This window comes from Ammospiza caudacuta, chromosome 4, assembly GCF_027887145.1.
Source record: "Ammospiza caudacuta isolate bAmmCau1 chromosome 4, bAmmCau1.pri, whole genome shotgun sequence".
NCBI lineage: Eukaryota > Metazoa > Chordata > Aves > Passeriformes > Passerellidae > Ammospiza > Ammospiza caudacuta.
In genome coordinates, this window is record NC_080596.1 from 71133009 (window position 1) to 71272291 (window position 139283).

The following is a 139283-nucleotide window of genomic DNA, read 5'->3' on the forward strand; positions in this document are numbered from 1 at the left end:
ACATCCACATGGCTTTTAAATCCCTCCAGGGATGGGGTTTCCACCACTGCAGCTGTGCCAGGGCTGGACATCCCTTCCTGTGAATGAATTTTCCCCAACATCCAATACGAACCTCCCCTGTCACAACCAGAGGCCATATCCTCAGAGATTTCTTCATGGAAAGAGGCAGAATGGCCATTGGCAGGGGCTGCCCAGGGAGGTTTGGAGACCCCATCCCCTGAGATGTCCAAGGAAAGTCTGGACGTGGCACAGAGCTCTGGGCTGGGGACAAGGTGGGGATCAAGCACAGCTTGGACTCAAGTGACCTTGGAGGGATTTTCCAGCCTCAGTGATCCTGGGATTCCTCTGCTCCTGTCCCTGTTCCTTGGAGCAGAGCCCGACCCCCCCGGCTGTGCCCTCCTGGCAGGAGCTGTGCAGAGCCACAAGGGCCCCTGAGCCTCCTTTGCTCCAGGCTGAGCCCCTGCCCAGCTCCCTCAGGGATTCTCCAGCCCCTTCCCAGCTCTGTTCCCTTCCCTGGCCATGCTGCTCAGACTGGCAGAGCAGGACCTGCAGAAAAGGCTTGGTATCATCCACCTGCAGACACAAATTCTTGTTCTCCAGGAGCCTGAGCACCCCATACTCACCAGGCATGGCTGCTCTTCCTGAAAATGTAGTTTCCGGCCCCGAGACAGTAACTCCCTCCATCTGCTTTGATATGGGGTCATCAATCAATTGAAAAAAAGAACTTTCATATATATTTTGTCCAAAATAGTTTATTAAGGATAAAAACCTCAAACTCTTTTGAGAGAGATGAAAATATATTTGGTTTGATTTTTTGGTGTGGGTTGTTAGTTGTTTTTTTTGTTGGTTTTTTTTTTTGTGTCTGTGTTTTAATTTTTTTTTGGTACTAATTTCAATTGAAAATTTAGGTGAGTACTTGGAAATTTTTCCTTTTTTTTTGTTTTTTACACTCATTCCATCTCTTTTTAAAATTAACTTGATTTTTATCAAGAGACAAAGCAAATAAATAAGTGACACATATTAAGGCAAAAAAAAAAAAAGGTATTTCTATAAATAACAATGTAAGAGTAAAGTGATATACAGTGTTCTAGGTCAGAAAGAGACAGAATAAATTATCCTGAGCTGATGGGCCGTGGTCACTGCCATAGGAAGGCAAGGTGACAGCCTGAGTCCTTAGTCGTGGCCCCCCAAAGCCCTCCCTACCCCCAAAAATCCAGCTGTTAACCCCATCAGGCTGCTCCAGATGTGCTCAGAGAGCTCCAGGTGCTGTGTCCCAGGGCACCTGCAGGGATAATGAGGAGAGAACAGAGCAGCTGCCTGTGTCTGGGCCACAGTGGCACATCTGGATGTGGGGCAGGGGGTGTCTGGTGCAGCTGCTGAGTGTTGGGGCTGGATTTTACTGCAGCCTCCAGCCCTGCACCTCGGCTAGCCCTGGGGCCAGCAACACACACACACACACACACACACACACACACGCACGCACCCTGGGCAAGGACAGCAGGGCCAGGGGACACACACTGCTGGGGCTGCATCCATGGAAAAGGCACAGGTACAGTAAGGCACTGACAGAGGAGGCACTTCTGTTCCAGGGCAGGGGCAGACCCTGCTCCTTGCAGCCAGGAGTCTGAGCCTGGCAGCAAAGGGCATCCCTGTTTGGGGTATTGTGGTTGTGAGTGATCTGAACATCAAACATGGGAGTCAAGCTGAGAGAAGGAAGTGATCAGGGAGATTCTCCTTCTTCCTCCTTGGAGCACACAGCCACACAGGACATGAGTGTCCCTGGTTTGAAATGCCCTTGTGCTCAGGGGCATCAGAGACAGCATCCCAATTGCCTGCCCAGCATCACAGACTTTGATTGTCACCCTGACATCAAAGTCACCCTCTGATTGTCACCCCAGCACCAGAGACACCCTGATTGTCACCCCAACATCAGAATCACCCTCTGATTGTCACCCCAGCACCAGAAACACCCTGATTGTCACCCCAGGCTCTCTGCTGGAAACTGTGTCTCCTGGTGCTCCATGAGCTAACAGGAGGTCACCTGCCATCGAGTGATGACGAAGCCCCAGGAATTACAGCACCTGGCTACTGAACAGCAGCCAAAGAAATTCGGGGGGTTCCTTCCAGCCAGCTGCAGTTTAGTCCTGTGGCTCCAGCTCTCAGATCAGCCTCACTTGGACCAAAGCAGCCCAGACATGTCCCCAGGCACCAAAAAGCAGCCCAGTCTCGTGGGCTGTTCAAAGCTCCACGTCCACGGGGTCCTCCTCGTGCTCCTTGCCGTCAGTGGAGTCGGCGCTCGCAGGCTGGATCACCCCAAACTGAGACAGCTTTGCTGCCTTCTGCTCCATGCTCTGCTTCCTCCACTTGATCCTCCGGTTCTGGAACCACACTTTGACCTGGATGGGAATGGCACAGCAGCTTAACCCAAGGGCTCCAGGAACCCTTTTCCAATCCATGTGCTTCTGAGGTGGGTATCCCCAAAAAGTGGAGTTCCTTAAATGGGGACATTTATTCCCTCAGGAATTATTCCCTCAGGAAATGGTGAGTGAGAACAGGAGGAGGTGAAACTACAGAGGGCAGAGCAGTGATGGAAAAGGTTCAGGGGACTGCAGCTGCACTGAGAAGGCTCTGGCCAGGGAAGTGAAGGAGGCAGCTCCCTAAGGAGCCCCTGAACCCATCCCCAGGACTGCAGCTGCCATGATGAGACCCCCAATAATTATCCATTGTCCCCCCAGAACTGGCCTTGTTTGGCTCTCCCTTCTCCCCAGCTGAATTTAGAGCCCACTGTGGAAGATCACCCGGCTCCTTCTTTCCACACTAAACAAGCAGCTTACTGTGGGAGGAGCAGGAACTCACAGGGCAGAGCAGGGAAATAATTATATCCAGTGTCATACAAGGACACTTGAAACAGTCTCCAGAGGATCATGACAATGCAGACACAGCAACCAACCCAGCTTAAACTCTAAAGCACAGCAAGGTTGAGCTCCTGAATACTTTTTGTTCCACTTCATGGATTCAGAAATCTTATCCAGGAACCATCCAAACTCCAGGCACATCTCTCCAATGTCACCTGGCAGCAGGGTGTCCCACAGGTCACTTTGCACCAGGTCCTCCTCCCAGCACACTTCCCAGTGGGAAGATCAGCACAGAGTAGTGGGACCATCAGCACAGAGCACCCCAGGATCAGTCCCAGAGCTCAGCTCCCCCGTCCCTTACCTGGGTCTCTGTGAGATGCAGAGTTGCAGCCAGGTCCACCCTCTCCGTGCCCACCATGTACTGCTGCTTGAGGAACTCCTGCTCCAGCCGCTCCAGCTGCTCTGGTTTGAACACCGTGCGCACTCTCTTCATCTTGCAGGGCCCCCCTGACCTCCAAGGCCCAGCAGGACCCAGCGGGGTGGTCCCCACACAGTGAGACAATTCCAGACCTGCAAGAAAGCAGCAAAAATTTAAGGGGTCTGCACTAAAGAAGCTGGGAGAAAGTAGCACTGAACCCAGCAGGGACGTCCCCGCCCTGTCCCTACCCAGATAATCTCATCCAGGCTCCTTTTCCCACGAAAAGCTGGAGTAGAAGAACTTTTGAGGGCCTGTTCTGTGGTTTTACCCTCAGGGTACACCAAGGAGAGTCCTGGACATGCAGCCAGACCCGGAGAAATCAACACTCAGTGAGGTGGGCAGGACTTGACCTTTGCCTGCACAGCACCTTTGTAACAGGACAATAAATTGCATACAGAGCTGCAGAACACAAAAATCCCATCTCTGTCTCAAAAACCCCCAAAACACAAATGTTCAAAGTTTGGGGGAGTTGACCCCAGACTGGCCCCTGATTTTCCCCTTCCTGTAGCACACGGGCTCAGTGTCCAGGATCCAGCTTTCATGCAGGACCACATCCTGCACCTCTGCTCCCCACAAAGTTCCCAGGGGTGCTGATGATTCAGCAGGACTAACAAGTGTATCTGACCTGTCTGGTCTCCAGCTGTGGCCTGAGGATAGCCGTAATTAGCATAAATTAACACACAATCCAACACCAGCACTGCCACTGGCACCTGACTGAGAGCAGGTCTCGCCTTCCCCAGCCCCTCATTCTCCCTGCTCCAGCTGATGTCTCTGCTCACTGCAGGGCAGGTCCTTGAAAATCCCTTCCCAGCCCAGCCACCGTGACTCCAGGCCCAGGTGATTGCACTGCAGAGCTCCCTGCACAGCCTGGAGGGTTTAGGAGCCATAGGAGCCACGAAAAGCCAGCACTGATGGCACCACGGCTTCTCCAGCACCAGATTCACTTTAACACAACCCATGAATTACAGCCAGTAGGATTTTCCCTGTGGAAAGCACCGAACAGCACTGGCAGGATCAGACTAATAAAGGTCCCCATCTCTGCTGTTCCTAAATATTGTGGCAAGCCAGGTTTCTCTAGGTTTTATGGAAATACTGCACATAATGATCCCCATTCACACCTGCTACTTATCTCTCCTTTAATGACTGATCTTGTCACGTTCTCCAGGCACAAATCTGCACCTTGACCTACTTATTTTCATTAATTGGGTGCAAGTTCTGCGTGTGTTTAAGGATTTGTGGGACGGACACCTGACAGCTTAACAGCCGTAATTGCACTTTAAACTATTTTCATCATTAAAATCTTTTTACCCATCACTTTTTGTTTCTATTTTAACACTGGAATAATGGCAAGTGTAATTTCCAACATGGAACGCTGAGTGGAAATCTCTCTGCAAATTGTTTAACTGTGTTTTCATACCTGGAAGATTGATATAATGCAAAGATTAACACAATTCTGCAGATGCTGTCTCGTAAAATAAATAATATATTCAATAGTTGTGCAAAGTACTGAATAAAAGATCAGCAAATGCTTTTGGTGCCTAAATATTGTAGCATCAGGATCAAATCTGGATTTCTTTATATACAGGGAAACCTGGCTGCAGGTTTTGCCTGGACAACAGCAAGATCACTCTCTCACTGCTAAAAAGAAATACTTCAAGAAAAATACTCTGAATAGAGATACTTTGTTAAAATCACTTGGTCGTTGTCCTTATAAAGTTCCAGTGAAAATAGATCCTGACAGATCAGGCAGTATCATCCATCACCACGGTGCAAATTTTACCCACAGATCAACAAAAAACATTTTCCTTAGATAATTCTGCGCTAAAAACATGCAGTTTTGAGGGCCAAGTGCTGCAAAACACTTGGCAGTTTCACTTCCTGTGAGTGAAAAATCGCAGGGAAAGCAAAATTAGAGAGATGATGGCAAATTTGGGAGAAGAGGGACCCACACAGCAGCAGAAGTGAAGAAATTAATTTTTGGAGCGAGGCTTTGGGAAATTACAGCAGGTTTTTGATTAAAACTCTGGCAGTGAAGTGCCTTCCTGCTATATGAAAGGAGAAATAAGTGCCAGCGTGTGTAAAGTCACCCGTAAAATCTCATGGAATCACAGACTGCTTTGGGTTGGAAAGCTCCTTAAAGGTCATCCAGTTCCCCCTCCAACACCTTCCACTAGCCCAGGCACTGCAATCCTGGTTTTAGCTCTGCCCTTTACTATTAAACCTATTCCAAGTTTCTGGCTCCATCTCAAATGCAAACGGTGGGTTTGGATATTCTGCACCCGGTTCTGGACTGGGAACTGAATCAGGGATTAGTAAAATCCTGCAGCATCTTCAGGAATCAACCACAGGCTCTTTCTTTGCCAAACTGTTCAGAGACATCAGGTGTGTTAGAAACTGCCTCGCAAAATAAATAAACAAAAACCCTACATAAACCGGTAATTTTTGGTCTCGCTATATCGATCACCTACAGCGGGGAAAAAAGTCCAAGGAAAGTTTCCCCTCTGCCTCGTCCCTGTCCCGCAGCCGCAGCCCAGCGCTTCAGCTCGGGGCCGCTCCAGAGGCTGCAGGAATGAAACCACAGCGGCAGCGAGGATCGAAGTGCTTTGAGGTGACTCCGACCCCGTTATTTCCCCGCTCGGGTGCCGGCCCAGCGCCCGGCATTCCTATCCCTCATCCCGTCCCTATGAACGGCATCCCCGTCCGGCATTCCTATCTCTCATCCCCTCCCTGTGAATGGCATCCCCGCCCGGCGTTCCTATCCCTCATCCCGTCCCTGTGAACGGCATCCCCGCCCGGCATTCCTATCCCTCATCCCGTCCCTGTGCACGGCATCCCCGCCCAGCATTCCTATCCCTCATCCCGTCCCTGTGCACGGCATCCCCGCTCCGCACCCCGGCCCCGCATCCCGTCCGGCTGCGCGGCATCCCTGCCCGGCGCTCCTGTCCCTCATCCCGTCCCGGTGTGCGGCATCCCCACCCGGCGCTCCTGTCCCGCATCCCGTCCCGGTGTGCGGCATCCCCGCCTGCTGCTCTGGTCCCGCATCCCGACCCTGTGCGCAGCATCCCCGCTCCGCGCCCCGGCCCCGCTCCGCGCCCCGGCCCCGCTCCCGCCCACGGACCCCACTCACCTGCACCGGGCCAGGGCCAGGGCCAGCCCCACGCTGCGGGCAGCGGTCCCAGCCCCGCTGCCGCCACCGGGCCCGGTCCGGCTGCGGGTCCCGCCGGGGGCCAGCGCGGGGCGGGCGGCGCGGGGCTCACGGGGGCGGCGGGGCCGCGGCGCGGCGGCTCCCGGGCCAGCAGCGCTTCGATGTGGAACGGAGTCTTGGAGGGCGGCGGCCCGGGCCGGGGGCACGCCGGGCTCTGCAGCATGGCCGGGACGGTGCGGCCGCCGCCGTCCCGGCCGCTTATATGGAGGGCGGGGGCCGGGGACGGCCGTGCTCCTATGCAAAGCGGCGGCGGGGGGGCGGCGGGGGCTGCACACACCCCGCTGGCCGCCAGCAACACCACTACCGACACCCTTGCTTCCCTACCAATATCCCACCGACACCCCTGCTTCCTTATCGACACCCCTACTTCCCACCGACACCCCACAGACACCCCTGCTTCTTTACTAACACCCCTGCTTCCCCACCGACACCCCTACCGACACCCCTGCTTCCCTCCCAATACCCCACTGACGCCCCAATACCCACACAGACACCTCTTCCTCCCCACCGACGCTCCCATGGAAACCCTCCTTACACTCAAGCTCCTTCATGGACACCCCTCTTTCCACACCAGCACCTCCATGGAGAACCCTGCTTCCATAGTGACAGCCCCACGGATCCTCTGTTCCCATGGACAGCCCCACAGTCACCCCACATTCCATGAGCACTCCCACAGACACTGCTCCTTTCGCCCTGGCACCCCATGGACACCCTTCTTTCTGAGCTGTCACCTGCCCTGCATTTTCCCCTACAGTGACCTGTGCTCTTTGCCCATGGATCACCACACTGGCAGTCCCTCCTTCCCCAAGGATGCCCTATGGATAATGGTTCCTTCCTCATGGACCTCAAACCAACACCTGTTCCTTCCTCAGACATCCAGAACAGCGCCTAAACCCCTTCCTGATGGACACCTCTCGCCAGCACCAATCCCTTCCCCACGGACACCCCCAGGGACACAAACAATCCTTCAGTCCTATTCCCAAACAATCCCTCAGTCCCATTCCCAAACTCCCCCCGAGATCCCCAGGCCTCACAGTAGCCTTCTCAGGGCACAGTCTATGGACCCCAGGCTGTGCCAGCACATCACATTGTGCCCCTGTGCCAAGAGAATGTGTCTGTACCTGCCCAGGTGTGCCACAGTGAGTGGGAATATCTGGGATACAGGACAAGCACCTCAGGAGCTCACACAGGATCTGAGGTGACCGTGCCCTGGGAATGGGACTGGTGCCATCCCTATGTGACACCCTTGGAACTGGGCACAGCCACATGGCTGATGGGGAGCTGTGGATGGCACAGATACCTCTCCCAGGTGGGATTCCTGCTCAAATCCCACCAAATTCTCACTGGAAATTCACTCTGGTGTGTACAAACACAGAGGAATCCCGGAGTCTCCAGGTTAATAAACACAGAGCAAAAATCCCCTGTGGTTTAATAACCTGGCATTAGCCATCCCTGCATGCACAGGCTCACAGGCCATATCCAGTAAATCCTGCCTTAAACAGGCATTCATGCCATTTTAAGTTTCTTTTCCCTGCACAATGCATAGAAATAATTACAAACATCTCTGTATTTTTGAGCATTTCAAAGCAGATGGGAATACACAGGCAGGATTATCCTGCTCATGAGGAAGCACCCTGGTGATGGCTACAAGATCCTCAGGGAGGAGGATGCCCACAGGAGACAAAAGAGTCCCTGAAGTTTGCCTTTAAAACACGTTTTTTCTTTTCCCTGCCTTTTAGCATCCTGTCTTCCCCAGCAGCTTCCAAATAAGTGAATAAATACAGCTGCTGCTTTATTGCTCCTTATCCAAACAGGCAGCTCTGATCCTGCTGCCGTGGAGGAGCCACGGCCTTAATTGGAATCACACGTTCAAAGCTGGGTGAGTGCTGAAGCCTCTCCCAAAAAAAGTCACCTTGGGAAAATAAAACATCCTCAGAGATTCACAGCTCCTGGCTTTGCTGGCACAGAGGTTGTGTGGGACTGAACATGGGTGTCATTAGATGAGGTTTGGGGTTATTAAAAGGTTATTAAATCAGTTCATGATTTTTGCTCTTTTTAAGTCCTGACTGGTGCTGTGATTCTCAGGGAAAGCAATGTCAGAGCTGCTGCAGTTATCAAAGGATCTGCGTTGGAGCTGGGATGGGCGAGCTGCAGGCAGGGCAGGGACACTGATGGATCCCCTTGGCAGGATGGGAGGACAGATGGATGGACAGGGAGCTGCTGGGATGGACAGGGAGACTCTGGAAAGGACAGGGAGCTGCTGGGATGGACAGGGAACCACAGAGATGGACAGGGAGCCGCTGGGACGGACAGGGAGACTCTGGAATGGACAGGGAGCTGCTGGGATGGACGGGGAGACTCTGGAATGGACAGGGAGCTGCTGGGATGGACGGGGAGACTCTGGAATGGACAGGGAGCTGCTGGGATGGACGGGGAGCTGCAGGGATGGACAGGGAGCCACTGGGATCAACCGAGGGATGCCCCAGCAGCCAAAGCCCAGCTGACTTTTCCCTTCCCTCCTCGCGCTCACCCACAGCCGGTGCCTAATGACGTGTCCTGTTTCCCATTAGTGCTGTGTGCTCAGCTAATGCATTTTGGTGGGAAAGCTGGAAATTTTCACCCGCTGGTAATGACTTGGGAAATGTAGCACCCAGAAGCCAGGCAGGGCGGGGGGCTCTGGCCAGGACCCCCCACCTCCCCTGCCCACACCTGCTCCAAGCACCAGCCCCAGACCCTCCAGAGAGGGGACATGAAAGGGTGGGATCTGATCCTCTTTGGTTTTCTGGTGGTGGTTATTTTATTTATTTTTATTCTATTCACTTTATTCTATTCATTATATTTTATTCCTGTTTTGTTTTTCAAGAGTGTAGAAAATAAAAGGGGAAGGGGGGGGAATCTCTTAGGGGGAGTTTCTTAGAGAAGGGGTAAAAAAAATCCCAACAACAAAACAACAACCCAAAAAGCCCCCCAAAAAGCCCCCAGCCCTTTGTAAACATCCCCCCTGAGCAAAGGGAAGGAGGTGAAAAGCATTTCCTGATAACTCCATTAAAGAATGAGGCTGCATTAACATTCCAAGTCCCTCGACAAGAGATGAAAGTGGGGAACTCAGTTCAGCCTCTCCTGCTCCAGATGTTATTATGGGCTCCCTGAAAGGTTTTTTTATTTCTTTTTTTTGCAAAGAGACAAAGATGTTGCCTACTTCAAACGGGGCTAATTGATGCTAATGACTATCAGATAGAGGGGGGGCCCTTTTTCCCCCTGCCAAGGGGAAAGAGAGAGCGCATTTTACAATCCCCCCATAGAAAACGCCCCACTCTTCAATCCAGGTTGGTGCTTTAGGGATTTTTGTTCCTCCCAGGCTGCTGCTTTCTCTCCTCCTCCTCCTCATTCCCCCCCTCCCCGCTTCATCTTTTCTGTCTCCCTTCTTCTGGGCACCCCGCAGCTCTCACTTGTTTGCCCATGAGAAATTTCACACCTCGCCTCTCGGTGAGGAGAGCCCGGCTCCATTTCCATCCCTCTCCCAGCCCCAAACCCATCCCAGCGGGGCGAGAGGGGCGGCGGAAATTTCCCCAACCGCGCAGCAAGCACACGCGAAAACGTGACGGGGATTTGGTGCATCTGTAATCCCAGGCGTGAGTGCTCCTGAGTGCTCCTGCGTGCTCCTGCCAGCGGGACACAGCGCCGGGAGGGAGCGAGCCATCCATCGGAGCACCCCTGCGGGCAGGGGAGGATGGATCCCAGGCTCCCTGTGCTCCTGCACGGAGGGGAGGATGGATCCCAGTGCTCCTGCAATCAGGAAAGGATGGATCCCGGGTTCCCTGTGCTCCTGCACGCAGGGGAGGATGGATCCCAAGTTCCTGGTGCTCCTGGAGTCAGAGGAGGATGGATCCCAGTGCTCCTACAGTCAGGGAGAGAGGATGGATCCCAGGGTCTTGGTGGTCCTGCAGTCAGGGGAGGATGGATCCCATTTTCCTTGTGCTCCTGCAACCAGGGGAGGATGGATCCCAGGATCCCTGCAGTCAGGGGAAAGAGGATGGATCCCAGGATCCCTGCAATGAGGGAGAGGATGGATCCCATGTTCCTGGTGCCCCTGCAGTCAGGGAAAGATGGATTCCAGGTTCCCTGCAGTCAGAGGAGGATGGATCCCAGGCCCCCAGTGCTACTGCAATTAGGAGAGGATGGATCCCAGGATCCTGCAGTTGGGGAGGATGGATTCCAGGTTCCTGGTGTCCCTGTAATCAGGGGAGGAGGGATCCCAGCCCTCCTGCAATCAGGAGAGGATCAATCCCTTGTTCCTGGTGGCCCTGCAGTCAGGGGAGGATGGATCCCAGGCTCCCTGAAGTCAGGAGAGGATAGATGCCAGGATCCCAGTGCTCCTGCAGTCAGGGAGAGAGGATGGATCCCAGACTGCCCATGCTGCTGAGCCAGGAGGGTGCTCCTGCTCATTGGAATAAATGGCCCAGCACTGCCAACCTGATGAGGCTGAAATCCTGAGCTCGTGTCTTTTAATGAAAATTGCCTTAAAAATGGGATTCTGAGCACCTGGTTTTGCTCTTACATCAGATTTTTGCAAAGCTTTCTCCTGTGCTAATCCAAAGTGCCAGTAAATGATAATCCATGAACGAGCAATGGGAAATTAGGAATGTTCTCAGCCCCATGGCTCCTTGAGCTGGTGCTTTGCCCCTGTCCAAACCAGATCCCACTGAGTCCTCTAGGAGAGGGGAATGGGGATCCCTCTCTGCAGTGGGAAGAGGAGTATCAGTTCTCTTCGAGGAGGAGAATGGATGTGTTCCTATTCCTCCACCATAATGCCTAAAAAGAAAAATTCCTCTGGCTCACAGCAACAGCTGTGGGTGCTCTGTGCATTGGGAGCATCTGGAAGTGGGTGCCAAGGAGCCACCCTGCCCCAGCTCTGTCCCCCTGAAACCACCCTGCCCCAGCTCTGTCCCCCTCCTGTGACAGGGAGCCAAGGAGCCCCCCTGCCTCAGCTCTGTCACCCTCAGGCAGGCCCTGAGGAACTGCAGACCACAGTGCTGGGGCTGACTGCTCCTGGTGAATCCTGTCTCTCCCTTTGCAGGAGGATCCAAGTCTCCTTCTGGATCCTCAGCACCTCACAGGGTCCCACCAGCAGCCCCACACTGGGTGAGGACAGGAGCAAGGGGAGCCTGGGTTCCAGGTGACAAAGGGCAAGGTCACCCCTCAAAGACCCTGCCAGAGCCTGGTGTCAGTGGAGCATGGGATGGACAGGACAATTTGGGGACATGCCAGTGTCATAGGACAGTTTGGGGACATGCCAGTGCCATAGGTCATCCCAAACGCTGGCCTGGAGAGGAGTCCCTGCCAGTTCTCTCCATCCTTGTCACCTCATTTTGTCTTCTGCCTGTCAAACCCCCCCAAGCTGACCCAACATGTCCCAGGCCAGGCTGGATGGGGTTTGGGACAGCCTGGGACAGTGACACGTGTCCCTGCCATGGCAGGGGTGGATGGAGATGGTCCCCAAGGTCCCTCCAGCCCCAGCCATTTCGTGATTTCCATGCAATGGAAGATTCCCTGCAGTCCCCAGGGCCCTGGGTATGTGCTGGGGGAGGCAGAGGACAGCAGCCCCAGCCCAGACAGCCAATACACACCCGGGCCGCCCCTCAGACACCGCTGCCCGGCCTCATTGTCAGGTTAATTTGGGATAATGGCCTGCAAAGCACCTCAGCCCCATCCAGCCTCATTAGCACTTGATAATATCGAGCATCCTGAGGAATTAGGGCTTTTCCCCCTCCTCCTCCCCAGCCGGGGCTGATTCATCACCCAGGCACCCGGGCATGTCCAGGCAGCCCCCACAGCCAGGCGGGGCAGGATCGGATTCTGCCTTTCCTGGGGACAAACCCCCGATCCGGCGGGCTCCTCCCTGCGGGTCGCGCTCCTCCGTGCACATCTGGCCCCATAACTCAGCCAGATGTGCAGTGAGGGAGCGGGACGTGCTGCACCCCCGCCCTCTCCCGGCGGCTCCCCGGGGTCCCTCCCAGCACCGCGTGAGTTGTGCTTGGGCTGGATGAACTTTAAAAATCTTTTCCAAGGCTGGAATTCCGTGATTCCATAGGGTTCATCCAGCTGACAGCAAAGCCTGGGAGAACCCCCAAAAATCAATTCACACTCAAAACGCTCCGTGCTCCTCCCGTCACGCACAGCCCCGGAGCCCCTGCTCACAGGGGCTGCAATTCCAGGTGTCGAGAGCATCCCAAACCTGCGCATTTCAAATTAATTGGGAATTATCAACCAACTAAGCATTGAGGCAGCGCTGGGCCGGGCCTGAGTGCGCCATCAGCCCGCTGCTCCCTTCAATTATCTTTTTTTTCCCACATTGTTCTCCCCTAATGAGGAGACTAATGACCAAAGGATGGTTCATAAGTGGTTCCCAGACTCTCCTTGCCCAGGGCAAACACCGTCCACAATAGGATCACAAATTGTAGGGAGAAGCCCCGGCTGATCACATCAGAAACGGTGCAGGGATTTATCTCTCGGCCTTAACAATAACAGTATGTTCTTAATCGCCACTCCAAAGGGACAACTGGCGGGGGATCTGCCCGGCCTCATCATTAAAAGCTGGCAGCATCTTTGCTAGCGCTGCCCCTTTGTTCATCTTGCATTATTCCAATGCTCCGGCCCCGTTAATTCCTCTCCATCTTATTAAATCAATAGAGATGGGGCGCGGGGGGAGGACGGGGCCGATCCCGGCTCGGATCCGGCTCTGCTCCCCGCGGGGTGCGGGGTCACCCCCGGCCCGGCCCCGGGGCTCTGCTCACCCCGCTCCTGCCGCGGGGAAACTGAGGCACGGCGGCTGCACAGCCGAAACCAGCCCTAGGATGAGGCTTTAGCAGGGTTGGGAAGCTAAATCTGCCCTGCTAGTCCCCCACCTTCGTCAGGATCCCCGTGTTCATCCCGCAGCATCAGCGCTCGCTTATTTAACGATTTAATCCGTTTTTACAATAAAATCAAACAGATTTTATGCAAAGATGGTGCCAAGGTCACCCAAATTCATTCCACAGCAGCAGACATCACTTGATTGAACGATTTATTCAGTTTTTACAATAAAATCACACCGGCGGGGGGGGGTCTGGTGCCAGGTTCCCCCCAGGAAATCCTGGTTCATCCATGCTGGGATGGCAGGGCCACAGGGAAATGGATTTTGGTGGGTTTTTTTTTTTTTTGTTTTTGTTGTTGTTGTTGTTTTTTTTTTTTCTTTTTTTTTTTTTTTTTTTTTTGCGACAAACCGTTTGCAAAGAGGGAGATGATGAAATTTCCTTTTTAAAAATTTTTTTTAAAAATTCTTTTCTCTTTTTCATAACAGCTCATTTCACCAGCACTGATTTGAAGCCAGGATTTTTAAACTCGAAGGTTTTGGTCACTGCAATGCTCAGTCCATAAAGGAGAATGAATCCTCAGTTTACCAGTTCCCCTGCTGCATTTCCAGGCAGGTCACTCCAATTCATCCTTATTTTCATGTATCCAGGAATCCAGGAGAGTTTAATTTAAAATGTGATGCCTTTGCTCCCTGTGCAAGGCGGCTTGGGGTGAATTCATCCCAGACAGTCTGGAAAATAGAGGCTGCAGTGGGATTTCCTCCCATTGCTCATGATGTCTCTTTTACATTCCCACTGGAGCCGGGCAGAGCCGCCCCGCAGCCTCGGGAAACTCATTTGATGTTTCACTCGGGCATTAACGGGGAGGGAGAGGCAGGGGAAATGCTCCCTGACCATTTAACAAGATTACACGAGGGGATGGGGCCCGCAGCACGCACGGCCGCCCCCGGTCCCCCCCGGCACCCGGGCCCGGCTCGGGACGCGCTAATCCCATCGAGAGACCCCTCCAAAGGGGAACGGCGCTCCCAGCCCGGGCAAGGTGCCTGCAGAGCAGCCGGGGCACAGCACGGGGGTCCCGTCCTGCAAACACCGACCGTGCACAGGGGGAACCACCCCGGCAGGAACGGGGGCACCCCGAGAGCCTGAGGCTCGGCTCCGCCTGGTTATCCTCTCTGCGATCTCTCCAGCCCGGACCCATCCCGTTTAGCCAGGCCGTTTGCACCTCCTCAGCAGCGCCCTGCATTCATCCCAATCATCCTCCTGTCCATCTGTCCCACTGCTGTCCCTCGGGAAACCCTCGGGAAACGCCTCTCCCTGATCCATCACCCATCCCTGCCTGCCCCACTGCAATCCCTCGGGGAAAAACCTCTCCCTGATCCGTCACCCATCCCTGCCTGCCCCACTGTGCTCCCTCGGGAAACTCTTCTCCCTGGTCAGCCTCACTCACCCCTGTGACCGTGTTCACAGGGGTCTGAGGATGAGGGAAGAGATGAGGATCTGACTCCGTGTTTCAGAAGGCTGATTTATTGTTTTATCATATATATTATATTAAAACTATACTAAAAGAATAGAAGAAAAGGTTTCATCAGAAGGCTAGCTAAGAATAGAATGGGAAAGAATGATAACAAAGGTTTGCGGCTCGGCTCTCTGTCCGAGCCAGCTGGGCTGTGATTGACCATTAATTAGAAACAACCCCATGAGACCAATCACAGATGCACCTGTTGCATTCCACAGCAGCAGATAATCAATGTTTACATTTTGTTCCTGAGGCCTCCCAGCTTCTCAGGAGGAAAAATCCTAAGGAAAAATCCTAAGGAAAAATCCCACTGCAATCCCTCGGAAAACTCAACTCCTCCCAGATCTATCACCCATCCCTGCCTGCCCCACTGTGCTCCCGCTTATCACTGAGAGGAGATTTGCCGGGAAGGGCTCAGCGCTGCATCTTCGGCAGATAACCCTTATCCCCTTAATAAAGCTGCTTAATTCTCACTTCCTTTTAATTATCTGTCGCCGAAAGCCACCTCGGGTTTTGCAGACAGGTGAAAAAGCAGCGTCTTTCTGAAAGCCATGGATGGGGAAGGGGCTGGCAGGGTATTTGGGATTTGGGGGGATTTGGACACACAGCTCTTATTCTTTCTTTATTCTAACTCTTTTATACACGGATTTCTGGGGGATGAGAGGACCAAGGCTGTGCCCCAAGTGGATCGATGCAGCCCGAGACCTTCCCAAGCATCTCTCTCCCTTATTTTCCACAGTGCCAAATCAGTGCCCAGACTTGATCCCAATCCTGGTGCCCTGGTAGAGCTGCCAGGAGCTGGGCTGAGCTGCAGACAGCAGGATTGGAGAGGAAGGAAAGTGCATTCCTACCCCCTGCCCAGCCTGGCAGGGCTCAGCAGGACAGAAAATGGCCAGGATGAATCCAGCTTTTCTGTGGGCCTGTGAGAGTCTGTCCAAATATTCCCTCATCTGCCTCATGATCATCATTTGGGGACCACTGAAGAGAAGACCTTCCCCATTGAAAATCTGTTCCTGCCCCCTCACAATTTCCAATAGAGTTATCATAATAAAAACCTCTGAGTTAGATAGAGACTCGAGATCTCCCCAGTGTAACAGGCGGATCCTCAACTGGACTGGACCAAAGGACTTCGTCTCTACGTTTGGTAGCTATATCCCGCTCTTTCTCTCTCTCTTTTCTCTCTCTTTCTCTTTTTCTCTCCCTTAATCTCTATCACATTTTGCTGTGATCACTCAATAAAGGTGCATTTGTTTTATCACTGCAAACACCCCCGTGCCGTGTCGGTTGTTTTTGCACCCTGAGATCAATCCACGAACCATCACGAACCCCGTTCGTAAGGACGGATCGTGACAAGGCCATCAAATCCATCCCATAACGGGGGCAGACCTGGGGCCTGGCTCTCCTCGTCCCCTGCTTTGTCCCTCACGGTCCCTTCCCCACCCCAAGGAACCTGAGAACAGGACAGGTCACTCGCTGAAGAGGCAGACAAGGGACGGCATTCCCTGTGACTCAGCTGTCCCGAGGGAACAGAGCCCTCCCGAGCCCTCAGGGGTTATCACCCCCCATGACAAAACCCTCCCGCTCCACTCCCGAGGTGCCAGAGGAATGTGGTTTAATCCGTCTCATACACAAGTACATTTTAAGCACCCGACCAAGCCCAGCGGTTTTAATTAAATCACTCCCGGCTCGGGCATTCCCCGCAGCGGGGGCCGAGCCGGGCAGAGCCTGCGGGAGCATCCCCGGAGCGGGGTCGGGTTCCCCGCTGCTGCCGGGAGGAGCCGGGTCCGAGCCCCGCCAGCTCCCGGGGATTAACGGGGTCCCGAGAACAACGAGAGTGCCGCAATCGGCTCAGCCCCCGGCCGGGCGGGATTGAAGCGGCCCCGAGAGCCCTCTTGTCTCGGGCCGATTGTAATGAACCGCCGGCATGCCAGATTAGCGCCTTAAACCCGCGCCCAGCCCGCGCTCCCGGCACACATGGCAGGACATCAGCACAGTTTGGGCTCTTTGAGATGTGCCGGCTAATCCCTGCCAGGGCCGGGACAAAGGGCAGCTTCCGTCACTGCGTCCCCTCTCCTTGTGCTGTCCCTCTGTCCTTGCGCTGTTGCCTTTTTGCATTGTCCCCCTTTCCCTGTATCACCCCCCTTGCACTGCCCCTTCTTATATTGTCCCCTTCTCCTGCAGCATCTCCTTCTCCTGATATTGTCCTCAGCTCCCTGCACCATCCCCTTTTCTCCCCTCTCGGAACTCAGCACATCCCTCTGGGTGTCCAGAGTTGCCGGGACCCCTGCCAGGGGGCTCAGAGACCCTGGCACAGAGCCCAGAGCACCTGTGGGTTTGATTATGACACCTGGAGCAAATTGTCAGCTTTGTATGAAAATCTGAAAGCCACAGAAGTTTAGGTAAATAATAGTAAAATTATCACTAGGTGAAAAAGTAGATTTTGGGGTTTTTAGAATAGGGCTTTTGGGGACAAGATGGAGGGAGTTGGGCATGTCCAGCCTTTCTTCTTCTCTACCTCCATCTTCTGCTGTGATGTTGGCACTTTGGGTTTGGTTTAGAGTAGAAGCTCACTGTCTAACATAGCTGACAGGTATTGGAAAGTTATTGTAAACATGTTATATGTAGTTTGTAGTATAAAGAGATAACACCACCCCGAGGGCAGGCAGAGTGCCTGGAATTGTCCTGCTGGATGGACCTTGGCTGGACAGGAGAAAAATTCTTATAGATAAGATACAATAAACAACCTTGAGACTGAGAAATTAAGAGCTCTGACTCATTCTTGGAGTGTGCCTGCCGAAACAGAGACTGTTCATGTATCTTGGGGCTGCAATAAACTGCAACCTCCCGAGACTCCCCCACATCATCCCCTCTCCCCACATCCTCCCCCTTCTCCTTGCACAGATCCCTTCTCTCTGCACCATCCCCTGGACTGCCCCCCCTGTCCTTGCCCCACGTTTCACACCTGCTCAAACAAATCCTGCACCTGAGGCTCTTCCTCCCCAAGCTCCAAACCCAGACAGGGACAAAGCCCAGCTCCAGGACTGGCACTGCCATCTGAGCACCTCATGTCCCACTGCTGCTCTCCTCTGGGACGCCCCAGGTGCTCCCTTGCTTTGCACCCTTCAAGGAGCTGCCCAGCCTCCCGTGGATCCCACCTTGGGATCATCCCCTGCTCAGTGTGCACCCCAAAACTGCGGCATTTGAAACCTCCACCCTAATCCTTGCCCAGCTGAGATGTCACTCCTGGAGCCCAGGTCACAGAGCTCCCTCCAGCTCTGTCTCCAGGTGCATTTCCCTGCTGCCCTGGCTCTGAGTCCTGGAGAGGAAGGCAGCACTGTGGGCTGAGGGCAGAGCAGGGTGTTGTGGTGAACAGATCCTGTCCAGGATCCAGGGGCTCTGTGAAGCTCCTGAGCTGGGAGATTTCCAAGCTCCCAACACCTCTGGGATGAGCTGAGGCTGCAGTGGCTCCCTCCTGCAGGATGGAGGTTATTCCTGCAAAGATGAGCCCAAGAGTTGCATAAATAATTTATTTCACCCCCAAGCCCCAGGGGTGCCCCATATATCCTGTATATATGAGATATTTCCAGCTATGGTACATCTATAACACACACAAAGGATCTGTGGTGGCTCAGCAGCTCTTTGTCACAGTCTGTGCAGGGGCTGTCCCTGAGCCTGGGGACAAGGACGTGTCCTCCTGGCTGTCCCCTGGCTCTGCTGGGCAGTCCTTGTCCTCCTCGAGGTGGCTCTGTGGGTCTGGGCTCCTCTGTGGGGTGCCCAAACCCGTTTTGGCCACTTTGGCTTGTTGCTGTTCCAGGCTCTGTTTCCTCCGCTTGATCCTGTGGTTTTGGAACCAGACTTTCACCTGGGATCACAGAATCATGGAATTACTGAGTGTGGAAAAGTCACTGAGTCCAGCCATGAACCCAGCCCCACCACCTTCCCCCCTGACCCGTGTCCCCAGGTGCCACCCAAGTGTGTTTGAGCACTTCCAAGGATGGAGATTCCAGAATTCCCCCTTGGGAAAGGGCCGAGCTCGGCTCTCCAGCCTGGCTGCTCCATGGTCCCCTGGGCTCAGGCAGTGTCCAGTCTGTCCCCACCAAGATGGAAAACTGCTCCCTGCATCTCCCTGCATCCCAGGAGCTGCACCTGCCTGAGCTGGAGCCCAGCCTGAAGAGGGACACAAGTTCCTGGCTCTGGGACAGCCATGCAGTGCCTCAGTTTCCCCACCTGCCATCAACCAGCCTTTTAACTGGAACTGTGCAATCAGCACCCTGGGGCTCTGTGCCAGGCTGAGGGACACGTCCCAGCTCCCTGGGGACACGTCCCAGCTCCCTGAGGGACACATCCCAATGTCCCAGTTCCCCAAGGGACATGTTCCAGTGTCCCAGTTCCCCAAGGGACATGTCCCAGTGTCCCAGTTCCCCAAGGGACATGTCCCAGTGTCCCAGCTCCCTGGGGACACATCCCAGCTCCTTTAGGGACACACCCCAGCTCCCTGGGGACACGTCCCAGCTCCTTTAGGGACACACCCCAGTTCCCTGAGGGACACATCCCAGCTCTCTGAGGGACATATTCCAGCTCCTTTAGAGACATGTCCCAGCTCCTCAAGGGACACATCCCAGCCCCTTTAGGGACACATCCCAATGTCTCTGTTCCCCAAGGGACATGTCCCAGTGCCCCAGCTCCCTGGGGACACATCTCAGCTCCTCTAGGGACACATCCCAGCTCCCCGAGGGACAGGTCACACATCCCAGCTCCCTGAGGGACACATCCCAGCTCCTTGAGCGACACATCCCAATGTCCCAGCTCTGTGGGGACACATCCTGGAGCTGCTGGTGGCACAGGAGGGCAGGAGGCAGATCGAGGCAGGGGGCTCACCTGCTCCTGGCTGAACTGCAGGTTCCAGGCCAGCAGGCAGCGCTCCTGCCCCACCAGGTACTTCTGCCAGCTGAACTGCTGCTCCAGCTGTGCCAGCTGTGCCAGCTGCTCACTGCTGAAGGTGGTCCGGGCTCACTTGGCTTTGCCAGGCTTGGCTTTGGCTTTGAGCAGGGGGAAGCAGCACTCAGAGATCAGGAAGCCTGGAGTGACACAGAGTGGGTGGAGAGGAGCTCTTGGAGGGGTCCCCTCTGGAGTGTCCTGGGTCCTTCTTTCCTGCAGAGGCAGAAGGAATCTTCCCATTGGAGGTGTCCCCTTTAAAGAGATTTTTTCCAAGAGGGCCTCTGTAGCCATGATATTTTCTGAAAAATCCTTTCCTTAGGATTTTTCCTCCTGACAAGCTGAGAGGCCTCAGGAACAGAATGTAAACAATTATTATCTGCTGCTGTGGAATGCAACAGGTGCATCTGTGATTGGTCTCATGTGTTTTTTTCTGATTAATGGCCAATCACAGTCAGCTGGCTCAGACAGTCCGAGACACAAACCTTTGTTATCATTCTTCCTTTTTCTTAGCCAGCCTTCTGATGAAATCCTTTCTTCTTTTAGTATAGTTTTAATACAATATATATAATAAAATAATAAATCAGCCTTCTGAAACATGGAGTCAGATCCTCATCTCTTCCCTCATCCTCAGACCCCTGTGAACACCATCACAGGCCCCACATTTCCTGAGGATCTCCTGGGAGAGGTGGACACAGGTCCCTCATGGAGAAACATCCCTGTGAGGGAATTTCCCATGTGGAGATGGAAGGAGCTCCCCTATACTTGTCCCTTTTGGGGGTATCCCAGTAGAGATGGGAATGGGTTCTCCTGGAAGAGATCCCTCTCCTTGGAGAGGTGAAAGGGGATCCCCATTGCAGATGGCCCCACAGGAGAGGTGGGTTCAGGCCCCGTTTGGAGCCATTCCCTGGGAGAGGTGGGCAGGACCCTCCCTGGGAGAAGTCCCCTGAGAGGGGTCCCTGAGGGGCAGGCAAGGGATGGAAGGGGGTCCCCATTTGGGGGTATCCCTGCTGGAGAGAGGGCTGGGGATCCCTCTGGAAGAGATCCCCATGAATGATGGGATCCCCTGTTCAGAGAGGGGGCCAAACGTCCCCCGTTGGAGTGGAGGAAGGGGGTCTCCCTTTGGGGGTGTCCCTGAGGAGGAAGGTCCCCATCATAGGGTGTCCCCTGGGGAGGAAGATCCCCATTTGGGGGTGTCCCTGGGGAGGAAGGTCCCAGTTTGGGGGTGTCCCCTATGGAGGAAGGTCCCCATTTGGGGGTGCCCCTTGGGAGGAAGGTCTCCATTGTGGGTGGGGAGGAAGGTCCCCGTTTTGGGGGTGTCCCATGGGGAGGAAGGTCCCCGTTTGGGGGTGCCCCTGGGGAGGAAGATCAAAGGAGAGCAACGAGGCTGGTGAGGGGCTTGGAACACAAGCCATATGAAGAACGACTGAGGGAGCTGGGGTTGTTCAGCCTGGAGAAAAGGAGACTCAGGGGTGACCTTATCACTCTCTTCAACTTCCTGAAGGGTGCCTGTGGTGAGCTGGGGGTCGGTCTCTTTCTCCGGGCAACAACAGACAGAACAAGAGGACACAGTCTCAAGCTGCACCAAGGGAGATACAGGCTAGAATTAAGGAGGAAGTATTTTACAGAAAGAGTGGTCAAATACTGGAATCATCTACCCAGGGAGGTGGTAGAGTCACCATCCCTCAAAGAGTTTATAAAAAGACTGGATGTGGCACTTGGTGCCATGATCTAGTTCTAGTGTTAGAACATGGGTTGGACTCGATGATCTTAAAGGTCTCTTCCAACCTAGAATTTCTGTGATTCTGTGATTCTGTGAAGATCCCCATTGTGGGTGGGGAGGAAGGTCCCCGTTTGGGGGTGACATCTGGGGAGGAAGGTCCCCATTGAGAAGTGTCCCTGGAGAGGAAGGTCCCCGTTTGGGGGTGTCCCCTGGAGAGGAAGGTGTCTATTGTGGGGTGCTCCTGGGGAGGAAGGTCCCCATCATGGGGTGTCCCCTGGAGAGGAAGGTCCCCATTTGGGGGTGTCCCCTGGGGAGGAAGGTCCCTGTTTGGGGGTGTCCCCTGAGGAGGAAGGTCCCCATCATGGGGTGTCCCCTGGGGAGGAAGGTCCCCATCATGGGGTGTCCCTTGCAGAGGAGGATGCGGGTCCCCGTGGGGAGAGGGGGTGTCCCCTGTGGGGGCAGGGAGGTGTCCCCATGGAGGGGTATCCCCAGGAGAGGTGCTCCTTGTCCCTGTGCCCGCCCGGATGTCCCCTGCCCTGCCTGCTGCTCCCGCACGGTGTCCCCTCCAGCCCCCAGCCCTCAGCAGGGGTGTCCCACTGCAGCGTCCCCGATCTCCATGGCAATGTCACCCCGTGTCCCCCTGCCCTCGGATGGGTGTCCCCCCGTGTCACCTTACCCTCGATGGGAATTTACCCCGCCATGTCCCCTGTCCCCATTTGAGCTGCTGTCCCATGTCCCCCTACCCTTGACTGAGTGTCCCCCGTGTTCTCCTGTCCCCATTTGGATGTCCCCCCGTGTGCCCCGTCCCTGGGGCAGAGACCCCTCATGTCCTCCCACAGGGTGACACTGGCCCTGAATTACTCAGTGGGACCACACAGGAGCTCAGTGTCACCCCAAGGCCACCAAATTCCCGGGGCAGGCACTTGGGAACCCCCTTGGCTCCCTGAGCTCTGCACCCCCCTCCCCACAGGTGATTTTTGGGGGTCAGCACAGCCCGGGCCAGCGAGGGATGTGCCGGGGCTCTCCCTACAGCCCCAGCTCGGCTGATGGGATTCAGATGGTCATTAGGGGCTGAGATTCCTAAAAACCCCGCTGCTCGTCCTAATGAGCTGGGAAAAGTCACACCTGGGCCGGCCACAGCCTCCCCGGGGCCCGGGGCTTTGTTGGGGAGGAAACGGGGCAGGGGGAGCGGCCCGGGGCCACATCTGCACCGCAGCAGCCACTGCAGCCCCCAGGCCGGCCCTCCCCAGGGACAAATCCCGACTGATCTGGCCTGGGAACAGCCCTGAACTGGGAACAAACCCCGAAATGGGAACAAACCCCGAAATGGGAACAGCCCTGAACTGGGAACAAACCCCGAAATGGGAACAAACCCCGAAAAGGGAACAAACCCCGAAATGGGAACAGCCCTGAACTAGGAACAGCCCTGAACTGGGAACAGCCCTGAACTGGGAACAAACCCCGAAATGGGAACAGCCCTGAACTGGGAACAAACCCCAAACTGCTCCAGGCTGGGAACAAACCCCAAACTGGGAACAAACGCCGAACTGGGAACAAACCCCGAACTGCTCCAGGCTGGGAATGACCCCGAGCATCACTGGAAAAGTCATCAGGGGCTGTGCCCTGGCCAGGGCAGCCTCCGCTCTGCTCCCCCACACCCAAGGGACCCCCAGAGCTGCAGTGCTGGGGCACCCCCATGGAGGGCTGCAGGGGGAACCTCCCCAGGGGGGTCTGTACCCCAAAAAATTCCAAATTATCCCTAAAATCCTGCAGTGAGCATGGCATTCATTCCCTGGAGCAGCACAGGGACCTGTCCTACTGCTCCTGCCACTGCCCTGGGGCAGATAAAGGCCCTGGGAAGGGGGCAGAGAGAATGGGGGGCAGGTTTGGGGTTACTGGGGGCAGATGAAGGCCCTGGGGAAGGGGCACAGATGAAAGGGTGCAGGTTTGGTGTTGCTGAGCCTTAATGAGGGCCTTGGGAAGATAAAAAGGCAGGAGGCCCTTGGTGGGCCCGGCTGTGTTTGGATAGGAGGTGCTTTCCCTTTATTTATTCCCTTTTTCCTCTCCCCTGTTTGATGGAGCTCAGCAAACACCCCTGGAGCCCTCACAGAGCTGGGTGGTCCCTGGATGGGGGTGCTCAGGGTCCCTGAGCTGGGTGAGACACTGGTGGCACCTGTGGGATTGGGATCCAGGTGATTTGGGGCCAGAATGGGGACACTGGGGCCCAGTGGGGCTTTGGGGTCCCTGTGCTCTGGGGCTGAATGGGGGTTCTGCTGTCCCAAGCTGGTGTTTGGGATGGGGGGTCCCAGTGATGTTTGGGATCCAAGTGAAATGGAGACAGAGGAACCCAGCAGTTTTCTGGCTCAGCTGGAACTGGGGTCACTGCCCACAAACCCAGGGTCTCCTTGGGATCCAGGAGTGGGATGTGAACCAGGGATGGCTGTGCCTGATTTTGAGGATTAATTGCTGAAGCTCCTGAGCTAATTAGTGACAAAGGTGCTCATTAGCCCTAGGTGGGGTGTGCAGTGCAGGGGGATGGAGCTCCAGGGTCCCTGGATGGGCTCAGATGATCCCAGAGTCTCAGGACCCACCTGCAGCATCCCTCTGTCCTGCAGCATCCCTCTGTCCATCTGTCCATCTGTCCCTGTGTCCGTGTGTCCATCCCAGCTGCCAGCCCTGCACTGTGGGGCCAGGGACACCCCCAGTCTGGGGGAAAAGGGACATTTTCTACCAATTCAGCTGAAATTACTGGAAAAGAGGGAAGTGTTTGGATACCCACTGCCATCAAGTGGCTGAGGAGGGTCCAGAGCGGACCCCAGCCCTTTGTGGGATCATTTTATCAGAGTTCCCCAAGAAAATCCTCTCTCTTTTTTTCCAGTTATTAAAGGTCTCCCACCTGCATTTGGGATGCAGAGCAAAGCCCTCCTTAAGCATCCTAAGATATGCAGCTCCACTTCTCCTCTCCAAAGACCTGACCCAGCTCCAGGGAGGTTTTCCCAAGCAGGACTTGGACGTGCACAGGTCACCTCGGCTGTTTGAGGCTGGAAATGCAGGAAAAATGAAGGAAAAAAAAATATTTTTAAACCCTGGTAGATTTGCCTGACCTGAGAAACTCCTTGCACAGGAGATTGTAGAAGTTGGGAGCTCCAACAGAGGAATTTCTGCAAATAATGACATCCACAGCTGAATGATGTGGGGTTGAATGTGCCCAAAATCCCAAAGTGGGGGTCCTGCAGCAGGGCTGGGTGCTGGGAGGGGACCCTTGGGACTGGGGCAGGTCCCCCCCAGGCTGGGTTTGCTCACCTCAGGAATGGGATGGATCCTTCAGGAACTGAGGCAGCAGAACAGGGTATGTGATGTTCAATTTCAGGGTATGTTTCTTTCTTTCCCTGCACCTGAAGGAAAAAATTATGATTTGGTTTTTTCTCCACATCTTCCTCATTTTTATTCTGGGGCTTTTGGAACTGTGGGGGTTCCTGGGGTTCCTGCCCTTCCCTGCCCTTCCCACTCTGCTCTGGTCCTGCTCCCTACCCAAACTCCTTTATGCTGATGGTGCCATAGGAGCCACCTCCAGAAAAAAAAAAAAAAAAAAAAATCTCTTTTTGGGGCATCTGGGCTGGATTCCCAAAGGCTTCTGGAGTGCTGAGCATCTCTGATCCGCAGGGACCCCAGTGAGCAGGGATCCCAGTTAGTGACAATCCCAGTTAGTGACAATCCCAGTTAAGGACAATCCCAGTGAGCAGGGATCCCAGTTAGTGACAATCCCAGTTAGTGACAATCCCAGTTAGGGACAATCCCAGTGAGCAGGGATCCCAGTTAGGGACAATCTCAGTTAGTGACAATCCCAGTTAGTGACAATCCCAGTGAGCAGAGATCCCAGTTAGGGACAATCCCAGCTGGCAGAGCTGCAGTTAGCTGCCAGCTCCCATCACCAGGCACCCCAATTAACAGGCTGCTAATTACTGCGGATGCCGGTCAGGGCCGATCCCGGTGAGTGCATCCAGAGACCCCGGGTATCGTTACCGGGATCCCAGAGAATCCCGGGCGGGAGGGGCTGCAGGGCAGGGTCCCGGTGGGGTCCCGGTGGGGTCCCGGGAAGGTCCCCGTGAGGTCTCTCTGGAGCCGTTCCCTCCGTGACCGCCAGAGGGCGATCCCAGACCGCGCTGGGGCCCGGCAGGACCGGGAGGGGACGGCGGGATGGGGACAGTGACACGGGACAGTGACAGGGGACAGTGACACGGGACAGTGACATGGGACAATGGGATGGAGACAGTGACACGGGACAGTGACAGGGGACAGTGACATGGGACAGTGACACGGGACAGTGACACGGGACAGTGGGATGGGGACAGTGACAGGGGACAGTGACACGGGACAGTGACAGGGACAGCGGGATGGAGACAGTGACAGGGACAGTGACAGAGGGATGGGAACAGCGACACGGGACAGAGGGATGGTTACAGTGACAGGGACAGTGGGATGGGGACAGTGACATGGGACAGTGGGATAGAGACAGCAGGATGGGACAGCAGGATGGGGACACACCAGAATAAGGCACATCAGAGTGGGACACACCAGGATGGGACACACAGTGCCAGGATGTTTGTCACAGAGGTTTATCCCCATGGATAAAGGGGGGCTCTGAGCTGTCCCCTCTCTGTGCTTTGGGTGCCGCTGTCCCACACGGGCTATGGCTGAGCCTTTGGGTGCCGCTGTCCCACACGGGCTCTGGCTGAGCCTTTGGGTGCCACTGTCCCACACGGGCTATGGCTGAGCCTTTGGGTGCCGCTGTCCCACACGGGCTCTGGCTGAGCCTTTGGTGCCGATGTGGGACACGTTCCCCCCACCCCGGGGCACAGCAGCAATGGGGACATGGCAAGGGGGACGTTTGTCCTTCACGTGCCGATTTCGGGACAGCAGGACCAAACTGCTGTGACTTCCCCCGGGGGTTTGCAGCATCCCCAGGGCCAGCAGCCCCTCGGTGTGTCCCCCTTGTGTCACCATCTGCCCCCAGACGTGGGGGGGTCAGCGCCCGTCCATCTGCCAGCGGGAATGTCACCCGCGGTGTCATTGCCAAATCCAGAGGCGCCCGCGGAATTGATGGCGCCGGATTTCCAGCGCCGAGTGTCAACAAGGCTCCGTGGCCTCCCGGGACCCCCTTAATCCCGCACACAATTGCAGTTTGCTGTGCAAACAGCGCGGGGGGCTTTGCATGACAAGCGCGTCCTTCGGGGGTGCGGCGGGGCCGGGAGCGGATCCCGGCATCGCTCACGGGGATTGAGGCGCTCGGAGCGGCAACCCCGGCTCACCCCAGCCCCGCCGGGACCGGGGGAGGCTGTTATCCCTCCCTGCTATCCATTGATTGACTCCTGGGAAGGGTAATAACAGCCCGAAACTAATGCTCTGAATCCCGGCCGCAGATCAAATGGAGCAAATTTTCCATGTGGGATCCGCTGGATAAAGCCCAGAGCGTCGATTCTGCCCCCTGGAAGGGCGGGTGAAGGGGACAGGGGGGCAAGGAGGAGCCTGCAGCCCTCCCCGCTCCGCCAAACAATCAGAATAAAAGCAAATTATTTCTCCCATTTCCCTTCCCGAGATGAGCGATAAAGTGTCCATCCCCAAAAGCCCCCGATAACGCTTTAATTTCACTGCCAGCCCTAAAAATGCCATTTCTACGCAAAGCAGGGCCCGCTCTCCTCCCCGGCCGGCTCTTGATAAATGTTGGGTGATTTTTCCTCCCCTTTTTTTGCCCATTCCCGTGTTCTCGGCGTAGGGGAAATGCCCCCGGAGCTACGAGCGCCGCTCAATAAAGCAAAATCATATTTTAGTCAAAATAGGCAGACGGCGCTCGCAGCCAACTTTCAAATTAGCATTTTGAGGGCAAATATGCAGCAATTTGAGATAATGAGGCCTGATTATTCAATCCAATGAATGTTAAATAGGCAGCGAGGGCGCCCGCGCCTTATCTCCCCCGCTTTCCATTTATGTGACTTTAGTTTAGTTTTAATCGTTTCCCATTTGAACTCTTTATTTGTCTTGGCTCAGGCCCCTTCCCCCACAGCTCCCCTCCATTCCCGGGCATCCCTGCACTGCCAGCTGGGAATTCTGCACTGCCTGCCCCTTCCCAATGGGTTGGAATGAGTTTTGCTGCTTCTATTCCAAGGAATTGGGGCTGGGGGAGCTTTGGGTGTTGCTGTCGGTCCCGGTCTGTGTGTCTGGGTTTGGGGGTGTTTTGATGGTTTGGGAATATTTGCGGGGATGTGCTTCCTTGGGAAGAGATGCCATGGAACCATGGAGTGTTTTGAGTTGGAAGGAAACAAAAGCTCACCCAGTTCCATGGCAGGGACACTTTCTATGATCCCAGGTGGATCCAAGTGTCCAGCCTGGCCTTGGGCACTGCCAGGGATCCAGGGGCAGCCACAGCAAATCTGGGAATTCCATTCCAGCCAGGAATTCCTTGCCAAGATCCCAGCCCAATCTCCCCTTTCCCAGTGGGAGCCATTCCCTGGCTCCTGTCCCTCCATCCCTTGTCCCCAGTCCCTCTGCAGCTCTCCTGGAGCCCCTGCAGGCCCTGCCAGGGGCTCTGAGCTCTGCCTGGAGCCTTCCCTTCTCCAGGGGAACATTCCCAGCCCTGCCAGCCTGGCTCCAGAGCAGAGGGGCTCCAGCCCTGCAGCAGCTCCGGGGCCTCCTCTGGGCTCTCTGCAGCAGCTCCACGTCCTCCTGCTGTTGGCCCCAGGGCTGGGGCAGCTCTGCAGGTGGGCTCTCACCTGAGGGAGGGGCACAGGGACACAATTCCCACCTTGCCTTTGGCATCAGCCCAGGCATGGGGTTTTTGGGTCGTTTCCAGCCTCTCCCACCTTAGAGGTGCTGCATTCCCAGCCCTGGCTCTTCCTTCACCCCTTCCCTTCCCTGCAGGGCTGGTGCTGCTCTCACTCCCACCCTGGTGCTTGGCTCCACCACACAATGGATCCAAACAACCAACGAGCCCTGGGAATGGGATCTCAGCCTTGGAAATAGAATCCCAGGCATGGGAATGGGATCTGAACACTGGGAATGTGATCTGAGCCTTGGGAATGGGATCTCAGCACTGGGAATGGGATCCCAGCCTTGGGAATGGGATCTGAGCCCTGGGAATGGGATCTGAGCCCTGGGAATGAGATCTGAGCCCTGGGAATGAGATCCCAGCCTTGGGAATGGGATCTGAGCCCTGGGAATGGGATCTGAGCCCGGGGAATGGAATCCCAGCCATGGGAATGAGATCCGAACCTTGGGAATGGGATCTCAGCCTGGGGAATGGGATCCGAGCCTTCCCAAGCAAAGCCCGGCTTGGCATCCCCAGTCTCAATCCCAATCCCAATCCCAATCCCAATCCCAATCCCAATCCCAATCCCAATCCCAATCCCAATCCCCAATCCCCAATCCCAATCTCAATCCCATCATGCAGCTCCCTGTTCCTGCAGCACTTTCCTTGTCTCCCATGAAAATCCCATTTCTCTACAGCCCCAACCAGGAGCTTCTCCCATCCCCAGGGAGGGGCAGCTCCAGGCTGGGAAGCTCTTGGGGTGGGCTTGGGATGGAGATGTCCTTCTCCATTGGGATGGAGAGAGGGATTTTGGACCAAATATATGGGAAGAGAGAAAAAAGTCATTGCATTGGTGTTGTTTTCCAGCTTCTTCCCAGGATGGGAGCTGGGTTTGTTGGGAGTCCACACCCAGTGTTTCAGGGGAGCACCAGGGTGAGCTGGGGGAGGGAGATTCCATGGAGCAGGAGGAGGAAGAAAAAATTAAGTTAATCAAAAATTGAAGGAAAAGTTACAGTTGAGGGAGAAAGTAAAGGAAAAAAAAAAAAATTATTCAGAAATTGAAGGACTGGTTAAAGTTGAAGGAGAAATGAAAGGAAAAAAATAAGTTAAAATTGAGGGGGAAAATGAAATTACAGCAGGAATTAAAGGCAAATCAAAAAATTGATGTTAAAACAAAAATTAAATGTGAAGGAAAATTTAAAGCAAAAAAAATTAAAGTTGGAGCAAGAATTAAGGGAAAATTTCACTCAGCCCAGGCTCGCTGAGGATGCTGCAAAGGATTCCGGTGTTCCCTTTGATTCCAGAGTGGAATAAAAAATACAGAAATTGATTTAGGGGTAATTAAAAACCCTCCTTATGCAACAAATGCAAAGGTGAGCGTGAAATCAAAGAGATGAATAAATATGAGATAAATAAATTGGAGCAGGGCCGGGAAGGTGAAGGGAGATGGAAAAAAAATCCCAATTATGGGGGTAAAAGATGGGAAGTGGCGGAGAGGAGGAGATGTGCTGAGAGTAGAGATAATCAGAGCATAAAAAACTGGGCAAAAACAATCAAAAGAAGGGAAAATCAAAAGCAGATGCTGAGGAGGGATAAGGGGCAGCCGGGGGAGCGGGAGCAGGCCCTGGACTGGAGGGATAATTGGATTTGAGTTCATCTCGGGGTGATAAGCAGTTCCTGGGGAGGGTTTTATTCCCTATGAAGCAAATTTTAATGGGGGATTTGAATATGGCCGGGGCAGCACATCCCAACAGGAAAATGTGGGATTTTCTGCAGCTCTCGGGTTGGCCTGGGGGCTTTTTGGGGTGAAATGGGGCTCCTCCTGCCCTCCTCCTCCTGCCCTGGGCAGCTTCAGCCCTGCCTGCTGCGTTTGGGGTGAGTGGAGACCCCAAGAGAAGGGAAGGGACACGGGAGGGGACACAGGAATCACGGAATGATGGGGTTGGAAGGGACCTCAGAGCCTTCTCAGTGTCACTTCTCAGTTCCCCCAGTCTGTGTCCCCTCTCAGTGTCTCCTCTTGGTGTCCCTGCTCAGTGTCCCCTCTCGGTGTCCCCTCTTGGTGTCCCCACTCAGTGTCCCTGCTTGTGTCCCTGCTCCGTGTCCCCTGTGTGTCCCCTCTCGGTGTCCCCTCTTGGTGTCCCCACTCAGTGTCCCCCCTCCGTGTTGTCTCTCAGTGTCCCCACTCAGTGTCCCTGCTCATGTTCCTGCTCGGTGTCCCCTCTCAGTCTCCCTTCTCAATGTCCCTGCTCAGTGCCCCCTCTCGTGTCCCCTCTCAGTGTCCCCTCTTGGTGTCCTCCACCCCTCTCTGTGTCCCCCCCTCAGTGTCCCTGCTCAGGGACCCCCTCCCCTCCCGCTGTCCCCTCTCAGTGTCCCCCTCCCCCCTCGGCGTCCCCTCTCTGTGTCCCCTCTCGGTGTCCCGCTGGTGTCCCCGCGCTGGAGCGGAACGGGCTCGCCGGGAGGGTGGCAGCGGTGGCCGATGGCAGCGATAGGGCAGGGCTGGCACGGCCCCGCTGCCCCGGCCGCCCCTTATCGCGGCGGGATCGGCATCGGCATCGGGATCGCCGCCCCGCTGGCCTGACCTTGCCCCGGGCACGGAACGGCGGCGGGGCCGGGCTGGGGTTTAACGGGACATTAGGGACATTAGGGACACTGAGAGGGGACGTTGGGATTGGGGCCCCGGCCTGGGAAACGCTCACGGGTGGGAGGGGTGAGCGGTGTGCGTGGGGCTCGGGCCACCGGGGATCAGCTGTGGGGACACGGGGGAGCTGCAGTGGGGATATCGGGGGTCAGCCGTGGGGACACCGGGAATCAGCCATGGGGACACCGGGGATCAGCCGTGGGGACACCGGGGCCGGCTGTGGGGACATTAGGGATCAGCTGTGGGACACCGGCGAGCTGCTCCTGGTGTGCCTGGCCACAACAGAACGGCCCGGGGCGGGCTCCGGCAGCCGGGGGGGCACACACAGGTGTGGAGTGTGGGCACACCTGGGCATGGGCACAGCTGGGAATGGAGACATCTGGGTATGGACACATGTAGGAATTGGGCGCACCTGGACATGAGCACACCTGGATGTGGACACACCCGAACATGGGCACACCTGGGAATGGACACATGTGGGAATGGGCACACCTGGGAATGGACACACATCTGGGAATGGACACAGCTGGGAATGAGCATAGCTGGGAATGGACACACACGGGTATGGGCACGCCTGGACACGGACACACTTGGGCACGGACATACCTGTGTGCTTGTATGTACATGTCACACATGTGCAAGGACGCACCTGGGCAGGGACACACCTGGGCAGGGACACACGTGCACAGGGACACACCTGTGCTCTCATTCATGTGGGTCTGGGACACAGACAGGCAGAGCCGTGCTCGGGATGCGGTGCCAGGGGTGACCCGGGCCCTGGCGAGGTGTGTGTGCCCCGGGTGTGACAGTAGGGGTGTGGCCGCAGGGGTGTGGCCGCAGGGGACGTGGCCGCAGGCGTGCGACAGTAGGGGAGTGGCAGCCCCGGGTGTGACTGCAGGGCTGTGGCCGCAGGGGTGTGATCGCAGCAGGCTGGGCGTCACCCCGGCCCCGCCCTCGGCCCCGCCCCCTGCGCGCGCCCCGAGCCCCGCCCTCTCCAGCCGCCAGGCGGGGCGGGGCGGGACGAAGCGGTTGGGGGCGGAGTCAACGCGGGTGGGGCGGGGCAAGCGCCGCCGTGGGGCGTGGTTAAGAGTCAGGGGCGGGGCCAGCGCGCGGCGGGGCCGTTTGGGGCGGAGCTAAATTTGAGCGGGGCGGAGGCAGAGCGCGTTGTGGGCGTGGTCAGAGCGGCTGGGGGCGTGGCCTGCGCCGTTGAGGGCGGGGCCGGCCCGCCGGTGTCGCTCGCGCTGCGGCAGCGGCGGCTCCGGAGCGGGGCCCGGCCCGGCCCGGCCGCTTCTCCCGGCCCCGCCCCGCCCGGCCCGGCCCGGCCATGGCGCTGCTGCGGGCGGCCGCGCTGCCCGCCGAGGGCTGCCCGGCCTGGCTGCCCACGCACGTCCAGGTGACGGTGGTGCGGGCCCGCGGGCTGCGCTGCAAGGGCGGCGGCAAAGGCAAAGCGGGCGGCAGCGACGCGTACACCGTGATCCAGCTGGGCCGCGAGAAGTACAGCACCTCAGTGGCTGAGAAGAGCGGCGGCAGCCCCGAGTGGAGGGAGGAATGTGCCTTCGAGCTGCCCCCCGAGCCCGGGGCCTGCGCCGAGCTGGTGCTCACGGTGATGCACCGGGCGCTCGTGGGCATGGACCGGTTCCTGGGCCAGGCCCTGGTGCCCCTGGAGCCCGCCCGGCAGCGCGGCCGCGGGCCCGACGAGCGGTGAGTGCGGGGCGGCCGCGGGAGCGGGGCCGGGGCGGGAGCTGGGGCCGGGATTGCACTGAGTGGCCCCTGGGCACATGGACCCCCCCCAGTACCCTGCCATGGCTGTCACTGTGCCCCAAGGTGGGCACATGGACCCCCCGGGTGCCCGGGGACTGGTGTCCTGGGATCCTCATGTGTCCCACGGTGGTGTCACAGCGTGCCTGGGTATGCCTGGAGGGGGACACGGAATCCCCCAATGCCCTGGCACGGCTGTCACTGTGTCAGTGTGCCCCAGGGTGGGCACATGGACCCTCCCAGTGTCCTGCCATGGCTGTCACTGTGTCACTGTGTGCCCCGGAGTGGGCACACGGACCCCTCCAGTGCCTGGCATGGCTGTCACTGTGCCACTGTGTATTCCAGGGTGGGCACTTGGAATGCCCCAGTGCCATGGCATGGCTGTCACTGTGCCACTGTGTATTCCAGGGTGGGCACTTGGAATGCCCCAGTGCCATGGCATGGCTGTCACTGTGCCCCAGGGTGGGCAGCGCATGGTCCCTGGGTCCCCAGGACGGCTGCTGGAGGAGGAAGGGCATCACAGCTTCCATGGGCACCCTCGCGACGTGCCACGAGGGTTGGGGTGTGGCTCATCCGGGCGTGCCCGTCTGGGCTTTGTGGGGCTCCGGCTCCATCCATGGCTGTGCCCGCCGCAGGAGAGTGGCCCTGGGGAGGGGTTCCCAGGCCGGGCTGGCTTTGTCACCCCCCGGAAGGACTTGGGGCATGGCAAGGCCTGGGGATGCCCGGGAAGGACATGCGGGAGGGGTGGGACATCCCGGCTGTGCCAGGAAGGGGATGTGGGACGGTGGTCCCTGCATCCCCCTGGGAGGGAATCGTGCTGGACAGGGCACCAGAGCACCCATCCCCCGGGCAGGGCACCGGTGCATCCATTCCCCGGACAGGCACAGCATGGCCCGCCGTCCCTCTGCATCCCCAGGGCTCTGTCCCTCCTGCACCTCGTGGTTTGTCCCCTGGTGGTTTGTCCCACCAGGTGTCCCTGTTGGCTGCGGTGGCTTTGCAGCCCCCCCGTTGTCACCTGGTTTGTGATGAAGGGTCCCCAGTTTGGGGTGCAGACCCCAACCCCGTGCTGCACCCTGTGCGTGGAGGGAATTGCTCCTCCTCCTCCTCCCTGCCCAGAAGGGTTTACAACAACCAGACTGTTTTCCAGCACAGAGGGGCAGGAATGGGGCTGGGATTCCTGCAGGGAAGGAGTTTTGGGGGCGTTGTTGGGGCAGGGCTGGCAGTGCCCCCCTGGCCCCCCGAACCCGGCAGCTGTGCTGGATCGCTGCCCGGAGCTGCGGCCTCGCAGGGAGCCTCCTTCCCTCCCTCCTTCCCTCCCCTCACAGCCACAAAAATCAGCAGCAGAACGGGCTGGGGGAACTTTCCCTGTGGAGCAAACGCATTTCCCCAGCCCCGAGGCTCCTGGCGGGCCCAGAGGGGAGCGTGGGCCGGGAGAGGCGTGAGGAGCCCCGGGGACACGGCTGGCAGCTCCCCCGCGCTTATCCTGCTTTATTCTGCTTTTCTTAGCAAAACGCCGGAGCTGGGCGGGCTCAGAGGCTGGGCCGGCATTCCTGGGGCCTGCTGGAACCGGGGATGTGGGAAAACCCCCTGGTTGGGGACAGCCCTGCCCTGGGAGAGGTTTTTGTGGAGCCCCCCAGGGTCTGCTCCTGGCCAGGGCCTGCTCCTGGCTCCTGGAGTCCCAAAGGTCCCGTCAGGGGCTGTTAATCCCACGGGAGCAATGTCCAGCCTGCGTCACCCCGTGACACCAACCCTGCAGCCTGGAGAGACCCAGGGGCCTGGAGAAGGCTCCAGGGAGACCTTCCAGCACCTTCCAGGGCCTGGAGAGAATAAGGTCCCTCCCAGCCCAAACCATTCCAGGGTTCTGGAGCCCCCTCTGCTCTGGAGCCAGGCTGACAGAGCTGGGAATGTTCCCTGGAGAAGGGAAAAATCCAGGGAATCCTCAGAGTCCCTGAAAGGGCTCCAGGAGAGCTGCAGAGGGACTGGGGACAAGGGATGGAGGGACAGGAGCCAGGGAATGGCTCCCACTGGGAAAGGGGAGATTGGGCTGGGATCTTGCTAAGGAATTGCTGGCTGGAATGGAATTCCCAGATTTTCTGTGGCTGCCCCTGGATCCCTGGCAGTGCCCAAGGCCAGGCTGGGCATTGGGGCTTGGATCCACCTGGGACAGGGGAACGGATGGACTGGGATGAGCTTTGAGGTCCCTTGGAGCCCAACCCATTCCATGAGTCTCTCATTTGCTGTTTCCCTCCCTTCCTGTAGCTTTGCTTGCATAAGGAAAATTCACTTCCCCTTGAGGCATTCAGGATCGCAGGAGCTTTTAAAACTCTGTTTTCACCTGTGGCCCTGAGGATGGAAATGAGCACGGAAAACATGAGGGAAGCTCTTACCCTGTGCCCCTCTGCAGCCTGGAGGGGCCACACTGGGTTTTGGAGGAGAATCCCAGGGGCTGGAGCTTGCCCAGCTGGGTGGGAGAAGGATCATAGGGAGCTTAGGGGATTCTGACTCTTTGGGAGCTCCCAGCCAGCTCCAATGTCTGGAAATAACTTTGTTCAGGAGGAAACTTCGAGTCCCAGATTAGAAAGAGCAAAACAAACAGAGGCTCCCACCCTGGGGCTGGCCCTGCAGGGCCCAGGCAGGGCTGTGCTGAAGAGATAACAAGGTTGTGGGGCTGAGCCCTGCCCTCTGCTAGGGCAGGGGGAGCCTGATCCAGCAAAGCATCCCTTGTCAGCGTGCTGACCTTGCTCTCGTTTCCCTGCAGGTTTTTATTGCACAGGAACTCGAGCAGTGATAATTGTTATCCTTATTTTCGGCTGCTGGAAAATGTTCCGTCAAGCTTGGACTCTTCCCCGGGAAGGGGGGCCGGGGTGTTTACGAGCTGCTCAGCCTGGGCCATTTCAGTGCTTTGCCAGGGGAAAAGCAACTCCTGGAGTTGCACAAGAGCAGCCTCAGAGCTCTCATGGCCTTTTTGGGCGTCCCAGGGTTTGTCCCACGCTCAGGCAGCTCCGGGGATCGGGCTTGGCAGGCAAAGCAAGCTCTGAGCATCATTTCCCCCTTTGCATGGAGCCTTTGGGCATCCAGAGAGCCCTGGGAGGTTCTCCTGGTCCTCACCTCCCTCCCCTGAGCTGATCCTGCAGCTCCCTGTGCTGTGCAAAGCCAGGCTCCAGCCCAGGAAAAGAGGGATTTTTGGGAATTCACAAGGCAGGTGTTGCTTGTGCTTCCCAACATCCAGGAAATGCCCTTGGAGTCCCCCGTGGGGCTTATCCTGTGGTGTGGCAGTGAGCCAGGGACTGTCCCCTGCACACCCAGCCCATCAGCTGAGAACCCTGGAGTGCTTTGGGTTGGAAGGGGCTGTAAAAGTCACTCAGTGCCACCCCTGCCATGGCAGGGACACCTCCCACTGTCCCAGGCTGCTCCAGCCCCAGTGTCCAACCTGGCCTTGGGGAATGCCAGGGATCCAGGGGCAGCCACAACTGGGAATGCTCTGGGAATTCCAGCCCAGCCCCTGCTCACCCTGCCAGGGAACAATTCCCAATATCCCATCCAGCCCTGCCCTCTGGGATCCATCCCCTGTGCCCTATCCCTCCAGCCCTTGTCCCCAGTCCCTCTCCAGAGGGACCTTTCCCTTGGCACAAGGTGAGCAGCAGGGGAAGGGACACTGAGGGGACAGGAGGGAACACCTGCAGGGCTGGGCCCTGGATCTCCCTGCCTGGGAACCCAAAATTCCCTGATTTGCAGGGTGAGGCTGATGGCAGGAGGAAGGTCCAAGGTGTCCTGGGCTGGCTAAAGCCCTTAGTGGCCATTCCCTGGTTCCTCCCTCTCTGCAGAACCATTTCCATTTGTCCCTGTCCCAAAGATCTCCCATGGGCATGGGACAGGGTGAAGGTGCAGGCAGGGAGCCCCAGGGCTCAACCCCCAAGGTTTGGGGTCTGTGTGTGAGGGTGCAGCAGGAGTCAGGTTCCTGATCTGCTCTTCCTGCAGTGCCTTGCACTTGCTTCTGACAGGGAACTCGTCTGGGGGAGTTGTTCCCTGTGCAGAATTAGCTCAGCTCTGACTTCCCCAAAGCCCTTCCGTGCTGCACTTCCCTGTTCTGGTTCCCCTTCCTGCCCAGCTGTGGGGCAGCTGCTGCTGGGGGGGCTCTGGGGGGCTCTGGGGCTCCCCTCCCTCCCTCTCCCCCAGCACAGGGCCCTAACCCTCTCCTTTGGCTGCCAAACTTGGCCAGCTCAGCTCCCTGGGGCCACCAGGGCTTCTCTGCTCCATGTGGGGATGGAGGAGCTCCTCTGGGGAAGGAACAGGGAATTCCTGGGTTGGGGGAATGCCATGGAGACAGAGAGAGTGGAGAAGGAGCCCCAGCATGGGCAGGAGGCTGGGAGAAGGAGAGGGCTGACCCAGAGGGGCCCATCCTGCCCAGTGATGGGTGCTGCCCGTGTGCTCAGTGTGTTGCAGGGCTGAGAGGCTCCCGCAGAGCCAAGGATGGTCCCAAACCCCTGCCAGCAGCCCCACACCAGGCACTTGTCCCTTGCTGGCCTGGTGGGACCCATCCTGTCCCCTCCTTGCTTCCCTGGCACTGTCCTGGTGCTCCCCCTGGCATGGAGCCGCTCCCATCTCCTCCCCAGCCCCTCTGGAGCTGTGCCAGCCCACGCTCTGCCCGTGGGGTCTCCCTCCCTCCCTGGTTTAATGAAGATCAGGAGATCATTAGCAGTGGAATGGGGCTGTGGCAGCCTCGGGGCTGTGCCATCTTCCTGGGACCTGGTCCTGCTTTCCATTCCCAGCCTGGCCTTGGCTCCTGGTGCCAGGGGACACTGTCACACCCAGGCTTGAGCTCTGTCTGCTCCCCGGGGAGCTGAGCCCAGGCCAAATCCCTGCAGCTCTGTCCTTGGCACGCCTGTCCTTAGCCCGAGGAGAGAGAGAGACCTTGCACTGGGGTGGGGAGGAAACTGCTGCTCTGGGGTGGGTTTGGGGTGGCAGCTCTGCACCCAAGGGCAGGCAGAGTGCCCAGCAGGGCTGGTGAGGGTCTGTGGGGGGGCAGGAGAGCACCGGGGAGCTCCTGGTGTGCCCTGAGCTGGGATGGTTCAGGCTGAAAATGCAGCTCTGAGGCAGGAAACGCCCTGGAGTGTGGAAATGCTGCAGGGGAGGAGGGGCTGCTGCTGCCAAAAACTGGGGCAGGATGCTCTGCTGTGGGGGCAGGGGGACAGCCAGAGCTGGGGTGGCATCTGTGGTGATCAGGGTGGGGTGACACCCGTGGGGGCCAGGGTGGGATGGATCTGTGGTGATCAGGGTGGGGTGACACCAGTGGGGGCCAGGGTGGGATGGATCTGTGGTGATCAGGGTGGGATAACATCCGCGGAGACCAGAGCTGGGACAACACCCTTGGTGACCAGAACTAGGATAACACATTTGGTGACCAGCTGACCCCAGGCAAGTGTTTGCCCCAGCTGGGAGCCCAGGGCAGAGGCTCCAGGTGCCCCACAGGGTGTAATTTTGAGTGTAATTTTGGGTGTAATTTTGCTCCTACCTGCCCAGCTAACCCCATTTCCACCCAGCTGCCATTGCTGGTTTAAGGAGTTTTAGGCCCTTGCTCTGCTCTCCTGCAGGAAAATCTGCTTTTCTCATTTTTTTAGATGTTTGAGTGGTCTGCTCCCAGCTTAGCTAACCTGGCACATCGGTGTGTTGGTGGCTGTGAGCACTGGCCCATCACCCTCCATCATCTTCCAGCCCAAAAAGCTGCAGACTCAGGCTTCTCACTGTGTCACGTGGATTTTCCAGGGCCCTGAGTGCCTCCAGCTGCAGAAAAACCTGCAGCACAAACCTGGGCAAAGCCCTCAGTGCTGTTGGTGCAGAGCTGCAGGCCTGGGGCAGCTGGAGCTGCTGCCTGTGCTGAGCCCAGCTGTGCTCAGTCCCCGCTCCCTCCCATCCCTCCAGAGCCTGGTGCAGGGAGGGCTCTGCTCCCCTCCTCCTGGGGAATGCTCCTTGTGGCTCCCGGAGGAATCTGCTCAGTGCTGGAGGAGCCCAAGGGGAAGCTGGCATCATCTGCAGTGCCAGGTGGGCACTGAGCCCCTCTCTGTGCCTGGGGCCTGTCAGAGCCTGTGCCTGCCTGAGTTGTGCTCAGACCTGCCCTGGAATGCTCCTGCTTCACCAAGGCCTGCCCAGGACGTGGCCTTTGGGAATTCCATCCCTGGAGCAGCAGCCTGGGGCTCCTCCCCAGCTCTGCATTGCCAGGGGGCTCTTCCCTGACCAGCCCAGGCAGGATGAGGGAGTGGGGCTGCTGCTGGGCTCTGCATTCCTTCCTTCCCTTTTCCCTTTCCTCGTGTTTGACTCACTCCTGAGCAGGGGCTGGCGTGGTGGATGAGCCATCCCTGTGTGACCTGTTCCCAGAGGGGCTGCAGCTGCTTCTTTAGGCTGTGTGGAGCCATGGGGCTGGTGTCCCTATGCTGGCATTGGTGTCCCTTTGCTAGCATTGGTGTCACTTCTCCTGGTGTCACTGCCCTGGGGTTGGTGTCCCTACCCCAGGCTTGGTGTCCCTGCCCTGGGGTTGGTGTCCCTGTGCTGGTGTTGATGTCCCTGTGCTGGCATTGGTGACCTGTTCCCAGAGCAGCTGTAGCTGGTGCTTTAGGCTGTGTGGAGCCATGGGGCTGGTGTGCCTTCCCCTGTCATTGGTGTCCCTGCCCTGGCATTGGTGTCCCTTCCCTGTCATTGGTGTCCCTTCCCTGGCACTGGTGTCCCTGCCCTGGCATTGGTGTTCCTTCCCTGTCATTGGTATCCCTACCCTATCATTGGTGTCCCTGCCCTGGGGCTGGTGTCGCTTCCCTGTCATTGGTGTCCCTTCCCCAGTATTGGTGTCCCTTCCCCTGGGGTTGGTGTCCCTGCCTCGGGGTTGGTGTCCTTGCCCTGTCATTTGTGTCCCTGCCCCAGGATTGGTGTCCCTTCCTTGTCATTGATGTCCCTGCCCTGGTGTTGGTGTCCCTTCCCCTGGGGTTTGTGTCCCTGCCCTGGCATTGGTGTCCCTTTGGAGAACAGGCACTCCCAAGCCCCTGGGTGCTGTTTCTGTGTGTTCACCTGCCCTGGTGCCTCTCTCAGCCTGAAGTGGGAAGGATTCTCAGCAGAGGGTGTCTCTCCTGTGCCCCCCAGGATTCTCAGCAGAGGGTGTCTCTCCTGTGCCCCCAGGATCCACAGCAGAGGGTGTTTCTCCTGTGCCCCCCGTGCCCTGGAGGGGCTGCCAGGAGCAGCTGCCCCCATGGGACCTGTGCAGCAGCCCCTGGTGCTCTGCAGTCTCACAGAGTCAGCTCAGTTGGTTTCACTTTGGGCTCTCGTGGGTAGGGCAGGGATCAGCAGCACTGCCAGTGTCACCTTGTCCCCTGGGTTGTGTGTCAGGGCAGCTCAGGTCACTGGGTGCCCACTGGGTGCTTTATTGGGAGGCAGCTGGGGGACACAAACTGTGGATGCTGAGCAGATAAATCCAGCTGGGCTGGTCACATCCTGACTCCTGCTCTTGCTGTCCCAATCTGTTTTACAGCTCCTGAAATCTTCCCTCCTTCCCTCCTCCCACCTGTCCATCCTGTGCCAGAGAAAAGCCTCAGATCCCCAAAAAAAAATAGTTTGGGATGGAGCTGCTTCCTGTGCTCCCATGCCAGCCCTATCCTGGTGCCTCAGAGCTCTTTTCTATGCCATCCTCTGCTTGCCTGTGACTGTGCCAGGCCTTGTCCCATCCCTGGGCACAGCCAGCAGCTGGCACACCAGTAGGGCTGGCTTTTCCCTGCTTTTCAGGCTGTTTCTGCCACTGAGTCCCACTGGAGTTACACCACCTCTGTTGCTGGCCTGTCAGTGCTGGGATGAGCCCTTTGGCAAGTGCCAGTCCATGCTGGAATTTTCTCCCCTGGGTTCCTGGTGTTCCAGAGGAGCACCAGCACCATGCCCAGGGCTCCCTGCCCCTCCACACAGCTCCTGCTGTGCCTGTTGGAGGAGCAGGGCTGGGCTCTGGCTGTGTGAGCAGCTGGGGCTGGTTCCTTTCAGCCTTGTTTGTGAGCACTTCTGGGAAGAGCATTTGGAGAGATGAACTTCCCACCTCAGCTGCTCCATCCTCAGGGAATCAGCCTGTGTTTATTTTCCATCTGTGCTTTCAGCAGCTCGCAGGGATCACCTGCAGCATCAGCCATCCAAAACCAGCCCTGGCAGGGGAAGCTGGGGCAGGAACACAAACCAGACAGAAAAGCACAGAATTCCCCTGGGCTGCCTTGTTTTCCACCCTGTGCTTCCCCTCTGGGCTAGGGGAGCTTCCTCCTGCCCAGCTGCCTCTCTGCAGGGAGATGTGCCTGTGCTGGGCTCTCAGGGGGCTGTGCCAGCAGGGGCTGGGTTCTCTGTTTGCCCTGGGTTGGTTCTCCATGCCCTGCCCTGCTCTGGCTCTGTGGCAGCCCAGCTGAATCCTTGATTGAAGGCTGGGGGCTCTCCTGGCCAGGCAGGCTGACCTTGCCTTGCTGCAGGGATGAATCAGCAGGAAATGCCAGCCTGGAGCAGGCTGGGAAGAGCCTCTGGGATGTGCCTGTGCCTGGCTGCAGCTCTGAGCTGGGCAGGGCAGGAGGATTTCTGCTGCTTTAGGTGAGCCTGGCCTGCCCTGACAGTGCTCAGTGCTTTGGGGAGCCTTTGGGGGAGCACCTGAAGTGGGAGTGCCCCAGAAATGCTCCAGCTGTGCCTCCTCCTCTGGTGCATCCCTGAACCCCAGGAGTCACCAAGGGACTTCCTCAGGAAACTCCTCTGGACTCCCTGCTGGCAAAGCACTGGGACCAGTCTGAGAGGGGAACTGGAGCTCCTGGTGCCCAGGGTGTGCTGAGCAGGGCTGCTGGGGCACTGGAGGTACAGCTCAGCTGGAGCTTGGAGGAGAATCTTGGGGAGCCTAGCCAGAGCCATCAGTGGGCAAAGGTGGTCCTCCCTGGAATGACCCATGTCCTCCTGGAATGACCCATGTCCTCCCTGGGATAACCCCTGTCTTCCTTGGGAATAACCTTGTCCTCCTGGAATAACCCATGTGCTCCTTGGGATAACCCATGTTCTCTCTGGAATAACCCATATCCCCATGGGAATAACCCATGTTCTCCTGGAATAACCCATGTGCCCCTGGAATAACCCATGTCCTCCTTGGGAATAACCCATGTTCTCCTGGAATAATCCATGTTCTCCATGGGAATAACCCATGTTCTCCTGGAATAACCCATGTCCTCCTTGGGAATAACCCATGTTCTCCTGGAATAATCCATGTTCTCCATGGGAATAACCCATGTTCTCCTGGAATAATCCATGTTCTCCATGGGAATAACCCATGTTCTCCTGGAATAACCCATGTTCTCCTGGAATAACCCATATCCTCATGGGAATAACACATGTTCTCCTGGAATAACCCATGTCCTCCTGGAATAAACCATGTGCTCATGGAATAACCCATGTGCTCCTTGGGAATAACCCATGTTCTCCTGGAATAATCCATGTTCTCCATGGGAATAACCCATGTCCTCTCTGGAATAACCCATGTGCTCCTGGACTAACCCATGTGCCCCTGGAATAACCCATGTCCTCTCTGGAATAACCCATGTTCTCCTGGAATAACCCATGTGCTCCTTGGGATAACCCATGTGCTCCTGGAATAACCCATATCCTCATGGGAATAACCCATCTCCTTCTTGGGAATAGCTCATGTTCTCCTGGACTAACCCATGTCCTCTCTGGAATAACCCACGTTCTCCTGGAATAACCCATGTGCTCATGGAATAACCCATATCCTCCCTGGGAATAACCTGCTTATGCCATTGGTGCTGGCTGTGTCCTGCTCATGCCATCCCAGAGATCCTGGCTGTGTCCTGCTCATGCCATGTCCTGCTCATGGCCAGCCCAGAGATCCTGGCTGTGTCCTGCTCATGCCATGTCCTGCTCATGGCCAGCCCAGCACTCCCAAACCCTGAGAGGTTTCTCACTGGTGGGGAGAGAGCAGTGCCCAAGCATTCCCCTGTAGCTCCATGAATGTTTATGGGCCAGGGGTGTCCCCGTGCCCCCCTGGACTGTCCCCTGCTGCCCAGGGGAGGATGAAGCACAGATAAGAAGGGAAGGTGTTTTCCCTGAGCAAATCACCCCATCCTCATCCTCTCTGGGGTCTCTTTCCCCCATAACCACATTCCTGTGCTCCTGTTGCCCCTGGCTCGGGCAGGGATGCTGCAGGACAAGGGCAGCTGTGGGTTTGGGAGCTCTGTGTCTGCTCCTGGCAACAGCAGATGTAAAACCAGAGCTGGGTTTGTCTCCCCAGGCTGTCCCTGGCTCTGCTCCTCTCCTCACAGGGGGAGCAGGAGGAGCAGAGCCATTCAGGGCTGTCTGGCAGGGCTGGGCTGTGCCATTACCCACCCTGACCAAGGTGAGTGTGCACAGCCCCACCGTGGGGGCTGGGGAGCCTCTGCCACATGGGGCTGCTCCTGATCCAGGGACAGCCCAGGAATGGGGGCTCAGAGCCCCCCAACTCCCCAGAGCCTCCTCAGAGCCTCCCCAGGGGCTGCAGCAGCTTCCCCTTGCCAGGCTCTCCTGGCTGGGTTTGCTCTGCTTCCTCCCCCTCAGCCTCCCTGGGCTGCTCTCCAGGCCCTGCCCTCATGGAACACAGCTCTGGGGTCCCTCCCTCTGGGGATGCACCCCAGCAGTGCTGCCTCTGTGCAGGGTCACAGGGACAATGCACATTTGGCAGCAAAGAGAATGTCCCAGCTTGTGGCTTGTGCCTTCCAAATGGCTGCGGCTGCTCTGCCTGGGGGTGGCACCCTGCAGGTGTCCCATGGATGTGACACCCTGCAGGTGTCCCTGGGCTCTCCATGTGTCACCCTGGACGTGTCCCTGGGTGCTCCATGCCCTGGAGGTGTCACCCTGGAGGTGTCCCCACACCCTGGAGGTGTCCCTGCATGTGTCACCTTAGATGTGTCACCATGGAGGTGTCCCTGGGCTCTCCATTCCCTGGAGGTGTCCCTGGGTTCTCCATTCCCCAGAGATGTCCCATGGAGGTGTCACCCTGGAGGTGTCCCTGGGCCCTCCATGCCCTGGAGGTGTCGCCCTGGAGCTGTCCCCATTCCCTGCAGGTGTCCCATAGATGTGTCACCCTGGAGGAGTCTCTGAGCTCTCCATGTGTCACCCTGGACGTGTCCCTGGGTGCTCCATGCCCTGGAGGTGTCACCCTGGAGGTGTCCCCATTCCCTGGGGATGTCCCATGGATATGACACCCTGGAGGTGTCCCTGGGCTCTCCATTCCCTGGAGGTGTCACCCTGGAGGTGTCTCTGAGCTCTCCATTCCCTAGATGTGTCACCTTGGATGTGTCACCCTGGAGGTGTCCTCCCTGGGCTCTCCATGTGTCACCCTGGAGGTGTCTCTGAGCTCTCCATTCCCTGCAGGTGTCACCCTGCAGGTGTCACCCTGGAGATGTCCCATGGATGTGTCACCCTGGAGGTGTCCCCAGTGTCTCGGTGTGTCAGCAGGACATCCCCTGGCAGGGCAGGGGCCAGGAGCTGGGGGAAAAGGAGCAAAAGGAGCAGCTCCCCGTGGAGCAGCGGATGGTGATCAGGAGGTTCCCTCCTCTGGAAGCACATCCCAGCTGTGGGGAGCAGGGAAGCAGCACAGACTGGGACACATCTGGAAGCACATCCCAGCTGTGGGGAGCAGGGAAGGAGCACAGACTGGGACACATCTGGAAGCACATCCCAGCTGTGGGGAGCAGGGAAGCAGCACAGACTGGGACACATCTGGAAGCACATCCCAGCTGTGGGGAGCAGGGAAGCAGCACAGACTGGGACACATCTGGAAGCACATCCCAGCTGTGGGGAGCAGGGAAGCAGCACAGACTGGGACACATCTGGAAGCACATCCCAGCTTTGGGGAGCAGGGAAGCAGCACAGACTGGGACACATCTGGAAGCACATCCCAGCTTTGGGGAGCAGGGAAGCAGCACAGACCGGGACACATCCCACCTGCAGCAATGCTGCTCCTGCTCCCCACCAGCTCTGGCTCTGGACAGGGTTTCACTGCATTTTAACTGAAATTTTGTGACCTGCAAAGGCTCTGTGGGGCTGGGACCCCTCCAGACCTTGGGAGGGCCCCCCAGAGCAGGTGGCTGGGGGTGAGTGGCTTGTCCTGGGTGTGCTGTGCAGCGAGGGGCTGGTCCCAGCTGTGGCCTCCCAGCCCCCCAGGCAGCAGATCCTGGTGGATCCCTGGGGCTGGATGTGCTTGGCACAGCTCCCTCCCTCCCCTGCTCCAGAGCTGGCTGATGTAACCCAGTTCTGCTCCTTCAGACCTGGAAAAGGGAGCTCATGGTTGTTTCCCAGGTGTGTTGTGTTGCCTATTCCCATAAAAAAAACATCGTATTCCTGTCCAAGATGTGACCTTGGGTGGCCCCAGCCCAGAAACCCCTCCCAGCTTCCCCCCAGGGCAGCTCCTATAAGGAATTTGGGAAACCCGGGGCTGTGGGAGGGGGTTCCTGGTGGAAAGGTGCTGTGGGAGTTTGTGAGTTGCTGCCTGGGACTTGCTCCCTCCCTGATCCCACTGTCCTGCTGCTTCCCAGCAGTTTGCACCTCCTGTTTCCTCTGGGGCTGATTCACAAAAATCCCAAGCACTGGACATGGAGCAGCTGGATCCTCCCAAACCCTCATCCTGTGCCACAAACTGAGAGCTCAGCCTAAAAATAGCCCTGTGCCTGTTAGAGGTGTAGCCCCGACTGCTGATGAGGTCTTGGGAACCAGAAATAGCTCCAGAGTGCCAGCAGGAGCAGAGGATTTGCCTTGAACAGCTGCTTTTTGGAGCAGCTCAGGCTCAGCCCCCAAATCCCCTTGGATGCTCACGGGGCTGGGCGTGCTGGGGGCACATCCAGGCTGTTCCAGGGGAGCTCCTGCCTTTCCCTGTGTTAATCCCCTCAGGTCCTCCCTGTTTTTTTCCATGGGATGATGTAAGGCACACAAACTCCTTTCAGGAGCTCTTTGTCTTTCCTGAGCAGTGACTCAGCCCCCCAGGCTGTCCCTGCCCAGCTGCTGCAGCCCTTCCCTCCTGAGCTGCTTCCAGCTCTTCCTTTAAATGGAAAATGCACTGGGGATGTTCCAGGCAGCCTTTTCCCCTCCAATCCCTTGGGAAGTGTTCTCCTGATGCACCTGCTGCTGCTCCCATCCCATCCCATCCCATCCCATCATCCCATCCCATCCCATCCCATTATCCCATCCCATTATCCCAATCCCATCCCATTATCCTATCCCAGGGGCTCAGCCTCTTCTGGGCTGCCTTGCTCTAAGGGGTCAATGCTGCCTTTTTCCATGGATATATTTTTTTCTCCTGCCTGGCTGTTTTCAAGCTGGCAACCTGAGCACTGAAAGTTTTGCAGTGGATGGGGTGGGATAAGTCAATGGTGGGAATGGGAGTGGATTCACTGGGATTGAGTTCTGTGTCTGTACCCAGCAAAGTCCCAGGCTCTGTCCCTCCTGTCCTTGTGTGCTGAGGGACCTGGGTGCTGCCAGCTGTGCCCCTGGGATATTTACCAGGGAATGAGGGCATTTTGTGCCCCCTTCATGGCATCCCAGACTTGTTTGGGTTGGAAGGGACCTTAAAAAGCATCCTGTCCCATGGGCAGGGACACCTCCCCCTGTCCCAGTTCCTCCAAGCCCTGTCCAGCCTGGCCTGGAGCACTTCCAGGCTGAGCTGTGCCATTCCCAGGCTTCCCAGCTCCTCCCTTCATCCAGCCTGTGATAACTGCCCTGGCAGAAATTCAGCAACTCCTGGAGTTGTTTTTTCCTGAAAAAACAGCTCCAGTTTTTTCTTCACCCTGGTGATTCCAGCATGGTCACACCTGCCCCCATCCCATCCCATCCCATCCCATCCCATCCCATCCCATCCCATCCCATCCCATCCCATCCCATCCCATCCCATCCCATCCCATCCCATCCCATCCCATCCCATCCCATCCCATTTTCCTTCCCTATTTTTCTCCTTCTCAGTGACTTCACCCTCCAGGTGGATCCAAGACACCCTGGGATTTTTATTTTCTGGGAAATTGTTAATGCATGTCAGAAGTGTCTTCACCTGCCATTCTCCCAGAAGCACAACATTGGAGAAACAGGATCTGTCCTGAGCTGCAGCTTTCCTTGGGCCTTGTTAAGGGGAATTTTAATCAGAAATTCATTTAATACTTGGATCTGGGTGGGATCAGGGCTGTGGCTGTGCTGGGTTCCTGCTCATCCTGCTGCACCCCTGGGAGTGGTGCTGGACTGGCAGAGATGGGGCATCCCATGGGGATGAAGTGATGTTTGGGGAGGAACAGATTTTTGGGAAGGAACAGTTCCCTGGAGGCCTGTGTTTGGTGCTGCCCCATTGGAATGTGGGAGTGGAGAGCCAGGGGGTGGCTCTGGGTGTGTCTCTGCTTTGGTGTCCCCTGTCCCACCATTCCTCCCCTCTGGAAGGAGTCCACACCACTCTGCCATCCCATTCTAGGGCTGCTCCATGCCCTGCCAACTCCCAGCCATTCCTGAGGACCACCAGCACCTAAAGGGAGGCTGGGGGTGGTTTTGCCTTGTGCAGGGAATGGTTTGGAGCCTTTTCCAGTGTTCCCCATTTCCACAGGCAGCTTTAGAGCAAAGTCTGTGTCAGGGGTTTTGTGACGGTGTTCACAGGGTCTTAGGATGAGGGAAGAGATGAGGATCTGTCTCCATGTTTCAGAAGGCTTGATTTATTATTTTATGATATATATTACATTAAAACTATACTAAAAGAATAGAAGAAAAGATTTCATCAGAAGGCTGGCTAACAATAGAATAGGAAAGAATGATAACAAAGGTTTGTGATTGGCCATTAATTAGAAACAACCACGAGACCAATCACAGATGCACCTGTTGCATTCCACAGCAGCAGATAATCATTGTTTGATTATCTGATAAACATTTTGTTCTTGAGGCCTCTCAGCTTCTCGCGAGGCAAAATCTTAAGGAAAGAATTTTTCATAAAAGATGTCTGTGTCAGGGGTTTTGTGTGGGGTGGGACAGTGGGAAGCATTCCCAGGAATCCTCAGGAATCAGTGGGAGCTTTGTGCTGGGCATGGCCAATAGCTCCTTCTGGAGCCTGCTGTGGGAATGTGGGAATTGCCCCCAGATTAGCAGCCTGGGAAGGGTGGGCTTGTGTTGGGTGGGGCTGGAGCTGCTCAGCAGCTGCTGCTGCCCCAGAGAACTCCTGGGATGCATCACCCTTTAAAGCATTGATCCAAGGACACTTCCAGGCAGCTCTGAGCATCTTTGCTGCTGTGAGACACAGCAGGTCTGGCAGGAAGCTGATTTAATGGATGCTCTTGAGCTCCTTTGCCACTCTGGGTCAGTCTCTGCTGAGAGGATCCCTGAGTCACTGGCTCTGGGACATTCCAATCACGAGCACAAAACGCTGGTGGCTTTGTCTCCTTCCAAACACAGCTCCCAGCTTTGCCTGCAGAGTCACAGAGCTGCCTGGAGGGCTCAGTGAGCTGCTGGTTCCCAGGCTGTTCAGTGGAAGGGCAGGGTTTGGGGTGAGGGCAGGGATGGACATGGGGCTGCAGGTGCACCATGGAGGGCTCAGGTCCTGTGTGCCACCTCCCAAATGTACCAGGGAGGGCTCAGGTCCTGTGTGCCATGTGCCAGGTGCAGCAGGGAGGGCTCAGGTCATGTGTGCCACAACCCAGGTGCACCATGGAGGGCTCAGGTCCTGTGTGCCACCTCCCAGGTGCACCATGGAGGGCTCAGATCCCATTTGTCACCTCCCAGGTGCACCATGGAGGGGTCAGGTCATTTGTGCCACCTCCCAGGTGCACCAGGGAGGGCTCAGGTCCTGTGTGCCACCTCCCTAATGTACCAGGGAGGGGTCAGGTCCTGTGTGCCATGTGCCAGGTGCACCAGGGAAGGCTCAGGTCCTGTGTGCCATGTGCCAGGTGCACCATGGAGGGCTCAGGTCCCGTGTGCCACCTCCCAAATATACCAGGGAGGGCTCAGGTCCTGTGTGCCACCTCTGTGTGGGGTGTTTGTGTCTCTGACTGGGGTTTAGGTGCTATCTGGGACACTTGGGTTAGAATTCCAGCATCACTGAGGTTGGGAACGCCCTCCTGGGTCATTGAGTCCAATGCCCAAAGCGCTGAGTGCCACATCCAGGCATTCCTTGGACACCTCCAGGGATGGGGACTCCAAACCTCCTGCGTATTTCCAACGTTTTCCAAACTTTTCCCTGGAGAAACTCGTGCTGGATGTCCCTGGTGTGTGATGGTGTTTGCAGGGGTCTTAAGATGAGGGAAGAGATGAGAATGTTGACTCCATGTTTCAGAAGGCATGATTTATTATTTTATGATATATATTACATTAAAACTATACTAAAAGAATAGAAGAAAGGATTTCATCAGAAGGCTGGCTAAGAATAGAATGGGAAAGAATGATAACAAAGGTTTGTGGCTCGGACAGAGAGTCCAAGCCAGCTGGGCTGTGATTGGCCATTAATTAGAAACGGCCACGAGACCAATCAAAGATTTACCTGTTGCATTCCACAGCAGCAGATAACCATTGTTTACATTTTGTTCCTGAGGCCTCTCAGCTTCTCAGGAGAAAAAATCCTAAGGAAAGGATTTTTCAGAAAGTATCATGGCTACACTGGTGCTTTCTCTCCTCAAAGTTCTGCTGGCTTGTGGCTCTGAGAGGTGACAGAGGCCCTTCCCTTGTGTGTCCCTGTGGCTGCAGGTGGTACAAGCTGCACTCCAAGGCTGGGAAGAAGGAGAAGGAGCGTGGTGAGATCCTGGTGAGCCTGCAGTTCACCAGGCACAGCCTGACCGCCAGCATGTTCGATCTGTCCATGAAGGACAAGGCGCGCTCGCCCTTCGGCAAGCTCAAGGACAAGGTGACGGGCAAGAAGAAATACGACCTGGAGTCGGCCTCTGCCATCATCCCCAGCAGCATGGCAGCCCTGGACATGGAGGATGACCTGGAGCTGGGGGGCAAGAAGTCCAAGCTGAAGGGTTTCTTCCTGAAGAACAAGCTGCGGCGGTCGTCGCTGACGCAGTCCAGCACGTCCCTGGGCTCGGACAGCACCATCTCCTCTGCCAGCCTGAGCCTGGCAGCGCCCATGCCCGAGGTGCCCAGGTCCCCCAGCAGGCAGGGCAGCCTGTCCAGCGAGCGCTCTGGTAAGAGGATCAGGGATAATCCCCCCTGCTCCCCTTCCTTTCCCTGCAAGGGGCTGCTGAGAGTTCCTTGCAGCTCTGTTAACTGATTGCTGACCCAGCACAGAGCCAGGGAGTGGGGAATTGGTGATTCCAGTTCCAGGAATGTGGAATGTGGAACCAGCAATGTGGAATTGGTCAGGTTGGGAAAGCCCTCCAGGATCATGGAGTCCAACTGTTCTGTCAGCACTGCCAAGGCCACCACTCACTGTGTCCCCAAGTGCCACAGCCACAGGGCTGTGAAATCCCTGCAGGGATGGGGACTGCATCCCTGCCCTTACCATGAGGAATGTCCGCAATGCCTACCCTGAGGCTCCTCTGAGGCCGTTCCCTCTGCTCCTGTCCCTGTTCCCTGGAGCAGAGCCCGGCCCCCCGGCTGTGCCCTCCTGGCAGGAGCTGTGCAGAGCCACAAGGGCCCCCTGAGCCTCCTTTGCTCCAGGATGTCACTAAGAGGTGACAAACCCCCCAAGACCTGTGTGCTGGCGCTGAGGTGTTTGCCAGAATGGGAGGAACGTCCCAGATTTTGCTTTTCCATCCTGCACCACGAGCTCCCAGGATTTGGGGGTTCCTCAGGGCCGTTCCTTTCAGCCCCTCGGGGCAGTCCCTGCCAGGAAGGCCCGGCTGGGCTGGGCTGAACCTGGCTGGGCTGGGCCTGGCTGGGCTGGGCTGGGCTGGGCTGGGCTGGGCTGGGCTGGGCTGGGCTGGGCTGGGCTGGGCCTGGCTGCTGGCTCTGCCCTGGGTCGCTGCTCTCTCGCTCTCTAATGAGCCGCCTCTGCTCGCCGGCAAAGCCCAAGCAGGGCCGGCTCCGGTGATTAAAACAATCTGAGCTCTTGGCACTCCCAGGGCAGTCATTTACAAACAAAAAAGGCCGTTGTAGGGAATTAATTCTCCCTTGGAAACAAATACATCATTCAGTGGCTCAGTTGGCTGAGACAGCACATTGCCAGGTCGGGTGGGAGTCCCCGGGGAGGCCCTGTGGCTTCTGCTGGTGACATTCCTGTGCTGGTTCCATCCTCCTTGGGCTGAGCCTTCCAGCTACTGGGAGCTTCCCTTCCCATGGCAGGGACTGGAACTGGGTGGTCTTTAAGGTCACTTCCAGCCCAAACCATTCCACAATTCTGTGAAGGAAGCAGCATCTCCAGCTGGGAGGGGCAGGCAGCTGTCAGTTGTTTTCCTTGGGTTCTCCATGCAAAAATTGGCAGTAGCCATGAGATCATAGAATCACAGATTTGTTAAGGTTGGAAAAGATGTTTAAGATGATCAAGTCCAACCAAGGCAGTGGGAGGGAGAGGCAGGCACTGCACCCTCCTGGCTCATCACACCAAGCAGTGGCCTGGAGCCCATGGCCCCATCATCTCTTGTTCAGTACAAACTCATACATCAAATGGAAGCTTAAAAACCCTTTAAGGAGCTTCTGAGGAGTTCCTTGCATTTATTACCAAGCTCAGATCCTGTCAGACAATGGGTTTGTCATCTTGCAGAGACTCCTCTGGGGTCCTCCCTTGCAGTTTTGTGTCCCCAGTGCGGCCACACACCAGTGAAGTGTGTTTGCATTTCCAAGGGTTCAATCACAATCCCGTGGCAGGGAGAAGGTTGGGGTGGTTCCCAGCTCTCTTTGGCATGTCCAGGTAGAAGACAAGGATCATCTTGTTAAAAGTGCACATTATGTGGTTCTACACAGATATTTACAATATGTATTTTGATGTATTGATTAGTAGTGCTGTATTAACATTTTAATAATATAATAAATGTAGTCTTGTAATTTCAGGGTAACTTTTGTAGTTAAAATAAGAACTATGTCAGTGGGATTTTTTTAAGAAAGGAATGAGGCACTCACACCAGATAGCAGCCCCAGGACACCTGAATCTTTCAGAGAAAAAGAATTTATTGCCCCATTATCAGAAGAAACGAACTTCTTCTTGCCTTGAAGGCGCTGTTAGGATTAGAAGGAAGAAGTTGAGGATGACCAGACAGAATGCTGTGTTTGATTGGAATTTATGCATCATGTATGAAGTGTATGAGTATGCAACAGGCTGTTGTTTTTAAGGGTTAATCCTCTGTTAACGTGGGTCCTTTCTCGGGCTCCTGCTGCCCAGAAAAAGGTACCCAGACACCCATAACTCTTTGTCTTTATTGTCTCATATTGTCCTAATTCAATTTGTCCAAATTATTATTACTCTAATTGTAATAATATTACTATTATTATTACTATTTTATTGATATTTTTATTATTATTACTATTATTTGTATTACTATTTTAAATAATTTTATAATTATTTGTATATATCTATATATATTTATATATAATTATATCTATTATATAATTATATATATTGTACATACATAATATTTGTATATAATTATTTTAGTTTTATAATTATTTTTAATAATTATTTGTATCACTATTTTTAGTTTTTATAATTTTTAGTAAATTTTTTATTATATCAATATTTGTATTACTATTTTAAATAATTTTTAGAATTATTTGTATATAATTATTTCAGTTTTATAATTATTGTTTAAAAATTATTGGTATTACTATTTTATAATTTTTAGTAATTTTTAAAAATTATTATTACTATTTTAAATAATTTTATAATTTTCATATCATTAAATATAATATATAAGTATATATATTATATATACATAATTATTTTTATATAATTATTTTATTTTTAGAATTATTTTTATAATTCTTTGTATTACTATTTTAATTTTTAATATTTTAGTAAATTTTAAAATTATTGTTATTATTTGTATTACTATTTTTATAATTTTAATAATTATTTGTATATAATGATATATATTATATATAATTGTATCTATATAATTATTTGTAAATAATTATTTTAATTTTATAATTATTTTTAATAATTATTTGTATCTCTATTTTTAGTTTCTATAATTTTTAGTAATTTTTATTATAAATATTTGTACTACTATTTTTATAATTTTAATAATTATTTGTATATAATGATATAGAATATATATTATATATAATTCTATATATTATATATGATATATATAATATATATTATATATTATATATAGTTATTTGTATATAATTTTATTTTTATAATTATTTCTAATAATTATTGGTGTTGCTATTTTTATAGATTAAAGATTTTTTATAGATTAAATAATTTTAAAGATTATTTTTTAAATAATCTTTAGTAAATGTTATTATTATTATTATTATTAGTATTAGTATTAGTATTAGTATTACTATTTTTATAACCATTTTATTACTACTAAACTTTTAACATTTTAAAACCAAGCGATTGGCGTTTTTCACACTCCGTTGTGTTGTGTTGTGTTGTTTGCTCCCCGCAGTGAAGGAGCCGCCGGCCTCGCCCAAGCTGAGCCACAAGCGAGCGTTCAGCGATGATGTGTCCCAGTGCGGCCCCGCAGAGGTCCCGCAGAGCCCCCAGGCCCGGAGGGACCCCGGCTCCCGCTCGTCCCTCTGCATCAACGGCAGCCACGTGTACGGGGAGGAGGTGGCAGTGCCCAGGAACCCGCCCGCCTCCGCACCCCTGCCCGTGCCCCGCAGGCAGGACGAGCCCCTGGGCTTCACCCCCCTGCACGCCGAGCCCCACTGGGGGCTGGGCAGCCTGGAGAGGGCCCAGCAGAGGGACGAGCCCCGCTTCATCCCGTCCCCTCCCAGCCTGGCTCTGCAGGAAGAGCTCAAGGTGTCCACCAAGGCCGTGACCCTCAGCAACCACCTGGGCAGGGCCAGGATGGAGGAGAGCGCCCGCCTGGAGGGCAAACCCAGCCAGGGTGCGGCTGCTCCGGGCTTCCCCACCGAGCCAGCCAAGGACAGAGTGCCCGAGGACACCAGGAAGGAGGACAAGAAAGCCAAGGGAGGCTTCTTCCACCACGGGGGCAAAGGCCAGGGGGACAGAGGGACCCCCGTCCACACCTCGGCCGCGGGGGATGAGAGGAGTAAGAGCAGCGGCTGGTTTGGCTCCAAGGAGCCCAAAGAGTCCCCTCAGAAACCCAGGTCAGTGCCAGGGGGTGTGGAGGTCCAGGCTGGTGATTCCTGCCCCAAATTCCTGTCTCCAGCAGCTCCTGGGTGCTCCTGAGAGCGCTCAGGCAAGGGCAGAGCAGGGAAATGCTTCCTTGCTCTTAAATGTCTCAAAGGGAAGGGGATTTTCCTGGATCCTCTCCTGGTTTCTGCCAGAAACCACCTCTGCTGGATGTGGGATGTGTTTTACTCTCAAGGAAGGGGAGGGATCCCCTCCATGGAGAGGGGAGGCTCAGTGTGGTCACACCAAGTGGTTTTGTGGCCTCAAAATACAGATTGATTATCCTTTAATGAACTAAAAAAGCTTCCCTGGCAGTCAGGCTAGGATGTGGGGTAGTGGGATTTGTAATCACATTCCTGTTATGAACCCCACACCCCCTATAGGCTCTGGCCAGGGTGCAGCACTTTGGGTATATGAGATATCATTAATATTCCCAATGTAACTAGTCCCAACCCTGCTCCTTCTTCTTCCCATCCCACCCAGCCTTCCCTTCTCCCAGTTATGAATCTCTAACTGTTCTTGCTTTGTGTGGTGATTCATCCCTCCCAGTCCTCATGGTTTGTGGTGTTTGTGCTGTTCCTATGAGGAATTCATCACCCGTGTCCCCCCTGGAGCTGAGCTGGCAGTCCAGAGGTCGAGGGTGGTGTCAGTAAAGGGCAGGAAATGGGGTTAAAATCAGCCAGAGAAAAACAAGCAGCACTCAGAGCAGAGCTGCTTCAGTCTGCAGGCTTGTTTATTGGAGGGATTTTCTAATCTGGGCTGACTTTAACCTCATTTATTAAGCAGAAGGATTTTGGTTCAGTCTGAGCCTCATTTAATGAAGAGGGCACTCCTGGTTTATTCCACATAACCTGGCTCCCACAGGATTAAACTTGTGAGGGGATGAGCACATCCCTCAGCCTGGCTCCAGCCCCAAAATTCCTCCTTTCCCATGCTCGTGGTGGCCTTGAGGCTGCACAGGCAGAGATGGGACACTGGGACAGGCAGGAGCTGCTCCCTGAGGCAGGAATATCAGCAATATCCCATCCCACTGGAGCTCAGTCCCACAAAGTCCAGCAGTGGGAAGAATGTGAGACAGGTGTGAGGTCTGAGGGCTGCTGTGCTGCACCTCTGGATTCCCTGTGCCTGGCAGTGCCCAAGGATGGGGCTTGGAGCACCCTGGGCTGGTGGAAGGTCCCTGTCCATGGCAGGGCTGGAATGGGATGGGCTGTAAGGTCCCTTCCAACCCTCACCGGGCTGTGATTCTGGGATTTCCTGGAGACTCAAAGCCCTGGAGTGGTTTGGGGTCACATCCCAGGGCAGGGTTTGTGCATGAGCCTGAAGAACTCTGGTCTCTACACCCTGTCCTTGAGGAAGGACAGGGCATTCCCACTCAAGATTGTTCTTTTGATTTTTCTTTCTAATTTTGGGATAAGAAACCTGCTGGTTAAGGCCTAGAGTAAAAAATCAAGGTTTAAAAATCCTGCTGTATCCAGGCAGTGCCTCCACAAGTGCCTGAGGCAGCCAGGGAAGCATCAGTGGGATGGGATGGAATGGGATGGGATGGGATGGGATGGGATGGGACGGAGCTGCCCTCGGCATCTCTCTCTGGGGCCTTTTCCTTGGGAAATGGGTGAGAAACCAGCAGGTTTTCCCCTCTTGGCAGTCTGGGAAGGAGGCAGGCGGGGCCACGATGCTCTGATTTCAAGGCAGGGATGTCAGGTCCAGCTCCTTGTCCATCCAGCCTAGTGAATAATCACCAGGGGCGCCCCTAAACACTGCAGCTTCCTGACAGCTCCCTGCACTCATCCCCAGCTCTGCTCCTTTCCCAGAGAGTTCTACTCCATGGCTTTGTTTAAATCCCCTTCAGTGCTCACAGTTTAAGCTCAGGCTCAGCCAAAGCTGAGCTTTGCTCAGAGCTGCCTTGCCAAGGACTTTGTCCCTGAGGAGAGGCTTGGGTGAGCTGTGGCAGCAGCTTCTCTGGCTGGGTTTTCTCTCCCAAAACCAGGAATGGATCCCAAGCAGCACAAATGGCAGGGAAGGAATTCACATAACCCCTTTGGGGTGTTTAGGAACATCTGAGTGGGCTTTAGGTGCAGTTTGCAATTGAGAATGGGAAATAATGAGCTTGAACTGGAGCAGGGGGGATTGAGAGGAGGAGCTGGGAGGAATGGCTCCTGGAGGATGGGGAAATGCTGGGGATGCCTGGCTGGGAAGGGATTCTCCCTCCCAATGTCCAGGGATTGGGCTGAGCTGAGAACCAGGGATTGGGACAGCTGAGAACCTCTGGGGAGCATTGCAGGGATCATTTGGTGACTGAGGCTGATTTGCTGCAGAAGGGCCCTGTCCATCCTCACAGGGACAGGGTTGGTCTCTGCCCTGCTCTTCCCAGTGCTCCAGTTGTCCTGGCCATTCATTAGGACATCATTACTTGTTTTAATTACACACAGCTGACTTCTCTGATTTCATTTTGCTTCCTTACACTGAACGATCTCATGGCCCAGGCTGGTGGCTCAGGTCAAAGCTGTGGAAGAGCTTTTAGGTCTTGGTGGCTTCCAAGTGCCAGAGGGCATTTCAGATGGGACCTTGGCATGGAATTCCTGGCTGGGAGGGTGGGCAGGGGCTGGGCTGGAATTCCCAGATTTGCTGTGGCTGCCCCTGGATCCCTGGCAGTGTCCAAGGCCAGGCTGGACACTGGGGCTGGAGCAGCCTGGGACAGTGGGAGGTGTCCCTGCCATGGCAAGGGTGGGATGGGGTGGGATTTGAGGTCCCTTCCAGCCCAAACCATTCCAGATTCTGTGATCTCTGGAGTTCTCTGATGTCCATCTGTGGCTGTTCAGTAGCAGTGTCACTCCTAGAGCTGGACTAACCCTTGCTCTGGAGAGAAGCAGCCTCTGAACTGAGCAGTTTTAAGTCTTGACTTATTTGCAGAAAGGATTTTTCCCCTCCTTCTCTCCTGACTCTGGAAACTTCTGCCAGCAGCACCCTCTCACCTGTTTGGCCGCCTTGGATAGGCCAAGCGTAACCCAGGGCTGAAGGTGGTGAGAAAGCATCAAAATCAGTCATTTGCAAGCCCAGAAGCCTCAGCCTGTAATTAGTTAAAAGGTCTGTAGTTAGAGGGATGGTTTGAGATTGCCTGCAGCAAAGCCCAGCCTGGCACAGCTCATCTTTACCCACTTGCTCTGCCAAACACACCCTTCCCAAAATAAGGAGCTACTGCTTTGGGCTGGGTTTAACTGAAGCTTTATAAAGAGGGTTTTGTTGTGTGCTGGAGGGGGTTTGCTGAGCCCTCAGTGTGGGAGCTGGCTCTGCAAACCTGCCTGTGCTCTCCCTGGGGACAGAACTGGGCATTTCTGCCTTCAGCCCTTATTTACACCCTGTTTTCCCTGATCCTCCTCAGGGAAGCTCTGCTCATCATCCCTGGCTTTGCTAATCCCTGGAGCTCCAGGCTTTGATCCTGGAGGGGATGGAGCAGTAGGAAGATGCTGTTTGCTCTTTGGAGGCTGAATAAAAGCCTGGTTGGGGGTTGTTGCTTTGAATGTCAGTGGTTAAGGGCTGTGTGTAAGGAAGAAGCTCAGCAGGTTTATTTGAGGCAAAGCCTGGGGCTGAAACAATCCTTTACATGTTTCCAGGGTTTCCTCCAATGTTATCAGAGCTCTGCAGCTCCTGCTTCCTGTGGAGAATCCTGATGATAAAATGGGGCTGCATCTTAGGCCTGGCAGCAGGAGAAAGAGAAAATTGTGGCCTGTCCTATAAAAACAGGGGCATTTTCAGAATCAAGCCCCTTCCCAGAGCCCATACCCTTGGATCCAGCAGTGAGGCCAAACATTGACTCAGTTCCTCCCTGTTCCTCATGTCCTAAAAATTGCCTTTCCTAAGGGCTGGGAATGGGAGCAGGGCTTGGGGTGGCTGGAGCAGAGTCCTTGGCCAGGCTGGCAGTGCTGAGATGGAGCGTGGAGCCTGTGACAGCCCCTCCAAAGCCAGCAGCACCCCCAGAGCAGAGCCTGGGAGGCTGCAGAGGTTGAGGAAGAGGGAATGAAGGCCATGATGTGAAAGCAGAGTGTTGTGGCTAACAGGGATGAATCCATGGGAGCCATCAGGTCACAGCTGTGGCACAGGAATTGTGCAGCTCTGCCCCTGCCTTGGAGCAGCCCCAGGGATGGAGTGGGGTCAGTGTGAGGATGGAAAATGGCTCTTGGTGCTGCTGAGCCTGCCCTTCCCAGGGATAGACAGGAGGCAGGATGGGGAGCTGGACCCAGAGCTGGCACCAGCTCAGCCCTGATGTGCTTTGGAACCATCCAGGAAAAGCACAGCCCCACTCCCACTCCTAAAAGTGGGAATTGGGGGTTGATGTTGGCATCTCTCTGGGTTTCTACTGCCCAGATTTCTCCTGTTTTTTAAAATTCCTGTGGTTTTGAGGGCAAATGTCTGTAAAGGAAGATCTGTCCATTTGAATGGGGATGATGGACAGGTGAGGCCCAAGGGAAGAGCAAAGTGGTTATTGCACAGACAATTATTATAGATTATTTATGGATTATTATAGGTGATTTATTATAGAAAAACCAAATCCTTCCACCTCTGGATTTCCTATTTAAAACACATTCCCTGACTCCTTCCCTCTGGTGCTCCCGCCCTGTACAAAAATGTCCTGGGCTGTTGTTGCCATCTCTTCAGCACAATTCCTGCTCCTGCTGGTGGGAGGAGGATCCTGATCCCTGCCAGGTCTGGAGCTGCTGCAGGATGCTCCAGCCCCTCCATGCTGTGCTTTTCCACCCAGGGGAGCCCTGTCTGCGGAAAAATGGGGCCAAAAGCAGTTCAGGAGTGGCACCCGCGGGTCCAGCCCTCCTGGAGGGATTCCCTGGGGCTGCAGCACAGCTCTGCCCTCAGCACAGCAGGGCTGGGTCCCTCCCTGCCCTTCCCATGTGCTTCTTTCTGCTGCTGGTGCAGAGCCCTGCCCAGCCTGAGAGCAGCCTGGGATCCGGAGGGAGAAATTTCCCTGCACTGAACAAGCCGTTTCCAATAGACTTTTTCCATCAGGGGGTTGCTCAGCAATATTTTATTTCCCTTTTTTTTTTTTTTATTGCTGCGAGGCTCAAAGGCGTCTGTGAAGTGCTGCCAAACAAATAAATGAGAGCAGGGAGGTACCCGAGATTTATTTTGGCTGGCGGAGCCGTGTGCTGGGAATGGGAGGGGAAGGAGGAGCGGCGGGAGGAGGAGGAGGAGGAGGATGAGGAGGAGGGTGAGTCAGCGTTTCACAGAGCTGCTGCCATCAGACAAGTGTAGGTTTCCCTCTAGAGGAATCTGCCGTGCTCCACTCCAGCTCTCACCCAGCACTTCCAGCATCCTCCCTCAGGGGGGTGGGAAAAGGGGATTTTGGGCTTAGGGCAAGGAATGGGGGTGGACAGGGATGTCCATCCCAAGGAATGGGGTGGAACAGGGATGTCCATCCCAAGGAATAGGGTGGAACAGGGATGTCCATCCCAAGGAATGGGGAGGAACAGGGATGTCCATCCCAAGGAATGGAGGGTCAGGCAGGGATGTCCATCCCAAGGAATGGGGTTGAACGGTGATGCTGCAATTTGAAATCCCAGTGGAAAGTCACAGATTCTCAAACGGCCTCAGGCTGTGCCAGGGGAGGGTCAGGCTGGATATTGGGAAAATTTCTTCCTGTAAAGGTTTGTCCAGCCCTGGCACAGCTTCCCAAGGCAGGGGTGGAGTTCCCATCCCTGGAGGGCTTTAAAAGCCCTGTGGATGTGACATTTGGGGACAGGGGTCAGTGGTGGCCTTGGCAGTGCTGAGGATGCTTGGACTTGATGGTCTTAGAGGGCTTTTCCAACCTAAACATTCCATGATTCTTCTGCCTGGAACTCGCAGCGAAGAGCCCCTGAACAAACCCTAGTGGGTCTCAGCAGGAATGGGATTGAGGAGCAGAAAGGAAATTTCCACAGTGGAGCTGCAGGGGAAAATGAGAATCCAACAAATGGATTCAAGTTCTGTCTTTACAGATGTAGCCAATATCAGCAGGTCCAGCACCCCATGAGCCCCATCAGGACTTTACAAGGCTTGCAGGGACAGGAGCCAGGGAATGGCTCCCACTGGGAAAGGGGAGATGGGGCTGGGATCTTGGCAAGGAATTGCTGGCTGGGAGGGTGGGCAGGGGCTGGGCTGGAATTGCCAGATTTGCTGTGGCTGCCCCTGGATCCCTGGCAGTGCCCAAGACCAGGTTGGACATTGGGGCTTGGATCCACCTGGGACAGTGGGAGGTGTCCCTGCCATGGCAGGGTGGAATGGGATGATCCTTAAGGCCCATTCCAACCCAGACCATTCCATGGTGACCTGGGGAATAAAGACAGGATCATCTCAGGGGTTTGAGGAGGCCTTGAAGCTGTTCCTGCACCTGTGCAGGTGGGGATTGGTGCAGTCCAGGTGCCTGGAATTGCTGCTCTGGCATCAGCCCCCCCTGAGGAGGGAACTTCACCCACTCAGCTCCTGGCAGCTGGCATGGTCATTAGCAGCCAGTGCTCGTTAATCAATGCAGCTGATTAATGCTCTGCAGCCTTTTAGAGCTGGAGCCCAGCAGAGCTGGATCAGGCCCTGGCTGCTCTTACTCAGCACAAAGGATGGACCTCAGTCTGGAGCAAAACATGGAAGCAGTGCCAGCAGGACAGGCAGAGGTGGGGCAGGGCTGTGTGCCCCTTGCAGCCTCCCTGGCATCCTGGTGGTTGGACATTGTCACCTTCCCTTGTCACCTTCCCTTGTCACCTTCCCTTTCCAGCTGGGAAGGAAAATTTGCCCTGTTAAAATCTATTTGTGGATGTTGTGAACTCATCCAGCTGAGTGGTCAGGTGCTGAGCAGCTGCTCCCCTCTTCTGGGGAGCTCAGATTCGAGGGGGATTGGGGAAAAATGTCCAACCCTCTGCTGATCTCCAGGCTGGCAATGCTAGGAGAGGTTTCTCCCCATGCAGAGAGTGGCTGCCAGTCTGGGGTGCTCTGTGCCTCAGGGTCCATCAGCTTCTCCCAAAACTTCTGGAGGCTTTGTGTGCTCACCCAGAGCTCAAAACCTCTGGGAGGAACTGGGCTGCAGCTGTGGGGTTGTTCCTGGCTGCTCCTGCCTGGGCCAAGCAGAAGAGGACATGGAGAAGGGCAGGACTGCCTGGGGACCAGGCTGGGCACTGCCACCACGGCTGCTGTGTGGCAGCAGGAGAGGGCACCCACGAGCTGTCTGTGCCCCAGAGGAGCTGCAGATCTCAGTCAGGATGAAGGGCTCCAGGCTTTTCTTTGGCCTTGGCTTACCAGGTCCCTTCAGTGGAGTCCCATGTGTGCTGGAGCAGAGCCAGGAGTGTTCCTGCCCCCAGACTGGCACGGGGGACTTTGGTGGCATGGATGGCTTCAATGGGCACCTTTCCAAGGAGCTGCTGAGAGCAGGATGTGGGAAGGGGCTGTGCAGCTGTCAAGAGTGGGAGCAGGAGGTGCCCATGGTGGGGGCATCACTCCTGGGCCAGATGCTGCCAGCCCAATGCCCTCCCTGCTTTGGGACCGACCAGCTGCACATCACCAGCATCAGCTCTTGCCTCAAGGTGGCATTTTGTGCTTTAAAATGTGTCTGAGGAGTTTGGTGGATGCACAATAACATGGAAATAGTTGTCCAAGCAACTTTGTGATCCTGCAGTGCCACCTGCAATCCCTCCCAGCAGCGGGGCAGGGAGATCCCAGGGTGGAGCCCCAGGGATGGACATGCCCTGGGGCACCTTGGCAAATTAATTCAGTTATTCCTTTCTCTTAAACCTTGGTGTGCCCAGAGCTGGCTGATCCACACCCATATCTCTCCCCAGCCAAGAGGGGACCTCTCTGGAGCTCTCTGGTGCAGGAGGCATCAATCCCATGGGATCTGTTATGGAGCAGGGCCAGGTGCCCTGTCCTGGGGATGGGATTGCTCCTCCCAAGGGTGAGGCAAGGGGATGGGCCCAGAGGAGGGAGTGTGGCAGTCAGAGCACCAGATGGATGTGGGGTGTCCACGCCACACCCTGCTTTGTGATGTGAAAACCTCTGAGCCTGCTGAGCCTCCCTGGTGGTGACTCCTCATTGCTGCAGTTGTGGTGACTCCACATTGCTGCAGTTGTTCCCAAAGGAAGATCAATGAAATCCCACAGAAAGGTCCCTCAGTCCTGCTTGAGCAGGCAGCAGGGCGCTGTCAGCCTCACTTGGGGTGAGACTCTGAATTCCAGGTGTGCTGAACCCCTTCCACCTTGGGATCCCCCTGGGGTTTCAGGCATCTCGGGATCTCGGGCAAAGGGATGTGACAAGGGGCATATGGGAGGTGGGACAGTGTCCAAGTGGGGACAGGGCCCTGTCCTGGCCAGGTGCTCCTTCCTGCTGGGCTCTGGACCCTCTGCCCTGTCCCTCCCTCCCACGCAGGCGTGAGCTCCGTGTGTGCTCCCATGCTGGTCATGTTGGCAAACCAGTGAGGAGGCACTGGGGTGAACTGGGAAAGGCTCCTCTGTGTGCCTGCACTGGTTCAGGTAACCCTGATCCAAGAGCCCGGGCTTCTCCTGGTGCTGCACCTGCCCCGGGTGCCACCAGCACCAGGACAAACTCACCTTGGGCTGCAGGAGAAAGTGGGGAACCCTCTCTGGCTCCTGGGCAGAAGGGGAATGTGGAGGAGTGTCCTGGGAGCAGGGCTGCCCCTCGCTGGGTGTCGTGCATGCCCCTTCCACGCCGTGACTCCATAATCATTGCTGTGCCTAACAAGAGCCAGGCATGGATCGGTCATTGCGCTGCTTGGAGCGTCTGTGGTGTGTGTGGTGTGTGCTTCCAGCCCTGTCACAGCATTAACCAGGAGGACTGTTCTGTCTTCCCTCCACAGCCTGGAAGTGTCTCCTCAGGTAGAAACCAGCTCAGATGCTCCTTCTCATTGTGCTCCCTGCTCCCCTGCCCTGTGCCCCGCTGCCCTTGCTGCTAGCATGCCGAGCTCTAACCTCCCTCCTGCTCCTGGAGACAGACAGGCCGGATGCTTGGCCCCCACCAACCCATTCCTCAACTCCCTGCAGAGCAATCCCTTCTTTGAGGAGCTCCTCGCTGACCAGGTACTAAATTCTCCTTCACCTACTCACTTTCTCTCTAGTTTCCCGCCTGGGCCGCGTGCTGCACCCGAGGTCGCTGGGAGCTTTTATTCCTCTGAGGATTGCAGTCCCTCTGGCTCCCCAAGGCGCACAGAGCCCCAGAGGGAGTCTCCAGCCCAGAGCGTTGGTGTCCCCGTGCCTGAAACCAGTCCCCCAGCACCGGGAGAGCTCCCTCCTGCCGACACCGACACCGAGCCCGCCGTCCCCTCGGAGTGGGACGATACCTTCGATGCCTTTGCCACCAGCAGGCTCAAACCAGAGCGGAACAAGGAGAACTTTTTTGCCTCGGTGTCAGCAGAGGGCATGGCTTTCATCGATGACCCCAGAGCCAGCCCGACGGAGAGCTCAGCGGGGCCGCCCTGCCAGAAGGGCTCCCAAGTGTTCGAAAAGGCGGCTGAAATCCCTGCGGCTCTCCGCTCCTGGACAAATTTCTCCGCCTTAGACGTGGGGGCCAATCTGGTGAGCACCACCCAGGAGGCCACGGTGATCGAGGACGTGCTGAGCCCCGTGTCCGCGGGCTCCATGGCCAGGAGGAGGAAAAGCAGCACGCCCATGGTCTGGACAGCCGCCTTTGCCTCGGGCAACCCCGGGGACAAAGAGGCGTCAGCAGCACTGAGCACTGAAAATAGCGCTAGGGAGGAGGGGGACAGCGGTGAGGAGGAGTCCTGCAGCACGGGGACGAACGGCTGGATGACCATAGCCACGGAGAGCGCCGCCGAGCCCTCAGAGAGCGCCGGGGAGCACCCGGCTCCTCAGGGCCCCTTCGGCCCGCGCCCGCCCTTCCTGGGCGAGGGCACCTTTGAGGCCCAGACCTCGTCCCGTGCCACCACCGCCACCTGTGTGCTACCCATGAGCTCCTTACCCCCCGAGCCGGTCCCCGAGGCCCCACCGGGCAGCACCGTGGTGGCGGCCGTGCCCCCGCGGGTGCCGGGGGACGCGGCGGGGCGGAGGTTCCCCGAGGCGGGCGCGGAGCCCGGGGAGGGCGCCTTGGACATCCGCAGGTCGGTGTTCCGGCTACAGGCCAGCATGCGGCTGGAGGCCAGCGAGGGCCTGCTGCACTTCAGCTCCGACATCCGCGAGAGGCGCGTGGTGCTGGCGCCGTGGGCAGGGCCCCAGGGCTGCCCGGAGCTGCCGCCCGGGCCGCCCCCCAAACCACCCCGGCGGTTCGCGGCCGCGGGCCCCGTGGGGGACGGCGAGGACGAGGAGCCTGGTGGCACCCAGCGAGGCAAGCAGGAGCCGTGGGAAGAGTCAAAGGGCCCAGGAGCAGAGATGGGATTGCCGAGGAGCCGTGCGAGCAGCGAGCCCTCCGTGCCGGCGCCTCCCAGCCTGCCCGCACCCGGAGCGGCCGCCGCTGAAGCCGGGAGAGAGTTCGCAGCGTCTGAGGGTGCCAGAGCTGCTGCTATGGACCCAGCAGCTGGCTTGGGGACAGGAGCCGACACCTCTGTGGGCGATCACCCATCAGAGATGAACGAGACAGATGTGGCCGAACAGTTTGAGACTTGCATGTCCAACTTCTCCGTGGATGGACTGGACCGGTCGGGTGCTGAGGAGAGCTGGAGCCAGCCCCGTTTATCCCCTCAGGGGGCCACAGTCAGTGCCAAGTGGGAAATGGCCTCCAAGCAGGAGCTGTTCCCTGAGGAGCTCAGTATTTCAGGACTAAACCCACCTTCCAAGCTAGACCTGGGCCAGCCCACCAGCTGGACAGCTCTGGGAGAGCAGGAGGCAGCCGGGCATCCACACCCGCCGCCCCAAAGGTTAGAACACAGGCAGAGGCCACGCCAGCTGGAGCTGGCGTGCCAGGATGGCGAGGGGCGAGCAGGAGAGCAGCCCAGGCCCCGTGCCCCTCCCCGGGAGGCAGAGCAGGGCAGGACCCCCGCCAGCGAGGAGCCCCAGGGGCGCTGGGCAGAGAGCAGGATAGACTTCAAGAAAGCCGATTTCTGGAAGCCAGATAAGATAGAGAGGCACACACAGGGAGCTTCAGCCCCGAGAAACCCCTTCACCCTGGCGCTGAGCCCCAATTCCCCGAGCAACCCCTTCGTGGAGAGGCCCCCAGCCCCTGTCCCTGTCCAGGCTGTGCTGCCCGAAAAGCTTGAGCAGGGCGACTTCAGCTTCCGCAGCCCGCAGGAGGAGCCCCCCGGGCACGGCTTGCAGCCCACTAACGCTACCCCCCTGCATGTCAGCCCGCCCCTGGCCTTCTCCACCCCTTTCCCCGCGGCTGCCACTAACCCCGAGCCGTGTGGCCGCCCCCGGGCCCCCGCGGGGGTCCCCGCCCGCCGCGCCGCCGCCCGGCCCTGCCCGTGCCCGCAGCCCGGGGAAGCTTCGGCGCTCCTGGTTCTGCCCAGGGAGACACGGCCGGCTGAGAAGCCCCTTGGCCAGCAGACGACCAGGTGAGCACTGCGGGGAAGGCGAAGGGCGTGTGTCTGTATGGGAGAGGTGAGCCCTTGGCCCCTCCTGCTGCTGGCCCCCTCTGCTGCTGGCAGGGCTGGCTCCGAGGAGGCTGCTCCACGTCTGCTGCAGCTCCTGTTCCCTCACCTTCCCCTGGTCCCAGAGAGCCCAGCCCAAGCTGCTGGGAGCCTTGGCTCTCTGGGATGCTGAGGGAAGTGGCCACTGGTGTCTGGTGTGGCCGGGGCAAAGGGTTCCATGCAACCCAGCTGGAAATCCAGAGCTGCACCCACATTGCACCCAGTGCTGATTTTGGTTCCATCATCCCCCACCCCGTGCTTGCAGAAGAAATGCCTTTCCCGTGCCTGCCAGGAGAGCTTGTGGCTGTTTGTGCTCTCCTGAGCTCCCTCATGGCATGTGCACAGCTGCTGCCCCTGCCCTTGCCATCCATCCAGCTTTGGCTGCTTTCCTCTCCAGTACCCATTGGGTACTGAAAACCTTCTGTACATAGCCAAAAAAAGAGTTTTTTCACCAGGGCGAAATGCCCCTCTGCCCTCCCTCCTGCAGAGATGCCCATTGGTGATGAAGGACCTGGGATTTAGCCTTGAGGCTGATGGGAATGGGAAGGGTGGAAAGAAGGGGCTGTTCCTCCTCCCAGGTCAATCCTGGATCTGTACAAATGCCACAAAGCAAAGCTGGTGAGTTCAGGGCATGGAGTCTTGCTCTGTGTCCTTCAGTTCATCTCAATTTCCTGGTTCTCCTTCCCCTGGTCTGCCTGGGCTCTGCCTGCCCAGGGGATTTACTGAGCTCCAGTAGGGGTTTATTGGTCAGCCTCACTGATCGTGAGGCAAATGGAGCTTCCCGGGGGCACCAAAATGGTAAAATCCCACCTGAACAAGACTGATTGTGGCCCTGGGGAGAGGAAGAGGGGGAGGATGGGGCCAGCAGAACTCACTGAGCTCCAGTCCTTCCACCAGGGTTGAGCATGAGGTGCAAAGTGATATCGGGAGCCAAGACAGCATCTGGCTGGGTCTGTCAGATGATATTTTTTCTTCTTATTTAAGCCAGACCCTCCAATCATTTTTAATTGGATTATTCATCCACCAGCAGATAGCCTTCTTCAAAATTTGCAGGGCTGCTGCCCAGAAACTTGGATTTTGTTATGTTTCATGGAAAGAGAAGTGTCCTGTGGTCCCAAAGGGATCACTGAGGCAGTGAGGGAAGCACAGGGGTCTCTGTGTTGGTGGTACCTGCTTCTGGCCATCCCTGTGCATCCATCCAGGCCTGGCTGGCTCCTGGGATGGAATGGGCTGGGATCCAAGAGCTGCATATCCTGGATATCAGGGCTGGCTTCTGTCGTGACACGTGGCCAGGAGCTCCTGAACGTCCCTGCTTGGGTTCCTCCAGCACAGTTTGGGTCCTTGCTGTGACTGAGGAAGCTCTGAAGAGCTCCCGAGGCCTCTGGGAAGGCTCTGAGGCTCTGAACTGCTTTAATGCACTGGGGAGATGTGAGAACTGAGCCAGGGGAGGGAGGAAGGCTGGAAGGGATCTTTTCCCAATCTCCATGGCCATGCTTCCCTTCCCAGGATCATTTCCTGTTGGAATCACCAAAGGCACATAGATGAGGAAAAGATGGTAGAAAAAAAAGTGGAAGGGAAAAGGAAATACTTCAGATTTGGAATGGGCAGTAAGCCCTGGCTGGAACTAAAGGGTGAAGGGGAGAGGGTACCTGGTGTGGGATGGTGAGAGTTTGGGGTGAGGGGCTTCAGTGCCTCCTCAAGAGAGCTGGAAATGGGCAGTGGGGTCCCATGGCCCTTCCTCTTTGGTCATCTTGGGTGGCTGCTGGGGCAGGGCAGCATCAGCTGCAGCTCCCAGGTGTGTGGAGGCTTTGCTGCCCCTGGGGACAGGGCAGGATGGTGCCTGCACTGCTGGGGACATGTCACATCCTGGGGACAGGAGGGACCCCAAGGACAGCCGGGGAGCCCCACTGCCTGGAGGAGCCTGGCAGCTGTGCAGCTCCTGCCTTTCCTTGGGATTCAGCAGCTGTGCAGCTCCTGCTCCTCCATTGGAATCCAGCAGTTGTGCAGCTCCTGCTCCCTTTGATATGGGGCTGGCCCAGCATCCTGTGGCCCATGCAGGTGACAGGACTGGGGGTGTCACAGGTACCAAGGTGGTGGCACAGGCTGTCCCTCCCTCGTGTCGAGAGTGCCGAGGATGCTGTGTTCTGAAAATGAGGTGTCAGGTTAGGTCACTCCATCTTGGTGATCCTCGTGGAGCCCCTGGAGGTGGGAATGTGGCTTGGCCCACCCAGGGCAGACCTGGAGAGCTGATCCCAAGCCCAGCCATTCCCCCTCCTCCTCTGGACCCTTGCTCCATGGAGAGCTGGCCCTTGGGTGCTGAGTAGTACTCCAGGCACACAGCTGGGAGAGGGATTCTCCTCCATGGGAGAGGGATTCCCTTGGATTCCCTCTCTGTGAGTGAGGAGCATTTTGATGAGCATTTAAAGGCTCCCTTTGGGAGCTGCTGAGGGAAATGCACCCAGTTTTTCCCTGTGCTCTGCAGTGACCTTGGGAGCACCAGTGAAAGCTGGGACAGGGCAAGGCTGGCTCAGAGAGGGGGACAGGGCTGGGCCAGTGTCACCCTGAGATGTTCCACCTTGGCCTTAAGCTCCATCATAACTCAGATCCACTTGGGATGCAGTTCTGGATTAGGAGCTGGTGAGCAGCTGATTCCACGTTCCAGTTGATGTTCATGGACCAGAAGAGGAAACTGGTCTCCAGCTTCTTGGCAGGTCCACCAGACCTTCAGATCTGATGTGAGGTGTGAAGCTCCCCTGGAGGACCTGGTGCCACCATCCCAGGACAAACCCAGCTCAAGGAATGTCTCCAGCTCTTGGGTCCTCCCAGAGACACATGAAGCAGGCAGAGCTCTGCACGCACCACCCTCAGTGGGGAGCAACAGGATAAAGAATTCTTTTCAAAAGCCCCTTTTCCAGCCCTGCAGCAGTGGCTGTTCCCACTGGCCATGGGGCTGGCAGCTGCCTGTCACCACGCTGGGTGGGAATATCTCCCTGTTCCAAACACATCCAAGCATCCCCACTGGCTTCCCAGGGCAGCTCGGTCCCAGGGAGGTTCCCAGCCACACTGTGGTTGTAGCCTCTGTGCTGGCTGTGGGGATGCACAAGGTGACAGTGACATTTGGGGCTCAGGCCTGGCTGGATGAGCAGCCCTGGTGGCTCCCCCAGTCCTCTCCTCACCCCTGTCCTGCAGTGTCCTGGTGGTTGTAGCTCCTGGTCAGGGTTTAGTGCCAGTGGGCAGTGCTGAGCCTCGTGTGCAGAACAGCAGCTCCTGCAGCCTCTGGCACTGTCAGTGGCTCCCCCTTAGGGATGTGGGATCCCTCTCCATCCTTTCCAGCTGCCCAGGAGTGCTGGGCTCTGTCCTTGTGCCTGGACAGCTCTGCCAGGGGATCAGAGACTTACAGAGTGTGCTGAGCTGGGAGAGACCCACCAGAGTCATCCATCCACCCCTGGCCCTTCTCACACACCCCAAAATCCCACCTGGGCATCCCTGGAGTGCTGTCCCAACGTTCCTGGAGCTCTGGCTGCCTTGGGGCTGTGCCCATTCCCTGGGGAGCCTGGGCAGTGTCAGCACCCTCTGGGGAAGAACCTTTCCTGAGCTCCAGCCTGACCTGCCCCGGCCCAGCTCCAGCATTCCCTGGTGCTGTCCCTGGTCACCAGAGGGAAGAGATCAGAGCTGCCCTGTGCTGTCCCTTGGGAGGAGCTGGTCCTTTGGCTTATTGGAGCAGGTTGGTGGCTGCAGTGCTGTCCTCTCCCAGCACAGGGACAGCAGGAGGCATCGTGGTGGTTGAAGAGGATTTCCACATCCTTGGTATGTCCTGATCCCATCACCGTGGCTGAGGCACCGCTGGGACACACAGCTGGTGGGGCTGTCACCTGTGAGAGGCTTTGCAGAGCTCCAGGTGGAGGTTTCATCTTTCCATCCCAGTGGATGGATGTTTGGGTGTTTCCATACTCAGTGGATGAATGTTTGGATCTTTCCATCCCACAGATGGACGTTTGGATATTTCCCTCCCAGTGGATGGATATTTGGATGTTTCCATCCCGAGGATTGATATTTGGATCTTTCCATCCCAATGGATGGAGGTTTGGATGTTTCCATCCCAACGGATGGATGTTTGGATGTTTCCATCCCAATGGATGGATGTTTGGATGTTTCCATCCTGACGGACAGATATTTGGATGTTTCTGTCCCAATGGATGGATATCTGGATGTTGCCATCCCCATGGATGAATATTTAGATGTTTCCATCCCCATGGATAGATTTTTGGATGTTTCCATCCCAGTGGATGGATGTTTGGATGTTTCCATCCTGATGGACAGATATTTGGATGTTTCCATCCCAAGGATGGTGCACAGCTGTGCCTGCTCCTTGCAGGGAGGGAGCATCAGGTCACTTCTCTTTCCATCACACTGAGAAGAAACTGGGCTTTGTTCAAGCCCAGAAAGAACCTTTTGGGTGAAAAGTGGGGCAAAAATAAATGAAAATCGACTTCCCCCATAACTGGCTCCTCACCCTCCCTTTGGCCTTGTGGAGGGGGACAAATTCTGTGGTGGCTTTCAGGCAGGTGACATTCAACTCTTGGGCTGGAGCATCAGTGGTGACCCCAGAGTAGTCTAGGGGTCCCTGGGCAGCAAAAAGCTGCTCTGGGCAGTGGGTGCAGCAGGCTCTGATCACACTGGAGCTGCGTTTGAGCCCCTGGCAGCTGGGAGTTGTGACCCACAGCATTCCCAGTGAGGATGTGCAGTGTAGGTGTGGGCTCCAGGATCTCAGCCTAACACGTGTGCTGGGGCTCCTTGTCTCCTGTGTGGGTGGGAGCAGCTCGAGGGGCTCTGCCCTGCCCTGCTGAGAGGGCAGGAGAGGGCCCTCCTCAGAGCAGGAGAGCTCTGGGTGGCACAGACACCAGAGTTCAGCAGTTCCTCAGTCTCCTGGGTGGTGCCATCCCTGTACAGTCCCAGGGACAGGAACCCTGGGGGTGCTGACTGTCCCACCCTTGTTGCCCACAGCCCCCACCCCGTGAAGCCCCTGAGTGCAGTGCAGGAGGGCTCCAGCGAGAGGAAGCAGCAGCACAGGGCCAGCCTGGGCTCAGCACTGAGCAATGGCCTGGAGAGGCTGAAGACAGTGACCACGAGCAGCATCCAGCCCCTGGCCCCGGCCTCCCAGCAGGACAAAACTGACCCCAAGGTAAAGGTAGGAGGCTGTGCCACCCCTGCTCCAGGTGTGCTGCTCCAGGGCCTGCCATGAGGGGGTTGAGGGTCCAGCCCCTTGGGCTGCTTTGCCTCCCTTCTCCCCTGGGCTCTGCACCTCCTCGCCTCCTTGTTCTCCCATCACCTGCTTTGCTTTGGGGGTGGTGTTGTGCAGTGTGTGAGTGAATCCCTGCTTGTAGAAACATGGAATGGGTTGGGAGGGACCTTAAATCCCATCCAGTGCCACCCTTGCCATGGGCAGAGACATGTTCCACTGTCCCAGGCTGCTTCAAGCCTTAATGTCCAACCTGGTCTCCACAAGGCATAGAAGGTGGAAGGTCCTTCCTGGAGCTTTGCTGACCTGGATATACTCCAAACACTGCTGTGCTGGGGCCAGCAAAGCACCTGTGGCACCTCTGAGGACACAGAGGGTGTTGTGAGGGTGACCCTTCCATCCCTTTGTCCACTCCCACTCCATTTGCCTCCCCAGTGTCACATGGAAAATGCTGCTGGGTTCACCTGATTGAGGGTCTCAGAAGCCCTGTGGGTGCTGCAGGGTGTTCAGCTGGTGCTTTATGAGCAGCACACGAGGTCTCTGTGGGTCCCCTGTGCTGCTCCTGCCTCTCCACTTTGGAAAGACAGACGTGGAAAGTAGGAGTGCTGTGGCTGTCTCTGCATCCTGCAAACATTACCAGGAGCAGAGATTTTAATGCCAGTCCCTGAATGTCCCTCTTGCTTCCCAGCAGGACCCTGGCCAGCTGGACCAGTCAGCCAAGTATTACCACCTGACCCACGACGAGCTGATCCAGCTGCTGCTGCAGAAGGAGGGTGAGCTGAGCAAGAAGGAGGAGCACATCCAGGAGCTGGAGAACTACATTGACCAGCTGCTGGTGCGCATCATGGAGCAGTCCCCCACGCTGCTGCAGATTCCTCTGGGGGGAGGCCAGGCCCCCTGAGCCTGCCCAGGGCAGCAGCACCCAGCAGAGCTGTGCCCCCTGAGCCTGCCCAGGGCACCCAGCAGAGCTGTGCCCCCTGAGCCTGCCCAGGGCACCCAGCAGAGCTGTGCCCCAGTAACCACCACGCTGCCAACACCCCTGCACCCCCTCTTCTCGCCCGAGGCCTGCAGTGGCTTCTGTTGCCAGAGTTAGCAGGAAGGGTTATCTGCTCCCTCCCAGCCCAAGCTTAGCCCAGCTCAGCTCCAGGGAGCTGTAGGGTGGTGGGCTGCCAGCACCCTATGGGGAGGAGCAGAGCCCTCCCCACCAGGCAGGTGCCTCTGCAGGTTCCTGTTGCTGTGACCGAGTGCCACCTCCCAGGCACTCCTCCTGCCAGAGCTTTAAGTGACCCCTGGACATCTGAGAGCTGGAAACCATCTCCTCGTGACTTCACCCTGCTGCTGCTCCTCTGCCCACACTCCTCCTCCTCCTCCTCTCTCCCTTGAGGGTGGTTTCCCCTGGCTGGTGTTGAGCTGCTGGGTGACACTGGGGACACTGAGACCCAGTGAGACTCCCCCAGCACATTCCTGAGCAGAGCCTGTGGGACACCCCTTCCCTTCCTCCCCCAGTTACCCCCAGTGAAGGATGAAGAGCCAACTCCAGTTTGTGCCACTCTCTCACCACACTTGTGGGAGATGCTCCACAAAGGGAGAGTGCCAGGCCTGGGTGGTATCACTGGTGGCTCTGTCACAGCACCAGTGACAATGCCTGGGTCCCTCATGGCTGGACTGGGAATATGGCAAAGGCGCCCCAGGAGTGCTGCAGGAGATCCTCTGCATGCCCTCACCCAGCAGGGGCTGCTGTGCCCTGGAGGGACCAAGGAGTGCAGAATCCACATTGAATTTCCACTCGGTATTCCCAGGAATGGCTGCTCACAGCTGCCCTGCCCTGCCCTGCCTCATCTGTCCAGCACAGCCAGAAAACACCCCCAGAGCAAGGCCTGGGGGGTCTGACCCCTCTGCAGGGCCCCAAACCCTCTTGGCACAGCCCAGAATTCCCAAATCCTGGCAGGGCGGTGCCAAGCCTGCTCTGCTGATCACATTCACAGGCTGGGACAGGCTCTCCAGGGCAGTGCCCAGCCTGCTGCCCTGATCATATCCACACACTGGGATGGGCTCTCCAGGGCAGTGCCCAGCCTGCTCCCTGATCACATCCACACACTGGGATGGGCTCTCCAGGGCAGTGCCCAGCCTGCTCCCTGATCACATCCACAGGCTGGGATCAGCTCTGCAGGGCAGTGCCCAGCCTGCTGCCCTGATCACATCTATGGGCTGGCATCAGCTCTCAGGGCAGTGCCCAGCCTGCTCCCCGATCACATCCACAGGCTGGGATTGGCTCCCTAGGGCAGTGCCCAGCCTGCTCTGCTGATCACATCCAGAGGCTGGGATCAGCTCTCCAGGGCAGTGCCAAGCCTCAGGGCAGCTCTGTCCCCAGCTGAAAACCCCCTGAGTGACCACCCAAAGCTGAAGCAGCATGAGACCACGACTGTGTTCTTTGTTCCAGTTGTAAACTTGTCTGTTGCAATTTTCATCAAATTCAGTATATCATCTCTTTTGGCGTGCCAATTCACCTTTTTGTTTCCAGTTTTGAAGTAAAGTTATGTTTGAAGTAAAGTTATGTAAAGTAAGCTGGCTAAGGCTGCAGGGACCCCCTTGAAGGCCTGAGGGGATCCTGGCCCATACTCAATCTCCACAGATTAGGAACACTCCCCAGGGCAGCACTTTGGGATGGAGTGAGGATGAAGGAGCTGTAGGACTGGTGTAATTGCACCAATTTGGAGGGGTGTAATTTTTGTTAAATGGGGTTACACCTTTCCTGTGGGTAGACTTAACAAGCTCAAGGTGGGTCAAGTGTTGGTTGGGAGGTTGATATTGAAGTTGGATGCAGTAATGAGCTTTGGAGGACCCCAAGAGCTCCAATTCCTGGGGTTCCTCTAGTGCTCGAGGCAGGGTCTTTGTCCATCTGTCCCAAGCATCTACCAGACTGGGTTTCTTATCTGTGTGTGGGTATTCATTTGCTGCTAAGGAACCCTACCGGGCACATTGACAGAGGGTTGTCCACAGTTGTCACTGCCCATGGAAAGGCAGAGATTGTCCTGCTGTAAAGTCTTGGCCAGTGTGACCCAGATGTTCTGGCTGGGCTGAGGGACAATCCATGCACCAGCTGATGGAAAGGTGAGGAGAATCCAAAATCCTGTCTGGAGCATTTGGGGATTCCCTGCCACTGGAGACATGGCAGGATACTTGGGGGTGATGAGTTGATCTGTGAGTTTGAAAAAATGGGTTTTTAGACCTATATAGCTTTACCAGCCCCTCATATCTTCCCATCTGATCCCCTCAGTTTTTACTGAGTAGAAAACGGGAGGGAAAACAAGAAGGGGTAACAATGCAACAAACTAAAGAGGGGTAGCAGTAAAACCAACCAAAGAGGGGTAACAGTGCAAAACAATGAGCAAATGAAACTCAACACAAAGTCTTATGATCTTCTGGAGCAGTGCAGAGTCATCTTCTGTGACAAACATCTGTGTTTACACTCTTTTTTTTCTCTCCTCCACACCATCCAAGCTTGATCTCTTTGCTGTCTCTGAGGTTCAGGGGGAGTGTCTCTGGGTGCTGCATTTGGCAGTTTGATGTACGGCTTGACATTCCTGCCTGGAATCCACCTCAGGCCAGATCCTGTAGATACACAAGCATAACCTCTGCCCTAAGTAATTCATGGAAATGGGCCCAATATTTGTTTGAATTTGGGGTCTTTGATCAGCACAGGGGGTTTCTCTGTGAGCTGAGCTCTGCTAGTGTTGGAGAAGTGCCTGACAGTGGGGGGTTTGGCTCCATGAATGAATTATTAAGAAAACTGATGACATAAAGAGCCTTACATAATCTTTGTACATTCAGCAGTGTTTCAACTCCCCCGTGCTGCTGATCAAGGACTCTCTTGAGTGTACAGTGAGCCCTCTCTACAACAGATTGCCCTGTTGGTGAGTGGGGAATGCCATTGGTGCATTTCACTCCCCATTGATCTGGGAGCTGTTTGAAATTTTTGGAGGTGTAAGCAGGACCATTATCTGTTTGGAGAATGCCTAGGGTGGAGAATGCTAGGAGAAAATGTTGGATGACATCTCTTGTGTTTTCTCCTGCATGGGCTGATGCAAATACTGCCCCAGAGAATGTATCTATGGAATGAAGGCATTAAGGGCCAAAAGCAGCTCAGAGTTCTTGTTATGCCATTTTCCTCTAGCCCCCATGGAGAAGCCTACATATTCAATATTTACCACATTAGTCAGGTGTTGTATTTGTGAATGAATTTATTTTTGTCTCCCAAAAGGTGCATAATGTGTGACATCTATTTGCCAAAGCTGTAAACTTTCAAGGCCTCAGGGGTTAACCCTGGCCCTCAGAGAGGGCAAAGCAAACTCCTGGCAATTGGGGCAGGAGCCCACAATTGCTCTTGCCTGTTCCCTTGTGATTTTAAACATTCTGACAAGGGCTGGCACATTTTGATGAAAAAGCTGATGGCTCAATTTAGCCCGATTGAAAATGTCTGCACTGCCATGGCTAAATATCTGCCCTCCAGTTGCCTTCTGTGACTGGTCCTGAGAGGTCAGTGTGTGACCTCACGTGCATAATGTGATATGGTTGCTCTCAGTGGGAGAGGAGGTACATTAAATTTGAGAGCAAGCCTTACAAATCTGGATTTGGCACTTCCTTTAGCAAGGAATGTTCTGCTCTCTCAGCTATTCCAGCAACATAGGCCGAGTCAGTAACTAAATTTAAGGATTGTTTGAATTTCTCAAAGGCTCTGACAACGGCTGCTAATTCTGCAGTTTGTGGGGATCCTCGAACAATCTGAACATCAGACTCCCACTCTTAAGTGTCAGGATTCTTCCACGTCATAACTGACTTGTGGGATCCCCCTGAACCATCAGTAAAAACAGTCTATGCCTTTAGAGGAGTTCTACTTTTTAATGAATTTGGGACCAAATTAAAGCAAACATTAAACAGTTTATGTTTTGGTAGGTGGATGGAGATTTGGACTGGGTAGCTGTCCAGAGTGAACTGGAGGTGCTCACTGGTTTGGAACAAAGGTTCTAGACTGTTTAATGCCTGTGAATTCACACCCCACTAGGGTCCTGAGGTGAGCTCTGGCCTTTCTGATAAGCTGGGCCCTAAGCTCCTGAGGTGTTGTGATGTCTTATTTGGTTTGTGTGATTGAAACACCCACTCTGTGATTAGGAGCTGATCTCCCTGAGTGGGGTCCCACTGGAAAATGAGTCCATGGAACTTGGGTGACTTACCCAGGATGACAAATTGGAAAGGCAGGGTAGGATCAGCATGGTGGGCTTGTCTCATGGACAATGCTTCTGATACCTTCTGGATCACTTCATGGGCCTCTAGTGTGATGGTTCCTGGGGAGCTGAGGTCATCAGGGCCCCTCAGGAGGTTCAAAAGGGGTGCAAGGTCCTCAGTCATGATCCCTAGCAGTGAACAAACCCAGTTTATGCTCCCACATAGCTGATGAAGGTCCCTCAGGGTTCTTGGGTTGTCTTGATGGTGAGCTGTTGTGGCATGATAGTCTGCTCACCGATCCAGAGCCCAAGGTAGGTCCATGGGCAGATGCACTGAATCTTCTCAGTAGCAATTTCAAATCCTTCAATGGCTTGGTTAGTCTGTTTGAGAACAGTCTCCAAATAATAGTCAAATCTCTGTGCATATGAAAATATCATCCATAAAGTGATGAATTACGGCATCAGGGAATTTTTCCCAAATGGACGTGAGAATGTGGGCAACAAACATTTGGCAGATGACTCATGAGTTTTTCATCCCTTTAGAAAGAATTTCCCCTTGATGCCTTTTTAGAGGGCTTGTCTATTAATTGATGAAAATGCAAATCTTGGGGCATCTTTAGGATGGAGTGGAATATTAAAAAAAACAATCCTTAATATCGATGACTGCCAGTTTCCAATCTCAGGAGCATTGAAGGTGAGGGCAAGCCCGGCTGTAACAATGACGTCATTCACCTTCCTGTGGTCTTGTAGGAGCCTCCACTTGTCTTTGCCTGTTTATGAATGACAAAGACAGGGATGTTCCAAGGGCTAGTGGGTGGTACTGTGTGGCCCTTAGGTAGCTGCTCCTGCACTACGGATTTGAGTGCCTTTCGTTTGACTTCTACCAGGGGCTACTGTTCCACCCAGATGGGACCATCTGATTTCCACATGTGTGGTGAGGTGGGGTGCTCTGCAGTGGCCCAGCTGGAAATCCTTTGGGTGTGAAGGGATTTCTGGTCTGAATCTCCATTGTCTCTGCCCCACAGAATGACAGGTGCCTTTACCACAAAAGGTCTTCCTGTGGCATTGTGACCCTCAGGACCTTCAGTAAGGATTGACCTTTTACTCCACATAGAGGTGGCAGCTGCTCCAATCCCAGAGATGATCCATAGGCTGGCACCAGTTCCCAGCCCTGTGGCCACCTGGAGTGAGCAATGATGGTGACATCTGACCCGGTGTCAGTCACACCTGGAAGAGAAACTTTGGTACCTTTGTTAGACAAGCCACACTCTATAAGAGGTCTGTCTTGGCCTAGCATCTCTGCCCAAAAAAACATAGGATTTTCTGGCAAAATATCAGCCCAGGTGGGTACAAGAAAAGCTTGGGTATACGTGTGCCCTTAGGCAAACCCCAGGGTGGGTCTGTACATATTACAGTGATCTCATGCATTGGCCCCACAGTCTGCGCTTCTGGAAGCACATGTAACTCATTAACAGTGTCTCCTATGATTAAAACATCCCCTGGCCCATCAGGAGGTCCAGGTTTACCAGCTGGATTCAGCAAATCACTTCATCCTCAAATTCAACAGAAAGGGCCCTCACCAGCACTCTCTGTGTCCCTGCCTGGACATGTTAGTAGTCTTGGGAGAGTCAGCCCCTTCCTCATAGTGAGTGTCATCATAGATGGTTTCTCTGTGCCTGGATGCTCTGAGATTGTGGGAAAAGAGGGATGAAACTGCTCAAAAGAAAGATCTCGCAGGAGTTTTGCTGAGGTGACCAGCCCTTGAGGTCTTGAGGGCTGTCAGTTGACCCCTGAGAAATTCCTTAGAAAATTGGGTGTTTTCCCTTGGGGAACTGGAGCACTTGGCTGCAACTCAAAATCCAGTGGCTGGCCAGTGGAGAGGCTTTCAATGGGCTAATGAGAAGCCCCACAGTCAGGGCACCAATTTGTAGCAGCGTGGGGTTTAGAGGCTGCAAGCTGCAAGCTCCTACCTGATTCCCAAGAAGCATCTCCTGTGGAAAAGCTGCTTGGGTAGGAATTCAAGCAGGGCAGTAAAGTCCTTTTTTTTGTTTCATTTTTTTGTTTGGTTGGTTTTTTTTGGTGGCTTTTTTGTTTTTGTTTTTGTTTGGTTTTTGGGGGTTTTTTGGGTTTTTTTTGGTTTTTTGTTTGTTTTTTTTTTTTTTTTTTTTTGCCAGATCCCATTTTTCCTAGTGTTGTGGCTGCTGAAGTCCAGCAAGCACGGAACAGCAGGGAGGGGTTTGTCCCTGAGCTCCTGGGGACATCTAGGGGGCTGGTGATGGCAGGACAGCCCTGTCCCTGCAGTGAGGGACTGGAGGAGCTCCCAGTCTGTGCAAAGGTGGGATCTGCTCCGTGTGGGGTTCCAGGAGCAGCAGGGAGCGGGGATAGCCCTGTCCCTTCTCTGTCCCCACTCTGCTGGCCCTTCAGTCGCTGTCCTTGCTGTCCCAGTAGGCTCCCAGCAAACCCAGGGAGGACGTGGCTGCTGCTGCTGCTGGAAGTGAGCTGGTGGTGGCCGTGGTGCCTCGGGTTTCCATCCCCTTATCCAGGGCAGGATGTGGCTTCTCCTTCCTGCGGGCCACCAGCCCGGCCAGCTGGGCCCTGGTGCTGAGCTTGCCCAAGCTGCACTCCCAGCTCTCCATCGTCAGCCTCTTGCTCTGGGTGTCCTCCTGCAGGATGTCCCTGGGTTTTGTTTGGGCTGTGGGATTTGGACAGTGTTTTGTTGGTTTGTCATCAGAGTCAGAATCCACCAGGAGCCGGCGGTTCTGGGCCTGTTCCAACATGGCCTTCATCTCCTGCTCATCCTCCTCCTGCTCCTTGCACTTCTGCGTCTCCTCCACCTCCTTGTGCTGCTTCAGCATGGCTTCAAAATCCACGTTGGCCTGGCGCTGGTTGAGCTCCTTCAGCTCCTGCAGGTTCTCCAGGACCTCCATCTCCAGCTTGGAGTCCTTGCTTCGGTTCTCGAGGACCTTCATGGAATTGTTGAGCTCCTCCGCTTCCCTCTCCTTCTGCATCCTCTTCTCCTCCTTCTCCAGGAGCTTCTGTGCCTGGAAGTTCCTGGTGGCGCCGTGCTCCATGGCGTAATCCGTGTTCTGGGGGTCTGTCTTGAAGGTGATCTCAGCCAGGCAGCGCGGGCACTTGATGTAGAAGCGGAAGATGGGCAGCCCCAGGTAGGACTCGTTCTGCACCGTCTCCTTGCGGGCGTTGAACTTCTTGCCCTTGTAGATGTACTCCCCACACGTCCTGCATCTCATGTTGAAGGGGGCCATGAGCCTCACCACGTACTGCCGGTCCTTTGGGAGCCTCAGCTTGGGGATCTTGGCAGGATCGAAGTCTGGGGGGTAATATTTGTTCAGCACTTTCCGTTCCGACATGGCCGCGGCTTCTCCCGGTCCCCAGAGCTGCTCCTGCACTGCTCACCCCACGCTGGGCACCACTCTGGAGCAGAGTGGGGTTCAGATGGTGGAAACTGCTGCCTGGTTCCCAAGAAGGGTCTTGCCTTGGTTTGAAAAGCCAGGTGTCTGGTAAGGAAGGCAGGATCCTCCTCTGAAATGGAAAATGTGAACAGGGGTGGTTCTGCTGGAGCAGGGATCCTGCACAAGGGGGGAGTTTTCCTCTGCAGCTCTAGGGATGCTGGAGATGGGACTGGGCTCCCTCTGGCAATGCAGGGCATAAGAAAGTTGCTCCTCTGGGAATGCAGTGGGCAAAGGCTGCTGGGGTGTTCCAATCCTCAGATTATATCCAGGTAGGAATGCTTGGCTCCTCCCCATCTCCCAATGGGATGATGGAATTTTATCAGTGTGACTTAATGGCCCATTGGCAGAAGATAATGAATAATTGATGGACCATTAGCAGAGGATATTTCCCAGAGGGAGGATTGGTTGTGGAAGAGAAACTGCTCAATTAACAGAAGATAACTGCCCCACCTCTGACAGATGGGAACAGAACACACAACTAAATCTTTCAACCTAAGGAACATCTCCTCTGGAAAAGCTGCCTGGGTAGGAATTCAGGCAAAGCAGTCAAGTCCACACACCTCACTCACCATGGCTAGCTCAGCTCACTGAGGCAAGAAGGGCCTTTTGTAGGATAAATTCCAGTGAGGTTTGTCCCAGCAGGCTGAAGGGAAATCAGGGACAAAAGAGGAGACCATGTGCTCTGCATAATCATGTATGGGTCAGCAGGCAGTGCTGAGGGCACAGGGGTGGCACTGTGCCCTTTGTCCTGCCCTGCAGGGAAAACATGGCAGGCACCAGGGGTACCACAGCCAGTGAGGAAACAGGGAAAGGAGAAACCCTGAGAATTCGAGACAAATGGGGAAAGCAGGCTGGGAGGATCAGTGTTGTGAGGCTCCATGGGGAAGTCTTCTCTTTCTGCCTAGCAGGGGAAATCTCTGTGGTAGATCTTGCCAGGGTGAAGCCTGGAGTTTTCAAAGAGTTCCACACCTGATTTACCTGTCTGAACTGGAGCTACTGAGGAAGGGGATAGGAAGGATGTTGTTCCCTCCCTCATCCTGCCAGGATTTTGGCTGTAGAAGGTGCCCATGCAGGCAGAGGGGCAGTCAGAGTGGGATTTCAACATGAAAGGCATCTTCTCCCTCTTCTCTACCTCCCAAAGTCACTGTGTTCTTTTAAAACCTCCCCGCTCTTCTCTTCACTTGCTTCAGTGTAGACCATGCCTTTGAAGAATGGTGCCTTTTGCCATAGTAGCAGTTTCCTACCCCAAAAAGACTCTGCAACCTAATTCTCCATCCCACACAACCTGCCTGGGGCTGGTTCCTCCTCTGTTTTCCTTCTCACCCAAGCAAAGGGAGTTAATTGTCACCCAGGGACAGCAGAGCCTCCCCACCCCCTGCGCAGCTGCCCTGGCTCCTCCAGGAGTTCTGCACAGCAGCTCAGGAGAGCTGGGGCAGAGGTCAGCAGCTGACACAGCAGGCAAGGGCAGGCTGAGTGTTCCAAGTTGGAGACAGGCAGAACTGCGTCAAGAGGAAAGGAGCTCTGCCCTGTCCAAGCCTTGGACCCCTGCACGAGGAGGAGGAAGAGGAGGATGTTTTCCCTGGGAGAACAGCAGCCATGAACCTCCCACTCCTTCCTGCCTCTCCCCTCCTGGGAATACCTGAGGTTTGCACTGCTCCAGCTGCTCCTGCTGTGTTCCTGCTCCTCCTCCCTCTGTGTGTGTGGGCTGGGGTGGGGGTGTCCAAGGGAAGTGTTTCTCATGTTTCAGAAGGTGCCAGGAACCTCTGTGCCTGTTGGATCAGATCTGTGTCCTGGCAGCCTGAGCCCTCTGTGGGTGCCCAGCTGTGCCCGTGTGAGCAGTCAGGGAGGAGCTGTGAGCACTGGGGGTGCAGCCCTGGGAATGCAGCAGTGCTGGGGAGAGGGAGGGGAATTCCTCAGCGGGCATTCACGGGGGAGCTGCAGGACCAACATCTCCCGTGGGAGCCAGAGCTCCTCTCTGCTCCCAGCCTCACAAACACCCTGCTCTTGGCCCTGTGCCCCTGCAGGGACGGCTCCTGGTGCTCCCCACACAAGTGCCAATGTTTATGTGGATCCCACGGCCCTCCCTCCCTCCCTCCCACCTCTCCCTCCCTCCCTCCCACCTCTCCCTCCCTCCCTCCCACCTCTCCCTCCCTCCCTCCCACCTCTCCCTCCCTCCCTCCCACCTCTCCCTCCCTCCCTCCCTCCCACCTCTCCCTCCCTCCCTCCCACCTCTCCCTCCCTCCCTCCCTCCCACCTCTCCCTCCCTCCCTCCCACCTCTCCCTCCCTCCCTCCCACCTCTCCCTCCCCTCAGTCGTGTCTCACCGCCTCCCTCAGCCCCCTCTGCCTTAGTCAGCTCTGCCTTGTTTTGCTCCAAAAGCCTGAACGTTTTGCACTTGAATATAAAAAGTGACTCTCAGAGCTCAGCAGGCTGTACCAGGTGAGCAGCCCTGCCAGCAATAGGTGCTTCCACATCTCCTGTTTTCAGCAATACCTGTTCTGTTCCCAGCAATACCTGCTCTATTCCCCCATCTCCTGTTTGCAGCAATACCTCTTCTGTTCCCAGCAATACCTGCTCTGTTCCTAGCAATACCTGTTCTGTTCCTCCATCTCCTGTTCCCAGCAATACCTGTTTCCTCCTTTCTTGCCTTTCCAGCAGCATGTGCTTTGCCATCTCCTGCCTTTCCAGCAATACCTGTTCCCTCCTCTCCTGCCTTTCCAGCAATAGGTGCTTCCACACCTCTTGCCTTTCTAGCAATACCTGTTATGTTACCTCATCTCCTTCCCTTGCAGCAATGGGTGTTCCCATATCTCCTGCCCTTGCAGCAATACCTGTTCTGTTCCCTCACCTCCTGTTTCCAGCAATGGGTGTTCCCTCATCCCCTGCCTTTCCAGCAATAGGTGCTTCCACACTTCCTTTCTAGCAATATCTGTTCTGTTCCCTCATCTCCTTTTTCCAGCAATACCTGTTCCCTCACCTCCTGCCTTTCCATCAATGGGTGCTTCCACAGCTCTTGCCTTTCTAGCAATACCTGTTCTGTTCCCTCACCTCCTGCCCTTCCAGCAATGGGTGCTCCCATATCTCCTGCCTTTCCAGCAATACCTGCTCCTTCCATCCCTTGCCTTTCCAAGAACATGTGTTCCATATCTCCAGCCTTTCCAGCAAAGGGTGCTTCCATAGCTCCAATTTCCAAGCCTTTCCTTCCATCTCCTGCCTTTCCAGCAATACCTGTTCCCTCCTCTCCTGCCTTTCCAGGAATACTTATTCCTCCTCCCCTGCCTTTCCAGCAATGGGTGCTTCCACACCTCTTGCCTTTCTAGGAATACCTGTTATGTTTCCTCATCTCCTTCTCTTGCAGCCCTAGATGTTTCCATATCTCCTGCCCTTGCAGCAATACCTGTTCTATTCCCTCATCTCCAGCCTTTCCAGCAATACCTGTTTCCTCATCTCCTGCCTTTCCAGCAATAGGTGCTTCCATAGCTCCCATTTCCAAGCAATATGTGCTCTTTCTATCTCCTGCCTTTTCAAGAATACCTGTTTCCTCATCTCCTGCCTTTCCAGCAATAGGTGCTTCCACATTTCTTGCCTTTCTAGCAATACCTGTTCTGTTCCCTCATCTCCTTCCCTTGCAGCAATGGGTGTTCCCATATCTCCTGCCCTTGCAGCAATTCCTGTTCTGTTCCCTCACCTGCTGCCTTTCCAGCAATACCTGTTCCCTCACCTCATGCCTTTCCAGCAATAGGTGCTTCCACACTTCCTGCCTTTCAAGCAATAGCTGTTCTGTTCCCCCATCTCCAGCCTTTCCAGCAGTCCCTGCTCCCCCACGTCCCATTTGCAGCAATCCCTGCTCCCCATGTCCCATTTGCAGCAATCCCTGCTCCCCATGTCCTGTTTGCAGCAATCCCTGCTCCCCCATGTCCCGTTTGCAGCATTCCCTGCCCCTCCCAGGTGTGCAGGGCTCCCTGGGTGCTGCAGGAGCGTGGAGCAGTGATGGATGTTCTGTGTCTGTCCCCCAGTGTTCAGCAGGTCCCTCCCTGTGCTTGGGAAAGCTCCTACAGATGCTCCTGTCTCTGTTCTGTGTTTCCCCACCCTCTGGGTGAAGATTTGGGGTTCTCCCCTCAGCACGCAGGTTTTGCTTTGTGCACAAGAGCAGCACAGCAGCCCTGCAGTGGGGTCTGGTGCTGGTGTTAAACCTCCACCTTCCCAAGGGAATGGTTCTGAGGGCATAAATACTTCCCCAGAGAGGGAGGGGATGAGGAAGAGACCTGGGGAAATGTTCTCAAGTTGCCCATCTGGGATTTATCTCTGTGTTCAGTGACTGAATTTCCTATTTAGTGATTTATTTGGGGTCCCAGGGGCAGGAGCAGCATTCCTGCTCTGTGTCCCTGAGCTTTGTCCCTCTGTGCTGAGCCCAGCACACCCCTAGGGCCAGCAGCAGCCTCTCCCTGTTCTGTTTCAAACCCAGCCATGACACCCCCTGTGGTTTTGCCTTTCTCCTAGAGTTTGTTTTTCCACATTTGAGCTGTTCCATGAGGCTGCAGCAGGGTGCTGTGCTCTGCCTTGCTGCCAGCCCTCAGCTGGGGTTTGCTTCTCCAGAGCTTTGGCCAATTTCCTTTCCCATTGCCTGGTCCTCCTGGCCACGTGTGGGCCAGGAGAGCCACCAAGACTTGTCCTCAAACTGGAACAGACCTGAGGGATGTGGATTCTCCAGTGTGATGTAGACTCAGCCTTTTCTTGGAGGGAGCCCCAGTGTGGGGTAAAAAACCTGGAAAAGCATCCCCAGGTGGGAGAAGTGTTGGGTTTGGAGTTGTTGGTTTCCCTCTCTTCACGTCTGCAGGAAGTGGGTTCTGTGTGTCTCATGTTTTAAGAGTTGCAACTAATGTTTATAAAGAGCTTGTTATTTACGTTTTAAGCACTTTAAAAAAAAATAAAAGTTGTTCAAGCTGTTCCTAGACACTTCTGATTCATTGACAACAGCGTCTGTGCTGACGGCGCCTGGACACCGAGTGACATTTCTGTTTGTCTGCTGCACGAGGAGAGGAGGAGGAGGAGGAGGAGGGTGTCCAACTCCTCCAGCAGCTTTTCCACCTGTCCTGACAGTCCCTGAGTGCTGTGCAGTGGGAATGCTGCAGGAACCTGGAGTTCTGCCCCAAATCCTGCTCCTGGCCCAGGTGTGGGGCATGTGAGGGGTTTGGGATCCTTTGGGGTTGTTGTGGATGTGCCCTGAGCACCCAGGGAGTGAGGCTGGGGTTGGATGGGGGGTTTGGGATTCTTTTGGGTTTTTTGTGTTGTGCCCTGAGCACCCAGGGAAAGGAAATTTCAAGGAAATTTCAAAGAAAGGAAATTTCATGGAAATTTCATGGGAAGGGAAAAGGGAAAAGGGAAAAGGGAAGGAAAGGAAAGGAAAGGAAAGGAAAGGAAAGGAAAGGAAAGGAAAGGAAAGGAAAGGAAAGGAAAGGAAAGGAAAGGAAAGGAAAGGAAAGGAAAGGGAAGGGAAAAGGGAAGAAAGGGAAGGGATCTGGTTCCATTGGTGCTCCTGGGAGCTCTGATGTCCCAGACTCCTCCCCAGCTCTGTTCCCCCACCTTTCCCCACTGAGCCCTTTTCCTTCCCAGCTCCTTCTTTCCATCCAAGCCTTTCCCCTGAAGAACATGAGCTGCCCTCAGCCCCCAGCAATGACCCTGCTGCTCCCCCAGAGGAGCTCCCCCAGCTCCAACCTGGTTCATTTTCCCTGCAGCTGCAGGGATGGAGCCCCTGGGGAGCTGGGCATGCCTGGGGGGTCCCTGGGGGGCTCACCAGGGAAATGTTGGGGCTGAGCTGCGACCCTGTGAAAGTCCTGGGGGAGCTGGGCTCTGGAGTTGGGCAAACCAAGGATTTAAACCCAAATTCCCGCTGTGCCCTGCCTGGAGCACAGAGCACCCCCAGCCCTGCAGGAGGAAGGAGCCTGGCTGCTGCTCCAGGCTCCAGCTCTGCTGCCCAAAGCTTTCTCCAGATCTGCCTTTCCAAGGAATCTTCCTGTGCCCTTGTCCCAGTGTCCCCCCAGGGACACTGGGACAATCCAAAACCCCCTCGTGGTGTGGGGGGACCCTGGATGGGCACCAGGTGCCCCCAAAGCTGCTCTCACTCCCCTCTCAGCTGGGCAGGGAGAGAAAACACAACAAAAATCCCATCTGGGGATGAGGGCAGGGAGAGATCCCTCAGAACCCACTGGAACGGGCACAAGAGATGGAGGAAATCAGTTTAATTTATTAATTTCATTTATTGCAAATCCAACCAGAGCAGTGCAAAGAGAAATAGATCAGTTTAATTTACTAATTTCATTTATTGCAAATCCAACCAGAGCAGGGCAACAAGAAATAACCCCAAATTTTAAATCCCTTTTCCCCACCCCTCCTTCCTTCCCAGGCTCTCCTCCTGCTTCTCTCCCTCCTCCTTCCCAGTGCTGCAGGGGGACAGGGAATGGGGCTGTGCTTAATCCCTCACACATGGTCACTGTGCTCCTTCCTCCTCCTCCTTCTCCTCCTCCTCCTCCTTCTTCTTCTGACACCCTGCCCCTGCTCCAATGTGGGCTTCCCTTGGAGTTACAGCTCTTTCAGGGCTCCTTCAGGGGTCACAGCTCCTTCAGGGACTTCTCATGGGGCCAAATCTCCTTCAAGGGCTTCCCTTGGGGTCACAGCTCCTTCTTGGGCTTCTTTTGGGGTCACAGCTCCTTCAGAGATTCCTTATGGGGCCAAACCTCCTTCTGGAGCTTCTCTTGGGGTTCAGTCTCCTTCAGGGGCTTCCCATAGGGTCACAGCTCCTTCAGGAATTTCCTATGGGGTTCAGTCCCCTTCAAGAGCTTCCCATGGCGTCACAGCTCCTTCAGGGGCTTCCCTTGGGGTCACAGCTCCAGATCTCCTCACAGGAGCCCCCCCTGGAGCCCCTCTACCCCAAACGCCATTTCTGAGTGAGCTCACCCCATGGCTGGGGGTCATTCCCCATTTCTGGATGAGCTCACCCCATGGTTTGGGGTTATTCCCCATTTCTGGATGAACTCACCCCAATCCTGGGGGTTATTCCCCATTTCTGAATGAGCTCACCCCAATCCTGGGGGTCATTCCCCATTTCTGGATGAGCTCACCCCAATCCTGGGGGTCATTCCCCATTTCTGGATGAGCTCACCTCATGGATTTGGGGTCATTCCCCATTTCTGGATGAGCTCACCCCAATCCTTGGGGTTATTCCCATTTCTAGATGAGCTCACACCAAGGCTGTGGGGATATTTACCCCCCACAAAAAAAACCCAAAATTGGATCAAACCGTTGTTTTTGGTGGGGGATCTCCCCCTCCTCCCAGGCAGGGAAGCACAAGTTGCCAGCCTGGATGGATCTGGTGGATTGAATCAGCCAAGGAATTGATATTCTGCTGGGATGGCACCAAAATGTGATAGTCTTCTGTCACTCCACATGGGCTGGGGATAAACAGATTCTCTCCCCTCTGCTGTCAGCAAACACGGCTGTGGCAGCAGCAGCTCCCAGAGAGGGGAAAGGGGGAAAGGGGGGGAAAAGGGGTTTTGGGCAGCCTCCCTCCCCACATGAATCTGGGATTTGGGGCAGCCTGATCCTCACACAGATCTGGGATGGGTTTGGGGCAGCTCCATCCCCACACAGAGCCTTGGGGACAGGTTTGGGGCAGCCTTCATCCTGGGATGGGCCTTGAGGACGGGTTTGGGGATGTGTTTGGGGCAGCCTCCATCCCACACAGATCTGGGATGGGTTTGGGGCAGCTCCATCCTGGGATGAGTTTTGTGGATGGATTTGGGGCAGCTCCATCCTCACACAGATCTGGGATTTGGGGCAGCCTCCATCCTGGGATGGGCCTTTGGGGACAGGTTTGGGGCAGCCTGATCCTCACACAGATCTGGGATGGATTTGGGGCAGCTCCATCCTCACACAGAGCCCTGGAGACAGGTTTGGGGCAGCTCCCATCCCAGGATGAGCCCTTTAGGATGGATTTGGGGCAGCCTGATCTTCTCACAGATCTGAGATGGATTTGGGGCAGCTCCATCCTGGGATGAGCCTTGGGGACAGATTTGGGGCAGCCTGATCCTCTCACAAATCTGGGATTTGGGGCAGCCTCCATCCTGGGATGAGTCTTGGGGAGGATTTTAGGCAGCCTCCATCCCCACATAGAGCCTGGATGGGCCTTGAGGATGGGTTTGGGGATGGATTTGGGGCAGCCTCCATCCCCACACAGATTTGGGATAAGTCCTTGGGGCATGGGGAGCCCTCCCAGCTTTGGCAGGGCTGGGTTGGATCCATAGCTTTGGTTTCCTTTGGAGAGGAGCTGGAGAGAGAGGGAGCCTGGGGGCTGGGTTTGGGGTCAGGGCTGAGTTTGGGGCCAGGGCTGGGTTTGGGTTCAGGGCTGGGGCTGGGGCCAGGACTGACCCCATAGCTCCCGGGCTGTCCCTGCAGGGCTCTGGGGGCAGCTCAGAGCCTCCAGCAGCGACCCCAAATCTCAGGGATTGGCAGGGCCAGATGGGAGCAGGGTCCTGCTCCTCATCCCCTGTCCCTGTCCCCATCCCCATCCCCATCCCCATCCCCGTCCCTGCCCCTGTCCCCAGGGACACGTAGCTGTCACCTCGGGCAGCCAAAGTTCTGCTTCAGCAACAGCTCCAAGGAAAAGCAAACAAATGACAAAAGAAATGACAAAACACAATTTTCCTGCTCTTTCCTATTCCCCTTTTCACTCCTCAGAGCCCCTTTTCCATCCCTTCCTCCCAAAGATTTGGGGTTCACTAAAAGCGATCAGTGCTGAGTTACCCAAAATCAGAAACTGCTTCGGCAGGAGGGAAGGAAAGAGGAAAACGGGCAATGATGGCTCTGCAGCCACGGGGCACAGCAGCAGAAATACCACAGTGAAACGGGGCAATCATTTTTCCCTGGGCGGCAAAACTCGGGATTTTTTGTTTCAGGGCATTCATACTTTTCCCTGGGTGGCAGAAATACAGGATTTTTTGGTTTCAGGTGTATTTTTGAATTCCTCCTTCACTGGAAGTGCTGGTCCTGGATTTCCAGCCCTGCCCTGCCTCCCTCTCCAGCGCATTCCCTCTGTTTGCTGTCCCCTGTGCTTTCCTGGGGATTGATCCTAATCCTCCGAACAATTTCCCGGGGTGTGAAGGTGCAGACATTTCTTATCCCACTAATCTGGGCCAGACAATTCCGCGAACGGCTCCGGGTGCCCCCGACCTTGGCGTTATCAGCCCGGATCGTTATCAGTTTAGATCGTTATCACTCAGATCTTTATCAGCTCAGATCATTATCAATTCAGATCGTTATCAACTCCCCAAAGGGCGCTGCTGGCCTTGGTCAGAGCGGGAGCTGCAATTCCACTGGGAATTGCTCCTGGAATTGGGAAAAACTCCAAGAGCATCGAGTCCAATCATGCCCAGCACAGCCAGGGCCACCACTGTCCCATGTCCCCAAGTGCCACATCCACAAGGCTGGAAATCCCTCAGGGATGGGCACTCCAAACCCCCCTGGGCACTTCCAGTGCCTGACCCCCTTTTCCATGGGGAAATTCCTGCCGATGTCCACCCAGACCCTCCCCTGAGGCCGTTCCCTCTGCTCCTGTCCCTGTTCCCTGGAGCAGAGCCCGACCCCCCCGGCTGTGCCCTCCTGGCAGGAGCTGTGCAGAGCCACAAGGGCCCCTGAGCCTCCTTTGCTCCAGGCTGAGCCCCTTCCCAGCTCCCTCAGGGATTCTGCAGCCCCTGCCCAGCTCCCTCAGGGATTCTCCAGCCCTTCCCAGCTCTCTCAGGAACTCTCCAGGCCCTGCCCTGGCCATGCTTCCAGACCTTCCCTGTCCTTTTTCTCACAGATGTCATTCAGTAACATTTGGGGTGGTTTTTCAGGCGTTTTTGGGCTTTCACCTGTCAGTGTTTCATTATTAGCCCAGTCTAGTGCACAATTAAGGTGAACCTCTCTTGTGCCGTTCACCAGCCCATCCCTCACTCTGGAGTCCCCCTTTCCCCGCCGGACTACATTTCCCATGGTGCCCCGCGCCAAGCGCATTCCCCATTGGCTACCGAAGGGGGCGCGGCCCCGCCCCTGTGTGGCCGGCGGACTCCATGTCCCGGCGTGCCCCGCGGCAGCTGCGGTTGGCCGCAGCCAATCAGCGCGGGGCCGGCGGGGGGCGTGGCCGGGCGGCGGGGGAGGCTGTTTAAAGTGGCGCTTGCGGGATGGCGGAGCCGGCGGACTATCCCCCGTTCCAGCTGGGGAAGCCCCGCTTCGAGCAGGTACTGCCGGCGGCGGGAGGCGGCGGGGGGGGACACCGGGAGCGGTGGCGGGAGCCGCCCCTGCCCTGCGCACGGCATCGCCCCCCCCATCCGCGAACGGAGCCCCTGCTCCCCGCTCCGCTCCGCCCCGCCCCTCCCGCGGTACCGCGCGCCCATTGGCCCGCAGCTCCCGCGCCATTGGCCGGCCGAGCTGTCAGTCAGAGCCGCCGCCCCCTGCCCGCGGCGGGCGCTGCGCGGCCCCGCGGCCCCTGTGGCGCGGCGCGCAGCGCGGCGGGCGCGGGGCTCGGGGGTCGTCGGTTCGAGCCCCGCGGGGGCGGGCAGAGGCCCGGTGCGGCATCGCGCGGGCTCGTCCTTGCCCCGAGGGGCTCGTCCTTGTCCCGGGGGTCCCCTGCCAGGCTGGCTGGGAGGGGAGGAGCAGCTCTGGGATGGGGCGGGGCTCCCAGAACCAGGGGCGCTCCAGGTGGGCGCTTTGCCAGCCCCACCAGGCAATGCCCAGCTCTGGTGCCAAGGGATGGAGGGGGGGTGTGACCCCCAGGATGGTGTCAGGTTAACAGAATGTGACCGATAGAACAGCTGGCACCTCCACAGCTGCCAGCTGAGATGGGCAGAGCAGCTGTGGTCAGTCACACACCTGTGCCCAGGTGAGCAGGGCAGGGGCAGGTGGGATATGTTGCCACCCACTGTGGATGACCAGAGAGGACTAGTTGTGCTGGTGGAACTATTGAGGCTGATAAAAAGGCTGATAAACCTCTGTCAGTCCCTCCTGAGCTGGGCAAGACTCCCTGGAGAAGCTGCTCATTACCTTGTGTGTGTGTGTCCCACCATGGGGACAGCCCCTATAGTGGCACATTCCCCCCATCCACAACAATCCAGAACCCCTGTTCAACCCCTGTTTCACCCCTGTTTTACCCCCATGTAACCCCAGTCTGACTCCACACCTGTGCTTGGCGTGACTCAGCCGCCTTTGGGCTGAACTGTGGATTTCCCAGGGGGCCATTGCATGGTGGGACAATTCCATTCCATGGTGGATCCACTCCATGGTGGGGCCGTTCCAGGGTGGCTCTCCTGCCTCTCCCATACCCCACATCCTTCTGGGGCTTGCAGCAACCTGGGACAGTGCAGAGGTCAAGGGAATGGGAATGGGAAGATGAAGGGGAATGGGAATGAGAATGGGAATGGGGAGGGGTTTGGGGTCACAGAGCACATCTCAGAGGCCCAGGGAGGGCTGACTCCCCTGGGAACAGGCAGGACGCTCCAGCTGGGCCTTTTTCAATCAGGGGGAGGAGGAGAAGACGCTCCCTGCCCTTCCTGCCCAGCACAGCCCTGGCAGAGTTCCTGTGTTCTGCTCATTCAGGAGCTGCTGGCACTGGGGGCAGCCCTGGGGAACCTGCCAGGGCTGGGGCAGGCAGTGAGGGTCCCCCTGTGCTGGGAGAGCCCTTGGGAGGGGATTCCTAGGGAATGCTTTGCCAGGGGGGCACTCTGAGCATGGCAAACCCCCCTTTCTGTGCCCTGGGGCTTCATCCCTGCCCTGGGCGTTGCCAGGAGCTGTGGCAGGGCTGAGGTGCTGCTGTGCTGCTGGCTCCAACCCACGTTCCTGCCTGCCCAAGGCTGGGATCCAGCTGCACTGTGGGGTCACACAGGGAGGAGGGGTTGGGATATTCCCAGGGTTTGTGGATCCTGGCTGGCTCTGCCCTGTTTGGGATGCAGCACCACTCACATCCCTGCTCCCAGCACGGCCTGGGAGAGCCCAGCCTCTAAATCCCTGGTTCAAAATCTTCCATGAGAGCCCAGCGTCTCCATCCCTGTCTGGGACCCCTCCATCCCTGCTCCCAGCCCCTCCATCCCTGTCCCAGCCCCTCCAGTCCTTTATTTCCCCCATCCTGCCTGTGGTGTTTCCCCCAGATTTTATTCTGGAGGAGCCCCAGCTCATTCCCAGGGGATCAGGGACCCTCAAAGCTTCCCTGCCAGGAGTTCTGGGCTTTCCCAGCCCTCCCTGCACTGCCCAGCTTTGGTTCAGTGTCTGAGATCTCAGCTGGAGCTGCCAGAGCCTGCTCCTTGTTCAGGGCAGGGTGCTGAAATCCCAAATTCCAGCCTGCTCCTTGTGTAGGGCAGGATGCTGAAATCCCAAATTCCAGCCTGCTCCTTGTGTAGGGCAGGATGCTGAGCTGAAATCCCAAATTCCAGCCTTGTTTAGGTCAGGGTGCTGAAATCCCAAATTCCAGCCTGCTCCTTGTTTAGGACAGAATGCTGAAATCCCAAATTCCAGCCTGCTCCTTGTTCAAGATGCTGAAATCCCAAATTCCAGCCTGCTCCTTGTTTAGAATGCTGAGCTGGAATCCCAAATTCCAAATTTTCCCTTCTCCAGGGAACATCGCCAGCTCTCCCAGCCTGGCTCCAGCCCTGGGGTCTCCTCTGGATATATTCCAGCAGCTCCACATCCCCCTGCTGTTGCTCTTTTTTCCACCTCCATCACCCAGGACTGGGTTTAAAGGGGAATTTGTTGGTTTCTGTCCCATGTTCTGGGTTTTAACGCCCAGCTCCTGCTCCTGCCAGGTTCCTGTGCCCTGCCCCTGGTGCAGGAGCTTCTCCCATTGGAATCCTGGCTCCTCAACTTTGGAAAACCAAATTAAAGCCATCAAAGGGTTCCAGTTTTAGCCTAAACTTGCTGTGGGATGTCACAACCCTGGCTGTGCTTTGTCACAGTCCCATTGCTCAATGGTTTGCCTTAATTTTGTTTGCTTTAGCTTAAATCTCTCTTAATTAATTAAAAGCTGACCTGAGCCTGGTTTTGAGCTCAGCCCCATCCCAAGCCTGCATGTTTTTTGCTCTGGTTTAATTAAACCCTGTTTAAAAGCAGGCTGTAATTAAAGTGGTGAGGCTGTCCATGCCTGCCCAGCACGGGCTCCTCGGGATTCCTCCTGAAGGTGATTAACAGCTCCCTAATGGCCTCTCACCTTCTCCCAGATCCTGCAGCTGTTCCCTTTGGTCTGGGCAGGGTGCTGAGCTGAAATCCCAAATTCCAGCCTGCTCCTTGTTTAGGGCAGGATCAGGGAGCTGAAATCCCAAATTCCAGCCTGCTCCTTGTTTAGGGCAGGATGCTGAGCTGAAATCCCAAATTCCAGCCTGCCCCCAAACCCATGGCTTTTGGGACCAGCTGCACCTCCAGGGCCCAGCTCCAGGATGTTCCCTGTGAGGGAATTGACATTCCCAGGCACCTCCTGGTGCTGCAGCCTGCTGGGAAGTGCTCCCAAAATAGCCCAAATTCATCAGGAAATGGGTGATTTGCACTGTGCTCCAGCTCCCTGCACCAGCTGCTCCAGGAGCCAGGGATGGGTATGGGGAGAGCCTGGCACAGGGCTGGGATGAGCCTGGCACATGGAACCATCCCCAGCTCTCAGGGAAACTGAGGCAGGGCTGGCAGGGAGGGCTCAGAGCTGCTCCTGAGCCCAGGGCTGCTCCTCTCATCCCATTCCCATCTCCTGCCAGCTCTGGGTTTGCTGCACCACTGGGGAGTTTGTGAGGTCCCCAGGATGAGGTGAGAGATGAGGAGTCTGACTCCATGCTCTCAAAAATTATATTATATTATATTATATTATATTATATTATATTATATTATATTATATTATATTATATTATATTATATTATATTATATTATATTATATTATATTATATTATATTATATTATATTATATTATATTATATTTTTATTATGCTATACTAAAGAAAGGATTCAGACAGAAGGTTTAACAAGAATGATAATGAAAAACTCCTGACTGACTCCTCAGAGTCTGACACAACTGATGGTGATTGGTTATTAATTAAAACAATTCACCTGGAACCAATCAAACACTCACCTGTTGGTAAATGATCTCCAGGCCACATCCCAAAGCAGCAAGCACAGGAGCAGCAATCAGATAATTATTGTTTGCATTCCTCTCTGAGGCTTCTCAGCTTCCCAGGAGCAAAATCCTGGGCAAAGAGGAGTTTTCAGAAAATGTGACAGTGACAGATCAGGGAATCCCAGAGTGGTTTGGGATGGGAGGGACCCCAAATCCCAGCCAGTGCCACCCATCCATGGCAGGGACACCTCCCACTGTCCCAGGTGGATCCAACCTGGCCTTGGGCACTGCCAGGGATCCAGGGGCAGCCACAGCAAATCTGGAAATTCCAGCCCAGCCCCTCCCAGGGGAGAATTTCCCCCAAATTTCTGAATTATTAGTGAGGGGAATGGCAGATTTGTCTTTCCAAACAAGCTGTGGGGCTGCTGGTAGATAAAACCAGCACTGGGAGAAAAAAGAAACAATGGGAGGATTGCACTGATTGATGAATGGAAAAAGAGATTTGCTTTTACAAATAAACTTTGAGTTTGCTTAGAAATTAAATTGGACATTGAGGGATGAAAGAAACAATAGGGAAGAAGAAAAACCCCTACATTCTATAAGAATTAAGAATTAAAGTGGAGGGTTGTACATTAGAGGGGAATCTTTGGGATCAGGCATTTTGGGAGGTCTGAATGGCCTCTCCCTTTATTGGAATAAAGCCAAAGGACTCCTCTGTCTCCTCTTTGGACATAAACCTCTGGTGTTTGTGGATTATTTATCCTAACATTGGGAATTGCTGGGGCTTGTTTTTTGTTTTGGGTTTTGTTGGGTTTTTTTTTGCCTCGTGTTTTGTATGCAGCTCTGTAAAAACCAACCCTGAACAGAAAAAAAAAAAGTTCCTTTGGCTTCCAGTGAGGAGAAGGAGCTGGGAATGAGCAGGGGCTGACCTGGATGAGGGGATGCCAGCACTGAGGCTGCCCTGCACTTCTCTGAGAGTGAAATCACGAGTGCCAGGCTGGGAGCAGCACACAAAGGGATCCTTGTTGGGCAGGGGCTGGCAGAGGGGCCAGGAACTGCAGGGAGGGAGCCCAGGGAGCCCTGGTAGGTTGGGATTGAGCCTGGCTGTGGTTTGAGCTCTGGGTTTGTGCCTGGCCCTGGGCTTGAGCCTGGCTCTGGTTTGAGCTCTGGGGTTGAGCCTGGCTCTGGGATTGAGCTCTGGGATTGAGCCTGGCTCTGGTTGAGTAGAGCCCTCATGGCCTGGGTTTGAGCCTGGCTCCAGTTTAAGCCTGGCTCTTGGCTTGAGCCTGGCTCTGGTTGAGTAGAGCCCAAGGAGTCCTCATGGTCTGGGTTTGAGCCTGGCTCTGGTTTAAGCCTGGCTCTGGATTTGAGGCTGGCTCTGGTTGAGTGGAGCCCAAGGAACCCTCATGGCCCTGGGATTGAGCCTGGTTCTGGGTTTGGGCCTGGTTCTAGTTGAGGTGGAGCCCAAGGAGCCCTGGTGGCTCTGGGATTGAGCCTGGCTCTGATTTAAGCCGGGCTCTGGATTTGAGCCTGGTTCTGGTTGAGGTGGAGCCCTCATGGTCTGGGTTTGAGCCTGGCTCTGGATTTGAGCCTGGCTCTGGGTTAAGCCTGGCCCCAGTTTAAGCCTGCCTCTCAGAGCACTCTTGCTCTGGGGCAATGAGGCCCTGACGCACCAGAGTTCCACCAAACCTGTTCAGGCCCAGCCTCTCTGGTGGTTTTGGGGCTCTCTGACCCCAGAATGGGCAAGTTCAGGCAGCAGCACCTGGAAACAAATCTCTCATGGCCTCCTGCCCTAGAAACAAATCCCTCCCTGCCTCCTGCCCTGGCACAGAATTCCCAGAACATTCCCAGCTGGGGCTGTCCCTGGATCCCTGGCAGTGCCCAAGGCCAGGCTGGACATGGGGCTGGAGCAGTCTGGGACAGTGGGAGGTGTCCCTGCCGTGGCAGGGGTGGCACTGGGTGGATTTGGGGTCCCTCCCATCCCAAACCATTCCCTGATTTTGGGGTTTGGGCACTCCCAGCTCCCCAGCCATGGCAGGGAATGTGGGGCTGGGATCACACCAGGCTGGGGCTGAGCTGCTCAGGCCTGGCCTTGAGCTGGGCCTTGGCCTGGGCTGGGCTTGGCCAGGCAGGGGCTCAGTGCCAGCCCAGGCCTGACCCTGGCACAGGCAGCAGCTCCCCGGGGCCTGGGCAGCTGGCAGAGGGGAGCTGGGCATTCCAGAGGGCATTTCCATGTGCCCCTGGAACCTGGGCTCTCCTTCCCCCTCCTTTGTCACCACTCCTTGGTCAGAGGGTGTAAAACACTGATGTTCCCTTTCATTCCATTAATTTCCATTTCATTCTGTTTAATTTCCATTGAATTCCATTAATTCCATTTCATTCAATTTTATTCAATTTCATTCCGTTATTTTCCATTTAATTCCGTTAATTCCAATAATTTCTATTCATTTCCATTGAATTCCATTTAATTTCCATTTAATCCCATTATTTTCCATTTAATCCCATTAATTTCCATTGGATTCTGTTAATTTCTATTTATTTCCATTAATGAAAATATATTAATTTCCATTTAATTCCATTGAACTTCCATTGAATACCATTAATTTCAATTTAATTCCATTGATTTCCATTTAATTCTGTTAATTTCCATTTCATTCCATTAATTTACACTGAATTCCACTAATTTCTATTTAATTCCATTTAACTTGGTTTAATTCCATTTAACTTGGTTTAATTCCATTTCATTCAATTAATTTCCATTTCATTCCATGAATTCCAATAATTTCTAATAATTTCCATTGAATTCCAATTAATTCCATTTGGTGTTGCTGTTCTCAGAGTGGCACAGAGATAAAGGCAGGGGGGAAGCCAAGGCCACTCAAATTTAGAATCCCCACATCCTGCTGGTCGTGAAGGCAGCAATCCCAGCTGGTTAGCAGTAAATCCAACAGGTTAGCAGTAATTGCAACTGGTTAAACAGCAATCCCAGCTAGTTAGCAGTAATTCCAAGTGTTATCAGTAAATTCATTATTGGTTAGCAGTAATTCCAGGTGTTTAACAGTAATTCCAGCTGGTTAGCAGGAATTCCAAGTGTTAATTTAGCAGCAGTCCCAGCTGGCTAGCAGTAATTCCAGGTTGTTAGCAGCAATTCCAGCTGGTTAGAAGTAATTCCAAGTGTTTAACAGTAATTCTAGCTGGTTAGCAGCAATTTCAGATTGTTAGCAGCAATTCCGGCTGGTTAGCAATATTTTCCAGGTGTTTAAGAGTAATTCTAGCTGGTTAGCAGTAATCCCAAGTATTTAGCAGCAATTCCAAGTGTTAGTTTAGCAGCACTTCCAGCTGGTTAGCAATAATTCCAACAGGTTACCAGTAATTCCAGCTGGTTAGCAATAATTCCAGATGTTTAGCAATAACTCCAGGTGTTTGATAGTTTAGCTGTAATCCCAGCTGGTTAGCAGTAATTCCAGGTTGTTAGCAGTAATTCTAGGTGTTTGTTTAGCAGCAGTCCCAGCTGGTTAGCAGTAAATCCAACAGGTTAGCAATAATTCCAGGTGTTTAACAGTAATTCCAGATGGTTAGCAGCAATTCCAGCTGGTTAGCAATAATTCCAGGTGTTAGTTTAGCAGCAGTCCCAGCTGGTTAGCAGCAATTCCAGCAGGTTAGCAGTAATCCCAAGTATTTAGCAATAATTCCAGGTGTTTGTTTAGCAGCAATTCCAGCTGGTTAGCAGCAATTCCAGGTTTTTAAACAATAATTCCAGCTGTTAGTTTAGCAGCAATCCCAGCTGGTTAACAGCAATTCCAGCTGGTTAGCAATAATTCCAGGATGTTAGCAATAATTCCAGCTGTTAGTTCAGCAGTAATTCCAGGTGTTTAGTAATAATTCTAGGTTGTTAGCAATAATTCCAGGTGTTAGTTTAGCAGTAATTCCAGGTGTTTAGTAATAATTCTAGGTTGTTAGCAATAATTCCAGGTGTTAGTTTAGCAGCAATCCCAGCTGGTTAGCAATAATTCCAGGATGTTTGCAATAATTCCAGCTGCTAGTTCAGCAGTAATTCCAGGTGTTTAGCAATAATTCCAGCTGGTTAACAGTAATTCCAGGTGTTTAGCAGTAATTCCAGGATGCTAGCAGCAAGTCCAGCTGTTAGTTCAGCAGCATCCCAGCTGCCCTGGGCTCTGTGGGATGGGCAGGGGCTGTGGCTGCTGCTCTGGGGTTGCTCAATTCCTGACTCAGGGATTGCTCACTCCCCACCCACCCTTGGCACGTGTTGGGAGGGCTCTGCCATCTGCAGGGATCCCACACCCAAAATAAAAGGGAGGCAGCAAAATGTCAAACTCAAATCCACTCAGAAATACCAGAATTAGCATTAATTAGATCCATGCTAATTAAAAACCGCTGTGCTTTTTTCCTGGACTTGTGTGGAGCTGTTCTGTTCCATTGGAAGGTTCTTTTTTAATTTTTTGGGTGCAGAATGTGGAGGAATGCTGGAGTGGGGTCAGGCTGCAGTGGGGATCAGCAGTTCCATGGACAGGGCCCTGGCAGGGGGATCCCTGCAGGAATCAGGGGGAGATCCCTGCAGGAATCAGGGGGGGATTCCTGGAGGAATCAATGGGGGGATCCCTGCAGGAATCAGGGGGGTTCCTGGAGGAATCAGGGGGGGATCCCTGCAGGAATCAGGGGGGTTCCTGGAGGAATCAGGGGGGGATCCCTGCAGGAATCAGGGGGGGATCCTGGAGGAGCAGGGAAACAGCAGCACCACATTCTGGTGTGATTAAACACCATTCCCACTGCTCCATCCCCACTCCATGCCCATATTTATAACCCAGTAGGAGCTGGGCCATGTGAGGATGGAGAATTCCCAGAGCTCCTGGGGTCCCTGGCCATGATCCACGTCCCCAGGGACTCTGGGTGATGAGGAAAGGCCACTGGGCTGCCCTGAGCATTCTCAGGAATTCTCCTGCCCCAGGATCCTGGAATCCAGCTGGGGTAGGAGTGATGATGTTCATGTGTCCCAAGGGCTCAATATTTCATGGCCTGGTGCTTGGAGTTGGTAAAAACCCCACCGATATTTTTAATTTCACTGTCTAAATACTGAGTCATGTTTTCTCCTTTCCCCTGGAGCTGTCCATGACCTTCCCCTGCTGTTTCTCAGATCCTCTCCCCTCCTTGCAGACTTTTCTTGGCTCTGGAGGTGCCCAGGGTGCAGCTCTGAGCAGCCTGGGCTGGTTCTTGGTGGCACTTTGGAATAATCCAGGTTGGCTGTGCCTGTGTGGGGATGGAAAAGCTGGGAAGAGCCTGAGGAGGCTTTTGCTGGGAGCAAAGGGAGGGATCCAGGGAATCCTGGAGTGCTTTGGGTTTCCTATCCCAAACCACCAGCAAAAAACCTGCTGTATTATTTATTTTCAGCTGATGCTTCATTCTGCAAAGGAAATAAACCCTGAAAGGCAATTTCTCACTGAATGTGAATATTGTTTTTTGTGTCTTGTTTTGCAGAGTTCATTCTATGGCAGATTCAGGCACTTCCTGGACATCATCGACCCCCGCACTCTGTTTGTGACTGAGGTAAAGTCTGCACTCCTCTTTGGGACAGGGCTGGGTGTCAGACAGCTGGAGGTGAAACCCAATCCCCTCTGTGAGCAGCAGAAGTGCTGAGCCCGTGTTTGCAGTGGGTTTGTGTCCCTCAGGTGATTGATTGCCCCAAGGAGTGAGAGCTGGTGAATCTGGAACAGAAACCTGCTGGTAAATATGGAACAGAAACCTGCCTGGCACCAGGGAATCCTCACCCCCAGCTCCCTCTGCCACCCGAGCTGGCTTTTGGCAAAACTGCCTCTGATTTTGTCCTCTCAGGAAGAAAATCCCTGCAGGTTTTCATGGCAGAAATGCAGGTGGGGGGATGAGAGAGGAATTATGAATTCCATGGGGGAGTGAAGTTGTGGTGCAGCTCTGCAGGGGCTGCACCCCAGACCTTTGGGCTGTGGTTTTTCCTCACTTCTTTCCCTGTTTGTAGCAGGTTTTGGGGATCCTGCCCCTTCATTTCCATCTGGTGTTGCCCAGCTTTACCTCAGCTCTGTGCTTCCACCAGACAATGGCTGAGGGTGAAGGGGAGCCCTGGGGAAGGAACAGTTCTGCTCCTGCTCTGGAGCTCTGGCCTTTGGCCAGGAAACTTTGGCATTTCAGTGAAGGGCAGCTGCTTTTTCCTTTTTATTGTATCTTTTTCCCAATGTCCACCCTGAACCTCCTGTCCCTGTTCCCCGGCTGTGCCCTCCTGGCAGGAGCTGTGCAGAGCCACAAGGGCCCCCTGAGCCTCCTTTGCTCCAGGCTGAGCCCCTGCCCAGCTCCCTCAGGAAATCTGCAGCCCCTTCCCAGCTCCCTCAGGGATTCTGCAGCCCCTTCCCAGCTCCCTCAGGAATTCTGCAGCTCCTTCCCAGCTCCCTCAGGGATTCTGCAGCTCCTTTCCATCTCCCTCAGGAATTCTGCAGCTCCTTCCCAGCTCCCTCAGCCCCTCCTAGGGGCTCCATTCCATTCCCAGCACTTTTTAAGGCTAAATTTCTGCTGCTCCTGGGGGATTTTCCTGCTGGGGGCTCTGCTGGGATGCAGAGGAGTTTGGGCTGAGCTCAGCTCCTGCTCTGAACCCCTTGGGTGATACCTGGCCTTCCCCTGGTCACCTGTTCAAAAAAGCCTTCCCAGATTTTTGGGATGTGGGTTCAGAGGGATCAGCTGCTGTAACTCCATTTTGGGGAGGTTCCTTCAGGAAGGTGAAGTAAAAAGGAATAAAAAGAACCAAGCCTGAGTGGCCCAGTTTTATCCTAGGTGCAAACTGAGCAGTTTTGGGTGCCAGAGTGAATCCCTGCAGAGCAGGGAGGGCTGGTGTCCATCTCTGGGGCTGGGCTGAGCTTCAGGAATGGCCAGGGGGTACTGCAGGGAGGGAAATGCCCTCTGACATTTCCTCTGGGGTGTGAATTCCATGGAAGGGATGCCTCAGGAAACCTGAACATCCTGATGGCCCCAGAAATTCCCTTTCCCTGGAGAAGCCTCTTGGCAGGACGTGGGTGACTCCTCAGGCACAAAATCTGCTTTTTGCTCACTCTGCTCTGGTGTTACAATTATTGGTGTGTGCAGATGAAGAACTCTGAGGTTTTTTTGCTTTCCTTTGTTAGCTGAGGGGGTGAATGAAAGGCAGGAGGAGTTTGCTGAGCCCAGGCTGGGCAGGGAGCTCCTGGCTGCATCTCCCAGGGCTCAGGGAACAAACAAATCCCTGCTTGCCTTGGAGGGGGAAAAGAGGAGATAAATCAGTGTCTGATGGGAGTGGAGGTGGACCCCATGGAAAATGCTGGGAAATGGGGTGATACTCAATTTTAAAAATATTTTAAAAATATTTTTATTTTATTGTAAATATTTTTATTTTGAATTTTTTACATCTTTATTTTAATCCTTTTTTTTTTTGGTGGCTGTGTGTTCCATGGTGGCATCCTGTGGCGGGGGATGGAGGGGTGAGGGGTGCTGAGGATCACCAGTGCCACTCCTCCCTGCTCATTTATTTCTCTATAAAGCAGATTCTGAGCACAACTAGGAACTTCCTTGTGCTCCAGAGGTCCCTGAGGAGGGATCCTGGGGGGATGGCCCTGGCTCCTGCTGGGGCTGGGCTTTTATCTGCTGGGGACACTCACCCTGTGGCAGCGGGCACAGGTGGGGGCACAGGGGCTGCAGCACGGCCCTGGCTGGGGTGGCAGTGAGGTGGCAGTGCTGGCACTGGGGTGGCAGTGAGGTGGCAGTAGTGGCGGTGCAGGCAGTGGCGGTGTACTGGCAATGGGGTGGCGGTGAGGTGGCAGTGGTGGCAGTGAGGTGGCAGTGGTGGCAATGAGCTGGCAGTGGTGGCAGTACTGGATATGGTGGCAGTGAGGTGGCAGTGGTGGCTGTGGGGTGACAGTGGTGGCCATGGTGGCAGTAGTGACAGTGGGGTGACAGTGGTGGCAGTGAGGTGGCTGTGGTGGCAGAGGTGGCAGAGCTGGCAGTGTGGTGGCTGTGCTGGCAGTGAGGTGGCAGTGAAGTGACAGAGGTGGCAGGGGTGGCAGTGGGGTGGCAGTGGTGCCAGTGAGGTGGCAGTGGTGGCAGTATTGGCAGTGCTGGCAGTAGGGTGACAGAGATGGCAGTGTGGTGGCAGAGCTGCAGCCCCTCTGGGGAGGACCTTTGGTATCTCTCATTCCCCTTTGGTATCTCTCATTCCCCTTTGGTGGCTCTCATTCCCCTTTGGTGCCTCTCCTTCACCTTTGGTGCCTCTCCTTCACCTTTGGTGGCTCTCTTTCACCTTTGGTGGCTGTCTTTCACCCTTTGGTGGCTCTCTTTCACCCTTTGGTGGCTCTCATTCACCTTTGGTGGCTCTCCTTCACCCTTGGTGGCTCTCATTCACCTTTGGTGGCTCTCTTTCACCCTTTGGTGGCTCTCTTGACCCCCCCAGTGCCTCTCCATTGGACCCATCCCCTGGCAGCTGCACATCTGCAAACTGCTGCCCTCAGAGGGACCCTGTGTCCTGCAGAGTCACCAGTGCTGTCCCCAAGGTGCCCCTCAGGGTGCAGGGCCTGGCCTGGGGACATGGGAGGGACAAATGATGGCAGTAATAATTTAATTGCTGTGTATGAGGGAGGTTCCAGTGCAGGGCCTGGATGGGGATGAGTGGGGGCCAAATGGTTGCAGTAATTCTTTTAATTGCTCTGTAATGAGGAAGGTCCCAGTTCAGGGCCTGGATGGGGATGTGGAAGGGCCACATAAAATTGAAATAATTGCAGTAATAATTTAATTGCTGTGTAACGAGGAAGGTCCCAGTGCAGGGCCTGGATGGGGAAGTGTGGGGGCCAAATGACTGCAGTAATAATTTAATTACTGTGTAATGGGGAAGGTCCATAGGGAAGCAGATACTCTGATCAGGGGACTCACCCCAATGCCATGAGCACTCTGGGAAGGAGGGAGGGCTCGCAGTAATTCCCAGTGAAATCAGAACCCAGGAGAGCTCCAGGGGCTGCCTCTTGCTGCCTTTGCTGTGTCTCATTGTTCGGAGCCTGGAGCTGCAGAGCATCTTGCATTGCCATATTTGGGGCTGAGATGGAAGCAGGATTAGATGTATGTTATTTATATGAACCATACCTTCTTACTCAGCAGATTGCCTGTCTGTGTTTATTCAGTGTCACAGCTGCTGGCTCCACTCGAACAAAAAGTTTCTGGCTCCTCTTGTCTGTCACTGTGGATCCAATACAATGGGGCCAGCTGGAGTCAAGTCTGGTGTCTGTGTGTCTGTGTCATCCTGGGGAGCCCAGGGACAGAGCCCAAACTGGGCTGGGCCACAGCTGCACCTGCACAGCTGCACCTCCACAGCTGCATCCATCCCCCCAATGCATCCCCAGAGCTGCATCCCCAGAGCTGCATCCCCCCAACTACAGCTGCATCCACCCCAGTGCATCCCCCAGCCAGAGCTGTGCAGCTGCTGGTGGTGGCCACGGGGCCCTTGGGTTGGGGCACGTCCCCTCTTGTTTTGGGGCACATCCCCCCTTGTTTTGGGGCACATCCCCCCTTGGATTGGAGCACATGCCCTGAGCCATGGCTGGGCTGGAGGTGGGACCCCAGAGCTCAGGGCACACAGAGATCCTGCCCAAAAGGCCACAGTGACAATCTCAGGGTGACAACAGTCCCAGGGTGACAAGCCCGGGGTGACAATCCCAGGGTGATAGTTTCAGCGTGAGCCAGGGGTGACAATCCCAGGGGTGACACCAGACTGTCTCTTGAGCCCAGTGTGACAATCCCAGGGTGACAGTCCCAGAGTGACAATCCCAGGGTGACAGTCCCAGTGTGAGCCCAGGGTGATGCCAGGCTGTCCCCTGAGCCCAGGGTGACAGTCCCAGAGTGACAATACCAGGGTGACAGTTCCAGAGTGACAATCCCAGAGTGACAGTCCCAGGGGTGACACCAAGCTGTCCCCTGAGCCCAGTTCATCTCTGGTGTCCCCAGAACCTGGTGCAGGCCTGGCCCTGCAGGGGCTGTGGCAGGAGGGTGGTGCTGCTGGCACTGCCCTGCTGTGCCCTGTGTGTCACACCTGGGCTCTCAGGCTGCTGGCACTGCCCTGCTGTGCCCTGTGTGTCACACCTGGGCTCTCAGGCTGCTGGCACTGCCCTGCTGTGCCCTGTGTGTCACACCTGGGCTCTGAGGCTGCTGGCGCTGCCCTGCAGTGATGGCCCTGGCAGTGCTGGGGGTGGTTGGAATGGTCTCAGAATTCCAACCTGAGCAGTTCTGGGGTTCTGTCCCTCCCACTGCTCAGGGGCTGGGTTGGGTGCAGCAGCTGGCAGGGCTTGCTCCATGCTCTGTTCTACACAAGGTCCCTGCAGGTGCTGTCCTGGCCCTGCTGACTCCAGTCTGTGCCCAGGAGCCCCTTGGCAGGGGCTGGATCCAAACCCAGCAGAGATCCCAGGGATGGGGGCTCATCCCAGCTGGGGTGGTACATGCACAGCCCCCCCCAGGCTGAGGGACCAGCCCTGCCCCATTTCCATCTGAAATCCCAGCCCTGCCCCATTCCCTGGCACATCCCAGCTGCAATCCCAGCCCTGGCCCATTCCGTGGCCCATCCCAGTTGGAATCCCATTCCCTGGCCCATTCCCTGGCCCATTCCTTTCTCCTTCCCCATCTGGAATCTGAGCCCTGCCCCATTCCCTGCTCCTTTCAAAGCTGGAATCTGAGCCCTGGTGTTTTCCCTGCCCCTTCCAGAGCTGGAATCCTATTCCCTGTCCCATCCCAGCTGCAATCCCAGTCCAATCCCCAGTCCCATTCTCTGTCCGCCTCCCCAAGCTGGAGCCCATCCCAGCTGTTCCCAGCTGTGCTGCCCTGCCCGTGCTGTCCCTGTCCCAGCTGTTCCTAGCTGTTCCCAGCTGTGCTATCCCTGTCCCAGCTGTTCCCAGCTGTGCTGCCCTGCCCTGCCCGTGCTGTCCCTGTCCCAGCTGTTCCTAGCTGTTCCCAGCTGTGCTGTCCCTGTCCCAGCTGTTCCCAGCTGTTCCCAGCTGTTCCCAGCTGTGCTGCCCTGCCCGTGCTGTCCCTGTCCCCAGGGCTGCAGGAGCTGCTGCTGCTGGCAGGGCTGAGCTCTGAGCACATCCTGCTGCAGATGGTCTGTCTGGCACCCCTCGGTGAGAGCTCAGACCCCAGCAGCCACCACTAGAAGTGCTCGAGGATTTTCCCTCTGAGGAAAGGGGCTCTGCAAGGAATCAGACACTCCAGGGGAAAAAAAAAAAACCTAAAAAACCCCCCCCAAAAAAAAAAAAAAAAAAAAAACCACAAACCCTCCAAAAACGTGGTTGTGGGTTTGTTTTTAATCAGGGATGCTGTAAAATCTCGAGTGACACTTCATCCCACAGGCAGCAGCAGAGAAGGCAAACACCAATAAACATGGAAACAGGGGCACAACCTTGCAGGGAGCTGGGGCTGCTGCTGAGGAGGAGCTGTGGTGAAATGTTGATATCAGCAGCCATGGATGGAGCTGTGGTGAAATGTTGATATCAGCAGCCATGGATGGAGCTGTGGCGAAGGGAAATGTTGATATCAGCAGCCATGGATGGAGCTGTGGTGAAATGAAATATTGATATCAGCAGCCATGGATGGAGCTGGGTGGAATGTTGATATCAGCAGCCATGGATGGAGCTGTGGTGAAATGAAATATTGATATCAGCAGAAATGGATGGAGCTGGGTGGAATGTTGATATCAGCAGCCATGGATGGAGCTGGGTGGAATGTTGATATCAGCAGCCATGGATGGAGCTGGGTGGAATGTTGATATCAGCAGCCATGGATGGAGCTGGGTGGAATGTTGATATCAGCAGCCATGGATGGAGCTGTGGTGAAATGAAATGTTGATATCAGCAGCCATGGATGGAGCTGCAGGGAGCAGGGAGAGGAGCTGGAGCTGCTGGCGCTTGGAGCTGGTGATGTGGCAAAGTTTGCTCCAAAACACCTGGATTTTTGCAGGTTCTGGTTTAAAAATCTGCCTGACTGTTCCAGAAGGAATAGGAGGCAACCCTGAATCTTCCCTGAATTTGGGGGTGTTTGGTGAAAGCAGCCAGGGCTGTGTGAAAGGATCTCCTGAGCTCAGTTTAACATTTTGTTCACTTTCTGTGCCACCCTTTTGTCCCCCTCAGGACTTTCTCCTTTCTTTCTCTACAATAGTATATATTATTATAGATACTCTATAATAGTATATATTTTTATACATATTATATACTTTCCTCACTCCTTTCTCTGCAAAAGTCCCTGTTGGACATATTACAATATATTTTTCACAGTTCTGTTTTTTTAAAGTATTTAGTCTTATTTGTAAAGCCATCTTTTGAAGCTTATTTCTAGTTCTGTTTTTCTCTCAACAATGCCTGTCCTATTCCCTAGTATTTTAAAGTTAGTATTTCTTCTCTTCAAGTTTGCATACAGATATATATTGTTTTTTCTTTCAACAATGTCTGTCTTATTCTATATACTTTTTAATTAGTATTTCTTCTCTTAAAGTTTGCATACAGATCTATGTTTTTTCTCTCAACAATGTCTCTTATTCCATATATTTTAAAGTTAGTATTTCCTCTCTTAAATTTTGCATACAGATATATATGTTTTTTCTCTCAACCATGTCTGCCTTATTCTATATATTTTTAAGTTAGTATTTCTTCTCTTCAAGTTTGCATGCAGATACATGCTGTGTAAACTTTGTGTTAAGTTTGAACATTTTTTACAAATCTGTTTCCCACAGTTCCCCTCTGTCCCCGTGGAGCTGGGAGAGGGAATTTGTGGAGACTGAGGTTTTTAAAAGCCAGCCTGAGCTTTTTTGTTTGCTGTTTGTTACCATTCTAAACAAGATGGGATCTGGCCAGGGTTGTTATAGTAACTACTGAGATTTCCTCAAGAGAAGGGGAAAAAATAGCAGCAGCCCCATTCATGCCTTGCTGCAGCTCTCCATTCAGAGCTGCTCTGCGAGAGGGGAGGGGACTGCAGGGACAAAGCCACGTCCCTGTAATGAGCACAATTATATAATATATAATGATATATATATTTAATTATGCAGCATTATATGTGGTTATATTTATAAATAGAAATAGTAGTTAATGTAATGTAAATAATGGATAATATAATGCAATATATGGAATAGAGAATATAATATAGTATATAATGATATAGTATTATATGATATATAATATAGTATATAGTATGTAATAATATATATGTTATATAATATATTATATAATACTAGTATAAATAGTATATAGTATATAATGATGCATAATGTAGTATATAATAATATATTACTAATGATATAGTTATATTATATTATATTATAATCTTATTATATTATGATCTTATTAATTATATGTTTATATATTATATAATATATCATTTGCTATTTATATGTAGTTATATTTATAAATATAAGTGGTAGTTAATATAATGTAAAATAAATTGTAGTTAATATAATGCAATATATCTAATAGATAAAGTAATATAATGTGATGTAATATATGATATGATATGATGTAATGTAATATAATGTAATGTAATATGATGTAATGTAATGTGATGTAATATCATGTGATGTAATATCATATGATGTAATATAATATAATATAGTATAATATTATGTTATGTTATATTATATTATATTATATTATATTATATTATATTATATTATATTATATTATATTATATTATATTATATTATATTATATTATATTATATTATATTATATTATATTTTTAGCCCCCTGGTCCAGTGGGAGGTGTCCCTGGCCATGCAGGTGAAGATCTCTTTCCCCCCCAAGGTTCCCTGATGTGATTTCCTGGGTTCCCCCCTTTATTCTGGTTTATTTCCCTTGCAGAGCCGGCTGAAGGAGGCAGTGCAGCTGCTGGAGGATTACAAACACGGCACTCTGCCCCCAGGAGTCACCAACAAACAGGTCAGAGGGGAAAACCCTTCCATTTCTGCTTCTTCCCTGGGGAGGGCTCTGCTCAGGGGCATTTCTGGTGTTTCTGGGGGCAAACACCAACTGCTCACACTATTAAAGGGAAAAAAATGTCATTTTTTAGCTGGATGAAAGCTTTTTGTCACTCCTGTGAGTTCTGTAGCAGCAACTGTGTGGCTCAACCCCTGCCCTGTTCCTGTAAAATAATTTCAATTTGTCCCCAGATCCCAACCTTGTCTGGGCTGTTCCTGCACAATAATTTCCATTTCTGTCCCAATCCCAAACTCATCTGGGCTGTTGCTGTACAATAATTTCTATTTCTGCCCATATTCCAACCTTATCTGGGCTGCATCAGCCCCTGCTCTTTTCCTGTACAATAATTTCTATTTCTGCCCTGATCCCAACCTGGTCTGGACTGTTCCTACACAATAATTTCCATTTGTACCCCAATCCCAACCTCATCTTGGTTGTTCCTGTACAATAATTTCCATTTCTGCCCAGATCCCAGCCTTGTCTGGGCTATTGCTGTGCAATAATTTCCATTTCTGCCCAGATCCCAAGCTCATCTGGGCTCCTCCAGGAGCAGTGGGGACGTTCCTGCCCCAGGGATGGGAGCAGGAGGGTGTGGAATGCTCAGGGATGGGGTTCCTGAGGAAAAGATGATTTTTGGGACGTAGGGATGGGCTGGGTGATCTCTCCAGGACCACATCAGTCCCATTTTCTGGGCTTTTCCCCATATTCCTCTGCAACTTGTGGAAGCAGGGATGAGGATTTTAGAGGAATCAAACTGCTCTTGGAGTATTTTACCTCCAAGTGTCGTGAAACAAAAAACTTCAATTCTTTTGTGGGTGTTACCTGAAACTCTTTCCCATTCCTGTCCATGTTACCTCAAACTCTTCCCCATTCCTGTCCATGTTTTTTTTTTTCCCAGAATATGGAGTTTTTGCCCAGAATATGGAGGTTTTTACCCCTAATATAGAGGTTTTTGCCTGAAATATGAAGTTTTTTGCCCAGAATATGGAGGTTTTTACCCATAATATGGAGATTTTTACCTGGAATATGAAGTTTTTGCCCAGAATATGGAGTTTTTACCCATAATATGGAAGTTTTTGCCTGAAATATGGAGATTTTGCACAGAATATGGATGTTCTTACCTAGAATATGGAGTTTTTACCCAGAATATGGACGTTTTTACCCATAATATGGAGGTTTTTACTTGGAATATGGAGGTTTTGCCCAGAATGTGGAGGGTTTTGCCTGAAATATGGAGGTTTTGCCCAGAATATGGAGGCTTTTCCTGGAATATGGAGTTTTTACCCATAATACGGAGATTTTGCCCAGGTTGTTCCAGGCTGCTGCCAAAGCTGGGATTGGCACAGGGTGTGCTCTCTCTGCTGATCCCTGCCAGGAGATGGAGAGCACAGACTCCACTGGGTCTGGGAGTCCTGTCTTGACCATGGCACCAACCCAGGGGCTTTTCATGGCTCAGTTTGTGCATCCAGCACAAAAGGACCCAGCTCTGTGTGATTTCATGTCCCGTAAAGGTGAATTAATGTCAGGGCTGCCTGAGGGAATGCATTCCCCCAATAAACAGGGATAGAAGTGCTGGGTTGGGAGCTTTTCCCCCACACCCTGTAGGTCAGAAATCTTCTTTTACCTTTTTTCCCATTCACAACTATAATTTCTTCTCATCAGAGACAAATAACAGGAGGAAAATGAAGGAAATTCAAACTCCTGCTCACTTCAGAAGGGGCAGCTGGTGTGGAAGGTGCTGTGCTGGGGAACAGGAACAGCTCCCACAGAAAATCAATGGGAAATTGTCACAAGGCAGTGGCTGGGGCTCTCCTGGTGTCACTGTGCTCTTCCAGGCAGCACCTGATGGGGAGGAGAAGGGATTGACTGGGGAGGAGAAGGGATTGGGGAGGAGAAGGGGTTGGGAAGGAGGAAGGATGGAAAGGAGGAGGGATTGACTGGGGAGGAGAAGGAGTTGGGGAGGAGGGAGGGATTGGGAAGGTGGAGGGAGGGAGGAGGAATTGGGAAAAAGAAAGGGTTGGGGAGAAGGGAGTGGGAAGGTGGAGGGATTGGGAAGTAAAAGAGGTTGGGAAGGAGAAGGGATGGAGAGGTTGAAGTGATTGATTGGGGAAGAGAAGGAATTGAGAAGGAGGAAGGGATGGGAAGGAGAAGGGACTGGAGGGAAGGGATTTGGAAGGACAAGGGGTTGGGAAGGAAGGAGGGATTGGAAAGAAGGGACTGGGAAGGAGAAGGGGCTGAGGAGGAGAAAGGATGGGAAGGAGAAGGGACTGGGGAGGAGAAGAGGCTGGGGAGGAGAAAGGGTTGGGAAGGAGGGAGGGATTGGGAAGGTGGAGGGATTGGGAAGGTGGAGGGATTGATTGAGAAGGAGAAGGGATGGGAAGGAGGGTTTGGGAAGGAGAAGGGGTTGGGGAGGAGAAGAGACTGGGAAGGAGAAAGGGGTTGGGAAGGTAGAGGGATGGACTGAGGGGGAGAAGGGTTGGGAAGAAGAAAGGATGGGAAGGAGAAGGGACTGGGAAGGAGGAAGGGATGGGAAGGAGAAGGGACTGGGAAAAGGGGACTGGGAAGAAGAGAGTGAGAAGCAGAAGGGGTTGGGAAGAAGAAGGGATGGGAAGGAGGGATTGTTTGGGAGCAGGAGTGAGGCAGCAGCAGTGACTCAGCCCCATCTGCCCGAGGCAGATGACACACAGCCACTCTCTGTGACAAATGACACACAGCCCTCTCTGTGACAAACCACTTTGCAGACTTTTGACCCACATTTTGCAGAGTGACAAAGCCAGGCTCTTCCCAGGGTTCATTCAGAATTCCACTGGGGGAGAGGCTGAACAGGCTGGGAGGGAATCCAGGTGAGGGAGGGGAAGGAAATCCAAGACGCAACAGAAGACTGAAGAGAGAAAATATAATGGCAGAGGATTTTCCCCCACCTTGTGCTGATCCACACAGTGGAGTTTTTGCCCTTTAATTGTGAGAGTGGAGCAGCACAGGGCTCACCTGTGCCCCTCAGAGCCCTTGGACTGGATGTGACACACCAAGGAATGTCTGAGCAGGCTGAGGGAGAGCCACACTCACCTCAGGGGCTCAGAACTGATGGGGTCTCTGGGGTGGAGATGACCCTGAGGTGTTGGAAAGTCTCTTTTTCCCAGCCCCAAGACTGAAGAAGAAGTCGAGGAATCTCATTTTCAGGGTTGTTTATTTGCTGTTATCTATTTCATTGTCTGTCTGTCCTGCTGAGATCTGTCCAGCAGGTCGGGTTGGGGCACACTGACACCCTCAGGGCAGTGTTAGCTTTATATACCAAAATACTTTATTTACAATAATTTTTCAATGCCCATCACCTATATTAGACAGTCTGGCTCTACTCTAAACCAACCCAAAAGTGTCAACATCACAGCAGAAGATGGAGGCCAAGAAGAAGAAGGACAGAACACACCCAGATTCCTCCATCTTGCCACTTGAACCCCCATTCTAAAAACCCCAAAAATCTGCTTTTTCACCCTGTGACAAATTCACCATGATTCTACTCAAACCTTTGTGGTTTGTAACTCCTCACGCAAAGTTGGGAATTGTTTCCATGGGCTAAAATCCAAGGCACAGGTGGCTGTGACTCCGTGCCAAGGTCTCTGAGCCCCCTGCCAGGGTCTGGAGTCCTCCAGTGTTGGAATCCAGGATATTCCTCTGAAACTCAGGAAATTCCTCTGGAACCCAGGACATTCCTCTGGCTGCCCTGGATGGCTCCAGCCGCTGGCAGGGGGCTCAGAGACCCTGGCACAGAGCCCAGGACCCCTGTGCCTTTGATCTTGACCCATGGAGCCAATTACCACCTTTATATGAAGAATTACAAGTCAAGAGAGTTTAAGTAGAATAACAGTTTGTAATGGGGTGAAAAATAGATTTTGGGGGATTGAGGTCCCAAGATGGAGGAATTTGGGTGTGCCCTGTCCTCCTTCTTTCTCCTTCTTCCTATCTCCATCTTCTGGGTGATGTTGGCACTTTTGGCTTGGTTTGAGGTAGAAACTCAGTGTCTAACATGGGTGATAGGTATTGGGAAGTTATGGTAAATAATGTAATGGTAAATAATGGTAAATAATATTATGGTCAATCATGTAATGGTAAATAATGCAATGGTAAATAATGGTAAATAATGTAATGGTAAATAATGCAATGGTAAATAATGGTAAATAATGTTATGGTAAGTAATGCAATGGTAAAGAATGTAAAATAATATTATGGTAAATAATGGTAAATAATGTTATGGTAAATAATGCAATGGTAGATAATGGTAGATAATGTTATGGTAAATAATGTAATGGTAAATAATGGTAAATAATGTAGTTTTTAGTATAAAAAGATAACACTGCCTCGAGGGTGGCCAGTGTGCCTCTGTCTGACCTGGGAAGGAGAAAGGATTGGGAAGGTGGAGGGATTGACTGAGGAGGAGAAGGGTTGGGAAGAAGAAAGCATGGGAAGGAAGGAGGGACTGGCTAGGAGAAGGGATGGGAAGGAGAAGGGACAGACCTACAGCAGGTTGGAGAAAGAATGTTATAGATAAGAAATAATAAATAACCCTGAGAACAAGAACAGAAGAATTCTGACTTCTTATTTGACTGCCAAGCTGGGAAAAGAGACTTTTGTGTGTCTCAGAGTCACTGTGGGCAGCAGAGGTTCTGAGAGCCCAGGGCAGGCACAGGGATGGATGTGCTGGGTTCTGAGAGCCCAGGGATCGATGTGCTGGGTTCTGAGGGCCCAGGGCAGGCACAGGGATGGATGTGCTGGGTTCTGAGAGCCCAGGGATGGATGTGCTGGGTTCTGAGAGCCCAGGGATGGATGTGCTGGGTTCTGAGAGCCCAGGGCAGGCACAGGGATGGATGCCCTGGGTTCTGACACAGAAGCAGCTCAGGGCAGAGTTTTGGAGCGTCGATCCCCCCAGCAGGAGCAGTCCCCCCCTGAGAAGGCAGCTCTGAGCCCAGGCAGACGAGTTGTTTTGACAGAGCTCTCACCAAGCTCTGTCTGAGGCTCCGCGCCGCAGCAGCCGCGCCTGACAGAGCTCGAATCCCTCTCATTGAGGAATCCACGGCGAGTTGGAGGAGCTGCAGCCTCCAGCAGCTCAGCACAGCCCCTGGCGCCTGCTGAGATGGTTTCAGCACACGAGGAGCGGCAAACACAGAGCCTAGAGCTATGTCACAGCAAGCAGCTCCTCCACACGCAGCTCCTGACAGGGTTCTGGTGGAGCCAGCCCCGCTCCGCCGCGTTCCCCAGGCAGCTTTTTCCAAATGAGCTGCAGTGCCGCAGCCATGGGCTATCTAAAGATATAAAAATCCCTCTCAGGAGCTGTGATTGTGCTTGCAGCACGTCCCCAGGACCGTCTCTGGGGTGGTTTGCAGCAGAAATGCTGCAGCACTGGGCAGCAGCAGTGCCAGCCCTGCAGCTCTGCCCCTTCCGAGCCTCCCCACCCTTCCAGAGGCTCCTGAGCTTCCTCCTGGACTGGATTTCACTGCCCAGCAAAGTGCCCATTAACCCAAGGTGGGAAAAAGCCATTTCTGGGGCCTCATTAGCCAAAATGAAGAATTGATCCCTCACCTGTCGATAGCTGCTGCACTGCTGAGAGCTCCTCACTGAGGGGGGCTCTGGGGTTTGTTCCTGCGTTAGAAAGATGTTTTAAAAACAGGATTTTCAGCCTGGCTGTATCAATTATGTGGTCAGCAAATCAGAGGAGGAAGAGCTGCTTGATCAGTATTTATTCAGGGCAGCAAGAAAACACACTCCATTTCTTCAGCTGAGCTTATTTCCTTGAGTTTTTATTGAAATATTTAAAAGCCAGGCTTGTTTTTTTTTTTTTTAAATATGCAGCTGAGTGTTTGTTAAAATGCCCCCAGCCCCAAATATTCTGTGCAGTGGGAATACCCCACACTGTCATCAATCCCCCTCTCCAGCAGGCTCTTAGGATTTCTGAATTTTTCTTGAAATGAAAACTTATCTTTGGGAATTGCACCAATTTGGGGTGGTTTTCTGCTCTCTTGGTTGTTGGGGTTAAATATTTGAGGAGGATTAGAGAAGGTGTTTGGGGAAGAAAGCCCCTGATGGCCTTGGGGAGGTGGATTTGGGTGGTGGATCCAGAAATGTTTGATGGAAACAGCAGCTCTTTGTTAGCAGGGCTGGGGAGTTTTGGAAAATTAGGAATTTTTGCTGTGGGAAGCCCAAGGGAATTGTGGGGTTTGGTGAAATTCCTCCTCCCTGCTCCTGTGTGAGGGTGAGGGGCAGCTGCTGCCCCCTGTGTCCCCTCTCATCCCCCTGTCCCCAAACCAGGGTCCTGAGGAGGGAGGTGAGGGGGGGAAGGAAATGTGGAGGATTTGTGCTGATGGAGAAACTGCTCCAGTTGCCATTTCTGCGCCACCTGTTCCAGCTCTGCAGGTGTTGGTTCATGGTCATGGGATGGTTTGGGATGGAAGGGACCCTAAACCCAGCCATGCCACCCCTGTCATGGCAGGGACACCTCCCACTGTCCCAGGCTGCTCCTGTAAGGGGTCCTTTGGTCCCTCAGCTAGGATTCCTCAGGGACTGGGAGTGGGGTGGGCTGAAGATCCCTCCCTGTCCTTGATGTCCCTGCCCCAGATGTTCCTACCTCAGATGTCCCTGTTCATGATGTCCCTGTCCAAGATGTCCCCATCTACGATGTGCCTGTCCTGCATGTCCCCATGCTGAGGGTCCCTCTCTGTCCATGATGTCCCTGTCCCTGATGTCCCTGCCCTGGCTGTCTCTGTCCTGACTGTCCCTGTCCCTGATGTCCCTGTCCCAGGTGTCCCCACCCTGGCTGTCCCTGTCCCTGATGTCCCTGCCGTGGCTGTCCCTGTCCATGATGTCCATGATGTCCCCATCCATGATGTCCCCATGCAGAGAGTCCCTCTCTGTCCCTGATGTCCCTGTCCCAGCTGTCCCTGTCCCTGATGTCCCTGTCCATGATGTCCATGATGCCCTTGTGCTGGATGTCCCTATGCTGAGGGTCCCTCTCTGTCCATGATGTCCCTGTCCATTATATTCTTGTCCATAACGTCCCTGCCCTGGCTGTCCCTTTGCTGGATATTCGTTTGCTGGCTGTCCCTGCCCTTCATGTCCCTGTTCTGGCTATCTCTGTCCATGATGTCTCTGACCAAGATGTCCCTGTCCCAGCTGTCCCTGTCCCAGATGGCTGTCCCCGCCCTGGCTGTCCCTGTCCATGGTGTCCCTGTCCATGATGTGGCTGTCCTGGATGTCTCCATGCTGAGGGTCCCTCTCTGTCCATGATATCCCTGCCCTGGCTGTCCCTGTCCCAGATGTCCCCGTCCATGATGTCCCTATGCTGAAGGTCCCTCTCTGTCCATTATGTCCCTGTCCCATATGTTCCTGACCTGGCTGTCCCCACCCTGGCTGTCCCTGTCCCAGATGTCCCTGTCTGGCTGTCCCTGTCCAAGATGTCCCTGTCCCGACTGTCCCTATCCTTGATGTCCCTGTCCCAGCTGTCCCTGTCCATGATGTCCCTGTGCTGGACATTCCCATGCTGAGGGTCCCTCTCTGTCCATGATGTCTCTGTCCATGATGTCCCTGTCCCAGGTGTCCCCACCCTGTCTGTCCCCGTCCCCGCTGTCCCCGCCGCCGCTCGGTGGCTGCTCTCGGTGCTGGCAGGGTCTGTCCCCAGGGCTGGCAGGGTCTGTCCCCAGAGCCCCGGTGGCTGCTGCGAGTGGGAAGGTGCAAATGACACACAGAGGGCTCGGGGAGCCAATTTGCAGCAGAAGGTGGAGACTGTAACAGATCCAATTCCAACTGCAGGCAGGGCAGCGATTCCCAAAGAGCCTCCTGGAGGGAACCTCCGGGGTAGAGCTCTCATTTCAGGGAATGGCTCCTGCCCTGCAAGCAAGGCTGGAAAATGCAGCCTGCCAAACAAGGACCAAGGGCCAGCTTGCTTAGACCTGGCCTTTCCCTGCTTTGGGAATGCTGAGTTCAGCCTCCATCCAAAAGGCTGTATCAGCTGCAGGGTGTAATGGTGTGGCTTTTGTCCTTTATCCCACTGATTTGTGGGGTTGTATCTGTGTCCTGTGAGTGTGTGAGTCCCCTGTCACCCTGTCCCAGAGCCCAGCACAGCCTGGAACAGCTTGGTGCAGGCAGGGCAGAAATGAAGGCTGAAGGAAGCAGCACTCGTTGACTCACTCCCAGCCCCAGAGGGACTGAAATCCCTCCTGCTCAGGGCACAACTGCTTCTCTGTGGGCTTTTTGTGCTCCAGAAAAACCCTTTGCAAGGCTGAGGAACCTTGGGTGTGCTCAGGGTTTGGGCACCAAAGATCCCTTGGGACATTTGCAGGTGGGTATCAGCACTGGGGGGGATTTCGTGATGAACTTCAGGTTTGTTCATCACTTCTTCCCCCAAAACACTTGAATTTTCTTAGCTGGAATTCCCTGCACTCATTCCATGTTTGAACTGTGTTTCCTTCCCCTTGCAGGCTGAGTTTTTGCCTCAGAAATTGGGGTAAGAAGAGCCGCTGAGCTGCTGGTTTAATATCAATGCTCCAAGTGCTGCCCAGCTCCTGGTTTAATCTCAGTGCTCCAGATTTTGCCCAGCTCCTGGCTTAATCTCAGTGCTCCAAGTATTGCCCAGCTCCTGGTTTAATCTCAGTGTTCCAAGTATTGCCCAGCTCCTGGTTTAATCTCAGTATTGCTCCAAGTATTGCCCAGCTCCTGGTTTAATGTCAATGCTCCAAGTATTGCCCAGCTCCTGGTTTAATATCAATGCTCCAAGTATTGCCCAGCTCCTGGTTTAATGTCAATGCTCCAAGTATTGCCCAGCTCCTGGTTTAATCTCAGTATTGCTCCAAGCATTGCTCAGCTGCTGGTTTAATCTCAGTATTGCTCCAAGTGTTTCCCTGCAGCAGCCCAGGATGCTGGAAAGCTGCTGGAGATTGGTCTCAGAGCCCTGATTTCCCCCACTTGTGGGTTCCTAATGCTCCACCCTATAAATGCAGTGGGACACAGTGCCAGGGATGCAGAGGAAGGTCCTTCAGCCCTGTCCCTGTGTCCCTGTGCCCATCCCGGGCTGGCTCCTCCTGGTGCTGCTGCCAGCAGAGAGAGGCAAAGAGCCACACAGCAGCAGCAGGGCTGGGGGCTCTGCAGGGAGTGAAGCTTTTCCCGGGAGAGATTTGGAGTTTTTTAATGCCTATGATAGGTTTGGAGGTGCAGCCCATTAAGGAAATTGTGAGAAATGCTACCCACTTTCAAAAAACCGAAATGGTTTATTAAAACCTGATCAAAAATACAACAGAAGGCTGAATAGAGAAAATATTGAGGCGCTGGGAGCATTTTCCCCACTGTGGGCTCATCACGCAATGGAGGTTTTGCCTTTTAACCCTTTATCCCCTCCCACAGTTCTGTCCAACTCCCTTTTGTTGTCCAGTGGTGGAGTTCACTTCCTTAAGTCTTGATTGGAGGTCAGGTGCTGCCAGAGTAACAACCCAAATGTCCTCCCAAATGTCCCAAACCCAGGCCACCCCTGATAACAACACAAGTGAGTAAATCATGACTATAAATCTATAAAACATCTCGCTTTTAATTCTCTATTAAACATATATATACTTCTCTCTCTTAATTCTCTATTAAACATACATATATAATTATATTAATTATTTATTAAATATACAGATATAAATATACTTCTATTAGTTCTCTACTAAACATATATGCATATATATACTTCTCTCTATTAATATCTATTAAACATATATACATATATATACCTCTCTCTATTAATTTTCTATTAAACATGTATGTATATATATAATTCTCTCTATAATTCTTTATTAAAATAGAAACATATATACTTCTCTCTCTTAATTCTCTATTAAACATGTATACATATATATAATTCTGTCTATTACTTCTTTATTAAAAATACAAACATATATACTTCTCTCTATTAATTTTCTATTAAACATGTATACATATATGTACTTCTCTCTATTAAATCTCTATTAAATATATATACATATGTATATATACTCCTCTATTAATTCTCTATTAAACAAATATATGACTTCTCTCTAATTCTCTATTAAACATATGTGCATATATATATACTTCTCTTTATTAATTCTTTATTAAACATAAATACATATAAATATACTTCTCTCTATTAATTCTTTATTAAGCATATATACATATATCTCTCTTAATTATCTATTAAATATATATACATACATATATATGTCTTTCTATTAATTCTCTATTAAACATATATACATATATATACCTCTATTAATTCTCTATTAAACATAGATACATAAATATATCTGTTAATTCTCTGTTAAGCACATATAGACTTCTCCCTATTAATTCTTTATTAATATATACATATATAGACTTCTCTATTAACTCTGTATTAAATGTATATAGATATAATGCTCTCTATTAATTCTCTATTAAACATATATATATATATATATATTCTTCTCTCTATTAAACACATATACAGGATATTTTCCTTTTCCTTGTGAGACTCAGCCATGGCATCACCCATCTATGACAAGATGCAGCTCATTAATGAATGCAGCTCATTAATAAAGGCTCCCTGGTCAGGCAGAGGGAGGTGCTGCCTATTCCCTGTCTGTTTTTTTCTCCCCAAAGTTCAGATGTGAGCTGGCACGGGTGTGCTCCGTGCCCAGACTCTGGGAGGGGAGAGGGAGGGAGGTGTGAAGCCCTGGCAGTGCCAGCAGTGCCACAGCTCTGCCTCCTTCTCGGGGCCATGTGTTCCCACCTCCCGAGCCTGCACTGGCACAGCTGGCTGCTCCAGGAGCTGAGCTTAATAAAAACCCAGCTCATCCCCCTCCCCAAATCCTGCCTGCTCTGCCTCTGCTTGGCCCTGGTTTCCCTGCTGGCTGTGCAGCCCGAGGGATGGGATGGGATAATGGGATAGGATGGGATATGGGGTGCTGGGGCTGTGCTGCCCAAACAGGAACCAGCTGCAGCTGCTGAAGGGGAAAGAAAAGATAAAATTCGATCAAATTTCTATTTTTTTTCTATTAAATTTCTATTTAGATACAATTTTTATTGATAAGGAATCAACAATAGGCCTGAAGTGGAGGCTGGACATTAATCCAGGGATCACAAAACCAGCAGTAAACACCCTGAGCTGTGGATCTTGGCTGACTAAAATCCTTGTAGCCACCAGACACCGGGTTTAGGATTTTTGACCCACGTCTCCCTCCTTAGTGTAGGATCATAGGCTGGAGAAGACCTGGGGAGGTCACAGCCCCCAGGATTTGCTGCTGGAATTCTGCCTGTTCATTTCAGTGAGTGTTCGCCTGCCCCTCCTGCCCAAATGCAAGAGCACAAATTTGTGAGCGAACACAGCTCCATCACTGACTTTGTACCCTCAGCATCAGGGGGAGAGGGGAAAAAATGGGAAAAACGGGAAAAAAATCGACAATAAGCCTGAAGTGGAGGCTGGACATTAATCCAGGGATCACAAAACCAGCAATAAGCACCCTGAGCTGTGGATCTTGGCTGGCTAAAATCCTTGTAGCCACCAGACACCGGGTTTAGGATTTTTGACCCACATCTCCCTCCCTGTGATCTTTATGTGGGATCAGAGGCTGGAGAGGATCCGGGGAGGTCACAGCCCCCAGGATTTGCTGCTGGAATGCTGCCTGTTCATTTCAGCCTGCACCTCCTGCCAAATGCAAGAGCACCAATTTGTGAGCGAACACAGCTCCATCGCTGACTTTGTGCCCTCAGCTTCACCCGTCAGCATCAGGGGGAGAGGGGAAAAAACGGGAAAAATCGACAATAAGCCTGAAGTGAAGGCTGGACATTAATCCAGGGATCACAAAACCAGCAATAAACACCCTGAGCTGTGGATCTTGGCTGACTAAAATCCTTGTAGCCACCAGACACCGGGTTTAGGATTTTTGACCCACATCTCCCTCCCTATGATCCCTATGTAGGATCATAGGCTGGAGAGGACCTGGGGAGGTCACAGCCCACAGGATTTGCTGCTGGAATTCTCCCCGTTTATTTGAGTGGGTGTTTGCCAGCACCTCCTGCCCAAATGCAAGAGCACAAATTTGTGAGCAAACACAGCTCCATCACTGACTTTGTACCCCCAGCATCAGGGGGAGAGGGAAAAAAACGGGAAAAGCTGAAGAATGAGCCCAGGCTGTGGATGTGCGGCGGGCAGAGGTCCCTTGGAGACAGACAGACAGACAGACACTCGCTGTTCTGCACAGCCCTTCCTGCGCGTTGGCGGAGCCTGAGCTGTGGCACTTGTGACTTCTCACTCCGCAGCCTCTCCAAACGCACTTTTGGCAACCGGGCTGCTCTGAAACTGTTTCATCTCTCCCCCATTAGGCTCGGGGAGGTGCAAAGAGGCTCGGCGGCTCGATGGGCAGGCATTCATTGCGGCGCCGCTGCCTCAATCAGGCGAGCAGCGGGGAGAGGCGCCCCCGCTGCCGCAGCCGCAGCAGCGCCCGCCGGATCCATCGGCGATAAGAGCCACCCTTTTGGGCAGTAATGGCTTTTCCTCACGGTGTTGATGAAGAGCGAAGAGCCCCATTTGCAGTAAACTGTAATTTTTCCCCCGCTCAGGTCTCCCGCAGGATGCGATAGATCCGGGATGTGTTCTTTGAGCTGCTGCTCCCTTTTCCTGGCAGGAAAATGCCCCTTTTTTGGCCTGGGGATATTCTCGGTGTCGCTGAGGTGAGCGGGGTTCAGGCATCACCCAAGGCACGGAGGGAGCTGCAATGCACCCCAAAGAACCTCCCTGGTCCCAGGAGGTGCTCCTGCTCAGCCGCAGCCCGGCTTGGTTCCAGCCCTTCAGCTTTAGGGATTTAGGAGCTGGTTTTATCAGCTCATCCTGATAAACATGGGCCCATCACAGTTCTGTCCGGGCTGGCTCGTGGTGTGTTCACTGAGGTGTGTTATGGTACCTTGAGCACCGGATTTCTTATTATTTCTATTCTATATTATTTATATAAATAATTATTATTATTTCTGCCCTTTTAACCCCTTTTACAATACAATAACCAAACTAACAGCACGTGTTTAACGACCTATCAACTATTTTACAACAGTTTCTAAGCTATTTTTAACAATTCCAAGTCATGTCCAGGTCACAGAGCTGATTACACCTGTCATCTTGGTGTGGTTAAAATGGGATTAAACAAATCTGATCTGGAGCGACCTGAGCTGGATTAGGGAGCCCGGGGAGGGGTTGGGCACCTCCAAAAGTGCCATCCAACCCAAACCATTCCATGATTCCAGTGGCATCCACGTCCTCCTGCAGCCCTGGTGCAAGGATGGTTTTCAGTGAATGATTCTCACTCTGCTGAAGCCTTTCCAGGAGAGTGCTGGGAGGATTAATTAGTTAATGTTTATTGAGTGCTGGGAGGCTGCACCGTGTTATTTCAGAGCTGATTTTAGCCGTGGGGACTCGATTCTGGTTCCACCCACTCTTGGGTTGGGATCTGGCAGCAGCTCCTGGTGCTGGGAATCAGCAGGGCCAGGGCAGTGCCCGTCCCTGTGCTGGCATTGCCAGGGCACCTCCAGGGGTGGGGAGAGCCCTTGAGGGGCTGGAGCAGGGCCAGGGCAGGGACAGAGCTGGGAAGGGGCTGCACAATCCCTGAGGGAGCTGGGCAGGGGCTCAGCCTGGAGCAAAGGAGGCTCAGGGGGCCCTTGTGGCTCTGCACAGCTCCTGCCAGGAGGGAAACAGGGACAGGAGCAGAGGGAACGGCCTCAGGGGAGCTCAGGGTGGGCACAGCAGGAATTTCTCCATGGAAAAGGTGGTGAAGTATTGGAAGTGCCCAGGGCAAGAGTGGAATCCCCATCCCTGTAAGAATTTCAAGCCCTGTGGATGTGGCACTTGGGGACAGGGGCAGTGGTAGCCCTGGCAGTGCTGGGTGTGATTGCCTGAAATCTTTTCCAACCTGAACAATTCCCTGATGCCACTCAGGGACTCAACAATGCTCAGAATGGCAAAGAGGAGTTGTGGCATCCAGGAGGAGTCCCGGGTGCCTCCTGTGCTGCCTCATTGCAGCCCCAGGAGGGGCAGAAATGATCAGAGCCCTCTGGGATTTATCCCACTCTTGGGATCCCTTGAGCTCTGTGTCCTGAAGAACCAAACCCTTCCTAATGCCAGGATTTTAGGAGCAGGGCTGTAAAAACACCAGTGGGGAGGTTTCCTGTGAAGAAGGAGAGCCATAGGTGGTGTTACCTGCTTTTCCAGGTTTGTCAGGAATGCCAGACTGCTCCATATCTGTGAGCAGCTGGAGTTGGGCTGGTTTTTTCCCCTTTATTTCAATCATTTAAAGAACTGGGATTATTGGGGAAGCACATCTGGATTGGAGGCTGCCCTCCCCAGGGCACAGGAAGGAGCTGGAGCGCTCCAGGAGCAGCTCTGCTGCATCCCACGTTCTGCACCACCCAATATTTGGAATTCAGCGTGGGCTGGGTGATCCGAGCTGTGCTTTAATAAACCTCACAAGCCCCGGGGTGTGAAACCACTGGCAGTTCCTGACGGGGTGCAAAGTGCCGCTGTTACCTCGTTAAAATCTGCGTTTCCTGGGTGCAGGGGGGCTGCTGGGCGGTGAGAGCATCGCTGCTGGAGCAGGATGGGAACAGCTTTTGATACAGAACTGGCTGGACAGATGAAATAATTAACTAAAATTACTGTTTTTCAATGATTTCCTCTCCAACCTGTCCTTACAGAGGGGTTTTATTGTGTAATGGTGTAAAGTCCAGCCCGGGCAGACCCCACTGAGGGATCTCTGCAGGACTTAAACCTTTGGGTTTTCCTTTCCACGTTGTGCTCATCCACCCCATGCCTCCTAATTAGTTCTTTGTCTATAATTGTGCCTTGTCATGACGAGTGATTAATGAGTGATTAATCAATGAGGGCTTTTCTGCAGGCAGTTATTCCTGGCTGGCATAGCTGGAGAGGCACCCATGGATTGAGGATCTGTGCTCAAAGGGTGGCACCAGGTGCTTTGAAGCTGAAGGAGGATTAGTTTGGATTAGAAATAAGGCAGAAGATTTTTATGGAGAGGGTGACAAATAAATTGCTGTCTCTGAGTGCAGGACTGTGAAATGTTCCCGTGTTTAATAGGAGGAGGCTCATCCATTAAGGAGAACTGGAACCCTCCGTGCTGTTTTTATAGTGACAGGTGTTGGGGAAGAGATTGGGGCTGGATGGATTCTTTAAATAAATTCTTTTTTTTTTTTTATTTTTTTAAACTATCTCCAAGCTGCAATTCTGCTGCTAAATAAGGATTGCTAATGAATGTCCTGACAAGCAAAGATCACATCTATTCCCAAGATTTATTCCAGTCTCCATCTCCTCACCACAGCTTTGGTTCTCTTCAGATTCTGGTGGTCTTTGAGGCCCTGCCTTAAACATCACCATGATATTTGAGGTGATGTTTTGGATAACTGAACTCAGCTCCTGAGTTCATAAAATCCCAGAATCCTGGAATGGGTTGGGTGGGAAGGGACCTCAGAGCCCATCCAGTGGCATCCCTGCCATGGCAGGGACACCTCCCAAATGGATCCAGCCTGGCCTTGGACACTGCCAGGGATCCAGGGACAGCCCCAGCAAATCTGGGAATTCCAGCCCAGGCAGGAATTCCTTGCCAAGATCCCAGCCCAATCTCCCCTTTCCCAGTGGAAGCCATTCCCTGTGTGCTGTCCCTCCATCTCTTGGAAATTGTCTCTCTCCATCCTTCCTGCAGCTCCTTCAGGCCCTGCAGGGCCACCCTGGGCTCACCCCAAAGCTTCTCCTGTGCAGGTGAACAATGCCAGCTCTGGCAGCCTTCCCTCCCAGCAGAGCTGTTCCATCCCTGGGTCCATCCTGGAACCTCCTCTGGGCTCTCCAGCAGCTCCAGATCCTCCTTGTGCTGCCACCCCAAGCTCAGGGCTTCAAAACTGCTCCAGGTGATGACAAAAGTGGGGACAAAAGTGGTGACTCTTCCTTGAAAAAACTGTAGAAAAATCAGAATCCTGGAAAGGACGGGTGGAAATCTCTTCCTTGAGTCCTGAAAAGGTGGATCTGAGACCACTTGTGAGCAGCCTGGAGCTGGTTCCTGCCCGTCCATGTCCATGAAGCAGAGCCTGACCTGACCCCTGTGGTCTCCCCTGATCTGACCTAGGGGAGAGCTGCAGTGGCCACAGGGGAAATGTCCATCCCAGGGGACCCTCCTGCTCCTGGTCAAGGCGGAACCATCCAGAGGAAATATCCATCCCAGGAGAGCCTCCTGCTCCTGGTCCAGGTGGATCCATCCAAGGGAAATGCTCCATCCCAGGAGCTCCACCTGGTCCTACCCATCCCTCCTGGACTGAAATCTAAACCCCAGCACGGATCTGGGGTCATTCCCTGAGCTCCAGAGCAGATCCCCCAGTTTCCCAGTGAGGGGGATGAGGTGGGAGCGTGGCTGTTCCTCCAGGGCAGGAATGAAATCCCCCCAAACCCAGGGACTGCTCTCCCAAAGCAGCCCGGGCTGGCAGGGCTGTCAGGGAGCTGGAGCTGCTGGAAAACGCTGCAGACAGAAGAGGAATTAGAGGAGAAAGAAGTGAAAATGAGCTGGCAGAATCCTGAGGTGACTCATCAGGTGCATCTTGTGAAGTCTCTTTGGAGAAGTAATGAAACCGCGTGTTCTAACAATATTTGCACTGCAGCAGGGAAAGGCATAAATATTGGGATCAATTAATGAAATTAGAGAATTTGACCAAAAAAGCCCTCGTGCTGGCTCAGAAAGCATCCCTCTTCCTTTTTGCTGGTGTCAGTGCCTGCAGTTGGAGAGGAAAATCCCGCAGTTGTGTTTCCCACCCTGCATAAAGGGGATGTGGGCAGCCCTGGGGTCGCTGGGATGGGCTGGGAAGGCTCCTGGAGCCCCAGGAATTCCTCTGCAGGTGAACAATCACCCCGTGGAAGGTCTCCAGCTGGTGGGCAGGCAGAGACCTCAGCACTGTCTGGGTGTGGAGCCTCCTTCCCTTTGGGTGCTGGGGTTTTGACCCACCCGGTCTGTAGCACCAGGGTTGTCCTTTGTGTGCCCCAGGCTCTGTTTTCCACCCGGGAAAGGGGGAATGATGATTTTCCTTAGGAAGGGAATTTTCCTTCAGGAAAACTCCATTGTGTCTATGACATTTACATATTCAGTTCCTCATCACAGGCAGTGGAGCTCATCACAGAGCTTCATTTTGGACCTTGGGGTGAATTTGGAGTGAAATTTGGGGTTGTTGGTATCAGTGGGTCAATTAATGCAATTTACAGCAGATTAATTACCTTATCCCAACAGCATTTAAATGGATTTATATTTGGGACTGGCAGCAAAGCTGGGGTGAGGGATGAAGCTTAATGAACACAGTGGCAATGCTGAGCTCAGCAGGGTGAGCACCTGATGTGCAGGCTGGGTGGGTTGGGTGGGGAAAGCAGGAGCCAAAAAGAGCCATCACCATGCTGGGCTGTGGCAGCAGCAGGAGCAGAGCTCCCCAGGTTCTCCTGGCACAGCTTCCCTTGGAATAATTCCCCCGGTTCCTGGCGGCCTCCACTCAAGAGGATGTTGACAAATTGAAGAGAAGTGAAGGAGCCATGAGGGTGGGGAGAGATTGGCAAAGCAGCCTTGCCAGGGAAGCAGCCAGGAGCCTGGCTCGCAGAGAATTTGTGGGGTTTTAGATGGAAATGGAGCTTAAGGGGTGGAATTGCAGCTCCAAGGACCTGGGGGCAGAACAAACCCAGACAGAGGTGCCGGGGCCTCGGGGCTGAACACGAGTTTTTAACAGCAAAACCCAGCAGCTGCTGGGACATTTCAGAGCCCTGGCTTCCCACCCATCCCTGGGGTGATGCACATCAGCGTTTGGGGGTTTGGAGGTGATAATTTGGGGTTAGGTTTTAGTTTACGTTTAGGAAACCCCTCAGCCTTGGGGAGGAAGGGCAAACCCTGGGGCTGTGTCTGCGCCAGGGCATCTCCGGGCTTGCTGTCTCCTCCTGAACCTCTCAGGGGATGTTTCCTCCTCCAACCCCTCACTCTGAGCTGGGTTTGGGGCTTTTGGAGCTGTCAGGAGGCAACAGGGAGAGTTTTCAACGAGATTTTCCCTCTCCCTGAGCATTTCTTGGTGCATTTAGAAATGAGAACTGGTGGTTGTTTATTTTATTTATTGGAAGCCCAGGGTTTATCTGAAGAGCGCCCTGCAGGGTTTGCCCCACCTTTGTTCCCCAGCAGAGCTGGATTTCCGCAGGAAGCTCATCCAGGGAGAGGCTGTGCTAAATTTACATTGAGATCTGGGTGCAGCAGAGGATTTGGGGTTTTTAAAGCTCTGAAATCTGGCTGTTCTTGCTCTTTCTTCCCATTTAATACAAGTTTAATATTGTCTCTCCCTGCTCATGCAGGTGTGAAGGAGCTCAGGTGTGTAAAGAGTCTTTAAATCCATCCTGGTGGGCTGCAGGAAATGAGATTTTTGTCCCAATCCGTTGTGTTTGTTTATGACAGCAGTTAAAAGATGAATATTTGGAATAAAACTACACTGGGTTTTTTTAACATTTAATGTTCTCTTTTGTTTTTCCAGCTGTGGGGAGCTCAAAAAATCAAACAGGTAACACACTTTAAAAAATATTTTCAATTTTCCTTATTATTTTCAAGTATTGCTGCTTTTTCCTGTCCTCCCTCGTTCCCTTTGCCAGTTGCTGTTTTGCCTTCCCATGGAAATGTAAATGCAGAGAACACTCTGCCACCAAAAAGCCTGATTTTTTTTCTTTTTATATATATTTATATATTTTGATGTCTTCATTTTCTCCTTCCTGTCTAGTCAAGAGCTCTCTTGTCTCCAGTTTTTTGCAAACAGTTTGACAGTTCCTTGGGAAGGTTTGTGCCTGTGCTGTACCTTCCTCCCTGCAGCCCCTGGGGAATGGATTTCTCCTTCCCAACGAATCCCAGTGCAGCCTCCTGGGCTTGGCAGAAAATCTGGGGGAAATGTGAGCAAAAAGGGGCCAAGTGAGCTTTGCTGCTGTGGTCAGAAGGGCAGATTTGGGGGTTTTGGGGTTTTTGGGATCTCCAGAGGCACCAGGGCTGTGGGAGAACATCAGGGTTGGAATTTGTGGAAAATTCAGGTGCTGTGTGGGGTTTTTGGGTGTCCCTTGTGGGGGCATCCAGGGAGGGCTGGACCTGCCTGTTGGTGTCCCAGCTGGTTCTGGAGCAGGCGGGGAGAAGGTTCTGGAATGGGATCCATACCTAGATACAGGGGAGAAGGTTCTGGAATGGGATGCGCACCTGCAGTAGGAGAAGGTTCTGGAATGGATCCACAACTGGAGATGGGGGAAGGTTCTAGAATGGGATCCACACATAAGGATGGGGGAGAAAGTTCTGGAATGGGATCCACTTCATGAGAAGGTTCTGGAATGGGATCCACAGCTGGAGATGGGGAGAAGGTTCTGGAATGGGATTCACACATAGAGATGGGGAGAAGGTTCTGGAATGGAATCCACAGCTGGAGATAGGGAGAAGGTTCTGGAATGGGATCCACAGCTGGAGATGGGGAGAAGGTTCTGGAATGGGATCCACAGCTGGAGATGGGGAGAAGGTTCTGGAATGGGATCCACAGCTGGAGATGGGGAGAAGGTTCTAGAATGGGATTCACACATGGAGATGGGGAGAAGGTTCTGGAATGGGATCCATACCTGCAGTGGGGAGAAGGTTCTGGAATGGGATCCACACATGGAGATGGGGAGAAAGTTCTGGAATGGGATCCACACCTGCAGTGAGAAGGTTCTGGAATGGGATCCACACCTGCAGGGGGAGAAGCTCCTGAACTGAATCCCCCCATTGTGTTTGGGCCCCGGGGGTTTTGGGGTTTCCCCTGTGGCCCCTTTGCTCCCCTGCAGGATAAAGGGATTTTTCTCCTCATCCTCCCCATCCTCTGCCACAGCCAAACATTTCCCACCTTTCCCACCCAGCACATTTCAGCCCCAATGGGGGTGCTGAGGACAGGCAGGGACAGAAAATCATTTTCCTTTTCCCTCCTCATTTGCCTTTCCTGGGGCTCAGGTGCAGCTGGGGGTGGCTTTTGGGGACACAGAGCTAAGACAGAGCCACTCTGTGTATGTAAGGGTCAATGATTTCCTCCTAAATGATCAAAATAATTAAAATTTTTGTTTTAGTGTCTTTAATTACTGCAGGAGAGCAGTGCTGGTGAGGGCTTTTGTGGAGGCTGCTGAGCCTTTGGTGGAAGTGAGGAGGGTCCCAGGTGGGGAAATTCCAGGGACTGTGTGGTCACAGGAGGTGTTTGGAGCTGAGGGGTGGCTGTGCTGTGCCCTGTGCCCTCACTGTGGCTCTCTGGTGACATTTTCCAGGCCATCATCCACCCCGACACCAATGAGACCATCTTCATGCCTTTCCGAATGTCAGGTACGCTGTGTCTGCCATTCTCCTGGAATTTGGATAAACACTGGGGTGGGGGTTCTCCTCTTTGAGAACTGAATCTTGTCAGCATTTAAACCATGATTAGGGAGGAATTCCAACATCAAAATCTCTTTGCAGGTGATGAAAATGAGGATCCTAAATTCCACTGTGAGATTTAGTGCTTAATATTTTCCTTTTTCCTTTCCTTTTCTCCCTTTCCTTTTTCTCCCTTTCCTTTTTCTCCCTTTCCTTTTTCTCCCTTTCCTTTCTTCCCCTTTCCTTTTATCCCCTTTCCTTTTATCCCTTTTCTTTTTTCCTTTTCCTTTTCCTTTTCCTTTTCCTTTTCCTTTTCCTTTTCCTTTTCCTTTTCCTTTTCCTCTTTTGTTTCCTTTCTTCCTTTTCCCTTTCCCTTTCCCTTTCCCTTTCCCTTTCCCTTTCCCTTTCCCTTTCCCTTTTTCATTTTTCTTTTTCTTTTTCTGTGTTTTTGTTTTCATTTTTCCTTATCCTTTCTCCTTTTCCTTTTCCCCTTCCCTTTTTCCCTTTTTCCCTTTTCCTTTTTCTCCCTTTTCCTTTTCCCTTTCCTTTTTTCCTCTTTCCTTTTTCCCCTTTCCTTTTTTTCCCTTTTCCTTTTCCCTTTCCTTTCCATCACTATTGGGAGCATTTTAACTTTACATTAAATGGCAAATCTTGCTGCCCACAACTTCAGGGGTGTAAACTCCAGGTCAGCAGCCTGATCCATCCTCACTGGATGAAGAGGAGGGGGCTGGGGAGGTTTATTCCTCAGGAAAGAATGGGATGATCCCTGTTTTTCAATGGTGATGATATCCACTGGCCCCAGCACTGGGATTCCAGGGAGGATCAGCCCCTCTGTGCCTTAATGAGCTGTTTAATGATTAAAAATGAAATTAAAAGCCCCCTTTGGGGTTTCCTCACCATGCTCAGGTGCCCAGCAGCTTTTCTCGAATGCCAGGGCAGCCCTGGTGCTTTTCCAGCAGATTTATTGAAATAAACAGGACCTTTCCCATGGGTTTGGGTGCAACATCCCCTGATTTGGGCGCTGGGGAATTGAACAGGGTGTGTGCTCAGTGCTTTGGGGCATGATGCTGAGGGTGAAGGGAGGAGAAGCCAGCACCCTCTGCTCGGCTGCCTTGTCCTGAATTTGTCTCCCAATCTTTTCTTCCTCTCAGGTCTTTGCCCTTTTTGGCTGTAAATTGGATGCAGGAAGTGCATTCAGTGATATTGGGGAAAGGCTCTGAGACCTCCCCCTGGAAGTCAGGGACATGAATTATAATTAGCACAGGAATTGGCAGCCACAGCAGGGGGAATGTGAAACGTTTGATTTCTGTGGTGCTCAATAAAACTTGAGGAAAAGACTTGGGAGAGCTGGAAAAGCAAAAATAAAGGATGGGAAAGCCAGGAAGGGGCTGCAGTTGTGGGTTGGAGCATCAGGAGGAGCTCCAGGATGCCCCAGGGTGGTGGCAGTGAGGGCACCTGGTTGTGCCAGGAGTCCTTAAACTAGGGCATTCATTCAAATTCATTAATTTATTTTTCTTTTCCCCCACAGGTTACATCCCCTTTGGAACACCCATTGTAAGTATTTGGTTGTGGGCACCAAGAAATGATTCCTGAGCATAATTCTGTACCAGGAAATGATTCCTGAGCACAACTCTGCACACTCCAGCACCTCATCCCCACCTTCCCCATTTCCTGTTATTGAGGGGTTTTATCTATTAATGTATTGAGGGTATTTATCTTTTATCTACCAGGTTATTGATGAATTAACCCAACCTCTGTTTGAGGGTATTTATCTATTAATGCATTGAGGGCATTTATCTGTTATTAAGGGGGGTTTATCCATTAATATATTGAGGTTATTTACCTACATTTTATGAGGTTATTTAGGAATGAACACAACCTCTGAGGTTATTTATTTATCTATTATTGAGGTTATTTTTCTATCAATATACTTATCTGTTATCTAGTATTATATATTATGTCTATTGAGGTTATTGATGAATTAATCCAACCCCTATTCAAGGTTATTTATCTATTATCAAGGTTATTTATTTTTTAATATATTGAGGTTATTTATCTGTTATCTATCAGCTAATTGATGAACTAACCCAACCCTTATTCAAGGATATTTATGTACTATTGAGGTTATTTATCTATTAATATATTGATAAATATATCTGTTATTTATCAGGTTATTGATTAATTAACCCAGCCTCTGTTTGAGGTTATTTATCCATTTTAAATCATTCCTATAACCTCCTTCAGCACCTTCATCTTTCCCTCTGCAAAGCTGAACTCATTGCTGAATTAACCCAACCCCTATTTGAAGTTATTTATCCATTACTGAAGTTATTTTTCTACCAATATAATGAGGTTTTTTAATCTATTATCTATCAGCTTATTGATGAATCAATCCAACCCCTATTTGAGGTTATTTATCTATTACTGAAGTTATTTTTCTATCACTATATTGAGGTTATTTTTTATTAAATATCAGGTTACTGATGAATTAACCCAGCCTCTGTTTGAGGTTAATTGCCTACTATTGAGGTTATTTATTTATTCATATAGAGAGGTTATTTATCTGTTATCTATCACGTTATTGATGTATTACCCAATGTCTTTTTGAGGTTATTTAGTTGCTGTTGAGGTTATTTGTTTATTAATATGGAGAGGTTATTTTGTATTAAATATCATGTTATTATTAATTAATCCAGCCTCTATTTGAGGTTATTTATCCATTTAAAATCATTCCCACAACCTCCTTCAGCACCTTCATCTTTCCCTCTGCAAAGCTGAACTCATTGTTGGCAAAATGCAACTCCTGCAACTCTCAGATTCCATTTTTGGACACTTTTATTTTGCATTTCTGTGGTTTAAGGGTCTCTTCCCAATGTGAGGAGCTCCAGCTCAGTCAGGCAGTGCTGTGTGCTCTCGTTTGAATTAATTAATCCAAAGATGAAGAGGAAGGGGGAAAGATGAAGGTGCTGAAGGAGGTTGTGGGAATGATTTTAAATGGATAAATCACCTCAAACAGAGGCTGGGTTAATTCATCAATAACCTGATATTTAATACAAAATAACCTCTCCATATGAATAAATAAATAACCTCAATAGTAGATGATTAAACAGAGGCTGGGTTAATTCATAATAACCTGATAGATAATAAAAAATAACCTCTCCATATGAATAAATAAATAACCTTGATAGTAGATAAATAACCTCAAACAGAGGTTGGGTTAATTGATCAACAACCTGGTATTTAATACAAAATAACCTCAATGTATTAATAGATAAATAACCTTGAAGGTAGATAAATAACCTCAAACAGAGGTTGGGTTAATTGATCAATAACCTGATGTGTAATAAAGAAGAACCTCAGTATATTGATAGAAAAATAACCTCAATAGTACATAAATAACCTTGAATAGGGGTTGGGTTAATTCATCAATAACCTGGTATTTAATACAAAATAACCTCAATATATTGATAGATAAATAACCTCAAAAGCAGATAAATAACCTTGAATGAAATTGGGTTAATTCACCTCCTGAGGCTGTGCCTGAGGGTGATTTCTCCTTGTTTTGGAGAATTTTGGGAGTGTTTGGGTGCTCTCCATGGCCAAAGGCAGAAGGGAGAGAATCCTGCCTGTTCTCCTGCTGATTTGTCACCTCACCCAAACAGGAATGCGTAATTTAGCCCAGTTTTGTGGGAAACTGAGGCACACTTTGCCCCAAAAAATTGGAGTCAAGAGGCATTTTATCCTCAAAGCCACCAGCTCCTGGTTCAACTTCTTGGTCCATAAAAATGGTCGAAGGAGCAAAATAGACTAAATTAAATCTCCTTAAACCCAGGGGTGCTCTAGGCCTGGCCTAGGCCCCAAGGAGGGGCTCAGCAGGGCTGCTGCTGTTTGTTGTGGTGGGCAAAGCCTCGGTGGGAACTTTGTGTGGGGCATTTTAAAAGAAAAGGTTAAACAAAAACGAGTTAACGATCAAATTGACAATGAAATCGGCCCCAATCCAGAGCTGTCAGAGGAGCCGAGAGCTGTCAGATGAGCCCAATTTCAGGAGCTGTAAAGGATAAACTGGAACCTCTTGTCATTTAGAAAAAAAAAAAAAAAAAAAAAACCCAAACGTTTCAAATGTTAAAATTAAAATGTAACATTTATGCCAATCGATCTGTGAAATTTAGTGACAAAATTGGCAGCCTGCTCCAGCATAAAAACAGTTTGAGTCTTCTATTCCACAAAGGGGGATGGGATTTCCTCAAGAGAGGCTCGGGCTGGGCCGTCCTTGTCCCCAGGGAGGGTTTGTGCCTGTGCCCAGGTGGGATTTGGGGTCAGCCCGACGCCCCGGGCCGTGAGCGGGGTGGGGATGAGCAGTTTAGGGCCATCCCTCTCCCCGGGGTGTTTCCCTGCAGAATAATCCACTCTGGGGTAGCTCATTGTGAAGGGGATTAGGGCTTTGGGGAAATAATGGGATCTGGGCAGCAGCTCCCCTGACACCTCCAAATCTCAAATCCCAAATCCCGGCAATGTTTCCTCTCCCCGTGGCCTTGCCCTGGGTTTGGCCTCTCCATCCTTTTGGGGTTTGGGGCTGACCCCACAGCAGAGGGACAGCCTGGGCTCTGTGTGTGAGTATTCAGGGTTTGGCTTTGCTCTTTTTTCCCTATTTCCAGCCCAGATTTGGGGCTGACCCCACAGCAGAGGGGACAGCCTGGGCTCTGTGTGTGAGTGTGCAGCTTTGGCTTTGCCCTTTTCCCCATGTCCAGCCTGGGTTTGGGGCTGACCCCACTGCAGAGGGGTCTGTGTGAGTGTGCAGCTTTGGTTTTGCCCTTTTTTCCTCATTTCCAGCCCACATTTGGGGCTGACCCCACAGCAGAGGGAAAAGCCTGAGCTCTGTATGACTGTACAGGGTTTGGCTTTGCCCTTTTTCCCATTTCCAGCCCAGGTTTGGGGCTGACTCCACAGCAGAGGGGTTTGGGTGAGTGATCAGGGTTTGGCTTTGCAGAGGGGACAGCCTGGGCTGTGTGTGAGTGTGCAGCTTTGGCTTTGCCCTTTTTTCCCCATTCTCAGCCCAGGAGGGAGAGGATCCAGCCCCTGGAATTCTTTTCCTGCAAAGCAGCTGCTGGGCTGGAGCCTCATCCCCAGGCTGCTGTTTCCTCTTTGGGAGTAAGATTTATCCACCTTTAGGAAATTCAGCTCAAACTCGGCCTTGAGGGCAGAGTGCTGCTACCACCACAACTCTCAGCCCCTGATTTCCCCCAGCCATCCAAAACTGGGGTCTGGGTGAGGTTTTAGGGAACCCCTGAGGACCCAGGTGGGAATCTGGGGCTGCAGGTGGCTGTCTCACCTTAGGCAGGATTTGGGGTTGGAGCTGGAGCTGCTCAGAGCTCCCTGATGTCCACGGGGTGGCTTTGGGGGCCACCAAGGGCCCTTCACACCTGATCACCAATTAAATTCTGTCGCTGACACTTCGCCAGTGTTTAGGAGCTCTTTTTTTTTTTATATATATTTTGTTTTCCTTCTTAGTTATTTTTTCCCCTGACAGTAATTAAAAGTGAAATTGTACATTTCTTGACAGACTCTTGCACATATGGAGAGTTTGCATTTAAACGTGCCTCTTTCAGTCATACAGATTTTGGGTGCTCTTTTTTTTCTTTATTTATTTATTTTTCCCCGCCGGAATTTTCCCCCGGCGCTCAGCCCCAGCCTCTGCCTGGCCCTGCTCCTTCCCCAGCCTCTTCCTCCCGCTGGTTTGGGGGGCACCAGGGGCTCGGGGCTGGGTTTGGGGTTAGGGTGGGCTTCGTTTGGGGCCGCGTTAATTAATGCCGAGCTCTGCGTGGGGGGAACGGAGCCGTAAATTAGTGGGAGCTGGCTCGGGGCCAGGGAACAAAGTCCCTGCAACTCCACGAGAGTGGGAGGAAAAGCTGGAGGAGGAGGAGGAGAAGGGAGAGGGGATGGGAAGGGAGCGAGGCCGCCCAAGCCCCGGCCCCTTTTGTTCGGTGCCGTTTGAGACGTTCCCTCCATCCCTGGGGATGGCCCCAGCTCACCCCTGGGAGGACAGGACTCCATCCCTTCCCAGATTCCTGGGAATGAGCTGGGAGGACAGAACTCCATTCCATCCCTTCCCAGATTCCTGGGAATGAGCTGGGAGGACAGAACTCCATTCCATCCCTTCCTAGGTTCCTGGGAATGAGCTGGGAGGACAGGACTCCATCCCATCCCTTCCCAAATTCCTGGGAATGAGCTGGGAGAACAGGACTCCATCCAATCCCTTCCCAGATTCCTGGGAATGAGCTGGGAGGACAGGACTCCATCCCATCCCTTCCCAAATTCCTGGGAATGAGCCGGGATGAGGCTCTGGGGAAGGTCTGAGGGTGGGGATGAGCTCCCAGCATTTGGAGTGAATGGATGGGGTTAAAGAGTTGCTCAACCTTTGAATTCCATGGGGTTTTGCAGGCAGGAAACACCTCCAGAAATGTGGGGAGCTCAGGGCACAGGGAGGGAGGCAGGGATGGCAGGGCTGTCTTATCTGGCTGGGAATTCTTTGTCCTGGCTGTGTTTGTGGGGCTGGTCCTTGGGGTCCCCTTGTCTGCATCCTTTTTCTCTTCTTCAGCTTCTTGTGGCCTAAACCAGGAAAAAATGGCCCTAAAGCAGGAAATGTGGTCCTAAAGCAGGAAACGTGGCCTTAAAACAAGAAAAAAAAAATGCCCTAAAGCAGGAAAAATTACCCTAAAACAGGAAAAAGTGGCCCTAAAACAAGAAAAATGGCTCTATAGCAGGAAAAATGTCCCTAAAGCAGGAAAGATGGTCCTAAGAAAAGAAAAACTGCCTTAGAGCAGGAAAATGGCCCTAAAAACTGTCTGAAAGCAGGAAAAATGACCCTAAAACAAGAAAAAAACTGCTTTAAACCAGGAAGGCTGGCCCTGAGGCAGGTATTTGGTGTGTCAGGGATGGGATTTGCAGAGCTGTGTCCCTGTGGTGCTGTCAGAAAGGGCCCAAGGATACCCCAGGCCCAGGACACACCTGTGTGGCCTCAGGTGCTGCCAGGAGTGACCTTGCAGAGCCTCTGGTGCCCCAGTGCAGGCCCCAGCAGGGAACATCTGGCCAGATGTGCTGGGCTGGGCTGCCCCAAGCCTTGGGGGGACAGTGAAACACCAAAAAGGATGAATTAATTAAAATAAATCTGATTTAAATAAACCCCAGGCTCCCAAAAAGGAGCAAAGTGCTCCCAGGTGGTTCTGCTGCCCTCAGATTCCAGTGGGATTTTTTTCCTGGTGCCCCAAAGAGGGAATGTGCCAAAGGAAAATGAGAATCCCCTGTTTACTACCAGTAGTGACAGCTTTGAACTCTTGCCTCCATACAGAGTTTGTGTTTCCCTCCAGAAACACCTGGATTAGGGAATTCTTTGGGTTTTCATGGAGTCTTTGGGCTCTGCCAGCTGCCAGGGGGTTTTCAGGGTGTATCACAAGCAGGTGATTATTAATTATGATAATTAAAGGTGCAGAGCTCTCAGGGGCTCAGTGACATCAGCCAGTTCCACCCCTGGAAAACAGAGAGACAGGAGGCTGATAATGACTGGGATGACAAAAATAACAGGAATGAAATAGAGCCAGAAATGAGGATAATTTATTCAAGTCCCTGGAAATCAGCTTGGCTGTTTGCATGCCTGGAGAAGCACGGAGAGCAAAGCAGGGATGCTTTAATAATGAGAGAATCTCTCCTCTTGCAGGTTGTTGGTCTCCTCCTGCCCAACCAGACCCTGGCCTCCACTGTGTTTTGGCAGGTGAGGCTCCTTGGGAAGGGTGGGAGTGTGGGGAGGTGTCTTGGTTTGAAAAGCCAGGTGTCTGTAAAGAAGGCAGGAGCCTCCCTTGAAATGGAAAATGTAAATCCCTTTCCTACGAATTATTATAGTTTTGAAATTAAAGGGCTCTCAGGGAAAGGTATGGGAGCAGGAATAACAGTTCTTTACTAGGAGAAAATTAAAAATACAAATGTAATAGTACAAAACAAATCACTGCCAGAGTGAGACCATGCCCTGTCCCCCTGTGTGTCAGGGTGGTGTCCCAGCCCCATCCCATGGGGGCTCAGCCGTCCTGCAGTGCCAGCTGTGGCTCTGCTGCAGCAGGGATCCTGCACAAGGGGGGAGTTTTCCTCTGCAGCTCCAGGGCTGCTGGAGATGGGCCTGGGCTCCCTCTGGCCATGCAGGGCAGCAGAAAGCTGCTCCTCTGGGAATGCAGTGGGCAAAGGCTGCTGGGGTGTCCCAAAGCTCAGATTGGATCCAGGTAGGAATGCTTGGCTCCTCCCCTGGGCGGAGCATCTCCCCATGGGATGGTGGAATTGGATCAGCCATGCAGGGACACTCACTGGCCGTGGACAGAAGATAATTAATAATTAGTGGCCCATGAACAGCAGATAATTAATAATTAATGGCCCATTAACAGAAGAGATCTCCTGGAGGGAGGATTGGCTGTGGAAGAGATGAAGAGAACTGCCCCATGAGCAGCGGATACCTACCCCAGCTCTGACAGGTGGCAGTAGAATACACACTTATCTTACATCCCAGGACAGGAGGGAAGAGCTGGGTTCTGCCCAGAGGACAGCCTGCTGCTGTGGCTGTCCCTCCTGGCCGTGCTGTAGGGACAGGATGTGCCTGGATCCATTCAGGGAAAGGCCTGCCAGGGGCTGGAAACAAATCTGGGCTCCCTATTCATCCCACACCTTCCTGTGCCATGGCAAGGAAGAGGCAGAGCAGGCCAGAAGCAAAATCAGATTTTGGAGCCATTTTGTCTGGGTGAAAATGGCACATCCATGGAGGGGTTGGCCCTAAACTTACCCATCTGCCTTTGGGAGGATGAGGAGCTGGGATTTTCCTTGGGGAAGGATGTTGGAAGGGCTGGGGATGATGGGAGGCCCTGTTGCAGGGAATTTTGGGAATAGGTGTGCATGGCAAAGCCCAGGACTCCTGCACTGAGTCTGCTACAGGAACTCTGGGGGAAAACAATCTGTGTGTAGGGAGGTGCTGGTGTGATTTCCCGTTCACATTCTGGGAATTGAGAGTAAGGGGAGGAAGCAGGCACGGGAAGGAGAGCTCCATAGTAAACACACCACGAGTGTGATTCCGTCGCCAGCTGAAACCAAGGAACGAGTTATTTTCAGCCTCCTTTCTGTGGCAAATGTCTTTTTATTGTCTGCACTGAGAGTGGGGATGGAGCTGTGCAGTCAGGAAGGCTCAGAGCAGAGTGGGATCTGCCGGGAGCACAGCGGTACAGCCCTGCCACGAGTTTGGGGTCTGGTGCATTTGGCTGGGAGCTGTCCCACAGGAGGAGTGGCTGGGGACATCCTGAGCCACTCAGGGCTTTGAAGGCCACTCACCTGCCCTGTTTAGGGACATCTGGGATGGAATCCCAGGCTGATTTGGGTGGGAAGGGACAGTAAATCCCATCCCATTCCACCCCAGGTGGGCAGGGACACCTCCCACCATCCCAGGGTGCTCCAAGCCCTGTCCAGCCTGGCCTTGGGCACTTCCAGGGATTCAGGGGCAGCCCCAAGTGCTCTGGTCCTGCCGGTTTAATGCCATGTGTGTCCATAAGCTGGGCCATCTGCTCATCTCCTGCTCCTCAGAAGCCTCCTGTGACCCTCTGGGAGCCTGTGGAGCTCAGGAAGGGCCTGCTGGAATGGCACTGCTGCATCCTGACTGCAGATGGGTTTGGCCAGGACACCAGGAGGAATTTCTTCATGTTAAAGGAGATTGGGTATTGGAAGGGGCTGCCCAGGGAGGTTTGGAGTCCCTATTCCTGGAGATGTCCAAGGAAGGCCTGGACATGGCATTAAGAGCTCTGGGCTGGGGACAAGGGGGAAATAGGCACAGCCTGGGCTCAGTGACCTTGCAGGGATTTTCCGGCCTCAATGATCCTGGGATTTTGTGACATTAAAACCCAACAGCAGCGGGGGAGATGGGGCCAGGAGATGAGTTGTCCATCCAGAGAAGCAGAGCTGCCCTCGGGGCACTGGACACCTTGGAATTCCCATTCCTCCATTTGAAGGGCATCAAATCACACCTAGACCCTGCAGCAGCGAGGTGCTGAGCTGGGAGCAGTCCAAGGGCAGATGATTTCCCTCAGAACTCCCAGAAGATCAGATTTTGTTGGGTTTGTGCTGATTCTGTCTCTCTGTCCCGCAGTGGTTGAACCAGAGCCACAACGCATGTGTGAACTATGCAAACCGCAACGCAAGCAAGGTGAGCCAGCTGTCACTGTGAGGTGACAAACACCCCTAGTTCCCAACTTTGGGGTGAGGGTGGCCGTGACAAACCTCCCTGGACCCTGATTCCAGCATCAGGGTGACTGACAAACCTCCCTGGTTCCTGATTTCAGAGTGAGGGTGGCCATGACAAACCTCTCTGGGCCCTGACTCCAGGGCAGTCAGAGTGGCTGTGACAAACCTCTCTGGTTCCTCACTCCAGACAGTAAGGGTGGCTGACAAACCTTTCTGGCTCCTGATTTCAGGGCAATGAGGGTGACCATGACAAACCTCTCTGGTTCCTGACTTCATGGTGAGGGTGGCTGTGACAAACTTCTCTGGTTCCTGACTCCAGAGCAGTGAGGATGATCATGACAAACCTCTCTGGGCCCTGACTTTGGGGTGAGGGTGGCTGACAAACCTCCTTAGTTCCTGACTCCAGGGCAGCGAGGGTGGCCATGACAAAACTCCCTGGGTTCTGATTTCATGATGAGGGTGGCCATAACAAACCTCTCTGGGGCCTGATTCCAGGACTGAGGGTGACCGTGACAAACCTCCCTCGTCTTTGACTTCAGGGACTGAAGGTGGCCATGACAAACCTCTCTGGTTCCTGATTTCATGGTGAAGATGGCTGACAAACCTCTCTGGTTCCTGACTCCAGGGACTGAGGGTGGTGAAAATGAAAAGGAGCAGGTTCAATGGAGTTGCCCAAAAAGAACTTTAATAATGGAGTGAAAAACAACAATTGTGGAGAAGTCGAGCACAGTAGGAGGGGCAGGATCCAAAGACCTGAGACAAAGGGGAAGCAACAATATATACACTTGGGGGTGGAACATTCTGGAACTATAACCATATAGGGGAAACAAGTAACCAATAGGGGAGCAGAACTTAGTGTAACATATAGGGGATACATAATAGGGCATAGCCAATAGGGGAGCAGGACTTGGACACCTTAGCATAACACCAAAGGCTTATGGGGGAACTCTCAAGTTCACCCTAAGTTAAACAAATGATTCCCAGGGCTTGAAACTCACGCCTGGTTCTTTTGG

The 139283-nt window shown here is 53.6% G+C and overlaps 4 protein-coding genes and 1 pseudogene across 7 annotated transcripts in view; 2 read left to right on the forward strand and 3 right to left on the reverse strand.

Annotated features, from left to right (window-relative positions):
* Positions 1-2237: 2237 nt before the first annotated feature.
* NOTO (notochord homeobox) lies at positions 2238-7089 on the reverse strand. Its single transcript, XM_058804345.1, has 5 exons — positions 7025-7089; positions 6591-6858; positions 6461-6548; positions 3217-3425; positions 2238-2396 (listed from the first exon to the last, which is right to left on the reverse strand). The coding sequence occupies exons 1-5, from the start codon at positions 7087-7089 to the stop codon at positions 2238-2240; spliced, it is 789 nt and encodes a 262-aa protein (XP_058660328.1).
* An 11444-nt stretch (positions 7090-18533) lies between these two features.
* On the reverse strand, positions 18534-26634 carry LOC131557275 (homeobox protein notochord-like; annotated as a pseudogene).
* Positions 26635-32310: 5676 nt separating this feature from the next.
* Positions 32311-73289, forward strand: RAB11FIP5 (RAB11 family interacting protein 5). Of its 4 annotated transcripts, none has more exons than XM_058803400.1 (6): positions 32311-32704; positions 49484-49923; positions 53293-53959; positions 63085-65469; positions 70549-70732; positions 71475-73289. In XM_058803400.1, exons 1-6 carry the CDS (start codon positions 32328-32330, stop codon positions 71682-71684), a joined length of 4263 nt encoding a protein of 1420 aa, XP_058659383.1. In that variant the 5' UTR covers positions 32311-32327; the 3' UTR covers positions 71685-73289. The 4 variants fall into 4 exon arrangements, with proteins under 4 accessions (XP_058659383.1, XP_058659384.1, XP_058659385.1 ...); XM_058803401.1 differs by having other exon boundaries at positions 63085-64836; positions 71472-73289; XM_058803402.1 differs by having other exon boundaries at positions 63085-64836; positions 70549-70726; positions 71472-73289.
* Positions 73290-78425: 5136 nt separating this feature from the next.
* Positions 78426-79373, reverse strand: LOC131557176 (splicing factor YJU2-like). Its single transcript, XM_058804236.1, has one exon. The coding sequence runs from the start codon at positions 79371-79373 to the stop codon at positions 78426-78428; it is 948 nt and encodes a 315-aa protein (XP_058660219.1).
* A 10268-nt stretch (positions 79374-89641) lies between these two features.
* Positions 89642-139283, forward strand: part of SFXN5 (sideroflexin 5) — a 104560-nt gene continuing 54918 nt past the window's right edge. Inside the window, exons 1-8 of the mRNA XM_058803622.1 lie at positions 89642-89745; positions 99079-99147; positions 107468-107545; positions 126149-126175; positions 127929-127983; positions 129542-129567; positions 135725-135778; positions 138176-138232. Coding sequence (XP_058659605.1) covers positions 89689-89745; positions 99079-99147; positions 107468-107545; positions 126149-126175; positions 127929-127983; positions 129542-129567; positions 135725-135778; positions 138176-138232 — 423 coding nt within the window. The 5' untranslated portion in view covers positions 89642-89688. The remainder of the gene's footprint in view (positions 89746-99078; positions 99148-107467; positions 107546-126148; positions 126176-127928; positions 127984-129541; positions 129568-135724; positions 135779-138175; positions 138233-139283) is intronic.

What these genes read in the sequence shown, in the direction of transcription:
- LOC131557176 (XM_058804236.1), bottom strand. Translation starts at nt 79,373, where the DNA reads ATGTCGGAACGGAAAGTGCTGAACAAATATTACCCCCCAGACTTCGAT.
- RAB11FIP5 (XM_058803400.1), top strand. Translation starts at nt 32,328, where the DNA reads ATGGCGCTGCTGCGGGCGGCCGCGCTGCCCGCCGAGGGCTGCCCGGCC. An exon ending in CTTGGCCAGCAGACGACCAG is followed by an intron (nt 65,470 to 70,548) that starts GTGAGCACTGCG and finishes TGTTGCCCACAG; the next exon opens with CCCCCACCCCGTGAAGCCCC. An exon ending in AAACTGACCCCAAGGTAAAG is followed by an intron (nt 70,733 to 71,474) that starts GTAGGAGGCTGT and finishes GCTTCCCAGCAG; the next exon opens with GACCCTGGCCAGCTGGACCA.
- NOTO (XM_058804345.1), bottom strand. Translation starts at nt 7,089, where the DNA reads ATGAAGGAGCTTGAGTGTAAGGAGGGTTTCCATGGGAGCGTCGGTGGG. An exon ending in GCCGCGGCCCCGCCGCCCCC is followed by an intron (nt 6,549 to 6,590) that starts GTGAGCCCCGCG and finishes CCCCCGGCGGGA; the next exon opens with CCCGCAGCCGGACCGGGCCC. An exon ending in CTGGCCCTGGCCCGGTGCAG is followed by an intron (nt 3,426 to 6,460) that starts GTGAGTGGGGTC and finishes GCTTTCTTGCAG; the next exon opens with GTCTGGAATTGTCTCACTGT.